The sequence below is a fragment of the Anastrepha obliqua genome, chromosome 1, assembly GCF_027943255.1.
Source record: "Anastrepha obliqua isolate idAnaObli1 chromosome 1, idAnaObli1_1.0, whole genome shotgun sequence".
NCBI lineage: Eukaryota > Metazoa > Arthropoda > Insecta > Diptera > Tephritidae > Anastrepha > Anastrepha obliqua.
In genome coordinates this window covers 113,502,634-113,646,812 of record NC_072892.1, presented here as the reverse complement: position 1 = coordinate 113,646,812, position 144,179 = coordinate 113,502,634, and the positions used below count along the sequence as shown (strand labels likewise).

The 144,179-nt window shown below is 36.2% G+C and overlaps 3 protein-coding genes across 4 annotated transcripts; 2 read left to right on the top strand and 1 right to left on the bottom strand.

Annotated features, from left to right (window-relative positions):
- Window positions 1–53,258: 53,258 nt before the first annotated feature.
- LOC129235678 (serine-rich adhesin for platelets) lies at window positions 53,259–143,840 on the top strand. Its single transcript, XM_054869658.1, has 11 exons — window positions 53,259–53,291; window positions 95,401–95,620; window positions 95,733–96,457; window positions 124,155–124,273; window positions 124,386–124,588; window positions 124,666–125,126; window positions 126,994–127,371; window positions 127,469–130,576; window positions 134,076–134,234; window positions 134,504–134,871; window positions 143,364–143,840. The coding sequence occupies exons 1-11, from the start codon at window positions 53,274–53,276 to the stop codon at window positions 143,599–143,601; spliced, it is 5,997 nt and encodes a 1,998-aa protein (XP_054725633.1). The 5' UTR covers window positions 53,259–53,273; the 3' UTR covers window positions 143,602–143,840.
- Window positions 63,766–83,882, bottom strand: LOC129235679 (fatty acyl-CoA reductase wat-like). 2 transcript variants are annotated; one of them, XM_054869660.1, is made up of 8 exons: window positions 83,590–83,794; window positions 79,771–79,883; window positions 71,153–71,401; window positions 70,793–71,054; window positions 70,501–70,714; window positions 70,198–70,431; window positions 68,265–68,522; window positions 63,766–63,930 (listed from the first exon to the last, which is right to left on the bottom strand). In XM_054869660.1, the coding sequence occupies exons 1-8, from the start codon at window positions 83,651–83,653 to the stop codon at window positions 63,831–63,833; spliced, it is 1,494 nt and encodes a 497-aa protein (XP_054725635.1). In that variant the 5' UTR covers window positions 83,654–83,794; the 3' UTR covers window positions 63,766–63,830. The 2 variants fall into 2 exon arrangements, with proteins under 2 accessions (XP_054725635.1, XP_054725636.1); XM_054869661.1 differs by lacking the exons at window positions 79,771–79,883; window positions 83,590–83,794 and adding an exon at window positions 83,806–83,882.
- Window positions 110,079–110,874, top strand: LOC129235680 (uncharacterized). Its single transcript, XM_054869662.1, has one exon. It carries the CDS (start codon window positions 110,164–110,166, stop codon window positions 110,725–110,727), a length of 564 nt encoding a protein of 187 aa, XP_054725637.1. The 5' UTR covers window positions 110,079–110,163; the 3' UTR covers window positions 110,728–110,874.
- Window positions 143,841–144,179: the final 339 nt, after the last annotated feature.

The following is a 144,179-nucleotide window of genomic DNA, read 5'->3' as shown; positions in this document are numbered from 1 at the left end:
CTAAAATTTGGTTTTTTTCTTTTCTGTATTTTAGCAAACTAACAGTCACACTTACGTGACACGAATTTTAACTATCTTAAAACTAGTAAATATTTACAAACCCTAGGAATGAATATTGATCAGTATAAGTCCGAGTAACGCTCTTCTGCTCGCTGAATTGATAGCTACTGGAGACACTAATCCACAAAATGTGTAAAAATTCTGTAAAACTTTTTTATTTATTTTACAAATAGATGGCCTATCTATTTATGGAAACTGTAATTAGCTCTTAATATAAATCATATATTTTCTATTCAACAACTATCAGTTGCCACCGATTTATGCTAAAACGCAATATCTCAATAACTGTTTCTATTTCCCAAAAGTAGAATGCCCGCTCACTCTTATATTCATCCATACTGCGCTGAACAATTTTTGCCCTAAAAGTGTTCCTTTATTCTTTTTAACCTCATTTCCCACGATGCAAATAGTTCGAAGCGTTTCAATGCGAAGTAAGTGGTTTCATTTCTTAATTTGTGCTCCGCATTGATTTGTTTAGATTTCTCTTGATTGCCATGAGCGAATGTCACATTGTTTTCTTTTTGGTTCTGTTTCCATTTTTGCTCTTGGTTTTTGCTTCGTTTTTCACGTTTTTGACGTCTCAATTGTGTTGATTCACTGCAAATGTAACCAACGTCGGTGCAAATGCATTTAAGTATTGCAATAAATTTAATGCAAAGTTTGAGGCTAGCAATTAAACTGGTAGATTTATAAATATTAATTTGTTTATGTGTTGAAAGTTATGGTTCATAAATGTGAATATTGAGATATAGTTCTGCTTTTAGTTCCCTGTTATTCTTGCTAATGAATGAGATAATATATTAGCGGAGGAGTTTATTGCTACTTGCAGTTGTACGGTGGTGATGCAAAATTAATCATTTAATTTTATTTTTGAATATAATTTTTCTAAATACAAAACAAAAAATGGTTTTGAGTGAGGGAAATATTTGCAATCTTGTAAAGGATCTTTCAGTTATGCTTAGATGTTAGTAGTGAATAATTTCTAGACGCTATCTTTTTGCTAAGTCATCTTTCGCATTTGTCAAGTAGACGGATGTATAACTTTACATGATAGAAAAACGGGTTAAAATTATTAGTTTGAAAATGCTCGATCTTTAAGAACAACATATCGCAAAATACGCGTTTTTTTTGGTGGAAATAGTCGTTCGAATGAATCGATAATTCAAAGGTTGGTGAAAAAATATCAAGAAACTGGGGTTGTCGAGGATAGGAAAAGTACTGACAGACCAAAAACTGGACGTTGTGTTGGGAATATTGCTACTGCTGCTGTAGCGCAAAGTGTTGCTGAACAACCTTCAACATCGATAACTTGACGGTCTCAACAATTAGGCATTAGGAATCGACTGTTTGGCGAATTTTACCTGTGGACGTGGAAATTTAAATGATGTATTAATATATATAATTAATAGGAGCCGTATTTTGTATAAAAATAGTGAAAACCGAAAGAATCTAAATTTTTACATATTTTATTTTAAGGGGGAACGCCACTGTGGGGGGTCAAAAAATAGCCGACTTTCGGGAATTTTTTTTGTAAGTAGGAACAATTACGCGAGGATCGGACAGAAGGAAATTTATTATATATGTATTAAACTATGTTGATGTAAATTTTTATTAAAAAATATTGAAATTTGACAAATTTATGTAAATAAACGTAACGAGTTAAAAAAAAATGACGTCATCTGGTGGTAGCGATACAGCAATGAATAATCATCTGAAATCAAAAAACCAAAAACTTTATTAATCTACACAATAGTGGCTATCGTTCTACGTAGCCTTTTGTTTTGGTGATTTGAATTTCGATGTGTGTTTTTCACCATTTTTTTGATTTTCAACAGGCCCAAAAAAATAGTTATTTTCCAAATTTTGAAATTCGGCTACGTACACGATAGCCAATGCGATAACAAAATTTTGAAAAAAAGAAAATTAAAATCGGTTCATTATAGTTCGACTTTTTTGAATTTTCTCAGTGGCGTTCCCTCTTAAAACAAAATCTGGCTGAAAGACCCTTTATAATCAAAATTTTCAATTTTTAAAATTTTTCGTATTGTATACTAGTTACTAGTTTTGGGTTTCTAACTTTTTTCTTCAACTATCTTCCACGCAAGTGCCTACTAATAAAAAAAGATAGTTATTTAATGAGTTTCCAAGCATTTCAGAAGAAATATATCTTGTTCATTATTTGGATTTAGGAGAAAAGGATAGTAAAAGGATGCACTGTAAATTTTTTTTATGCGGCTGCGAGAGGGTTTCTGTGTGGATATCATTCAGCTTAGCCGGGTTTGTAATCTACTATGACACATCAAATGATAGAAACATTTGTTCTTAGCTCAACTGACTAAAAACCCATCCCAGATCTGCTTCTCTTGACCGTGCAACTACCGTTAGGTATTGCTTCGCGCGGTGGAAGATTCCATTTTGTCAGAACGGTGTAAGCGATAATTATATGTATGTATATGTGTTTGAGATACCTTTAATGCAAAATTTTCGAGGACGTGACTGTGAGGCTACAGGGTGGCCTCTATTGTTACTGTCTATGAGCTATTCGTTGGCTTGCCGGCTGTTAAGCTAGCCCGTTCTATGTGCTACTCTAACTGATTAGGTGGGAGGTGGTAGGTGCATTGAGTTCTGTCGGATAAAAACACATGTTTTGCTGTTATCGATTCATAAGGCACCTAATTTTCTTGTTTTTAGCTCATTCCCAGGAATCTCAAATGATGGCAAATGGATTATTGAATCATGCTCAATGAGTTTGTAAGTTTTCGTTGTATTTCATCTGAATTTTCCTTCATTAGTGGCTCCATTTTTGCGCCGTACCAGTTTTCCATTCATTCGAAATCAACGCTTTTGTTGAGCCGCTAAGTTTTTTTGAATGATCGCTACATTTTCCATAAAAGCTTTTAGTTGGCTCAAATATGGACATTTTCATGCGAAAAATGAAATAAAACCAAGTTGGCCAACAAAGTAGTTTTTACACATCTGTATATGGACGTAGGTGTATAAGCTTTCCATGTTACTTTTCTGATCTAAAATGTTTTACTTGAATTTTGCGCTGGCACCAACTAATTATTGCAAAACCGCAGCTTAATTTTTGTACGCTCAGTACAAAATAGTCTTCTATGAAATAAGTATTAGTAAAATATTTTTTATAATACAAATACAAATGTGTAATTAGAGGTGATTAATTTCATTTTTTTTATTTTCCTTTGAACCCATTCTCAGAATGTGTACGCGTGGATGGAAATGTAATAAATAATTCATAAAAAATGGCACGTGTGCAGATTTGACTATTTTTCGTGGAAATAAAAATGAAAATGAAAATAAAAAAGGCAAACAGACATTTGGTTTTTATGTGAATATGGACATGTGTAGATATGTATTTATAGCTGAATTTTATTTCGCAATATATATATGTATTTATTGCAATAATACATATGGATGTGTGTACCCAACATACTTTCATAAAAAGTCACATTTTTTTGACATTTGTTGTTGTAGTTATTAATGTTTTCATCTCTATCGGTGTAGTTGCTTATGATGATGCTATTGGTTTTTGTTTGTTTTGGTGATTGAGTGTTCAAATGTACACTGAAGCCAATTGAAGCGTATACGCTGGACACAAATTCGTATTCACACGTTGACATAAATAAACTTTTCAGAATGCCCATAAATAAATTAAAAGCTATGTGCGTAACTCAGGTGAAATGAATAAGTGTTGGGGCAGAGTTGCCAATAGTTGCTAAAATAAATGGATACTTATTATATGCGGGTGATTCATAAACCGAAATGGAAGCAAGCTGTTTGAGAGAAGCGACGAAAATGAAAAATAATTAGATACATACACCGATGGGGTTGAATAAAGTATATGCAAATATTTGGTTACCCCAAAGGGGTTAAGCCCAAAAGGGCTTAAGTCGGCTTAAGCAAAAGTTCAAACAAGAACGCCATGAATGATCTCCGTTTAGGGGAGCAAATTCTTCATGAATTTGTTCAACCTTTTCTAAAAATTATTTATATAGTTAAAATATTTATAATAATAATTTTAATTGATGTATTTAACAGCAATCCCAAAGGGAGCATGGGTTTTTACCTATTGTGACATCGACGTAAACTGCAGGGCCGATGACTTAACGAGTCTTGGCACCAAGCTGACTGATGAGTAAACAGACGTTGGCATAAAGAAATATCACAGGTTTGGTGCTTTCATCTTACTCCCTATAGAACCTGCAAGTTTCTTTGGAGTATATCTCCAAGTTAGAAAGATAATAATTCAATCTGTAATGCTCTACCAAGACTGAATGGTATTATTTCCGAGCAAACACCATTTACCGGATGTGAAACCCTCGACATTGCTCACTACCTAAGCTTGATATTAGATAGAAAGCTAAATAGGAATTAAAATGTAAAAGACAAAGTGAGGAAAGCGTCAACAGCACTTTACTCATGCAAGAAAACTATAGGGGCTCATCTCCGAAAATAGTACTCTGATTGTAAACAGCAGTGGTAAGACCGATTGTGCTGTATGGAATACTAGTATGGTGACCACCACTTGATACAAACATTATTGCGAACAGGTTGGCTCGTATTCAAAGAACAGCTAGCTTAGAACATGGAGCTCTTAGAACCACTCCCACAGAAGCACAAAGCGTTATTGTGCATATACAGTGTCCGGCACTCGAAGTGTAACCAATTCAGAAGGCCATAAATTTAGTTTGGAAAATTACTTTTATTCAATTCAAAGTAAAAAATGTGTGAAAATAATACAAAATTAAGAATCAATTTCCTTTTGCTCGATATGACTATCTTTTGCCTTGACTATGGCCTTGAGACGATCCAGAAACGAATCGCAAGCTGCCTGAATGTGACTTTCAGGTATTTTGGCCCACTCGCGGACAATGGTTTTTTCCTTGCTCTCCAAAATAGTCCAAAGAGAATAGTCCATGGACGTTGTGAAGTTCGGAACATTGTTTTTTAGCCATGCTTGGTTCACTCGAGCTTAGTGAGACGGTGCCGAGATCTGTTGAAAAGTCCATGGTCTGCCACCGAAATGTTTGTCTGCCCACGACTTCAAAGCAATCTCCAGAATACTTTCCCGAAAACGATTGGAGAGCGCCCATCTGCAACTATAGCGGCCCAAACCATTACCTGTGGTTGGTGCTGCGTTCTGGTGGCTAATCGATGACTTAAATTCTCGTATGAACGGTCGGTCAAATAAATCCTATAGTTTTGGGAGTTTATGAATTGCTCCATTTGAAAAAAAATTTCGTCAGAAAACACAATGTTCGGAAATTGACCACTTTTGTGCAAGCGAAGCAACTCCTTCGCTCTCTTAAGATCATGCGCCTTTTGATCCTTGTAAAGCTTGACTTTAAGATAATTTTTCAGTATGCGACGGATGCTACAGTCAGATATTTTCAGTTCTTCCGCCATTTGATTGGCACTTCGTCGTGGATCTCGCTCAAGTTGCTTCTTTACTTTTTGAACCATTTCTCGTGACGTTGCAGTCTTTAGATGACTACCACCATTACGTTTCGCGAAGCTACCAGTATCATTGTAACGAGTAATGGTGCGATAAACAAAAAGTTTATTTTGTTTAAGGTGCTCGAGCTCACGATCCATCGCTATCAATAAAGGCCATTGGACTTTATTAGGAAAGTTTTCGACTATTACAGCTACCACAGATTTTCTGTAACAGTGTAGAGCTCTATTTTAATAAACTCTTTACAACAATATTCTCTTATAAAATGGAATTGGGACAGTGGTACGGTTGATGATGAAAATAGAGTAATCTAAGTTTGATGAACAGGTAGGTAGAGGAGTTTACTCTGAAAGGCTGGGCCCCAGTGCATCCTTTCGCTTGCATAATCATTGTACTATCTTTCAGGCAGAAGGTATCGCCATAAGAGAGGGCTTACTGCTCTTAAAGAAGAGACCGCTAATTATGAGGGAAGTGTATATCTACTCGGATAGTCAGGGAGCTCTGAAATCGTTAAAGTCAATTAAACACTGGTCAAAAACGGTAGTTGAATGCCACAAATTATTATGCGAAGTATCGCAATAGCCTATAGAAATATAGATGGTAATTGCAAAACAAAAGAGCTTGAAAGTGAAGGTACAACACGAAATATTCACCCGGATAATGTATTAATAGCGATTTCCTTAGCTATGTGCAAAGTACTAATAGATGGATACTCTATCAATGCTGCTAATGCACGTTGAAGGCAATCACTTTTTCGTCAAATAAGCAGACAAACTAAGCCAGAATAGAATCACGGCCACACAAAATAGCTACTGATAGCATTGTCTAATTGGAAGACAAGCAGATAGACTGGGCTTTTGCAGAACTGTCAAGATATTGAAGAAGAAGAAGCTGTGGAACCCTTCCTGTGTATATGCAATTCGCCTTTCTTGACAGCATTGAAGCAGTCTCTCAAATAGGTTTGCCAAAATTGGCTGGTTCAGAGAAGATTCAAGAGTTTAAAGGACGAGCTCCAGTGGTATCACAATTGGTACTATTCAGGTCTAAATGTGTCGGATGACATCAACTCAAACTAACCTAACCCTGTTAGAATTCCTGTGATGATTCTAAATTTATTCTTATTTAATTCCAAATTTAGATGAAATTTGATTATAGATTTTGATTGCGATAATCCCGGTAGATTGTCCCAGAAGTGAAGTTATCCTTTTCCCTTACCTCGCTAATTTAATCAGCAGTTCCTATATACCCTGAAACCCATAGGAAATGTACCTGTTTGTACTGGTCTAAGATATTTAACTTATCAAGACATTTCAGCATCGGTTACACCAAATCAAATATTTGCCTCATCTTATGCGATTTATGAGAAACAGGTATGGCGTTTCTGCCTATCGTCTAGTAAAAAATTAAGATTAGTCAAATCCCTTATCGTTCCTCAAATTTCTTATTTTGAAGTAGTGTATGGTTTTCTAAGCCGTGAATCGAGTCTGTTTACGAATTTGAAATTTCTGTAGTCGCGGCGATCTATTTTGTCTTTATCTTTCGTGTTTAATATTATCCAAGGTGCTGTGGATTGCCGCTCCCTTTTAGAGCGAATCTATTTTAATATGTATATCATCTAGAGCGCTTCGTAATGAGAGCCCTGATCGAATTCAATACTTTTAACAAATCTAAAGGGATTGACTTTGCTTCTTCCAAACACTTTTACATTAAAATTCTTAATATTGCCTATTAATGATTTGATTTAGTATGATTTGTTTTATTTTTTTGAGATCATTATTATATTCTTTGCTAAAACATCAGTATTAGTCTGTAAGGAACATTTTTTTTGTTAACTAAACTAACTAAGAAAATAAGAAATAAACTGAACTTAACTTTAAATATACCCCCAAGGTGGTGTTTTGTCACCTTTATTATGGTCCTTGGTTATTGACGACCTCGTAGTCAAACTAAGTGAGTTAGGCTTGGAGGCAATTGGCTATGCTGACGATATTGCAGTGATTATTCCTGGCAAATTCGACAGAACAATATCCAGCATTATGAATCAAACATTAAATTTCATTCTAAACTGATGTCGTGCAGAAGGACTTTCTATAAATCCCAGCAAGACTATTATTGTACCTTTCACAAACAGATATAAGTTGGACCTTGGTTCAATTACTGTCGAAGGAACAAATATAAACTATTCCAATGAGGTCAAATATTTAGGAGTTGTTCTGGATAAAAGATTAAATTGGAACTCTCACCTTAAATCGGTGATAGATAAAGCCACCAGAGCCATGTGGGCATGTCGCAGTCTCCTGGGGAGAACATGGGGTATTGACTCCAAAATGATTCATTGGATGTATACAATGATGATTCGACCAATCATTACCTATGCGTCCCTTGTTTGGTGGCCCAAAACCACACAAGAAACAGCCAAGGCCTGTTTGTCTATAACAGGTGCCATGCGAAGTTGTCCTACAACTGCAATTGAAGCGATAGTAGGATTACCCCCACTGCATATATTCATATGGAAATGTGCAGCTAGAAATGCACTAAAAATGCAAATCTTGTCAAATAAGGAATACAGTGACTTTGGTCATATGAGTATTCTAAGAAAAATACCGGATAGGGATATTAGCTGTTCAGTAACAGACTACATGATTCCGAAACGGGTCTTCAATAGAAATTATGAGATAATTATCTCAGACCGTGATGAATGGGAAATTGGAGGACCTTGGGTTAACCCAAAAAGTCTGAAATGGTTCACTGATGGTTCAAAAACAAATACTGGAGTTGGTGCCGGGATCTTTGGACCCAACACAAAAATTTCAGAACCCATGGGCAAATGGCCCAGTGTCTTCCAGGCCGAAATCCAAGCGATTTCGATCTGTGCACTGACAAATCTAAAAAGGGGTATCAAAGGGGCCCACATAACTATATATTCGGACAGCCAAGCGGCACTGAAAGCACTAATGTCTCATTCTTTGGAGTCGAGACTAGTGGAAGAATGTGTAAACAATCTTCAAAAATTAAGTACAAAAAATACGGTTGTACTTTGCTGGGTTCCAGGTCACTCTGGAATCGAGGGTAACGAAATTGCTGATGAACTGGCAAGGGCTGGATCGACATCAGACCTTATAGGACCAGAACCATATTGTGGTATCAACTGGGCGGAAGCTAAATCTAGGGTAGACCAGTGGGAACATACTCTCAGAATAGCTTACTGGGAAGATAATCTGAAACTTCGTCAAGCCAAGAGGTTGGTTAGACCTTTTACCTACAAAAAGGAACTGATTAACTTACGGAAAGTAGATATCAGGAAAATAGTAGGCTTTCTTACGGGCCACTACTATCTAAACTATCATCTTAACAGAATTCAACTTCTCAGGGACACTGAGTGTAGACTCTGTTTTGAGGATGATGAAACAACGGAGCACTTATTGTGCGAGTGCGTTGCACTGGCTAGAACCAGAATGCAAATTTTCCACCGTGATCAACTGGATCCGGAAGAAATAAAGAAAGCTCCTATTACAGATACACTAAGGTTTATACGTATAGCAGAAAAATTGTTGGAAGAACATGGCTTTCAACCAACTCCTTTCCAAAGGCAGAGAACAACTAGGCAAACTAGAACCTGATGTAGTGGTCGGGTAACTTTCGCGGATGACCAGAAGGATCATCCATATTAAATTAGGTAGCTTGACACAAAAGATCTTTTAGGTCGCAGTGTCGGTTATTGGACCACCTACTAGGATAAATTATTTATTATTTTAACTTTAAATATTATTTCTGGATTTATTTACTATAAAAATAGGTTTGATCATATTCATTCATTATATACTATAAACATGCTCAGCTTCTGCTTGGAATATCATCCCAAAGTTCGTAACCTGCTGTTTCTGTTTAAGATAATCAGAACTCTTCCGTTCATCTGCTTACCTTTGCGGAATTTAATTTTTGTGAAATCATCTTGCACCCATAATATTTTTGTCCCTAAATAAAAAAGCTTAGCGACCTCTAAATTGTTCTTTGCCTTAAAAATGCAGTTACAATTCAACTATCTTCGAACATCAACCTTGTTTTGACTTTTACGCGCTTCATTGCTGGTCTGTCTAGTTAACAAATGTCAAATTTGCAGAAATTATAAATCTCTCGATAGAGTGATTAATTTACTACCACACACTTTTAATTTGATATTAATCGATTTGCGTTTTACGAGATATTTCTATATGTTACACACCAATATAGTCTGGAAACCCTTTTTATGTAGGTATGTACATAGGTTTTAAATTTTTCAAACCTGCGTAACAAACATTTGGCGCTGTTTTTGCTGTTGCTACCGCTGCTCCGCCTATCTGTATTGCTGCCGAGCAGCGGAAACGGACAGCGACAGGTGGCTGGCTCGCGGACTGACCGTTCTTTTTGCTTTGATGATCAGTTAAGTGGTGTCATTGTGACTTATTTCTTTTGTTGCTTCGCTGCTGATGCTACTTTGGTTGCGAACTCGGTTGTGAGGATGCAGCCGCGGTGTGTTGTAAGGGCCGAAATAGGCTAAGCAACAGAAAACTATTTATGTGTACGAGTATATATGAATTTTTGCATTTCTGCACACAGCCAATATATTCCGATTTTCTTATTTGTGAATATCTTTTGCTAAACCTTAAAATGATGGCGTCGCCTGCTGTCGTTGCTATTTTGTGCCGCTCTAATGAGCAACGAATCAAAATTGAAGAATTTTAAAAATAAAATGCGCGCGACAAAAATAAGAAAAAATTATGGTTCTAATAAAAATAAAAATATAACATTATTGCTTAAGGTTGGGAGAGGGTTAGGAGTGGCCAGAAAAACAAATATATGTAAGTTTGATTAAAAAAATCTACAGCAATGTGCATATAAATAAACTTTGCAAATTTTTCACATAACTAAAAGTTGATACATATTCTGAAGTTTTCTTTCGCTGACTTACTTAAAATACGAAAAAAGAAATCTAATAATGTGATCTTGTGAAGAATTAATTAAATAAATTGCGAACAAATATTGTTATGAGCAGCATGTAGGAATTGATAAATAATCGTTAATTTTTCCCGCGGCTCTTATAAAGGGTGGTTAAGTTTCAAGGGCCGGTGTTGATTTCGAATAAAATACAATCTTTTTAGGAAGTTATTGTCATTTCTCTTTATTATGATAATATTGGTATGGCTCAATTATGTATGAAACAAAATATCAGCCAAATGGCCTCGGCGGCACACCTCCATCCGATGGTCAAAATTTTCGATGACGCTGAGGCATAATTGAGGTTCTATGCCGTTAATGTGCCGAATTATCTCATCCTTTATCTCTTGAATTGTTGCTGGTTTATAAATGTCAACACATTCAACATCGGCCCTTAAAATTCAACCACCCTTTAATATAATATATCTTACTCAGCTCCTATTTAATTACATTTTTTCCACAAAAGAGGTCTCAAATTAGTACTCCCGTAAACTTAAGGGGTTGTATACAGTTAGAATTTGCAAAAAATCGGTTTTTTATTTAATTTTCTTAATACACATATATTTTTTTCGGCCTTCTAACCACTTAAAGCAAACAGTTTCAACACGGTACATTTTGTTCGCTTTTATCGCGTACTTGTATTGGAAAGATTTGTATTGAAACTCTGTCCACATTCACGCGCCAATTAATCAAAGACTATCACCACAACGGCTGCGTTGAGCTGTTATGTGAGGCTGCCATTCGATTAGTTGTGAGTTCGATGCCCACCGTAGAATTGATAAAGGAGTGTTTTAAATAAGTTTTTGCTCCTTTGCGAGCAATGTACAACCTCCTAGTGGTTCTGTGATGAAAAAAAGTACTCATGAAAAACTTTTGGAGCATTCCCTCTTCTGCTCGTCCCCTCAAATGAGTTATGAAATGTGAAAAAATGCATTGCATCAACTTCTTTCCCTACGACCGATTCTTTACAAGAGTCTTCTGAGCCACAAGGCTTGTACTTTTGAATAGCAAAGTAGGATTGTATTCTTGATGCTATCCTCTAAATTTGTTTAATAGCCGAAAAAATGTGCCACATTATTTTAAAATATTTATTTCTTATTTGATATTATATTTCCCCGTGTCTATTGAATTTCTATGGAAAAGGTACAAAAAATTATAAGAAAACAAATAAATATTTTAAAGTTGTTTTTTAATTCAATTTTTGTTTTTGTAAATGTTGGTGGTTTTTACGGTCTTTATAAAAAACGATTCGTTTTTTTTGTTTCTTAAATATGCTTTATTAAGAAACAAAAAATATATATTTTTTTTGACATTTATGAAGGAACATTAAAAGAGGAGATTAGAAAAATCAATCTAGCTAAGTATCTGCTTTCACTGAGCAGATAACACTACAGCTAACTTATAAGATTGCCAGCTTTTCCCTTTTATTCGCTCTAACAACAGAATTTGAGCGGTACATTTGGCAATATCTTTCTGCTATGATGCGGATGAGGCAGCGGATTACTTTCTAGGATTAGGCTTAAATATTTTGGAATGGTTGTATTGAGAAACCCCCTCTTTATTATCTAACAACCTATTCCAATTTATTATCTAATTAGGAGGATTTAAAATAAATTCAAATTATTAATAAGTCAATATAATGGATGGGACATATATACATATACTCGTATATGTAATCTAATTGCTGCGTTCTTCACTTCAAAAAGAAGTATGTTAGGATACAAGGAAAAATGTTAAGCTACATAAATTAGATTCGGTACACTTATCACTTAATACAGAACTAGCTATCTTAGTCATTAGTTTAGTTGCCGTTGCTTGTATGTGTCTTGGACTATTTTTTTTTCTTACATATACCTTTAACGATTCACCTGTTTTGCTGTAGCTGTAGTTTCCCTCAGGTCTCAGAACGCCTATCGCCCCTCCAAGCATGAAATATAACTAAATAAGAGACGAATTGCAACGCCGAGTCAAATGAAATCATGAAGTCTCCTGAAATGCATGAAAAATAATATTTTATACACACTCACTTACCTAAATGCCTGATGCAATCGTATGCACCCTGCCGAAAAATTTGAACAAGTGGAACAAATTTCTAGTTTCGCACTACTACATATACATAGTATGGGGCTTTCTATGTGTTTAATATTTAGTTACGATATCTTTGTGTTACGATATCTGCGGCCGCCGTAGCCGAAAGGGTTGGTGCATGACTACCATTCGGAATTCACAGAGAGAACGTCGGTTCGAATCTCGGTGAAACACCAAAATTAAGAAAAACATTTTTCTAATAGCGGTCGCCCCTCGGCAGGCAATGGCAAACCTCCGGGTATATTTCTGCCACGAAATAGCTCTTCATAAAAATATCTGCCGTTCGGAGTCGGCTTGAAACTGTAGGTCACTCTATTTGTGGAACAACAAGACGCACACCGCAAATAGGAGGAGGAGCTCAGCCAAACACCCAAAAAGGGTGTACGCGCCAATGCCAAATCACTATTCGTTTCGTTACGTTTCGCTTACGGTCTTGCAATTTCATTTCGCTGCACTTTTTCTTGTGGGGTTTTCTGAAGTCGCACGTCTATGGAGAGCCAAAATCGACTGTTCTCTTTATAGTTAACATAACAGTCCTGTGCAATAATTCTGTCCGATCTTTGTATCGGGGTCAATGAAAATTTTAACTTTTGAATCCGTGCGACCATGCAAAATAGCAGCGGACATTTCCACTGCTTCATGTTTCATGCATAATATCTTACATCGGCCTTTCAAATAAAAAAAGGACGAACTTTATTAGACACAGAAACTGCAAATCAAAGAGCGCAAAGTTGAAGTAATTAATTAGATCGAGTGGGGTTCCAGAGGTGCCCTTAAGAAAACAATCATCAACATCAGCATGGCAATTACAGCTCGGGTTGAGCTGCTTCCTTTACAATATCTCTCCATACGCCTCGGTTCATCTCTTGTTCTAGTATTTATCCCCCGTAGGTCATCTTAGTTGTCATAAATTCATCTTCTTGGGGATCCTCCGCGTTTTCTATATAAGAATTGATGTTCTTTTTCGTTATTCTTTTGTCGTCCATTCTGAGTAGATGCTCAATCCATCTAAACTTCTGCGCCTTAGCAAAGCGCACAATGTTTTGGCCTGTTATCAGTTGTTCGATTTCGTTGTTATACATATGTTATTCCACAAGGGGTTAGGGATAGTCAGATTTTCCGAAAAATTGGATTTTTTTTACAATTTCTTAAAGTATAATATCTCAAAAATATTGTGTGAAAACTTGAAGTGGATCCGACAAATACTTTTCGAGTTATTCAACAATAGAAAACTTTAAATGCGTTTTTCTCAAAATAATGTTTTTTGAACTGGTGATCACTGTAACTTAAAAACCGTTTCGTAGATTTCAAGAATATTTATACTACTTTTGAAATACATAAAAAACTCATGCCTGATCGCAGGATTTTTCTTCAAAAATTTCGATTTTTTTAAACAATTAATTGTCCGTTTTTCTCGAAAATCTGAAAAATATTTTCTGAGGCCGCCATATTGTTAAATTTGAAAAAAAAAGATTATCGATTAATAAAACTAATTTCTCTGGTCCGATTGATTTTAGATGAATCTCCAAGGACTTGTGATGATCACCGCAAGGGACTTCTGGAGAAGCGGGCTCCACACAAACAGCGATAATTTTTACAATTATTATTATTTTTTTTTAATTTTGCTAAAGTTAAGTCGAAACATGATGTATTAATGCTATGTTTTTATTTGTAATGTAGTGCTATATTATTGTGGTAAAATAAAGCAATTGACTATCAAAAAAAAAAAAAAATTAAAAATAAAATCATCAGTTTTTCGGGCCTCTGACTACCCCTAACCCCATAAATTTCATCTGCTTCCTTTACTGGACCAAATATTCCCTTCAGTAGTTTTCGCTCAAATCGTTGGAGGGGCTCTTAATGTTGGAAATGCTTCGCAGCCATAAGTTGCTATTGGTCGTATACGTAGATTTGTAGCTTACACGACCAGGAGAGCAGTTTGTTTGTGAACAGTTTAAGATGTAAAAAGTAACTTGTGCTAACAGCTCGGACTCTATCGCTTACACAGATTAGGAGGACCGCTATGCTGTCAAGGATTCCACTTTTTAAAAAGTATCTGTACGAGATATTTTGCCTTATCGACGTTAACTTCCGGAACGGCCGGCCTTGCTTACAATATATATATATATCCCCCTGGTTCCTAGCAGGAACATAGTACCTCAACAAAAATGTTAATGTTCGGTTTATTCAATTCCAGAAATTTGATTTGTTGGCATGAATGGCCTTCTTGAAGCGCTTCTGTTTCAACTAATCGTCTCCACGTGTTGGAGGGTTTCCCCCCTGCCACTTCCTTGTGGGCATCATTCCAGGGCTGCTTTCGCAATATCTCTATGAGGCTTCCGAAGCGTAAGCCCAATCCAAAATAAGAAGAGAATGTTGTTTATCGACGGAATGGCGCCAATGCTCTACTTTATCGACTATTGTGACCACTTACATTTAGGGGAAGTAAGTATGAAATGAAAACTAGTTCTTCTAGCAAATTCATTAAAAATCGCACCAGTTCGAAGCTAGCAGATTTTCCTGTAAGGTGTATGCAAACAGGTTTTTATATACATTTATACATGTGTATGTATATGCACATATATGTCTGCATAGTATACATATTTAGGACAGGAAATGTGTCAAATATTTTCTTGTTCCTCATTTATTTGCCACAAGCAATTGAATTGCATGTTTTTAATGGGACAACCGGAAAAATTTCAAAGAGATTCTCTATCTATTTTTGTTTCTGTATATATGTATGTAATGCACAGGGTGATCTAAATACAGCTTTCGTTTTGATTTATATTTCATTTTGAGACTAACAGCTGTTTCTTGCACAAAATCTTGACTACCAATTAGTATCATACCGTCTTGCTCAAACTCTATGTTTTGTTTTTAAGATACTAATTTTTTTCTAGATTGTCATGCTGATAAACGAAATTGCCACTGATGGATATGAGAAACCCTGACCGCGAGTCACAATTTCGTTTGAATTTCGGAGTGGTTTTGAATCATTGAATTTTTTCGAAAAGCTACTAAAACGCTATTTCAGACTAGGTGCATTGATTATTGACTTTTTGTGTACTGAAAGTGAATACACAGGGTTACCAGGAAAGGCGTCCTAGACACTTGAGAACATTATTATTTAAGTAATTTCCGATTACATTGGTTACATGATTTTAAACTTAACCGTTCTCGACGTATTCGATTCTAAAGATTATTTAAAAAATATATTTTGTGTTACGTGCACGTCCGCTTTTTCTGTTTTAAAGAGCATCTCAATTAACAAAATACATCAATAAATTTGAACAAAGCACTGACAGTTAAATATACCTGTAGATGCATGAGAAAATTTTGTATTAAAGTTTTTTCATATTTCATATCATTAAAAAATTTTGTTTTTTTGTATGGAAATAATTCCGGAATTTTTTTTAAAATAGTATGCCTTTTCAGCTATCTAAAAATATTCTAGTTGGCTAGTAAATGGGATTGGGTTTCCGGGCGTCATACTGTAACATTCATGGCAACGAAATGACCGAATGGCCTGCCACTGCTCGACGTCAGATAATTCAAAGGTGGAATGGGTATTTATGCACTTGGAATTCATCACGGTTGGAAACTCTAATACAATCTTCTCAGTCTGAATTTGTTTTGTGTCGGTAATTCTTGGCCGTTATTTTTTTCGCGCGCTAAAAAAGAATGATCCAAATATAATCTTGTTCAATTACTTCATGTTAAAAATTAGAGCAGTATTTTTTTCCATTTAATAAATGATGCATTTTCTGTTTAATTTAATACTTAATTAGTGTGTTTGGCCGGTTGTTATAAGTATTTTGAAGTGCATATTTTGAATGATCCGCCAAATAAAAACTCCGCTGTTTTATAAAAAAGATGTTGTAGACTTTAACACTCAGCCAATGTTGTAAATAAAGCTTTTTTCCTCCAAAACGGGATTTTTCTTGATGATAATTTTACTAATTGCATCCGAAGTAGAAATGTTATACTCAATAATCCCGATGTTTGAATCGACTATTCCTGCGATTTTCGGAATTCAAAAAAAGAGGGGATCTCAGAATCGTGGGATCCTGCCATTGACATGCCGAATACTCACCAACTCTTCACATATTTAGTAAAGTCAAGAATGTTTAGTAAGGCTGCTAGAACAAAAACAAAATTAAGCCGAATCTATTGGAGGTGGTATTGGTAAATCAGCTGATTTGTTTTTTCCATGTCCATGTGGTGGCCAGCACAGAATGAAACAAGTCGAATTCAATCTTTGTTTTCTACTTTGCCCATACTTTGCTGTGACAACCAAGAGTGCAAAAGATTTTTGTTGGTCTAGTGCCACTACATTTAATGAATGCGTCTTGGTTTAAGTTGAGTATTTCGATAGAACTTCTTCTTCTTCGTCCTCACCATGGTTCCTTAGTTGGGGTCGGCCCTCCTCGTTCACAATCTCCAGGTTACTCGGTCCTGGGTTGTCCCTTCGTTGATTTCGCTTCCCTGCACATTGCTTCGAATACTGTTTAGCCAGGACTTAAAGCGTCGGTTACGTCTCATTGGTGGTAGCAGCTATGTTACCAATTTCTTTGTTGCATGCTTTCTGGTCTTCTCGAAATGTGCCTATGTCAGCGCAAGCGATCTTCTCTCAATTTCTCAATTATTGGAGCCACAAACAGCTACCTCTGATGTGTTTATTGTTTATCTTATCCAGTTTTGTTATTTTATACAACTTTATTAATTTTGCTTTTCAACCTTATAGGCACCTTTATGTTACACAAGTCTCTTGACACTGCGCGCCAACTTGAAAGGTGGTATTTGAAACTTTCAGACGCAGATATCGTTTCAGCATCGATATGAAATTTTGGAATCAGGTCACTATCATTAAAAGCGGAAGTGATGAGTTCTGTTTTCTATCTGCTTATGAGTAAGCCATTTGTTTCTAAGACTTCAGCCCAAGTTGTTTGTAAAACATCAGCATTCTGAGATAGTAGTCCGGCATCATCCAAGGCAATTTGTCTTGTAGTTTATGTGCTAGAGTATCCATAACCAGGTTGAAAATAAGGGAATTGAGGGCCGAGCTCTGATGTACCCCTACGTTTATGGAGACCTTCTCCGATACACTGCTAGCACATAATACTTGTGCTAGCTTGTGAGTCGCATGAACGTACATATTCTTCACCACATTTACAGTGTTTTCTGGAATATGTTTTTCTCCAAGTGCCTTCCACCCTAGATCTCTTGGAACTCGATCGAACGTCTTTTCCTGGTCTATAAATATGGCATGAAGATTCTTACGTTGCACTCGTAATTTTCCACCTGATGTTGCAAGATATGAATGCCATCTATCGCAGATCTGCCGCTTACAAAGCCAAACTAATTTTCACTGGCATGCGCCACATCTTTGATTCAACCGAAAATTACTCTTTTCCAGATTTTTATCGTATGAGACATACGTTTTATATCACGATAGTGGTTACATTGTCTGGCATCAGCCTTGTTCTTATAAAACGGTATTGAGTAACAAGAAAGTTAACGCCGTCATCGCCTACCATCTTCCACATCTCCGCAGCTATTTGGTTTGATCCAATTGATTTCTTGTTTTGGGTCACATCTTAAAAGTATCAATCAGCAAAAACAGAAATGTTTATCACACAAGAATAGTGACTTGTGGATAATATTTTCGATTTCATCAAAGCCATTGATCCACCGGAATTGGTTAAATTTATTGCGTTTTCGATCATTATTTAATTTAATTTAATTTATTTAATTATTATAATTCATTTTAATTTAATTAAATTTAAATGCCTTTTTTTGAATTTCTTCTACTTTCATTACTTTCAAAATATAAATGAACGAAATAAGTAAAATTTTAAAATAGTAAAAACGACATTTTTGACATATTCGAGTATATTTGCATTTAAATTTAAATACGTCTCATTAATCATATTCAAATTTTCTGCGTCGACAATTGAATATGTATGCATACATATATAGTACACTGTCAGGGGTGATTCAAGTTGGGGTTTATTTTTTATGAATACTTTGTTTTAACAGCTGTCAGAAAGGATGACAGCAATATATGACAGCTGTCAAAACAAATATTCCTAAATATCGAGGTTATCTCTTTCGACAGCTGTTAAGTATACATAAAATGTTACTGTTTACAATTTAATAAATTAAAATCAATTTCACTACAGAACCGTATAAAAATATTTAAAATCTATCACGAAAATGATGGATCTGTGGCAGTTTACAAAAAGTTTTGGTTTACTTGTTTGACGGAGACCGGTCTCCGTTTCCGGGTTCGAAAAATTTGAATCAATTGGCCCAATATAAGCCATAAAAACACCAATGCATTTCGGCATTTCGTTCATTCATTTGAAAATATCGCTGAGAAAAAGGAAATAATTTAAGTAGGTGAGACTACGTCGATTGAGCGGTGTTCAGATCATATCGAGATATTGTTTTTTCATCTACTGCTGATGGCATGGCTTCACGATATATGGTTTCAAAAAGACGGTGCTGCCACACAGCCAAGGAAGAAATCCATCTCATCCCATAAAGAATAATATGCAGATTTTTTGCAGCTATTTGGCTTTTCAACTATATTATGTAGAAGTGAAAAAGTTTCTCATTTAAATTAACTAGAAAAATGTATACCTGTGAATGGTAAAATTCGGCACGAAAATGTAAACGTGCATGTGTGACAAATTTGGAAAATATCCTTTGTCATTCCTAAATTATCACTAATATGTAAAAAATAGATAAAGAAATCCCATTCAAAATATTTGAAAAATAAACTTGGTACTTGAAGGACCCTACACATATATTGACGAATACATACCCGTGCATACTTACCATCGCATACAACCTGCAATAGTACAACATAGCACACATTCTTATTTTCTGTTCTTGTTGCTGTTGTTGTTTTTATTATCTTTATTGCTGCTGTTGTTTTTCCCTTGTGGCACGAAGATCGCGTTCAGTGGCCCTAATTGCTTTCAAAAGTGCGCCTATTATTACAAATTTTTGGCAACAAAAGTCGCAATTGTTCTGCCAATCTGGTTGCAATCATTTGAGTTGCCATTGTGGATGCTGCTGTTGTTGTCGTTGAGGTATGTAAACGTATGTATGTGTCTATATATGTATATTTATCAACGCTTTCGTTTATACAGCTGTGGTAAAAAAAATAGTATCAAAAAATTTAACAACCGCTGCGACGATATTTTTTAATAGTAAAAATTTCTGCCATGAAAAAGCTTCTCATAAAAAACCATCGTTAAAACAATTATAGGCCCTTTTATTTGTGGAGCAAGAAAATTCACCATGCTTCATGTAAGAGTGATTTATAAATAACTTGTTGTAATTACTAAAAAAGTTACTTACATTATTAAGTTAATAATTAATTGAAGTCATCTTGATGGTTCATCGTTTCTCGGCATTTACATATTTTTTAACACGTTCGCTACCAAGGAGATTTAAGTAGCCTGTCATCACATGTCAGCTAGGAATTTATATGCTTTGTTCAGTAATGTGAGTTTTGCTTGTCGCTGGGTATCTTTGAATATCAAACTCGTTATAAAAGGATTTTTTTAATATTGCCACATATTTGTTACGCTGGTCTAAAGTAAATATTTTTTGTCACATTCATGTGACAGGCAATCGGTAGGGTTTTATATAACTCAGTTTTATTCAAAAATATAAAACTTTCAAAAATATTAAAAACAAATTCAAAAAAGAGGTTGTCTGTAAAGTCGGTTTACTGAAGATAGTTTAACGTGACAACGTCATAAGAAAATAGTGATGGAATGGTTGCATTTTTCAAAAGAACATTTTAATTTTATTTGTTTGATAGATATTTTGTATGGAAATTGAAAAGAAGATAAATGGAATTGCAATGGAATAGGTCAAGCTACATTTACACAAACGTGAAAAATGACGAAACATTTATCAAATTCATGCATCAGACGTTAATAAGTAAACAACACTAAGAGGCAACATCATCGATTTGCCTTCTTCAAGACACTTTACACTCGAAAAACTCCCTTTCATTTCCTACTTTTTCTATCATCGTCCTATTCTCAACAGAGAAATGGTTCATTAACATGCACACAGGAAGAAGGCATATGCAAATACAAGAATGTGAATTTATATACATATGCGCATATACATACATATATATGCTCACTCAAGCAGGAGAGAGCCAGATGTCGAACGTTGCCGAACGCGGGGGCCGATTGTGCTCTTTGTCGTTCGTTCCGCGCTCTCGCTTGCAGTTCAAGCAAGGTAACGACGCATGAACAAGATAACGACGAATGAGCAAGATAGCGACACATTTTTTCGTGCGTGCAGCCAGCTAAATCGAATTATAAGACGTTATCACGTCAAAATGGGGTAATATCTTCACAGAATTGTAAATAAGTTTTTTCCTGTTTTGGGATGTGGAAAAATATTTTTAGCTACCATCGGGCATACTTTCTTAGGGTTGAGTAGTAGAAACTATTTGGTCGAACCTGTCAATAACTGGCAATTTCAAATTATAACCAATTCTGGTAACTGGTTTTCACTTTTTATTTCCCCTGTTTCAAGGTCACTATGCCTTGTGTTTTGTACAAATTATCAAAACGTCTTTTAATTGAATTAGAAGGTTTCTTCTATTCGTCATTTCCCCGCCCGCCATTTTTATGCTTGATTAACTTAACGAAAAATTTGAATGCATAAGCAACAACAAAGTTAGTAAAAAGAAGAGGCCTAGAAATATTTTTCAATAGGGTTGCCTCCTGCTATTTTATTTAAAATTAGTTGGCAATCATTAAATAATATTACTGAATTATAACTGATTTCAAGCCTATTCGCTTGATATTCATACTACGATTTTTTTTTTATTTTTTTAATTTACAAAATTAAAATAAGTAGTAACCCCACCGAGTATACTTGGTGCAACACCTCTGCAGGTAAAGCTTATTTGACGTTTTGTGTTTACTAGATACTTTACTAATATTTTAAGTATTTCATAAAAAAAATTTTGTATTCAAAATAATCTGGCAACCCTGCTAAACATTTTATAATCATAGCTTTTAAAAAAATCTTTAATTATGAATAGCAAATTTATTTTACTTTGTATTTTACTTATCTTTTAAAAAAATTAAAATAGATGGCAACCATATACGAATAAGAAATAAATTTAGAAAGTAAAAATGTTATATCAATACAAAATTTCATTCACATAGAGCCGTTTTTCGAGAGCCTATTGGATACATGTTTTTTTTTTTAATTTTTTTTTTCAAAGACATTTCTACGCGCCTTATCTCTTTCATAGTCCCGGCCACTAAGTCGCAAGCCGCATTCCATTTCCTTTCGGGCGCAGCATATGTTGCATGAATGTTTCCGACGACGGAGGATCTACAAAGGCTCTATGGATTTTTTCGTGCAGAACGGAAGTGTGAGCATGTGCAGAATATGTGGTGATATCTTCTATAACTGTGTAAATACGCTTTGAAGCAGCCATGCCCACTCAAGAACTGGGTCAGGTGAAGGTCCACTTCTCCATGTCTCGTTAGGTAAAGCTTTAGTTTGCATTTGTGCGACCAATGCCCGTTTGTAAATTCCATTCACCTTGTTTGCCACTCATCGATGCGCAGTTTCCATTTCTAGCATGTCTAGCGGGTACATGCCAGATATTAGTAGGGCATACTCGGACACCATATTAAATGCACCGCATACACGTCGGTAGACAGTAGTCCTCGAAAGTATTATACATGTTGCGTTTTGTGCGCTTCGACAGCGCTGGCGCAGTGGTGGATTCTTTTTGAGGTGTACTTTAGGGGACTTTTTACCCCGGGCTCGGAATTCTCAGAGGGGCCCGGACTCGAGATTATACGTATTTATATGAATTAGACATAGTTGGAAAGGGCCCGCATTTGCAATTTTCCCCCGAGGCCCGGATATGCTCCCTAAGGCCCTGGTCGTAGAGCTTATTCCATAGGTGCTCCTGGAGATTATACTTTACGCTTAAGTATTTGTGGAAGCACAATCTGAGGTTACTCATAAATCTTTTTTGTTTTAACTGCTTTATTAGAAAGAGCAAATCTTCTGATTGATTACGGAATATAACTAAAAAAAGCCGAATGTTGCAAAATCTCAGCTCCATGAAGGTCAACAGAACTTATCGAAACGGCTGGTTATGCGCTTAACGAGCCTAGTGCGCGTTAGATCATTTTTAGGATGACCTGTATGGCATGAAGAGCTATCCCACTTAAATCAGAACTCATCTACATCCCGTTCTTTGAAGAGCTGCAAACAAAACATTCTTTATCGTGTTTCTGTTAAAAAAAGTTTACTGCCGTCTTAATTTTTGAAGAAAAATGTGCCATTGGAGTCATTGCTCTTAAAACTCTACCAAACATTTCCAAAGTCAGGAAGCATTAACTTCTCTGCACCAAGTACGATTGGGTTCTTCTATTCTTATGAAAATGCATCTCAGCATTAAAAATGATTTGTTAAGCCAAAAATAACTTGCACTTTCCAGCGGAACCAAAGTCTATAGAGAGCAATAATATCGAAGTGCCTTTAAGGAAATAAGCTTATAAGTGGGCTGGGCGAGTACTGCTACAACATTTTCCTTAGGTTCCAGCGGCTGCCAAAGTTTTCTGAGCCTGATGCCCAGCTGAAGCTTTCGGGCTCATGCGCGCATTATGAACAATTGTAGCAATATGCTTGAATACGTATGCAGAATGAATACTTAGCCTTGTTATTCGTGTATATTTACTCGTTCATTGCGTGGTTGGCGCATTATCTCAACTGAGGTTTATTTTTTAAATTCGCACTCTCGTCAATTCAACGATGCTCCGTGTGATAGCACGCAGAGTTTATGCCATAGCCACGGTGCTATTTTCTTTATAAACGCTGTATGTATGTATACACGGAACCTTTTCACGCTTGGGCTATGTTCGCACTCACATATATGAACGTAAATATATTACGCATACGCTCTGTTTTGCGCGCACGCCCATCGAGTGCCTGATATTCGGCTAGTGTCTGTCTGCCAATTGATGTGCTTATGAAATTCCTTACGAAACCAACACTTGTCCTTCCATCTGAGGTCTGCTGCTAATTTTTATGCTTCTTATTTTTGCTATTATTTGTTTCGCATTAAAATTTTTTCAACATTAGACCCACATACATACATACATTCGTACTTTTTGCATGCAATGTCGTATATCTAAATTTTTAATTCACTCAAAAATATATAAAATTAATGCAAGTTTGCCTATGGTAAATATCTATGCACTTCTATAGAATTTTATTAGAATTAAAATTGAATTTTCATTGTTCCGTCGGTGTTGCATCGCCATTGCTTGGCATCTGTGGCAGAATAGTTCAGCGGTTGGTTGACTCGATGTGTCGGTCCTTACTTTTACAACTGATTTATTTCAAATATATAATTACACGCATTTCTGTGTGCCGTCGAGTGTCTTACCGCTGTTTTCATGTTAGCCAAAAACAAACAAAACAAAAAAAGAGAAAAAATAATAATAACATAAAAATAAAATACCAAAAATAAAACAAGTGCATCAACTTGCTGTGAATGTGGACATTTTTATTGTGCTTTTAATCGCCATTGTTATTTCGACGCTACCGTTGCTCTAGTGTTGCTGTTGCTTTTGTTGTTACTGCTTATAATTAATGATATGTTTTGCTCAACAAAATGACACTTTTCGTATGGTTTTCAAAACACCCTGCCAACCAATAAAATGACCGATTTTTGATACCAATCCGCAGCAGGATTTGCAATGACTAATCAGCGAATCAGATTGCGACTTTTGTGACACATACAAATGATTGTGCGCATGTAAATATTTTGTTCAAATACAAATAATTTTTTTTTTGTTTTACGAAATGCCTAAAAATATATTTATATATACATGCATGCATATATATATAAATGTGTATGTATTTTATTCGTTTTGTTTTTTCTTATTTATATTTATTTATATAAATTCATTTGAAATGTAGTGGGCACATTCGTGAAAAATTCTTGAAATTTTCTAATTTTAAAAGTGCAATTTTTACATTAAAGAAACCTTGAAAATGAAAAGTTTATCTTACATATACTTTATTATTAAAATAAAATTCATATTTAAGATTTTTTTAATTACCCACTTACTTAACATTCGTACACGTTGTCATTCCATAAACGAGAGGAAATTCACAAAATTTCAGATTATCACGCAATATGTAGGCAGCCGTTATATTTTTGGAAACTTTCATGGCAGTGTTTTTAATTCAAGTTGAATGCGTTGGTTGGACATATTGTCGATGCGGATTTGGCTTAAATTTTGGGATGCATATTCAAATAAACGCCCGAATATATGGCGAGTACATAAATAAATAGATCCAATACTAGGGTGAGCCAATTTTGGACGATAAAAGTTTATGGCTTCTGTTTAAGCAAACTGCGCTTAATTTCATTTCGCTTGTAAGTTTACAGCAATCACCGCATTTTGTTTATTCATTTGCTTAGGAAATCACTTCTTTTATTCAAATGGCTTTTCTTTTCTTGTTCGCTGTGCTCGGGAACATATGGACTCGACAAGAATCTTCCATCGTACACGGTTCTGGATTGCTGGTTTTGCGCCGACCCATGTGATGTCGGCATCTGCTAGTCCCCGTAACATCGACATGCTCCAAGTATCAAGTACGAGTATTCTTTGGCCGACTGCGTCTTTGTTCCCTTGTGGGTTCCAGTCCAGTGCCATTCTCGCGATGCTATCTGAAGTTTTTCCAAGAGTGAGACCTAACTATCGCCTCTTATACGTTTGATTTGCCATAGGATGAGCTCCTTATTCGTTGATCTCCAAGCGCGTCGTTGCGCTGATGGGGTTCGGCCAGAATATTCTACAGATGATGTGGAGGTATTTGTGGATGAAAGATTGTAGTCCCTGTGTGATAATGTTAGAGACCACCCATGTTCCGTATAACAATACTAACTTCAAGCATGAGCTTAGAGTGCCTGGATTTTTGCGAACTTGCCCATACTTTATGCGTTTGTCCAAACATTGCGCTTGCTTTGTTCAGCCTGTAGTAGACATCTTCGTCTGCCGTCTGCTGTGATAGTGCAGCCGAGGTAGCAGAAGCTTTCGACAATTTCCACCGGGCACCCGTTTACCATTATATGCCTTGCGTTAGTGTAGTTGACTCTCATAGTTTAAGTCTTGTCGATGATGACTTCTAGTCCGACAGTGCTTGCCAGCGTGACTAGCCTGCCCGCCTTCGCTTGCATGTCAGTGAGTTTGGCAGATGTCATCGACGAAGTCCGTGACTTCAAGATGTCTGGTGAAACTCCATACGCTGCTCCTTTTGTGCAGGGACAATTGGCTCATGACATCGCTTAGGATGATGGAGAAGAGTTTGGAGTTCTCACAGAAGGCTCTGATGAGGCGGATTATCTTAGCGCTTACTCCCTTTCTGCTCAATACCAGTCTCGTTTGATTGGGTCGAATTAAAGTAAGGCCACTATTGCAAGGGCAAGCAAGATCTTCGATGAACTTTCTCTTATCTTATCCGTATGGCTTATGACTTGGTAATTGAGAGCGTACACTGCGCCCAACCATGCACAGCACCTAACTTTTTTCCGCTTCTTCTCTATAATTCGTCCCACACTTTTGTCCCACAACTTCCTCGACATGCTTCCGGAATTATGAAATTTTGCACGGGCTGCTCCAAAGGAAGTCAATTTGTAACAATCCGAACTTAACGGGATATAATACCCAGAAAAGGAAAATTGCTTAAATTATTACATACATATTTCGAATTTATTTTTTTGCTGAATGAGAAAATTGATTAAGTGCATAAATCTACGTGTACATTACAACGTTTTCCAAAATGTGGTCTCTCTGAAACCTGAGGCTCGTTTTTTAAGTCCATGGAGTTATCGAATCCAAAACACTTTTTTCTCATTGCCGCAGCAGTTACATGAACTATATGGCTCCGAATGCTTCAATGCATAGCTACCGTTCCTATCAAGAGTTGTCAGCTATGATTTTCGCTTTTCCTCTTTCATTCTGCAATTGTGCAAATTAATACATTGATCTTTGACAGTTATTCTAGTATTTTTTTCCACCCCTTCATACAGTTAACCTGTGAGAACTTGTATGTTTGTACTCAATTTCGAATATTATTTCTCAAATCATTTTCTTTCGCATTTATTTCAGGTTCAGCCGAGCTTTGAAGCAGAAAATTTCAGTTATATAATTTAGATAAATATTAGGTGCGCAACTAAGCTCCGCTGTTTGTCAATAGATGTCGCCAGCAGTGTGTGCTAGTCGATTCTAACATAACCTAAACGTCATAAACCAAGCTTAGACTTTCCATATGTCTAAACAAACTGCTTCGACACATTAGTGATTTTGTTTTGGTATCATATACTTGTGGTTTTGTGAAAATGTGTTAATGTTTGAGATGCCGCTTTAAGTGAAACAACGTGCCGATATTGGTTCCGTTGCTTCCAAGACAGTGATTTTAATGTTGACGACCGTCCGCGTGAAGGAAAGCCAAAAACCTTCGAAGACGCTGAATTGGAGGCATTGCTCAATGAGGATCCGTGTCAAATGCAAGAAGAGCTTGCTTCAGTATTAGGAGTTACTCGCCAATCCATTTCCAAGTGATTGCATGTTTTGGGAATGATTCAGAAACAGGGGACTTGGGTTCCTTATGAGTTAAAACCAAGGGATGTTGGACGTAATTTTTTCGCCTGTGAACAACAGCTACAGCGGAAAAAAGGAAAGGTTTTCTTCATCGCATCGTAACGGGTGATGAAAAATGGATTCAATAGAGCAAACCAAAGAAAATAATGTCGTGGGGACTGGCCGGTCATGCTTCTGCGTCGTCACCTCGGCCGAATACTCACGCTCCGAATGCTATGTTATGTATTTGGTGGGACCAAGTTGGCGTTATTTATTATGACCTGTTAAAACCAAGCGAAACCATCACTGGGGATCAGTATTGACTTTTAATTGATGCGATTGAACCGAGAACTGCGCGAGAAGCGGCCGCAGTGCGCGGAGAGGCATCAAAAAGTGATTCTACAGCATGACAACGCTCACGTTGCCAAACCCGTTAAAACCTACCTGGAAACACTGAAATGGGAAATCCTACCCCACCCGCCATATGCTCCAGATATTGCGCCGTCTGTTTATTACCTGTTCTGATCGATGTCACATGGTCTAGCTGACCAGCAGTTCCATTCATATGAAGACATCAAAAAATGGCTTTATGCATGGATAGCCTCAAAAGATGAACAGTTTTACCACTACGGTATACGAGATCTACCAGAAAGATGGAAAAAAGTAGTAGCCAGCGATGGGCAATACTTTCAATGATTCACTTCTAATCGTTTTTTCCAGAATAAAGTTGTATTTTTATCAAAAAACAGCGAGAACTTAGTTGCACCTAATATATATCCAGCTGGAAAACTCTGGAGCAATGAGCTGGTGAGCTTTACGGTGACATAGACGTGAAGCTACGAGTAGAGATCTAGAGGTTCTGCTGGCTAGGTTTTGCCATCCGAATGGATACGAACGCTCCGACTCCAAAAGTATTCATCCTCTTCGTTGGATAGATCAGGTGGAAAAGTACTTGGCTTCACTTGGAGTGTCCAACTGGCGTCGGTTAGCGCGAGAAAGAAACAACTGACGCGCTGTGTTAAGCTCGGCCAAAATCGCTTAAGCGGTTATCGCGCCAGTCAAGAAGAAAATATACATAATATTGAAACTGTTCTACGATATTAAGACGTTTTTGATTATTTTCATTGAAAATTTTAATATAAATGATTATTTTTGGTATGATGCTGATGTATAGGTAGCAAATTAATACTCCTTCGGCATCCTCATTTAAAAAAATGCCGTTGATAGTATTAGCAAACGATGCAAGACGAACTACTTCAACCGCAAAGTAAATTAGTGTTACGTTAGTTCTATCCAAGCAAATTTCACTGCAGGGTAGTTGCAGATCTCTATTAAAAAAAAAAAAAAAAAATAATTGGCGCGTACACTTCTGTTAGGTGTTTGGCCGAGCTCCTCCTCCTATTTGTGGTGTGCGTCTTGGTGTTGTTCCACAAATGGAGGGACCTACAGTTTCAAGCCGACTCCGAACGGCAGATATTTTTATGAGGAGCTTTTTCATGGCAGAAATACACTCGGAGGTTTGCCATTGCCTGCCGAGGGGCGACCGCTATTAGAAAAATGTTTTTATTAAATTTGCTTTCACCGAGATTCGAACCAACGACCTCTCAGTGAATTCCGAATGGTGATCACGCACCAACCCATTCGGCTACGGCGGCTGCAGATCTCTATTACCTGTATAAAATACCTGCAGACATACTCCAAAATGTATACATCTGCTATGTATATATTTTATATCCATGCAATATTTGCCTTAGGACCTCTACAAATAGTTATATAAAATCATAAATCAAATTAAAAAAGTTATTCAGTGAGTTTCCTCTCACCAAAAACTCTCATTTCTACTGCCTTTTGAAACTTCAATTAGCTGTCAAAAACATTAGTAAAAGTTCGGACATATTTCGCACATCTTTTTTCAATTCAAACTTAAGCAAAAAAAGGAAATGAAAACAAATTGTCCTCTCAACCAAGTGTCGTTTGTCTGTTTATCTGGCCTAGCTGTGGCCTATCTGTCCTTGCTTGCCTTTTATTGCTTTCTTTCGCCCAAACAGAAATACAGAATACTATGAATAGCAGGACTCGATCGATTATTTGCCTTTACTTTCGACACAATTCAACTTTTATGGCCTTCTCTATGGCGCGCACTTTATTCTTCCGTTATTACTTTCTGGCCGCCTTTTTATTGCATACATTCCCGGTGTGGATGACTTTCGCGTCCCGTTAAAGTGTTTATTTGTATGTATGTATGTGTGTTTTTAGTATGGAGTTCAATTTGTATTTCTTCATTTGATTTTATGTTGTTGCTGCGTCCACTTAAGTTTTACGATTATGTTCGGGCATTCGAAAATGGAAAAAGTTCAGCGGTAAGGAAAACTGAAAGCGTCCGAAGACAAAAACATTAAATTCGTTTGGAAGTGTATACTCGTACGCTTCTGATATGGAGCACCTATACACATCGATAAATATATGCAAACAAGCAAATGGGCCCGTGTATACATAATTTTTTAGATACAGTAGCAGCTAAGAAATTAATAGTCAGTTGATAAGGCAGGAAAAGTACAAAAACAAATACAAAAACAAATTGTTTATTTAATTTTGTTGGATATTGTGGGATGGGATACTAAAAATTAGCCACGCTTTCATTTTTGTTTTTGCTTTCATTTTATTCACTCGGCATTTCGTGTTTTCCTTACTTAATTAGTTTCCATTTTGTATTTTTTTCTGACTTGCGATGGTTACTGTTGTTGCCCATTCAGCATTCGACGATTAATTTAAATTATGTCGAAATATATCATTATGCTGTCGTCAAAGTTGTTGTTGTAAACGAACTATTTTGGTTGGCCTTGCTGAAGGGGTCAAGTACAAGTACACTTAAGTTATGAAAACATATAGAAAAATAGTCTAATATTAGAAAGCTTTTACGGCCCCGTGTTGTGTTTTTTGTGCTAGACCAGTGAGATCTGAGAAGGGTAGTGTGCTATAATTCGGCTGTACCCTCCATAGTGGGGTATGTCACCACTACAAACCGGATTTAAATCTGGCCAAAGGCTGTCCCAAAAATTATGGCGAATATTTTAAGATGTTACAAAAACAACAAAATACAATTATTGCACTATAATCAGCGGTCGCTGTAGTCGCATGGGTTCCCGGGTTCGGAACCCCGGGCATGAAACACCAAATGAAAACAAAGTTTTCTTCTAATCGCGGACGTCCCTCGGCAAACCAATGGCAAACCTCCCAAGGTATCTCTGCCATGAAAAAGCACTTCATAGAAAACCATTTGACGTTGGGTGGCGGCATGACACATATTCCACATTTGTGGAAAATCATTGAGACGCACTCCACAAAAAGGGTGTAAATACCTGTCATATATATATATATATATAAATACTAGGGCGGGTCGATTTAAAAATCGCTCGTTGCTCTGTGAAAATCGTATTCTAGGGATCAAAATAAGGAACTTTGCTGAAGGAACCATACCTCTAAAATGAATTCTGATGTCCCCCAATTTGGGTCGAACGAAAAATCCCACTTTGACCCATTTAGAGTGCTCCAATCGAGTCCAAATGTATAACCGACCCCCACTAACTTTGGACAGCCGATCCACCCATGCTAGTGGCACACCCCCTGGAACTCCCCTGGGGGGTTCCCCATACAATCATTTCAAAATACCACCATTTTTGGCATTTACATGAGAAAAGAAACTAAAAAGTTCGACCCAAATTGAGGGACATCAGAATTCATTTTAGAGGTATGGTTCCTTCGGCAAAGTTTCTTATTTTGATCCCTTGAATATGATTTTCACAGAGCAATGGGCGACTTTTTTGCCTCTCCACAAAAGACACTACAAGTTCGACCCAAATTGAGGGACATCAGAATTCATTTTAGAGGTATGGTTCCTTCGGCAAAGTTTGTTATTTTGATCCCTAGAATATGATTCTCACACAGCAATGGGCGATTTTTTTACTCCCCACAAATCGACCCGGCCTAATAAATACCATATGAGGCATATATAAGGCATCAGTTTTAAGACCTTTGTTAAAAAATTTCACCCAAAAAATAATGGATTTCTTTTCATCCCAACCTAATATATATATACATAAACCTCAAATATCTTTTTTATGCCCGATCTTTAGCTTCTGGGCGATGCTACGACTACTACTACGACTAGTTTATATACCAGTTCATTTCCAGTAATTATTATGTACCCTGAAGCCCATAAGATACGTACCCGATTGTTCTGGCCTAAATATTTAAGAATTAATTAAGTAAGGGTCTGTTCACAATATATATTTCTGCTTAAATATTAGGTATATATGTAGTTTTTAACTTTAGTAGTTATTATTCGAATCTGTAAGGGCCAAGCCCGGTAAATAAGTGAAGTAAATTGAGTAAATAAATAAATAAATATCAAAACAGTCGTTGTTTAGTAATTTTGATATGAAATCGCTAAAAATAATTTGTTTGCCGTTAATATTTGAATATTCAAAAGATTAGTAATTAGGTATTAACAAAATTATTTTAGCGTAGCAAAGAAGTCCCATAAATGGAAGATAGTGAAATATTTTTTTCTAGAAATAATTTTTGCAATATTTTTTCACTTTATAATAATTCAAGCTATAAGTCATTGTTATGTAGTGTATTGTAAAACGTAACTGAAAATCTTTAACAATTCTAAGTGAGCGATTTTTTTTATTATATTATTATTTTTATAAGGTCATAGTGCACTGCGATCACTGAGGTCGTTTAATGTGCTTGACCGCAAGTCTAAAATTGGAGACTTTTGATGAATTTGAGTACCTCCTCAGGCATTTTGTTCCATATTAGAGTGTTTGGACTTAGAGTCGTCCACGTCTGCTCTAGAGTTTCATCATCCAGTTCGTAAAACCTGCAGACGCTTGTTTCTTTTAATTTAAGCTTTCTGAAATTAGTACGAGAACCATACAGTTCACTGTTCCATCGCCTGCGATACTCGCCGTCGGCAACGTGCAAAGGTCCAAAAATCTTGCGCAGAATCTTTCTCTCAAACAAACCAAGCGTTGCTACATCGGATGTTCTTATCGTCCACGCTTCTGCGCCATTCGTTAGGACGGGCATGAAGAGAGAGTGTAGTTTTGTTCCTAGAGAGGACTTTACTACTCATTTGTCTACTTAGTTCAAAGTAGCACTTGTTGGCAAGGGAGATTCTTCATTGGACTTCCAGGCTGACATTGTCATCGGTGTTAATGCTGGTTCCTAAATAAACGAAGTCTTTTACAACATCGAAATCACTGTCGACAGTCACGTGAGTGTCGATACGCGAGTACGCCAACTGTTTGTTTGATGACAGGAGGTACTACGTTTTATCTTCGTGGAATTATTATTTTGTTGTAGTGCAATTATTTTGCCGCTATTGCAGGGACATCGAGTACCGCTAGTTTTATACGAAAACCGTGCAGCAGCACCAACTCCAAAATTTAAAAGTCGTCACTCTTCCTTGTTTGGCCAGATTTGCGTAGTGCAAGAAGTGAATATATTGAATCTGGGGCATTCAAAGGGAATGAGAAAACACACGAACCTATGAAATTTTTGTGCGATATTCAACGAGCAGAAGTTTTAATTTTTAAATTTTTTGGAGCTTTTATTAAACGTATGAACTTTTTGTGAGAGAAGACCCATAGAGAAATTTTCCAAGGAAGCGCACCTATTGAAAAACGCCTTATTTGTACAACCTTCTAGTCCTCTAACTCCTTATGGCAATAATGGGTTAAAATATTTTACAAAAAAATAGCTGCTGCAATTTTATCTTCTTTACCTGAACATTAATACCTGCGCTTGCGTTTTGAATTGTCACAAACATCAAAATATAATTTCCCAAAGAATTTACCAAAAAACTAAAAAATCACTTCCATAGGTCGAACTCTTTGGAGAATTTGATGCACTCACTCGACGCCATCGTTCTGCAAAGGAAATTTTTGTCCCCTAAAAATTGTGTCACACAATGCAATATATTGACTTGACTTAAAATTTGCGATCTGTCGAAATCTATAAAGAAATATGTGACACACAAACCTAGGCGCCGAACAATCGACAAAATACGAATTTGGTGGTGGTACATATTATTATTTAGTTGGATGAGGATAAACCGCACTCTTGTGGTTGGCTGCTGCTGCGGCTCAAATTCTTATGCATCTGTCGCCTCTTCTCATCCTTATGATTTGGTTTCGACTATTTTTCTGCCTCCTGGCATTTCAAAGTGCTGTGGTTAGTTTGGTTTTGTGGCCATTGTTGGGGTTGTTGTTGTTGTTGCTGCTGCTGTCGTTATCGCAATGCAAGACGTGTTACTGTTGTTGTCAAGTGTTTAGCTCTCAACTTATTCTCGCACATCTGTATGCAAGTACAAAGCTACACGCTGCCAAGTTCTGCAAAGTTGTTGTATTTGTTTTAGTTGTTGCTAACTAGTACTTGTGGCTGTGCTTATGCTCGTCGTTGGTTCACTGGGCGTGTTGCCAAACATTTCTGAAACAAATTGTCGTCGCGCTCGACAACATTCTTCTTCTTTGTGGCGTGTACACACGTTGGGCGACAGCAAAGGCAATAATAACAACAACAACAGCAGCCAATAACAATATACATACATATAGGCATACTTATGCGAGCATCTCTACTTGTATGTAAAGGGTGTTCTGTTGGGAACATCTATCTGGAATGTAGGGCCGCATCACTTATACATCACTTTGCATCACTTATACAGTGTTGTTGTTTGACAGTTGTCATGACTGATCACAGGAGGTTAAGCATGGAGAATTGCACGAATGTACATTGCATAGAATACAGTGAAATCACTACCGAAAATATCATTACTACGCGACGTGACGTTGTGAAGTAGCTAAGAAGATCATGTGAGTTGATGGCGTTGAACTGTTTTCTTGGAAGGAAATAATTAATGCTAACAACACAGCAAAAATGAAATACGAGGCTGGAGGCATCATTAATGAAATAGAGCCATTGAAATATCATAGAAAATTTTGTTAAATTTCTCGACGGCCTTGTCTCGGATATTGCGTTTCATACGTACACGCTAAGCATGTCTTCCCTTTTTGTAAGAATAAAATCATTGAAATTTCAAATTACGCAGTCTTAATGGCACACGCTATACGTATGTGTGACTGTAGGTTGGTATGTATGTCGCAAAGTAGGTTTGTATGCACTTGTCATAGCAATAACAATTCACTATCACCAGTCAGCCATCGCCAGTCGTCACAATTGCATCCTGTATCAATTTTTAAAGCACCATGGGGCGAATGGAGGGCGTGACAGTAACAGACGAAAACAAAAAAAAAATAAAAGAAATAAAAAAAAAAAAATAAAAAATAAAATAAAATAAGAGCAAAGTGGTAGCGTTGAGGCGTGACGGCTTCATTGCTCAGATCTGTGAATAATTTTAATTAAGCAGCGACATGCATACACTCTTATATACGCACATTTACTCATGTATATGCACCTCAAAAGCTCCAAATGTTAAATATATTGTAATAAAATAAAAAAAAGCTGATACCTGCAATTTGGTACCATGGAACGTGGACGCGCGAAGATTTCCTTCACTGTTTGCTACTTCCTCCAAGGCAACTGCGTATGAGTTCCTTAATTTGCAGAAAAAAGGATGGTCGTTTGAGTGGTTAATTCGATTTCTGAAAATTATAGCTTATTATTATGTGGAATTGTTCGAAACCGATAATAAGTACAGCGTGCATTTTAGGATGGTAGCTTTTTTTTAATAACTTTATCTTAAATATTTCATTATTTTTAAATATTTTATCTTTTGTGCAACCTTTTTATTTATTGTCAACAAGGTGCGCAAAATTTATCATCCAATTTTGTTTTCGAATAACTTTTTTACCTAATCAAAACAAAGCAAACAATTTTTTTTTATTAACATTTAAACGACCGCTCAAGATATTTTTTGCGCCGTACCACCAAGCGTCGGATGAGTTATAATATTTATGGAATTCTGTGCTTCCTTGTAAATAAGATGAGTTCAGTTTTATTAGGTTTGACGCTTAGCTAATTTACTTTTGACCAGTTTATAACCATGGTTAGTAAATTTTGCATGATTTCACAAAGTGTATTGGGAAATTTCCCTCATACTACAATCGCAAAATTATTCGCATTAGCTACAATGAGCTGTCTTCTCTTCTCTAGGTTCCTTAGCAAGAAGATTATTGCCAGAACCCAGAAGAGAGCGGAGAACACAGCGTCTTGAGGTGTCCCCCAACTGACGTTTTTCCTGATCTTCGAAGCTCCTAGGGTTGCGTGATACATACGTTCTGTAAAAAAAATACAGGGAATTGTTCAATAAAACGTAAAATAATTGTTTAATCATCAACATTTATTTTGTCGCCTTCAAAATGGGCTCCGCTCAAAGCATTACACATGCGCTAACGTTTAGTCCAGTTATCAAAGCACCTTTTAAACGCGTTTTAAGAGATCTTTTTGAGCTCCTACAGTGAAATCTCCTTAATGGCCTCTATTGACTCAAAGCGGCGTCCGCGGAGTGGCAATTTAAGTTTTGGGAAAATAAAAAGGCCAGAGGGGGCTAAATCCGGAGAATAGGGTGGGTTGTTCGATGATATTAGTCGAGTTTTTGGTCAAAAAAGGGCTCACAATATGAGCGAGACGGTGCAAGTTCCATGAGTTTGCTTTCCAAAAATTGGGCCGTTTTCTACACACATTTGCTCTTAAACGTCGCATAACTTCCAAATAATATTCTTTATTTACCGTAGAACCATTTTTGACGAATTCCGAGAGCACAACGATAATCGTGATAATCAAAGAAAATGAGTAGCATGACTTTCACTTTTGACCGACTTAGATAGCGCCATTCATCCGCTTGTTGACTGGTTTGCATGTCAAAATTCATATATCCACGTCTCATCACCTGTTATGATGCGCTGGATAAACGTTGGAGCCGGATTCACTTGCTCAATCATGTCTTTAGCCACCTTCTCCCGATGAATTTTTGGAAAGAAATTCAACGCTCTTGGAACGAGTCACGCGTCTCATGCCCAATTGATGATGTAAAATGTTGCGAATTGATTCATGAGACACGCTAAGACGCTATGGTCAAGTGCTACCTCCCTCAAACTTAAATGATGGTTTCCCAGCACCATTTCCTTGACTTTGTCGACGTTTTCATCCGTTGAAGACGTTGATGGGCGACCAGATTGTGGCAAATCTTCCAGGACTTCTCGGCTCCCTGCAAAACACTTATATCACTCGTAGAACCTTGTTTTTGATATGGCGAGTATCATAGGCTTTCTGCAACATTTTCAACGATTCGGTACACGAAATCCGGTTCAGAACACAAAATATAAGACAAATTCTTTGTTCGATATTTTTATCGATAGTAAAATCGAAAAGCACACCTGCGGTTGACTGATATAATTAAATGCCAAAAACACGCTAATTGGCAGATCATTTAATTATTTAATTAAAATCATTACATTACAGACATTATACTAAGCTAAAATTATTGGATGCAGCATTTCTGATTATCAAAACTTATAGAATACTAGCAATCAGTAGACATCGTTGTTTTTTACTATTTTTACTTTATGTTACGCGTGTGACTAAGCCATTAAAACTTAGCCTTTGACAATATTTTTCGTCAATATCTCAAGTGTGTAGGTGAACAAGGTTGACAGTTTTCAACGCGACTAAGTTGAAAAAAAGCAGAGCAAATTAAAAAAATTTAAAGCAAAGCCGCCTATGTTGCACAAACATGACTATGAATTTAAAAGTTTCTTATTTTTGAATCTATGTTATATTGTCTTAAGATAAATACATACATTTGGGGACTTAAATTTACATTTTCGTTATAACTTGACTCCAGCGGCACATAGCGGTAATTTCCCAGAGTATTTTTATTGCCAAAACATATAACAAATATGAATACAATCGGACTATAAACACGGCTTCAAGCAAGAAGCGCCAGCGCCACATATAATAAATATTTGAGCGCCATTTATGTATATATAATATATATAATTGGCGCGTACACTCTTTTTGGGTGTTTGGCCGAGCTCCTCCTCCTATTTGTGGTGTGCGTCTTGATGTTGTTCCACAAATGGAGGGACCTACAGTTTTAAGCCGACTCCGAACGGCAGATATTTTTATGAAGAGCTCGGAGGTTTGCCATTGCCTGCCGAGGGGCGACCGCTATTAGAAAAATGTTTTTCTTAATTTTGGTGCCATTTACCGTGTCCAATTATCTATAAATCTAAATCATCTGCTGTCCAATCCTAACCTACACGGAACATTTCATCAAAATCGGTCCAGCCGTTTAGGATGGGTTCAGTGTCAAATGCTTGTACAGAAGGATTTTATAAACTCCAAAATATCTATATGAAAAATAAAAATTAAGAAATGCTAGGAGGCATTTGGTTGTTTTTTAGTCCGATTGCTTCTAAATATTTTTATTGCTTTTTGAATCGGCTATAAAAAAAAACTAATCAATATTTTTTCAAACTTTTTTTTTATTTTGAAGATTGAACATTTTCATTTATGAATAAAAAATAATATCGTTCAAATGACTGCCACGACTGGCTTTACATTAGGCCATTCGATCAACCCAATTTTTAAGCACATTTTCGATGGTTTGGGCTCCAATTTCATGAATGGCAACTTCGATTTCGTGTTTTAAAGCATCAATAGTCTCTGGATGGTTCGCATAGCATTTGTCCTTAACGGCTTCCCACAAAAAATAGTCCAACGGCCTTAAATCACAGCTCCGAGGCGGCCAATTGATATCGGAATTTCGGCTGATTATTCGGTTTTCAAAAACGGTAGCCAAAAGTTGGAGTGTAACTTTGGCAGTGTGACAAGTTGCACCGTTCTGTTGAAACCAAATGTCGTCCATGTCATCCTCTTCAATTTCTGGAAACAACTCGTTGAGCATGTCACGGTAACGCTCGCCATTTACTGTAACCGCGGCTCCTCGCTCATTTTCGAAAAAAAATGGCCCGATGATGCCGCCAGACCAAAAACCGCACCAAACAGTGACTCGTTGTGGATGCATTTGGTTCTCTACAGTAACGTGTGGCTTTCTGAGCCCCAATTCCGACAATTTTGCTTATTGACGTAGCCATCGATGTGAAAATCAGAAAAGAAGAAGAAGACTCACCAATTTGGAAACAGGTTTTCAATATTTCCCAATTTTGTTCAAGCGTATAGCGTCCCATTTCGTAAATGTCAAACCTTTAAGTAAATTATGAACACATTTGACATGCCATTTGTGTTACCATTCCCAAAAAAATATGTAGTTCAAAACGCAAACGCTATATGGCCCACCCTGTACTTGCCTCATCGAGGCTCTTCTTCATAAATGCTGTGAGGCTTTGGAACTACATTCCAGAATCTGTCAAGGCTGCTATGAATAGGGGTAACTACAAAAAAAAATGTTTTAATAAATTCTAAATATTTGAATTGATTATCCTTCGTGCTCTTCCTTGTTGGGATGAAGTAAATGGAGTTTGTTTTAGCTGCATGAGAACTATCGATGTTGATAACTATTGCAAATTGTGTGCCAATTCTGTAAAGTATGGCTTGACAAGGCGTCATCTTTTAAGGCCAGAACAACGCTTTCAAATTGTGGAAATTTACTTAAAAAAAAAATCTGTTCGCGAAGTCCATAGATCGAAGTGTTGTTTCGTCGTTTTCAACTTGTTGGCCTTCGTCCTTCCACTATGTGGAAAATTTTACGTACGGGTCTTGGCTTACGTGCCTATAAAATACAGCACGGGGAAGAATTGAAGCCAAATGACCATCGTAAGCGTCGCGTTTTTGCTTTTATTTAGATTTATTATTCAGATTTATGGGAAAAAGTAGTCAAAAATGGGCTAATAGAATGGTCCAAGTAACTCCATGGCTGATATATCCCAGATATCATATTAAAAAAATAAATGCCATGGCATTACCTACCAGACAAGGTAAGCTCCAAGAGGAGGTGTATGCCATATGTGCATGTATTAATTTACGCAGGAATGAGCGAATTGTTATTCTCAGCGACATGCAGGCGGCCCTCAAGACTTTGTCATCCTGTGAGATAAAGCCCTCACTGGTCCTTGAGTGTATCGAGAAACTGAATATGTTAGGAAAGAAACGCACAATCGCATCCCAGGACACAGAGATATAATTAGGAACTAAGTAGCGAACGCATTGGTAAGAGAGGTTGCGACCTCGTAATTAATAGGAACCGAGTCCTTCCTTGCTATGGAACAACACACCAACAAAGAGAAGTTTGGGAGTGAAGAGCTAAGGCTAAGGGTCTATCTTAAGTCTATTAAGGGAATTGGGTCGAGATGAGGTACTGTGATGAGTAGAGGACACAAACGGCCATGAAGTCGAAGTGCAACCTTCAACCAAACATAAATTTAAGTCCACCAGATTATAATAAAACAAAAAAATTCAAATCAAGAATATTTTTCTTTTGCATTATCATTTTAAGTCTTCAAGCTCATGAATAAACACCCGATACAATTATTTTAATTCTATTTATTTGTTTTTTCATTACTTTATATTCATCTCTAAAAACCTTACGCTTCTTACATTTGCCTTCAACTCTTAAGTGTAATAATGAAAAGCTTAGGCTTTCTTTAGACCTATTCGCCTTCATAAATCTGACTGTTGGTTTTAAGCTTACATTTTATTGTCTAAAATTAAATTTTCAAATTTTGTAACTTCCATTCAGTAGATGTATTATGAAGGACTAAAAGTCTTACATGTACACCCACAAATCTATATATATAAAAGAAAGTCATGTTAGTTATACTAATATATTTATAACTCGAGGACAGCTGAACCGATTTGGCTGAAAATTGGTGGATAGGTAGCTTAGAACCAGGATACGGACATAGGATACTTTTTATCCCATTCGAACACGTTTCCGTGAAGTCACTATAAAATGTGGTGTAACAAAAACGTAAACGTATAACAAAACGCAAATGACAGCTAATCGTAATTTTGTCAGTTGTTAAGTAGAAAATTTGATAATATAAATTTTGTCAGAAATATATAATCACAGTAATTTGTATTTTCTTTGAATCATCATTATAAATGCCGCGACCAAGGCGATCGAATATTTCCCGACAAAGCCGTAATGCAAGAAGGATACGAAATATTGCGGATGTGTGTTCTACTGATGCTCTTGGTCGTATTCTACAAATTCTCCAAAGAATGATGAATGCTTCTATTTGCAGTTGTTGCTGGTAAATGGGCCAACGTCATTTGAGTCACTACGGAGTGTTAATGGTACAATATTCCCAACATATCGTGCTCGGGATACGACAATCGTTGAAGCCATTATCTCTGCATCTCCAAGTCAGATACGCACATTATTTGCTATCATCATTTCAACATGCTTTCCATTGAACCTATCTAACCTATGGCATAAATACAAGGATAATATATCAGAAGATATTTTACATCAAATTCGTGTCAGTTTCAGAGATCTGGATCTTGAGATGAATGAGGAGATACATAATCGGGCTTTACTCTTGATCGAAGACATGTGTTACCTTATGTGCGGTAGTTTATTAGTCAGGTTAGGAATGCCAGTGCCAAATCGAGAAATGAATGACACATTTAATCGAGAGTTGGAACGGGTACGTGAATATGTTTACCAGGAATTAGATTTAGTAGTTCAAATGAATGTACCTCTGTTGAATCGCCAAAAGTTTATGATACATTAATGAAGGCAATTGGTGATGGCTTTGGTGGTTTATATTTCCTTGATGCCCCTGGCGGAACATTCCTCATGTCAGTAATATTAGGCACTGTTCGTGCGAGATCCAACATTGGGCTTGCAGTTGCTTCTTCTGGAATAGCAGCCACATTATTAGAAGAATGCCGTACGGCTCGTTCAGCATTAAATTTGCCGTTAAATCTTCAAAAAATTGAAGAACCAATATATTATATAATATTTCAAAAAACTCAGCAATGGTCAAAGTTTTATTAGCATCGAAAATCATCATCTGGGACGAATGCACAATGGCGCATAAACGTGCATTAGAAGCACTTAACCGAACATTGAAAGATAAACGCAATGACTCGAGATGTTTTGGAGGCGCAATGATTTTACTGTGTAGCAACTTCCGCCAAACACTGCCAGTAATTCCAAGATCAACGGCTGCTGACGAAATAAACGCTTACCTCAAATCATCAAATCTATGGCGCTATGTGAAGAAACTTCGGCTGACAAACATGAGAGTTGCATTACTTAATGATACATTTACTGAATACTAATCAATGTTTCTCACATGGTCAATCATATGTGGCACGGGTCGGAAAACCATCTGCGTTGTTTGTTCTTGCACCTGATAATAAAACAAAAAATGTCGTGTATCACAAGGTGCTTAACTGAAGAGTACAATCTATTACAGCTTCATTGAAATACTTGATTAATAAAAAAATTTACTTAATAAAATCAAAAATCTGCTTTTTTATTGCCTCTAGGTCGGACCAAAGCTTGCCGTGTCAGCTAGTAAATAAATAAAATAAATTAGAATCAAATCTTTTCGGGTGGGGGCATTATCTTAATTGTCAGTTAGTCTTGCTTTAACTCCCAGTGCATGCACATTTTTAGAAATATTCGTAATTCATATTAATTTCGTTTCCTTTCATTTTTCATTCATTAATCAACTTTATTACTACAACAAGATCATAAAACGATCTTTTATATTACAACAGAGGCAATCAAGTACGAATAACAATGACTAAACCAAGATTATTATTATTTATATGATGCCAGCAATATATGTATCCAAAAATGAATGCAATCCAAGTAAATAAAATAAAATATAAGAAATAACAAAATGTTTGCATATTAGATAAAAATATACACCCTGCGACAAAACGATAGCGCATCTACAATTTGACCAGTTACGACTAGTTTCCTTTGTTTTAAATGCCATTTTGTTTTTTATAACGTATAACTTATTGCCTAACAAAACCATTTAAATCAAATTTTCAAGCTTTATATGGAGAAAATGCGCAGCACTGTCAAAAAAAATTAATTATAAAAATCAACACTTTTGTAGTAACTTCAAACTTGCACTTTATTGAAATAGAATTCAACAATCTATAAAGCTACATACCAAACATCTTTCTAGAAATTTTAATTAAATGGAATTTTTAAAACTTTTGTATAAACTTTGTCGTGGACTAGAGACCGAGACTGGTGCATATACAGGTGGTGTAAAATGAATCACCCTGTCATATGATTTATAATATCCGTAAATGACGTCGTACGTCAATCATATTTGGCACTTGTGGACTAGACAGCAACAGCGAACTAACAGAAATAAAGATTTCCATCACTCAAAATAAAGTGAAAGAAAAATCAAAATCAAATCAAAATAAATAAAAAAGTTATTAAAAAACAAAATGGATGACTAATTTTGTACCACTTTGTATAAATTTATGAAAATATAGATACATGTGAACATGTAGAAAACATTTCTAAAGCTGACCAGATACGGGCAGCATTGGCGGAAAATAGTCTTGTAGGGGCTAGGTAATTAGAAATATATCCGGGCACAATTACGTTATTGTGCGTGCTGATTTTGGCAAAGTTAATTTTTCATAACAATAGTTAGGTTCAAGACGCATTTATTAAAGGTGGTGGCACTAGACCAACAACAATTTTTGTATGTTTGATTGTCACGGCAAAGTATTGGAAAAGTAGAAAATAAAAAATTAATTCGCCTTGTTTTATTCTGTGCTGACAGCTACATAGACACAGCGAAAGAAAAAAACAAATCAGCGGATTTACCAACACCACCTTTAATAGATTCGCCTTGGTTAGGCGTCTATCCAACAGATCCCAATTATGCGGCCTAATTTCTTTAACATTTCTTGACATATATCGGCACAAGTACTTTTTTGGGCGATTGTCAAATTATTTGGTTTCCAGCGGAAAGAAATCTTCTTGACGACCAAATGGGGATCCAATATTTATATATTTCAATAAGTCAAACAAACTACAAAGGTTCTTACTAACTAAAATGATAACTTAGAACTGAAGTGCAGAAAGAACACAAATAAAATTGAATTCAATAATTTAGAAAACACATTCTTGGGCAAAGAAAGAATTAAGGAAAATTGAATTAAAAATCTCGTTAAGTTCTCGGAGTGAACGGAGTGAATGGAATGAATGTGTGCTGGTCCCGCTATTACTCAAGGATGTCTCTACCGCACGATATGTCACATGACGATCTTGCCTTTTCAATTGACGCACAGCATCGGTTGATTCTAGCGCAATAACCGGTTTTGGACGGTTGGAATTCGTTTTACCAGTTTTTTCGATTGGCTAAGCGTGTTGCTTGAACGGCGAAATTCGAGGCTTTACCAACTGTTTCAATTTTAATATCAATGACCTTAGTGAATATAATTTACCTTATGACGATCCTGACGGAGATGAATTCTATTGACTATTTGTACGGTTGCGACTATTCGTTGTTGTTTAGGAGCATTTACTGACGGGTCTGTTGTATATAATCAAAGTACAATTCGACTTTCAGAAGTGTATGATTTTCTTCCGCGACCAAATATGCATATGTACATACATATAAAATAATAATTATAGAAAAGTATATTTCTAATTGTTGTTAATGAACAAAATCGCACATAATGCACAAGTCTTGTATTTATGCGCAAATTCCCCAATGGCTTTGAAAACGAACTGCGAACATTCTGAGTCAAAAGTGGCAAATGTCTGCAGAAAGTTTTTGGTCTCGTTGTTCTAAAGTTGACAATCGCGCGCGACTTTTTTGAATCTATGTGCATTTATATATAGTACAGCTATATACATACATATGTATGTGTGTAGGTATGTGCTCACCCAACGACAACGGCTGCTGCACAATGACAAAACGCGCAGAATATAAAAATAAAATATAAAACAACAATAACCGCATAAAATAAAAAGAAAACAGATTGAAATTAAAACAAATTGAATTTAGAAACTAAAATGAACACTGAACTAAAAGCCGCAGCAACGGCAAACAGTAAGTAGCAATCGTAACGGTGCATAGGGAGCGTTGAAATATGCGAAGCGTTTCTGGCTTGTCAAAAACAATAAAAGAATATAAATTTTCACATTTGCAAATCTGTGCGCCAAAAACAACAACAACAAGCAAGCCTACACCCTGCACACTCTTCCATTGCTCGCCGCGAAGTGCCGTGACCGGTGCGTTGGCAACACCACCTTGAGCAAACCGCCGACGCCATTTCGGTGGCCTGCTGTCGTGGACGCCGTCATTTGAAAAACCTCTTACGTATTTGCTTAGGAATTTGGTTGAAAATGCCGATGTTTCACCTACCGGCCATTTTACGCTTATGCATGGACATAATACGGTGGCTGAGGGCTGTGGACTTTGGGTGGGCGCAGTCCAAAAAACAAGCAAAAACACAAAAAAAAAGTCAAAAAAGGAAAGTAAATAAAAAGTGTGTACGGCAAAATCACGGATGTGCCAAAACATGCCTCAATGTCAACACCTTTTCATTGTATGAGACCTCGACGCCATCAGTCTCGTAATCCTCATCAAATTCATATTCATTCTCATATTTTTCAATATCATCGACATCATTCATCATCTGTGCACAAAAAGATGTGAAATTTAATTAAGCAGCGTACATACATACACAAATGGATAGAATTTAATGAAAGAGGATTGCCAGTTATACCATTTTTTGGCAACAGTTAGAGTGTCTCCATCTATTATTTGTGGTTAACTGTATTTAATATTTTTATACCCAACACATATGAGGATGAAGGATGTGCAACTTGTATGCAACAACCATTAGTTAAATATTAGGTTAGGTTAGGTTCATCTGGCTGATCTGAATAGATCTCATATAGACCTCAAGGGCCGTAGTATTACCAGTGTTTTTGGTTGGCGAGTTTCAATAAGCAGGCAGTCCAAAGGTGGTGTTCCCTCGCTTTTCCTCTCCGCATAAGTTATACGCGTCGTTCGGGACCATCCTATTTTAGCTGCGTGATATGGAGTGCGACAATGCCCGTCTGTACTCCAACCAATATTTTACATTTATCCTTTGAGAGAGATAAAATAAAGTTGCTTGTTTTCATATTGCAAGGTCGGATCATTATTCTGGCAATACTGTGGTAGGTCGAGGCTACCCATGTAGACTGTGTACTTCTTCGTCTAGTTACATCAACTCGACTTCAACATACATGTTTTCGATACGTTATTTCAGTACGATTTCAACCATGGATCGCTTTACACCGAAGAAACCGAAATCTACGCTATAAAACCCAAAATGCTTGACAAGGTGATGACAAACGCAGAAAAAATATCGCAGTTTGAGATTACTAATATAATAAAGGTGGCACTTGATTGTTATTGCATTCAAAAAATAGTTTTAATAAATTGTAAATAAACAAACCAAATAAAAATACCTCACTTATCATGGTGGGCCATATAACGTTTGCTTTTTGAACTACATATTTTTTTGGGAATGGTAACACAAAAGACATGTCAAATGTGTTCATAATTTACTTAAAGGTTTGACATTTACGAAATGGGACGCTATACGCTTGAACAAAATTGGAAAATATTGAAAACCTATTTCCAAATTGGTGAGTCTTCTTCTTCTTTTCTGATTTCCACATCGGTGGCTACGTCAATAAGCAAAATTGTCGGATTTGGGGCTCAGAAAATCCACACGTTACTGTAGTGCGGTTTTTGGTCTGGCGGCATCATCGGGCCATTTTTTTTCGAAAATGAGCGAGGAGCCGCGGTTACAGTAAATGGCGAGCGTTACCGTGACATGCTCAACGAGTTGTTTCCAGAAATTGAAGAGGATGACATGGACGACATTTGGTATCAGCAGAACGGTGCAACTTGTCACACTGCCAAAGTTACACTCGAACTTTTGGCTACCGTTTTTGAATTCCGATATCAATTGGCCGCCTCGGAGGTGTGATTGAAGGCCGTTGGACTATTTTTTGTGGGAAGCCGTTAAGGACAAATGCTATGCGAACCATCCAGAGACTATTGATGCTTTAAAACACGAAATCGAAGTTGCCATTCATGAAATTGGAGCCCAAACAATCGAAAATGTGCTTAAAAATTGGGTTGATCGAATGGCCTACTGTAAAGCCAGTCGTGGCAGTTATTTGAACGATATTATTTTTTATTCATAAATGAAAATGTTCAATCTTCAAAATAAAAAAAAGTTTGAAAAAATATTAATTAGTTTTTTTTTTATAGCCGATTCAAAAAGCAAATTTTACATGGCCCACCCATACAAATCAGTTGTTTATTGTTTTCTAAGCTATTCAATATTTTCATACCGACGTAAAAGATGGCGCACCTTGTAGATACTAGGTTGTTAAATAAGTTTTGCGGTTCGATAAGAGAAGGCTGCTAATATCCTAAATTTTTGTTGCTATGTTGGTACACTCTTCACATGAACGTTCATGAAGTTTAATTTCAATCTGCCAATCTCTTTAGTGTCGATGTATCTGATTGAATTTTAATTTTTGAAAGGTTTGAAAGCGAAGGAAATTCATGACCGAATGTTGAAAGTATATTAGATTTTTTCGCCATCATTTAGTACAGTAGAGAGATGGGTTGCTGAATTTAAACGTGGACGTGCAAGCCTTGAAGACTATCACGTCAAGACTATTCTGCCATGAAAAAGATCCACATAAAAATCATCTATCGTTCTGAGTCGGCATAAGGTTCAACCAAATACCTAATGAATTAATTTATGTTCTATATATTACCAATTTTTCGAATAAAGTATATGATATACAATATCCCAGAAATTAAATTTCGCCAGCCAAGTTTTTAAAGAAAAATCAGTATTGTATAATATATTTTTCTTAGTCAAAACTAGTTTTTAATTTATAAAATTTTGTATAAACTTTGCCATACACTTTCTTCGGCAATTTTGTTTCGAACAAATTAATCCGCCCTAATGTATGTATATATAATACCTGTATAGATGACCTCTCTCTTGTCAACAATTGCTACTTTGGTCAAAGCAACCGATAAAAAGTAATATCTGCTTTTCGGCGCAGCGTCGATGGCGAATTATGAAGTCCACCGACGAGGCGTGAAGTGTTCAAGAGAAAGTTTCTGTGGAAAAGTTTTGAATCTTTGAGCTGCTTAAGACAAGTGCAATGAATTAAGATAAAAAAACGCTCAGTTATTAATAAACGATACCTGTTTCTGGTAGTACAAGAATGGCAAAGCTTACTCTGCGTGACTTCCTTTGTTGTTTTTCTTAGTTAGCACATGAAGAAAGAAACGACCGGTGCGCTTTAAATTAAAACCTTAAATGAACTGGGTCAAAAGACTAAAAAAAAAACAGTTGGAATCAAATAATCCAGGTGATCTAAGAAATTGGTTCCTATATAGCGTGATAATGTATTAAAGCAAGGAAATATTGACTTGTTCTAGGTGAAATAAGCAGATAGACAAATGCAATGTTGCTCACGATAAGAGAAGATCGTAGTGAAAGAAAATTTCGGCAAAAATTTAAAAATAATGCCAGGAAGGATAAAGTAAGATAAAGTTTTGAGAAAAACCAAAAAGTGTAAATCCTGATGATGAAGTTCGATATTCTTGCTTTTAAAAAGCCTAGGCAAGACATTTCTCATGGTATACGTAACTCTATGAAAGAACTGAGAAGTGTGTTTGTCTTAAAGGAGAATACATTGAAATTAAAAATTAATAATAAATCGCCTAAAAATTTCGCCCACTTTTTGCCATCTCCTCGTACCTGTGTACGAGTATATTTGAGATTCTACAATGAGTGTGAATCTTATGTATGCGTTGGGTATAAAAATATCGGATGCACTCGACCATTAATTATTTTATTTGTATAAGCAAATGTTTTGTTTTTGTTGTTGTTTCGTGGTCACACAAGGCAGAAATTATCTTCCGGTTGAACGACGTAAGCGCCGACGTCATAAACTTGGACTGCCGTAGGTATGTAATGTGAATGCTTAGTATGTAGAAAGAAAATCGAAAGCTGCCACACATGCCATTCTAAAGAATTTTGGAAGGATTCATATATCGTATTACAAGCTTCCAATCATCTACGAAATGCCAATTAACCTTCAAAGTCTATAGACTGAAAGGAGTACACCGAGATTTCTGATCACTTAATACACTTTTTATTTCCTAAGCAAATTATGTCACTTACATATAGGGACCGTTTTTTTAAAAATGATAAATAACAAAAAAAAAAAAATAAAAAGCCTTTACTTCAACATTTACTATTCAACCAAAATTATTTACGTCCTTACTGTTAATATATTTTAACTTACTTCATTATAATCAAGTTTTCGAAAATAGCCATAATGTACGCAGGCTGCGTATATTCGAATTCCGATTTTTTTGTGGCGATATGTTGGTACTCATGTCTCTCACCCATGCGGACGAGTTCGTCCATTTTGAATGTTCAGTTAATTGGTGACAGCTGCTTTGCTTGTGCGTGTTTCGGATCGTCTTCGATTTTTACCTATTCAAACGAAATTAAGTGCGCGGATGCAAAGCAACGTTTATCGATGGTACAAAATGTTCTCAGAAGGCCGATAAGATATGAATGACGAAAAGCGTGCCGGACGCCCGAGCACTACAACAACATACGAAAAAATTGATGAAGTGAAGAAAATGGTATTGGCCAATCGTCGAATCACCGTTAGGGAAGTTGCTGAGGACCTAGACATATCGAATGGTTCGTCCCAGAAGAAGAACAAAAATTGGCTCTTGCATCACGATAACGCCCCTGCTTACACATCGTTGCTTGTGCGCGACTTTTTGGCCAAAAACAGCACACTAATGATGCCACAGCCACCGTATTCCCCAGATCTGGCCCCCTGTGACTTTTTCTTATTCCCGAAACTGAAGAGGCCCATGAAATGACGACACTACGCTACGGTGACGAGATAAAGACGGCATCGAGAGAGGAGCTGAACAAGATAAAGTGCTTCGAAGATTGGAAAAACGTTGGCACAAGTGCATAATATCTCATGGGGATTACTTTGAAGGGGTCAAAATAGATATTAATGAATAAATAAATAAAAATTTTTGGAAAAACACAAAATTCACGATACTTTTTGAACCCACCTCGTATTGGGTATGTGAATAAGTTTCCGCCCTCATAAAAGAAGTGCCGGAGCTGATACTATTTTTGTGTTCGCTCTAGTAATATGGTGGTGATTTGAAGGTGTATATGTGAGGTCTCGATCGCAGTGGTAGGCATTCGTTTGAAGCGTAAAGATCTTTTTTATCTGACGTCAAAAATGTCTACGATCGTTCCGAAAAAACAGCATTTGCGGAAAGTCATGCTTCATTGTTACCTTTTAAAGAAAAGTGAAGCTGAAACTGGTCGTATATTGATCAATATTTAAGGTAATCACGCATTAAATACAACTTGTAAAGAGTGGGTTCGATGCTTCAAAAGTGGAAATTTCGACGTGAGTGATAAAGGCGCGAAGGGACACAAAAAAAAAAATTCGTATATACTCAACTGAAACAATTTTTGGATGAATACGCATGTCTTGATGATATGTCGATGTTGACAGATCAACCGTCGGTAATCGTTTACACGCGATGGGAATGGTCCTGAAAGCAGGTAAGTGGGTGCTACATCAATTGAAGGAGAGGGACGTTTGGTGACGCGTGAGATGCTTCTTGAACGGCAGGAAAGAACTGGCGCCAGTGGCGATGAAAAATGAATCTATTATAATAACCCTAAGCGTCCAAAATGTTGGAGCCTGCCAGGTGAACCAGGTCCATCGACAGCGAAAAAAAATCTTCATGCTTAAAAGGTTTTGTTGTACATCTGGTGGGATCATACTGCCATCTGGAGAGATCAGACTACCATCTGTGCCGATCAATGCAGTCAGCCCTTATTGGAGGGCGCTTAACTTCTTACGAGGGCCTCGCAAGCTGGTTCAATGAACGGATCAAGTCAAAAGAACCCGAATTTTTGGTCGGAGGAATCCGTATGCTGCCTGAAAGATGAAGTAAAATTTTAGCTTTCAATGGAACATACTTCGCATAATATCATGTATTATTTAATTGTTTAACTAATTCGTAACTTTGGTTAAGAAAGTACGGAAACTTATTCCCATGCCCAATAATTGGCGCGTTCACCCTTTTTGGTGTTAAGTCGCGCTCCTTCTCCTATTTGTGGTATGGGCCTTGATGTTGTTCCGTAAATGGAGGGACCTGCAGTTTTAAGTCGATTCCGAACGGTAAATAATTTTTAATGCGAAGCTTTTTGCAGTAAAAAAAAACATCCGGTATGTATATGCTATAGTATGTATATTTATTTGTTAGTAATTTCCTTTAAGATGTGTTTCTATAAGATCTGTTGTGAACATTTTCAAAATTTTCCTCGGGCTCCTTCGTTTCCACAGTTAAGTATCAAAAATACTTAAATTCTTTATCTTTTCTTGAAAATTACATGGCCATCGAGGTAAATCTGGAAAACCTTCAGGAAGTTGGAGCTGTTAGGTATATTAGACCTGAATCCAGGCCGGTAACATCTGCTGCTAGTTGTATTGATTTTCTAATATGATAATTTATAATATTATATTTAGGGTATTTAAATAAATAAATACATTTTGGTCCATAATTGGGCTTATGTTCAGTGCATTCTTTTCTGATGGGCAGTAGAGTGTGGTAGTAGTGGAACGATGAGCCAAGAGCGTAAAAATTGAGCTACGGTGAAGGAATAGTTCGCGGCGGTGAAAGCATTGAGTAGCTAATTGAGTGGAATGGAAAAAGTTGATAAATTTTAAATGAACCTCGGCATGGAAGAATCAGGTTTTTACCAGAATTCGTGCAAAGAAAATTATGTTGTGAGTATGGTAGGTATGTAGGTAGGTAGGTAAAATGGTTGTGAGTATGTATATGTCAATTACTTATATTTTTAAAAACTTGAAGTGTTGCCAGGTCAATACACATTTGAGTATGACTTTTTTCTGCCTGGACCTGCAGATACCACAACACTTGTTTTCCAAATTGGAACAATGTGTGCTAGCTTTATTCGTTAGACTAAGTCGTGCGGCCACCGAAGTTGAATGGGTGGTGCTACGAGCACGTCGTAAAGGACTTGACTGCTCGATTGTCTACTCAATCCACATTAGGCTTTGTTCGCCTTATAATATTTGAAAGTTCTTACTGTGCGCAGTACCTTAGTAGGGGCACTCACTGGACATTGTCTCATAGGAAATCATGCAAGGAGATTAGGCATTTACATGCGTGATTTCTCTCGTAGCTGCAGGAATTAAGAGGAGTTCGAAACAATTCAACGCCTTCTTTGCACATGCCCGGCTCTAGCTAGAAGCAGGAACCGATATTTGAGATCCTACTTCTTAATGAATATAGATAATCTGTACGCTTTAGGTATTAACAACGTTTTACGTTTTGTCAAAAGCTCAAGATGGTTCCATATGGAAAGGGACATGTCGCCTAGCCCCTGCGGTTTACAACGGACCCATTTCGTGGTCTAACTGGCATCGCTGTCTTTATGTGCGATGCGGCTGCCAAACCAAACCTAACCTACTGTGGGCAGTGCCGTGTGTGCGCTGACTAATTGTTTGAAGATGGAATACACTTGGCTGGAAGGTCTTGCCCTTGTTAAGCTCCGGATCCATATGCTACCTTTCTTCATCTTCTATTATTCCTCTTGAATAAATACTGAACCACCGGCACGATTGTCAAGGGCGATGATTGCAATATGATTTTTGAGTATTGAACATCATACATATACGGAAAATATTTGGTGCTGGGAAAAGAAATCCATTACTTTCTCGGTAGATAGCTGCACTGATCGATATCTCGTCAAGTATCGTAAAGTTTTTGGTCGTCGTTAAGTTGAAATTTCACACTAAAAAAATTCTTTTGCTGTTTTTTGTTCATTCCATTCAGTTGTGAGTTACACGGTGCTAAAAATATTACTAATATTAGGGGTATTCACAAGGGTATCGGAAGTGCCGTATTTATTTATTTTTTGTTATATGTCGTAAACTTTAAACAGCTTAAAAAGTATTTAGGGGGCTCGTACGACTCCATACAAGTCATATTATGAATTTTCACTTTGTAAAATAAAGGTTGGCTGTGGTTTGAAGCCCTAAAAGCATGTATTTAACCGTTAAAATTTGTTCGAGATAATAAAATGCCTACACTTACGACGCTTAGTAAAGCATCTAACTACAAGGTAGCGTAAAATTAATCATCCAATTTTGTTTTTGAGTAACCGTTTGACTACATAATCAAAAAACAAAAAAATTATTTTGGGTGATGCAAATCGTTATACTGGCCTTTACCCGCTCCTTTGCTTGTTTGTTGGTATGCTGCAGCTGTCTGGTTCGCAAGTGCTCTTATAAGTCCTCCGATAGGGTGATTAATTTTGCGCAACTCTGTAAATATTTTAATATATAAATTACTATTAATGAATACGGAAAATTAATTGAACTGAGATACTTTTTATATTTTTTATATGGTATAATATACTGTTATATTACATAAATACGTTAATTCAACATTTAAATTTAAAAATAATTATTCCATTATTGTTTTGTGAAGTCTATGTATATATTCACACTGAAAAGACTCGGTGAAATGAAAAATTTAAAGACTGCACGTGTCAGAGCACAGCTGCTGTCATAACTATATTAATTTGCGCGTTATTCTTCTAAAATTAGGCAATTTTTTTTAATTAAGTTATACTCGCACACATTTCATATATTAGTACATAATATACTTATTTACATACATACGTATATTATTATGTTTTACGTCATTTTGACTCATCAATGAATTTTTACATCTTTATGTTTCTGTTTCTTTTTTGCAGATTTTTGATTTTGTTCCTCTCCACCATCACCACAACCACAACCAATACCACCAAAACCACCAATACCATTACAACCATAAATACCACCAACAAAATAACCATCGCCACCAACACCACCATTCACCACGATGGCTACCATAAATTCGGTAAGTAGACATATGAATCATTTTTATCACTCATCCGTGGAAATCAACAAAAAAACTATAAAAAAAACGTTAAAATCTCATAAGAATAAATAGTCTAAGAATATTAAGATACAAACGCACATATACGCGTACATATTTATAAACATATTTTAAAATATAAATAACCCCATACGGAAAATCAGAACTAGTGAAACAATTCGGAACTATACAGGGTTCTCCAATTGCAAATTTGTCTACAGAAAGTAAAAGTAGAAGGCTTAAAGTCATATATTTTGTTTCTTCAAATTCGTTAAGTACGTGGGAATATGAAAAAGTTCTTAATTTGAAGGGTCAAGGGTGTGTAATGAAGTATTAAATAGTTTTTCTTTTAGTTGTATTTTCCACCAAGCCCAATATATATACTTCTCAGGTTTTTCATACATTTTATTTAAGAATATAAAATTGAAAATAATGTTTATTTATAGAGTTCAAATTTTTGGTCCAAGCGTTCAAAATACGCAGTAATAGCGGATTTCATTTCCTTATCGCCAGTAAATTTTTTTGCTGCTCATATTGCGTTTGCCTCTTTACAAAGTATAAAATAATCATTTTCTGCCACACAATTTTTTTTCATGTGGTAATTGAATTGAAAATGTCTTATTAGCAGTTCAGTGTAGAGTTTTATTTCTTTCTCCTGAAGCTAAGGATTACCTCTATTCCATTGTCGCATACCCGTTTGGGCTCTCCAGTACTTGATTAAGCCTCGGGGTTCAACCTCACGTAAAAAGGCACTATTGAAGCTGTTGTTTATTCCGCAGAAAGGTTCAGGACCAATGACTTTTTCGCTAAAGTACCGGCACCCAGATCAGAGTAGCAAAGTTTCTTGATATTAGAGTTTCGAGAATTTTAAAACCTTCCCAGACAAACCTTTATTGGAATGAGAAGCTATTTAACGATTTTAAAGCTGCTTGCCTTCTTCAAGTGTGGTCGGATAATCCCAGCCCCGACACTGCCGCCTTCCATTTTGAACCCATTGGTAAACCACACCTGCGTACCCTGTTTTAAAGATATTTCATTATTTCTCCACGCAGAGCGATCACTGACCACCTTCAAATTCTTGGAGAATTCTAGTTTTCTTTCCATCTTGTCACAGACCGTCAGGCACGGAGAGTTAGGGATTGAACCCAGAATTCTAACATGCCCTGTAAGATTGCCTTCTTTAAAAAAAAAAATATATAGAAGAAGACTTAGCACTGCGCTAGTTGCTGACCGTTTGGCTACAAGGTGGAGTGAAATGAGTGCAGTGACCCTTCCTAAAGCCGTTGTGGGGCAAGTTCGCATTGCATTAAGTGTCATCTGAGTCTTAATTTGGTCTACTTTTAGCCACCATACTAATAAAACTATTAGCTCCAGGCTCATTAGGAACGATATGTTTCCCGTAAAGTTGTATCTTTTAAACACATTGTTTAGCTGATCGAGAGCCGCAGATTTAGATTTAAAATCGAGTTACAGGAGGTAGACATTATTTTTGATAGGAGTGTTGTATGGAGCTCAATAAAATTGAAAAGTGAAATGTGTGAAGAATTTATTTGGCATGAGGCTGCCAATTTCGATTATTTTGACAGCTTGAGTAAGCAAAAAAAAAGTTTTTTTCGCAACCCCAAGAGGTGGAAGATTAGCAGGGTATTAACTGGATATATTCTCTTTCGTTTGACATCCACATTAATATTACAGAGTGAGTATAAATATTATATTTAAAATTTAGATTTTAGTTCTTAGTAGTTTAAAAGTCCTTTCAACCGAAGAGCAAATGAAAAATTGAGTATGCGGTATTACTAAATATATAAAATCTATAGTTTCACGGGCATTTGAAATTTTTCCTGGATACATTTTACTATCGCGCGGTGTTATCGATACCTGCAATATCAACCAGGTGACAGTTTGTTTCTCCTATAAAGATGTAATCAAATACCCAGTTCAATACTGACTCAGAACAATACCAATTTTTTTAGTGCAAATTCGTTCCGAATTATCATAGAAGAGATGTGATAGGTAAAGGCCCTAGATCATGATGATCAGCATCAGCTATTTACGCCCTCTACGCATGTAAAACCAAGCATCTTGTGGTTTGCCCCCCTTTACTATGATACTTTGGTATGGTGGACCGCAACTAGAAGATCTTCATACTGTGCGTCCATAACTATGGTTTAGCGACTGGCGAAATATAGCCAATACGGACTAACTATACGGCTCCGGTCCAGAGTTAGACCTAAGAAAGTCGTATAAGCTTTCTGACTACTGCAGGCTGAGGTTTTCGCAGTTGGAAAGACCTAGTCTGTGTTACCACTGGAAACAACTTTAAGGTTAACTTTTAGTTAGATAGCCAGATTGCCATTAACGCAATTATATCATTTAGTCCTACGTCCAAGATCATTCTTCAGATCAGGCAGTAGAAAGGTTCGCATCGAATTGTAAGCTACATTTCTATTGGGTTCTAGGCCATAAGGGCATTGCAGAGAACGAGAATCTTGAATCTTGTCGAGGAAATCCCAGAGTCAGTACGGACATTATAAAACGAACTAGATGAAAACATGATCAAAGAATTCCAGATAATATGAGAGAGTGTATCCACCTGAAGGAATACAAAGATCATGCGTAAGCAAGACGATCGCATTCGTACTCCATTTATACTATCACTAACACAAAGAGATTCTAGGACTATGATAGGCGTGCTGACGGGACTGTAGCAGGGTATGATTATAAGATGGGAATCTTGGATAGCGAGAAGTGCATGAAATGTATGGAGCAGGCCTCAAGGGAAACTGTAGAGCATCTTCTTTGTGTATGTCGTGCGTTATTCAGTACACACTTAAAATATTTGGTGACAGCATAGTTTGACGGATTGAAAGACATCTCAACAGTGAGTTGGAAATGTTTCCTTAAATTCGACTATTTCAAAACACATAACTAATGAGCTCCTTTTGGTATCGCTATGACCTGAACCGGTCTATGCGTGACTGCAATTCAACCAGGACAACCTAACCTAACGTATATGGAAAAGAGCAAAGAAAGCAACCCAAGCTAGTTGTGATTCTAAATTGACTAGAAGTGTACCAGTTGCGTACCAGAGCATTTTCCTGCAGGGAGGTAGTTGTCTTCATGCATACATATACTTATGCAGTTGCTCTTACGTATGAGATGTAGTTGTACTTTGAGTACTTCATTAATTTTTGGCAAACCTTTCATGGCTATGACGAATCTAATGATCTCAGCATTGGAGAGTACATTTCGAAAACAAACAAACAAATTTATAGATTGTACGAGCTCGTGTTTGAAAAATATGAAATGTGTTACTATGTATCATAAAATATAAGCGTGGAGAACATATTTTAAATTTCTAGTTTTTTAAACAAAATTTTTAATAATTGCTGTTAAAAGGTAAACATTGTCCTCTAATATAAGTAAAACTTCACTAAACGAGTCATTTTATTTACAAATTTACAGCAACTCTCTAAGGGTGATGTTTTTAGACGTTCGGTTAAGGACCAAAAAACGCTTAACGTGTTATGAGACTGGACTAATTTCTGAGTAAAAACTGTGTAGAAACAAATGGAGAAACAACTGAATATTATTTTTAGAAATTAAAATGAAATACACTTTAATATTAACATATGAAGTAATTTTTAAAGTTATTGAAATCAACGCTGGCGTATAATGCGAATGAAACAATGTGTTTTAAGGGGTTATATACCTTGTGTTTTTCAAAAAAATCAAAATAAATTTTATTACTTTATCGTAAAGTACAATCCCTTGAGAACATTCTCCAAAAATTTCATAGAGATCTGATCAATAGATCGAAAGTTACAGCGTTTTAAATTGTGCGTCGTCACGTCCTGAGCGTACGGCCTCATGCGGCGCTTGAAACTTTAAACGCGATTATCTCAAAAACGTGTTTTTCCAAAAATGCTTTTGCGGTGGACGCGATTGCAAAAAAAGTATTCAACCGATTTTTATAATTTTTTTTTAAATTGTTCGTAATTGATGTCGCCTCTTAGTGAACGATCAACTTTTTATGTATAAATTTTTATTTTGCAGATATGAATTTTTTAATGCCAATTTTGGGACTGTAGAAGTGGAGTTTTTTAAAAACATGTTCCTATTTTCACAAAAATCAAAATATTTAATATATTGATCGTTCACTAAGAAGATATAACCCTATACTAATGAAATCTTTTCGATTTTTTGATTTCAGTTGACTTGGTGGACTTGAATCGCGTCCACCGCAAGCCTCTTCCAAAAAAAGGGTCTTGGGGGAAAACGCCATAACTCCGCCATTTTTAAATATTTTTACACAAACAAAGCCTTTTTTTTCTTTAAACATTGTAATATCCAATAATAAAAACTTTTATACAATAAAATTATTGCTACATATCTTTAAAAAAAACCCAACTTTCGCTAATTTCACCGGACCACAAGGTATATAACCCCTTAAGTACTGACCGTAAGCTTACTAAGTCAAGGCAAATATGTCACTTGCTTGTTTACATTACCTTAACCCATGAATGAGCATTGCAACAATGAGATATATACATAAGCTTTTAATTCATAATATCTCATTTTTTTACTTAGTAATATCAGGTCAGTCCATAAGTTCGTGCGTATTTTACCCATAATTTCACTTTTTTACGATTTTTGTATACAAACAATTATTCGCGGAATATAACGAAACTATTTATATTTTCTTTGATATATTGTGCATTCAACAAGTGATTTTAATCGCGGATAGAAGCACGTGTTGTTAAAAAATAAAATGGAATCTTCGAACGCGTATAAGAGGCATATTTTGTATTTTTTTATAAATGTGGTAAAAATGCAACAACTGCTGCTGCAGAAATAAAAACTGTTCACGGAGAGGATACCGTGAGTTGAAGGACTGCGCAAAAGTGGTTTTTAAAATTCCGAAGTGGTAACTGCGACGTGAAGGATGCCCCGTGCGCTGGTCGTCCTGAAGTCTTTAACTCCGACGCCTTGTTCGAACTCGTGGAAGCTGAGCCAAATTTGACAATCGATATGATAGTTTAGAGGTTAAATTCATCGCATGGAACAGTTCACAGGCACCTGGTTCAGTTGGGAATGGTTTCAAAGCTGGGAAAATGGGTTCCGCATAGACTTTCCGTCGCCAACCTTCAGCAGAGAGCGAATGTGTGTTCTCAGCTGCTGCAACGGCTTAAAAATTAAAGTTTTTTTAACCGTATCGTTACTGGTGATGAAAAATGGGTCCTTTACAATAAACCTGTTCGCAAACGCCAATGGTTAGATAAAGATGAAACACCAGAACCGACCCCTAGATATGGCCTTCACCCCAAGAAGATTCTCCTGTCTATTTGGTGGGATATGACCGGTATTGTTTATTATGAACTTCTTGAACCAAACCAGACGATAACTGCTGATTATTATTCCCATCAGCTATCAAACCTGAATTAGGCACTTAAAAAAAATCGACCGTCTTTAGTGAATAGACTCAAAGTTTTGTTTAACCACGACAACGCAAGACCTCATACCGCAAGGCAAACATTAGGCAAGGTGAATGAGCTCGGATGAGAGCCAATGCCGCATCCACCATACTGTCCGGATATTGCATCTGTTATTATCACCTTTTCCATGGACTTCAATCCCATATGAGTTACAAGAACTACTCCTCAAAAGAAGCTATAAAAAGGGATATCGAAGCGTATTTTGGCTCCAAGGACCAACAATTTTTTGAGCAGGGAATTAAAAATTTGGAAAATATATTATTGATTAATAAAACTGTAAACATCTTTTTTATTTATTTTAAAACCACCTTTAAAAAACGCACGAATTTATGGACTGACCTGATAGTTTTTACGTGATCATGTCCGTCCTTTTTTATAGCACAGCAGCTTGGAAGATGACACTATGCAATGAGGCGTCGCCTTGAGTGGTCGAGATAAAGATTGTGTGAAATATTTTTGGCTCTTTGCCAGCTGGTGACGGTGAGTTTTGCAGGCGATGGAACAATGAGCTGTATGAGCTTTACGGCGAAATATAAACAGTGCAGTGACCGCTTGTTGGGTCAGGTCGTCCGAATGAATACGAACGCTCCAGCTTTGAAAGTATGCGACGAGGTACCAGCTGGTGGTACCAAGAAGAGGGATATCTCCTTTGAGTTTGAAATAAGGACTTGGTTTGTTCAACGGGCGTGGGTAAACTTGGTCAAAATAAATAGCTTAAGCGTTTATCACGATAATTAAGAAGGAGAAGAATACTTTTTTTCCCTGTTCACTCCTCTCGGGAGCATAGGGCCTTGACAAGACTCCATCGTACACACACACAAAGTGGGCGTTAACTTTGCTCAGGTTCCAAAAGACAAGATTGGGTAAAATCGTGCGGCAAATTTGGAGCATCGTTGACGCCATTCAACAATTCCTGAACGATGCCCATGCGACGTTGTTTTTGGTCAAAATTCAGCAATTTTGGAACGAACTTTGCTGCCACACGCTTCATACCCGAAATTTCCGAAAAGATGGCATGGCATGAGCCAACCGATATGCCGACATCCTCAGCAACTTTTCTAATTGTGATTCGACGATTCTCCATAACAATTTTTTTCACTTTCTCAACATTTTCATCGGTTGTTGATGTGTTGGAGCGTTCAGAGCGAGCGCCGTCATTCACATCTTCTCAACCTTCTGCGAAAAGCTTATACCACTAGTAAGCATTTTTTTTGACTCAAAGTAACCTCACCGTATGCCACATTTTTGAGCACTTAATTCTTTGTTTTACACAACGTTTAAAGCAACTTCTTTGGTCCATTTTTTTCGATAGCAAAAAATCGCCGAATACGCAAAACACTTTTTATTTATGCCTCTCACAAGCAAACTAAACATGCGATATTGCTAAAATCGTGAGCTTATCTTCGAGACGAGTGTACTAACATAAAAAATAAAATCGATATAAATCGAAAGTCCAATGTACGTAGCTCGCGAAATTTGAAACCTTCACCATATTTTTTGAACATACGAGGTGTGTACAACTGTGCAAATAATTGAAAGTTCAGCGTAAGTTCAGTCTAAAGACTGAATGCTCCAATGTTCAGTTCCGCATATGACAGTAAAATATATCAATTTCCTGTGCGCTTATATTCAAGTAGTGTCAGTTTTTATGATCATATCTTCACACTTCTGCACTTTCAAACTTATTTATGTATGTATGTATGTATGCTCATAAAGACTGTTATGTTATTTATGTGTGTTTGTTAATAAAGACTGTTGGGATTCCTTTGGGAAATAAAACAAGAGGCTTGAACATTTTATGTGATGATTTTATTTATATTTTTATTGCATTTGGCATTTGCGCATCCTTTATTAATGTAAGCCATTTTTTGTATTATTTTGGAAGGGGCATACATAAATACGTGGATTGCCAATCAATCTCGGGTAAATTTTTTAAATCGATATTTTATTTATATTTGGGTACTTTGTTTTTACATGACATTTGCATGCTCTCAGGAGCTTTAATGCTGGCAGAGTTAAAAACATAATCCTGCTCTACAAAAAGAAAAAAACTATGTTTTTAACATCATACATACCTACATACGCGTATGTAAGGGTTGACAAATTTGACAAAATTTACGTACACTTTGCTCGCTAGTAGAATTCATTTCGGAAAAATCTTCCATTTGGTATCAATCATATCGATCCATCGATTTTTATATTTGAAAAAGATTATTTGTTGGTTTGTCTAATCTATTTGGCAGTGTTGCAGCACCATCGATGAAAATATCGATCGTTAGCAGCCTTCGGCACAATCGATTTTTTATTAAAAATTTTTTTTATTTGATGGTTTGGAATACCAAATGAACCTGTAGGTCGCCGTCTTTGAAAGGAGATTGTCGCTAAAATTTCAAAGTTTATTTATATTATCTAATACATAAAATATTTAGTATATCAAAATCAATTATCTGATAGCGTAAAGATGTATAGCGAAAACGCAGATGATGCGATTGCAATGTTTGTTATTTATGTGTGTTTAAAAAGAAGAAGGGGAAAAATGATGCCCAGATTTTTTTTAAAGAATACAGTTAAATGTTCCTTGCAAAAATTATCGTCGTTCTCTGACTTTAATTATCTCTCAACTCTTTTGTATTTGGACCTTTCCGGGTCCAAACAGGTATTACAAATACAAGTAAAAAATTACTTTTTTTGCAACAAATCAAACTAATACTTCGGTAGTGTTTGTTATTTTATTTTTTTAATTATTACTTCGTTAAAATACAATTTCAACTTGAATATATATATTTTTAATTTAATGGTTTCTTATGTTGGTAATTTAATTTTACTTCACTTTTTTAATTTTAAATAACTTAAGGGGGAGGTAGGGTTTAGCGCTAAAAAAAAAACACTTTTTTTGTGAATTTTTTACAGAAATATGGCTTAAGATACTTTAATAAAATCAGTTACATGTTATTGTACATCTTTTCAATAAGTTTTTAAAAAATTTTAATAATAAAATATTGACAAATAAGCCCATGACAGAGTTTTTTTGGAGATATGTTTTTCGAGAGGTACTCTGCAGTGCCAATCGGCATTCGTCGTAGAATCATCTGAAACTAAAAAAGGCGAATTTTTCAGTTAAAGTATGACGTAATGCTCCCCCCTACATTAATAAGAATTTTTTTTTTCATTTTTGTAGTTTTGGTGGCAAAAAAACGTAAAACGAGCATTTTTGGCGAAAAATTTCGCCATATTTGTAAGTGAAAAACAACCTTAAAAAACAAAAAATAAAAAAAAAAACAGTGTAGGGGGGAGGTATTTTTGATTTAGAAAACGTGTGCCAAATTTGAAAAGAATCGGTTGAATAGTTTCGGAGTTGTGATTGGCACCGAATTTTAAGAAGTCGTTTCGGGAAAAACGCGTTTAAAAAAATGACTCTGAGAAATTATCGATGCTCCGCATTCGAGGTAGAGTGCCTACAAAGGCTATAACTTTGAGAGTTCTGCTCCGATCCACTTAAAATTTTGACACAACATTCTTGAAATGATTTACTATAAGATGAGTGAAGAAAAAAAAATTCGATTTTGTGACCCTACCCCCCCCCCCTTAAGATACTTGTAGTTAAGAATTTATCTCTTAAATGCCTGTTCTGAATTGTTGTTAGACATTACTGAATATATTTTTAATATATTTGTAAAGTTTGTTGTTATTATGTGAAAGTAAATACTTTGAATACTTTTGTTGATTGGAGAATATTTTACTAGGCTAATTTATATATAATTTCGCAAAAAGACCAACAAAAAATACATAAATGTCACAGTACTGTAATTAAAACTAAATTAAAAAAATCCAGTATTCTTAAATTAGTCACTATATAATTAAATTTAAAATTAGGCAATATTTCAAGCTTCAGTTTCGCTGATGTTGGCCGCGAAATTCCCTTCAGTTTTGTCCCGAGGGAATGTCTTGATTTTACCGTAACTAAGGCTGGCGGCCGCCGTAGCCGAATCGGTTGGTGCGTGACTACCATTTGCCATTCACAGAGAGAACGTTGGTTCGAATCTCGGTGAAACACCAAAATTAAGAAAAACATTTTTCTAATAGCGGTGGCCACTCGGCAGGCAATGGCAAACCTCCGAGTGTATTTTTGCCATGAAAACAGCTTCTCATAAAAATATCTGCCGTTCGGAGTCGGCTTAAAACTGTAGGTCCCTCCATTTGTGGAACAACATCAAGACGCACACCACAAATAGGAGGAGGAGCTCGGCCAAATACCCAAAAAGGGTGTACGCACCAATTATAAAAACAAAAAAAATAAAGTTGAAAAATTTCTCAACATCAACTTTAGCACCAATTGTAGGGCTAATTAAGAACCATAAGTTGAGCCAATTGCCAAAATAAAATAATGCTTTAAATTACCGTTTTTGTCAGTTGCCAGATGCCGTTTCTAAAATGTTGATTCTACTTTCGTAGAGTTGATTAATTTGGTGAACTTATGCTATTCTTAAGTCAAAAGCGACCAAGATCATAAGCAATATTAGCGCTTTCTCGATCAAATACTTAATCCGAGCTGCTTGCTTGGTTGGTTGGCTGGTTTTCAGTTCACTGTAGTATTTCCTTCCATTGTAATAATAAGATAAGGATATAATTGTTTAAGTAATGCATGATTTGGCACACCTGATACTTATTTAGGCTACTTTACTGCACAAGAAACTGGGCGATACATTGTACTTATAAGGCGTGGCATTTGTTTTACATATCATATTATCTTATCTTTCATACTTACAACTCAAGTGTGTTTTCAGTACAAAGTGGCGCAAAATTAATCATCCAATTTTGTTTTTGAATAACTTTTTTATTAAAAAAAGAAACATATTTTGTTTGAGATGTTTGTATTTGGTTAGCCAAGAAATCTGGATAATATTTATTTAAATATTCCTTCAAAAATTCGCTCTAGCACATTTTTTTATAAATGTTTGCCAGTAATCGCTTCTTTATTTGTCTTATAAGTAATTTTTGTACATCTTATTTCAAAATTGAAATGCATTTAAAAAACTTTATCGATTAATAATCTAACTAATATAACGACGAATAACGATAGGCAAGTGAACATCAAAACGAAAATTGATTGATGAGCCAATTTCAACCTTAAAAGAGAACAGAAAAAAAACTCTGTAAGTTAAAATTGTGTTATTCTTATGATTTACTTAGCGTAATAACTGAACTACAATTAAGGGCTAAGTTAAGTCTCATAAATATTCAGCGTTTTCAACGCAATATAATTAACTCAAAAATATCTGCATTTATTTCAGGCTTTTATCAAAGTTATCTGTATTTCTTTGTGAAAAAGGAGATTTGCTGGTTTCATATTATTTGCTTGGTTTTTTTAATCTTTTATTTCCAACTAGCAAACCCGGCCCCCTTCGCTGGGCATACTAAAATAGAATAGATATGGTTTAGAACAGAAAATATATGGTTTTCATATTATTTATTTCTTTATTCTTTATTCAACATAAACAATATTTTTTGTTTTTCTATTTGTTATTGAGTAAATATAAAATATAAATTGAAAATCAGGAAAAAAAGAAGATTGTTTTTAAATTTCAAATCAACGCATATGAATAAAAAATCGTCTTTTTTCCTGATCATCCATGAATTTTTCGTTTCAATTTATATGTTTTATTAAGCATTGGAGCTTTTTTAACCATTATCCATTTATATTTTTCAAAACAAAAAAAACGAAAAAAATTGTTTTTTCCACGAACACATAATTTCATTCGGATTTCACATTAAATTCTCAAATTTCGTAAGAAATTATTCACTGTTCCAAAATCCACTCCAAAAAAATTCACAAACAATTTTTACATGTTGCACTTACGTTTTTTCCTTATGGCATCCAAATCAGAAAGAAATATTGACACATTGTTTGTTGTAAGTTTGGTTTAATTCGGTGCAAAGACACAGCGGATCCACGTTTTGGCATATATTTCGAGACCCTAGTCATCAATAGGTATGAAAATTACCCCGTATTAAAGCACTTATCAACAGCTTTCATTTGATACCCATATTGTACATACACAACCAAAGGTTACCCGGGTCCACGTTTTGACCTATATCTCGAGACCCCAGTCACGTAGCGGCATGAAAAATACTCTGTACTAAGGCATTCACCAACAGCTTCAATTTGATATCCATATTGTACAAACACATTCTAGGCTCCACGTTTTGGTCTCTATCTCGAGACCCTAGTCACGGAGCGGATGGAAATACTCTGAACTAAAGCATTCACCAACAGCTTCCATTTGATACCCATATTGTACATATACATCCGAAGGTTTCCCGGGTCCACGTTTTGACCTATATCTCGAGACCCTATCTACCAATAGGTATCCAAACTATACGGAAACCATCTTCAATACCTCCTTAACAATGTGTGTAAGTTTGGTTTAATTCGGTGCAAAGACACGGCGGGTCCACGTTTTGGCATATATTTCCAGACCCTAGTCATCAATAGGTATGAAAATTACCCCGTATTAAAGTACTTATCAACAGCTTTCATTTGATATCCATATTGTACATACACAACCAAAGGTTACCCGGGTCCACGTTTTGAACTATATCTCGAGACCCCAGTCACGGAGCGACATGAAAAATACTCTGTACTAAAGCATTCACCAACAGCTTCAATTTGATACCCATATTGTACATACACATCCGAAGGTTACCCGGGTCCACGTTTTGACCTATATCTCGAGCCCTATCCACCAATAGGTATCCAAACTATACGGAAACCATCTTCAATACCTTCTTAACAATGTGTGTAAGTTTGGTTTAATTCGGTATAGACACGGCCGGTTAGCGAACACACACAAAAAGTTGACTTTATTTTATATATAAGATTTTTTTCAGTTTGTGTCCGAAAAATCCAAATATCTTACGGAACCCTATTTTTTTCCAAAATAAAATGTAATCCATGTTACTCGTGGATAATGTAGTTTTCGAATGGTGAAAGAATTTTTAAAATCGGTCCAGTAGTTTTTGAGCCTATTCGTTACAAACAAACAAACAAACAAACAAACAAACAAACAAACAAACAAAGTTTTCCTCTTTATAATATTAGTATAGATAAAGGGTGGCAGCCATTGAACACACAGGTAACGAGAAATTTTTTGAGGAAAGCTGGCTTTGGGAAACCAGATATCTTTAACGGCCATAGATGATGAGCTTCTATAATCAGCAGTTGCTCAGTTCTCCAACGTTATTAATCTACATAGTGCAGAACGAAATCCAAGTTGACGTAGAATACTGTATCAATTTAGATTATCCAGTCATCATAAACAACGAAGTTGTATAAAATATTAATTCCGAAATGATAATTATTTCTGAAGAATACTGGCTAACTCTTTTAAAGAGGAACTAGAAAATTAGATTGAAGGCAAGTTACACGACTACTTATAAAGAGTAATATTTAGCTCTAAGGAAACTGAAAACTGTTCCTTATATCATAACGACCTCAAAGGCGTTGAATTGCTTACCGATCTTCGCATACACCTCCAAGATATTGAAATTAAAGGAAAGTTGGCCAAGCTAAACTTTTTGACTTTTTTAAATCCTTTTGAATACCTTGCGTTGCAAAATAATTGTTCACATATGCCAGAGTTTGACGCAGATCTCCATACATTTCTGGAACTCTATTTTCGCGCTGTAGACATTAACTCGATCAAACAGAAGAAAATCGCAGGAGAACTCGATGGCTGTTGGATGATATTCGTTTCGTTTTTGATCAAAAATTCCCGGATGATGAAGGCTCTGTGCAACGTTATCATGGTGCAAAATCCAGGATTTGTTTTCACGTTCAAACGTCTCATAACGCCCAAATAATAGTCAAAATTAACTTTTTGACCTCCTGCAAAAATTCGCAGGGTACAAAACTGCTCGAATTTATAAATACCGCGATCATCGCTTTCCTTTTTGACAGAAAACGATGTGGGTTTTTTTGTCTTGGTTGATTCGGAGCTCTCCAATCACTCGCCTGATCTCTGGATTGCATGTCGTACTCATAAATCCACGTCTCGTCTACAGTAATGATGCGTTGAATGAATGTTTAGCCTTGTAAATCATGTCTTTGGCGATATCACCGTGATCACTTTTTTGCACGAAATTCAGGTTCTTTGAAACCAACAACTAACTTTCCAGCGACATGGCGCAAACGCAAATCATTAACTACAATGTCCTGAACAGATCCATAAGCAATGCTCAAGTCCTCTGGTTAGTTTGCGGTTTTTTAATTTTTAATTAAGGGATAAAAATCGATTTTTTTTTTGCATGTTATTGTAGTAAAACATTTCAAAAATACCGTGTTAAATTTTAAGTGAATCCGAGCAAAACTTTCTAAGTTGTGGAGCATAAAGCCGAACCGCCTCAAACATCTGAGACGCAGCAGTTGCGCGCGTAGTCCGTTACAAACTTTAAACGCGGTTTTCTCGAACCTTTTTTTTTAAAGTGCGTAGTCATTGGCATTTGAAAACTACTCAACCGATCCTTTTGAAATTTTGCACACATATTTTACATATAAAAAACCTCCCCCCAACGTTTTTTTTTCGCCATTTTTTTTTTATATTAAGGTGGTTTTACTCCTACAAAATGGCGGCATTTTTTTGTCAAAAATCACTTTTTATTTCAAACGACTACCAAATGGCTGAAAATGAAAATAAATCGTCAAAATAAACGTTGGGGGGGGGGAGTTTAACTCATACTTTAACTGAATTATTCGTTTTTTTTGATTTCAGATGATTCTGCGCTGAGATATGCTGACTACTGCAAAATGTATTTTTGAAAAGACGTCTACGTAAATGTGCTCTCATTAGCTCATTTTGAAATATTTTTACATGAAAATTTTATCAAATATTCTTGAAATATTACTTTATAATATGCAACAACTTTTAATAAACTGACTTGAACCGTTTCGCTACAATAAATTCATGAAAAAAGTGTTTTTTTTTAGCGTTTATTCCTTACCCCCCCCTTAAGAGAGAGTATACTGTATTACTTCATTTACGCAAATTTGGTCAACCCTAAAGAACATTTAAGATGTTGTGCCTAAAATTAATAATATGTTTTGAATTATGAAAATATGCATGACTTCAGATTTGTAATATGCGGACCAAAAAGCCTCAGATGAAAAGTATTAAAACAAATTCAATGAATTTTCAAAAATTCGTCCGTCGTTTTGGATACGTCATTTTGAATTTCATATTTGCTTATTCAGTATCTGACAGTCACAGTAAAACAGTAATCAAGCTATTTTGATTTTGGGATTCAGTCACTTTTTAATTGAGAGGGTATAAGACTATCAATATTTTTAAGTACAGATTGTCAATTTCTATTAGGTTATATTTTCAGCCGCTTTCACTGTTAATGGAACATTTTCTGCAGGGTCAGCCATGAGGTTTAACTTAAATTTACTCGTATAGATACTCACATTTTTAAACGTTTTGTTGCTTCCGGTATGGTTTCGTCTCCTTCTTTAGCCAAATACCGACGCATACCAAATATTATATCACGACAATATCTTTTCCATATTATGGCATCTACGTTAAAATTGAAATTCATTTGATCCGTTGCTGATAAAGAAATCCCCAAATTTTGAGTATTCGCCACATTATAGGTCCATACTGTTGTTTTGAAATGATGCAATGCGTTAAGAAATTGCTGCTGCTTCTGATTCCGGTGGAACATTCTACGTGAAAAAAGTAATGCAGTGTAAGTGTTGTGCAAATTAATCTATCATTCATACATATATTAGTTTATACTAGTTGACAAGGTCACATTTCACGCTAAAAAAATTCTTACAAAAAAAGAACTCATTAAAAAAATTTATATACACTGTAAGACATAAAAAGTTAATATCTGTCTGACTTTGTGACCTTTTTTGATAGCCAGGCGATCACTGAACCTCTTGACCGTTGCAAAACTTCAGCTCGAACAGCGATCGAGTAAAGTCAAGTTATGACTGAGTTCGCCACTTAATGGTAGTATAGGTGTTAGACGATTGAGGTAAATACGTGTATCAGGTTACTGTGTAGCGGATGCATTTGCGAGCAGGTCAACTTAACTCTAATTTAATGCTTCGACGAACAAGCAAACAAAAGGTGGTCGGAGGAAGACACTTGTTGGATATCTTTCAACAAATTTGGCCTAAAATCGACTAGAAAATTTCGTATCTTCTCAGCCATATGTAGATATTTACTCGATATCATTCCGTGTACAAAATTATTAGTAAATTTGCTTTACTAATTAATATACTAAACACTGGACTAAATACTAAGGTGGGCAGCGCCATCCACTCAGAAGAGCTGCAACTGAACCGAACAACTGTTATACCTTTCAAGCCGAGTTAATAACTATAAAAGAGGTTGCGTTGTGGGTCAGGGACTCGTTCATAGTAGTATAGCTGATCATCATCTACACTGACAGCCAAGCTACTATTAAATCTCTCCAGTGCAATAGCACTTCCTCCAAAGTAGTAATTAAATGTATAGTTATTCTAAATAGCTGGCTAAGCGGTGCCCCACGAAGTTGTCTAGGTCGCTTTACACAGACGCATTCCTGGAAATTGTATGGCAGATGAATTGAAAAGGAAGGGAACGGATTTTGAATCTGCTAAATCTACCCAGTATGTGGACATCCCTTTATTCTCAAGCTCTGGAACAGGTTGGTCTACATCGCGCAGGTCAACAGTAGATGGACCGCAGAGCATGTGAGGTAACTAGACAGGTTTGGTCTGGAAGGAATGAACATAGAACTAGGACTCTCATCAATCTAGACCGGCTTTCCATTAGTATAGGGGTTGTTATCACCAGCGGACACTGCCTATTGGTAACACATGAGAAACTTATGCGGCTTGCCTTTAACGACTGCGTCGCAGCTACCAAAACGAGGAGAACGTGAAGAGCGTTGAATACTTCTTCTGCCACTGTTCCGCTCTTTTCAGAATGAGGCATCACTAAACCATTACTTCTTTGGATGTCTGGCATACTTAGAATCCGTGACCACCCACAATATTTCATCGTTTATTAGGTAGACGAAGTGGCGTCATCACATTAGAAATTAGAGGGGGAATTTAAGCCCAAACTCGTGGTATCATAATGGGCTTCCAGGCTTAAGTGGTGAGTGGCAACTACCGTAACTTATATTAATCTACTAAATTACCTTATATGAAAAGGCGCGATTTCTATAATTTTCTGTAAGAGTTCTTTTACAGAATACTCGTTTAGTTATCTCTGTTTTCTTTCAAGTTAACGTCGGCATGGACGGTGAACAGCTAAATTCGATTAATGTGGAAAATTTTGGTGTGCCCATGGCTTAGTCTGCTGCAAATTACTATTTTATGAACAAAATGGTAATACCCTTACCTCGCTTTTTCCCCTTGTATGAGCCGCCATATATCCTGAATGTATGCAGGTATAATGTGCAAGAAAAACCCAAGAAACGTTTCCAACTCCAGCAATTTCACCTTTATGAAAAACGGGTACCAATTCGTGTTTGAGAGTGGGCGTTCCTTTCCGTAGTGAATGGCAGAATCTGTCAAAGCACCCAATGTAATGGAATTACTCGCACTTGGCACGAAGTTGTAAATTGTGGGTTCACTAAAAGGGAGATAAACCAGAAATCATCATCACTTTTTACAGTAACTCTAAAACAAATAGTTTGCATACGCTTTTTCCTTCTCGGCATTTTCGAGCTGACCTACTTTGTAGCCACATGCCAAAATCAAATTCGCACAAAAGTCCACTGGTACCACCAAGGCCACATTATTACTATGTAAACTGAGAACTCGTAGTGAACCAAGCGCTAGAGCCATCAAGGTGCCCATTACCCCAAAGGAATTATCAATCCACCCACGTATTGGTTCGGCATACGTAGGGGTAACTATAAAATAAAAAAAATAAACACTAAAAGTATTACCAAATTATTTATATACTCCAATCTATTGGAAAATATATCTACTGATGCCGGGGCGCAAAATGCAAATTGGCAACGTGTTGGCTTCTTTGCGAATCAGCTCTTCAGTGAGTGACTTAGTAAAAGTGTAGGTATTGGGAAATTTCCGCACTAATTTTGTAGACAAATCGTTTGTTAGCTCCGGACCGAGTAATTCGGCGAGGTCGAGTATTTTGCTAGCGTCGATGCCAAGAAGCTGCGGATAAAATTTCTCCTCTATATGGGGCAAAACACAGTTTGCAAACGCAGTTGAAATGTGTATGAAAGCCTAAAAATTAAATCAAATGTAAAAATTGCTTATCCATGTACGTATGTATTAGTAGATATGTGCACATTTTTTGTTGCTTGAGAGTATTAATTAATTACTTTTAGTTGCGGCATATCCTTCGCCATTTTCAATAGATCTCTAGTGGCGCCTAGATTCACAACCAGAGCGTTATACAGTGGCTCGTTGAAACGTACTGTGGCTGCACAATGGATCACCACATCCACATTTTCCGTTAGCATTTTGCGATCCTCAGGAGAGATGCCCAATTGCGGTTGTGCGCAATCGCCATGAACGGGTGTAATGAGTGTGAAAGCGCTTGGTTTTAACTGGCTTAGTTTTGCGAAGAGCTTATTAATTAAGAGGGAATGCATATACAATAACTGAGTAATAATATTCCCTTGTGCTCACATAAGTTGACTATTTACAATGTTTGCAATATTTTTCATGTCAAATTTTGTAATTAATTGTTTATAAAACTATGTTTCAATTTAAAACAAAAACCTTATAAAATAAGTCCCAAGGTAGGTGAAATGGTTGAAGTACCACTCTGGCACTCCCCAAGTAGCACTAAAACGCCGTGGAAAGAAGTATTCAGTGACCTTAGTCAAGCTACCAAGTGCGGGCGTTTACAGAGAAATTGCTCAACAGTTTCCTTCTCTGAAAGGTCCTCACAGCTTCTGCAATGGGTATTAAATGGTTAACCTAGCTTTTTCGCGTGTGGAAATTGAATGATGTGGATTCCCCCAGGACTTTCTGAGTTCTTCGTCTACTTTACTAGAGCCAAAGGGTTGTCGAAATAGCACATGAAGAAATGAAGCTCCATCTTTTCTGCGGTTACTTGAGAAGTAAGTTGTGCGATTCTCCTTTGACAACACCCAGGGGGATGACGATGATCAGGTAGTAGGTCTCTGAGACCAATTCAGTTCCCTCCCTGGCAAGATCATCTGCAATTTCATTTCCCTATATGTTAGTACGTCCGGGAACCCAGATCAGAGAAATGTTGGCTACACACTCCTTACAAGAGTTGACTAATTTAGATCTGCACCATGGCGTCATCAGAACCTTGATCGCGGCTTGACTATCGAAAAAAAAAGTTAATATCTCCCTCGCTCTCTCGTTTCCTAAACATTTTGCATGCCTGCAGAATCGCAAAGACTGCTGCCTGAAAGGCACTAGTAGGTAGTATTAGTATTAGTTTAAAGGAAAGAGATAAATTGGCTGATTTAAGGAAAACCCCTACTAAACTGCCTAAAACCCCCAAAATTGCTACCATATCCCTAGAGAGATTACCTCCATAGGTCAATTTCCTTTTATGTGATTGCACTTTGAGCAGCAGTGCCCAAATTGAAGTTTCAAAGTTTGAAAAAACAATTGACAATAATTTAAAAAATTTCCAAAAATGTTCATGCAAAGTTTCAACTTTTATCCAGACTGCAGAACTATCATAGGTATGCCGACAGGTCATAATCTATTGGCTGCACATGCATACAAGATAGGGATTGCTAACACGAACAAATGCAGGAACTGCAGAGAGGATTTTGAGGAAACTTTAGAACACCTTCTGTGCGTTTGTCCGGCATTATTAAAAACGAGTTTAAAATGCCTCTAAGCCCCACTGCTTGAGGGTCTGGAGGACGTCTCAAAAGCGGATCTCCCAGCTCTGCTTAGATTCGCCAAAAGCGTTGACATCCTACATGATGCCTACTTTCAGAATTCATAGATTTCGGTCTCCATCTGGTATAGCTAGGGACCAAAAGGTCTATGCGTGGCTTAATGCCAACCAGGCTAACCTAACCTACCCTATTCAGACTTTTTAGAAAAATTCTGTATAGGTACGCAATTTTAGAGCCTATTCAATTTTAGTGTTAGAAAGCGCAAGCGGTGTTGCGCATTTCCTTCTACATGAAATACGTTCGAATATGCGCTTCCGAACTAATTTTGCACAAAGCTTGAGACTTTGATTTTGTTGAAAATATATACATGTGGCAAACTGTCTTTTCCGTTCTAGTTTATGTTCCTTTTTCTTAAGCACTTCAGATGTGCATTCTTTTTCAGTCTGTTTCAATAAATCAACTAAACAGATTTGTAAGATTTTTGTCATTCAATTGACTACATTTTTATAAAAACTAATTAATAAAATTTAGTATGAGAATATTGTAAAAAATGACTTAATTATGTAAGCGCTATTGTTATATATATCTTTTGTTCAAAAAGTAACCGGAATTTCTCATTTAAATTAACTGTCAGAATCATAACTGCCAATCATTTAAAAATCACTTTTGAGCGTAATCTGTCAGATAGTGGATATACATAAAAATACAACAGATTACCTACTTTTTCGCGCTTAACTCCCGATCCGTAATTAAAAAGCGATATTACACATACAAAATATGTCACCCGAAATCCGAGGTTATAAAATAATCTTATAATACGTTCACATATAAGTAGACGGTGTACTTTTTCGCGCTTAACTCAAAATCCGTAAATAAAAAGCGCAATTTCCCATACAAAATTTCTCTCATAAAATCTGAGATTCTAAAATAATCCTAATAACAATACTTTTTGATATACAACCCTGTGTTTTCTGTGTTATCGATAATTATTATTACGAATGTAAAGAGAAATATCAGAGTAAAAACTAAATAAAATTGACTTCGGAAAGTTTTTAGACATAATTCTATTAAAACTTGTATTCTGTACTTCTTAATTGGCGCGATAACCGCTTACGCGATTTTGGCCGAGTTTAACAAAGCGCGCCAGTCGTTTCTTTCTCGTGCTAACCGGCGCCAGTTGGACACATCAAGTGAAGTCAAGTCCTTCTCCACTTTATCTTTCCAACGCAAAGGAGGTCTTCCTCTTCCTCTGCTGGTACCGCATCGAATACTTTCAAAGCCGGAGCGTTTTATCCATTCGCACGACATGGCAGAGGCAACGTAGCCGCTGGATCTTATTCGCTGAGCTATGTCTATGTCGTCGTAAAGCTCATACAGCTCATCGTTCCATCGACTACGATATTCGCCGTTGCCAACGTACAAAGGTCCAAAAATCTTGCGCAGAATCTTTCTCTCAAACACTCCAAACGTCGCTTCATCGGATGTTGTCATCGTCCACGCTTCTGCACCATACGTTAGGACGGGCATGATGAGAGCCTTGTGGAGTGTTAGTTTTGTTCGTCGAGAGAGGACTTTATTGCTCAGTTGTCTACTTAGTACAAAGTAGCACTTGTTGGCAAGAGAGATTCTACGTTGGATTTCAAGGCTTACATTGTTATCGGTGTTAATGCTGGTTTCTAAATATACGAAGTCTTTTACAACCTCGAATTTATAACTGTCAACAGTGACATGGGTGCTGATACGCGAGTGCACCGACTGTTTGTTTGAAGACAGGAGGTACTTCGTTTTGTCCTCGTTCACCACCAGACCCATTCAGAAGTAACAGCGCGGTTGTTAAGGCCGATGATGTCAATATCATCGGCATACGCCAACAATTGTGCGCTCTTATAAAAAATTGTGCCTGAACGATTAAGTTCTGCGGCTCGTACGATGCTCTCCAACATCAGGTTAGAGAAGTCACACGACAGCGAGCTACCCTGTTTGAAACCTCGTTTGGTATCAAACGGCTGAGAGGTCCTTCCCAATTCTGACGGCGCTGCTGATGTTGAGCAACGCCATCTTGCAAAACCATATTATTTTTGTGGGGATACCAAATTTAAACTTCGCGGCATACAGGTAACTCCTTTTCGTACTGTCAAATGCAGCTTTGAAATCGACGAAAAGATGGTATGTGTCGATTCTCCTTTCATGGGTCTTTTCCAAGATTTGGCGTATTGTGAATATTTGGTCGATAGTACGCTTTCCAGGTCTGAAGCCACACTGATAAGGTCCAATCAGTTGGTTGACGGTGGGCTTCAGCCTTTCACACAATACGCTCGCTAGAATCTTATAGGCGATATTTAGATGACTAACCCACGGTAATTGGCACAGATTGCAGGATCGCCCTTTTTATGGATTGGGCATGGCACACTTAAATTCCAATCGGCAGGCATGCTTTCATCCCACCATATTTTGCCTAGAAGCTGATGCATGATGATTAGCTTACCAGCTCCTCGCCGCAATGTTTGAATAGCTCAGCCGGCAGTCCATCGGCGCCCGCGGCTTTGTTATTCTTTAGCCGCGTTATCGCTATTCTCACCTCGTCATGGTCGGGTAGCGGAACGACAATTCCGTCGTCAACGATTGGGGTATCGGGATCTTCACATTTTCTGTGACATGCGCAGCTAAACTTGTATTAGATATTATTAATTATGCATTCATATTACAGCAAAAAGCGTGCATCCATAGACCAGCCATTTATTGCTTATTATAAAATGTAATATCGAACTTGGCTTGCATTGCTGCCTAATTTCTTGCAATCTCAGTAGACGTCGTTTACGGATTTCCTTCAACTGTCTATTACTAGCAGCAAATTGGGCAATTAAAGTAACTATTGCTTCTCTTCGCCTTTTATTCATATCGTTAGAAATAATTAAACAAAAAAAAAAAAACACATTAAAATATTACACCACGACAGTCGGTTCTACTTATTGTCACTTCCGCAGCATTCCTTGTATATGTATGGGGAATGTTTATGCTGCTTCAACAATAACAATAACAACAAATTATTCCACCAAACCAATTTCTGTAAAGAAAAACAGTATTGAAAACAGCATTGACTGCTGATTGTCAATTTTGCAACTAATCTGCCCTTTAAGTGTTGTAAATAATTGTTTTTTGTAACTACAACGACATTTCCCTTTTTAAATAAATATATGTAACTAGCTTTAACCCGCGGCCCCGCTCGCATAAGAGTAGTTTTGAGGGAAAGAATAAACACAATAAAATATTTTTTTATTAATAACCATAATATTACAATTCCCGGCATCCGTTGCTATGTGTCATTGAATAAAATCAAAACAACCAATCAGAAAAATATTAAGCAAAATTATTTTTATTAATTTTCTATCTCGAACCGTTTTTGAACTTTGCATTTGGGTCATAGTTGAACAGCTTATGCGGGTTAAGAGGTCTAGAGTGTGCTATAAATAGTGGGAAATAGGAAAAACTAAGATTTTTTAGATTAAATGTAAGCAAATATTCGATTATTAGTGACAAATGAGAGTAGTGGCGCGGCCTGGGGACTGTGGGAAGGGAGTTCCATCATAAAAACATGCCTATAACCTTCATTGGGTGAAAATATGAATGTATAAAATTTTTTACGTCATTTGGTGTTGTCGTTTCGTAGTGATGCGCAGACAACGTACAGACATTCACCTTTATAGTATAGATATAATTTTGGATCACACGATATAATAGCAAATAAATAATCGATTTTATTTGAAACTCAAAAATGAAAGACCCCAAAAGTCTACACTCATTTAAATAAAATTTAAAATATTCAAACAACTCTCAAAAATATCCACATTTTCAGTAGCTTGTACTCCGACTTTTAAGTTTTCCCTAATTCTATAAGGTATAGAGTTTACCAATTTCATAATCTCTTTGACACTAATCTCCCCCACTCCTTCCACATAACATCTTTCAAGACCTTTTTGCTTGTAATTTAGTGTTTACTTATATTTCTTTCCAGAAGTACGCATAAGTGTTCATTAGGGTTTAAATTTGGCGTTTGTGGAGGGCTTGGAAAAAAGTTGGGGTAATTATTGAGAAGCCATAACTTTAATTTATGTAAGTTGTATGCTTGATGTTCTTTTTTGATTGAAAGCAGTTGTCATTTGACAACAACAGCCTTGCTTTAAATGATGTTTTAAAATATCTGAATAAGAAAACTTATTCTCTGATGAATCAATAAACTACAATTTTCTCACGCCACCCGCTTCCATACACACCCATACCATCACCCTTCCAACACGATGTTTCACAGTTGGTAAGACATTTTCTTTATTCAGCGCTGCGCCAGATTTCCTCTACACAATTTTTTTTTGCTTTGATACCAAAAATGCGTAACTTGCTATCATCTGGGGCAATTAATGGTTTCCACAGTAACTCTTTTATGAAAGCCGATTTTTCTAAGACTTTTGTGGCAGTTTAAGCACTAGTAGGGCTGTCACAATAGGAACGTTGCGTTCGTTGCGGCAACACATTGGAATGATGTGAGTTTTAAAACGTGCCGTGGTGCCACAATTAAAAGTATTGCTGCATATAAACTAAAAACAGATTATGTTTCGTTGTGTATAAACATTATTGGTTTTGAAATATATTATAAAATTAATGTTTATTGAAAATTGAGTTTTAATATTATAGAATTTATGGTAGTCGTAGACGATGTGTGCAACCATAACTTCGTGATCGAGACGCATATTTCAGGTCAATTTGGTTACGCCTAGCCCAAAGGGTGCATTAGAATTGACTGAAGTAATCTAAATTCCATTCATTTTCTGTATTTAATTTAACAAAATGTAATAAGAAAAAATTGACAAAATTTTGTGCGATACAAAATTGTTCTTCTTTAAACATTTATCATTATGGCCACACTTGCCGTACGACAAAAGTAGAAAGCTGCCAGTTTTTGTGCATTCCGGCATGGCGTACGGAACGTATGTGGGGCTTCGACTCAAATACACATAACCTAATATATTTTGCTGCAATCAAATTTGTTGCCGCAACGGACCCAATGACGGCCTTATAACGCCTTTTTTTGAAGTAATAGTTTCGGTAATTTGTCCATGCCCTGCCTGGTTTTCTTTCTATTTGTCGAACGGTTTGGCTTTCATTGTACAATTATTTTTATTTTATTATATTTTAATTTTCCCCTTGCCAATGCTAATTTTTCACAGAATTCTATTGAAAAAAACCAATAAACTAATAGCTTATTAGATAAAAATTATAATTTTCCTTACCAAAAAATCGTTCCCACAACGCAAATGGCGAATCCGCAAATGATAAACGTGCACTTCTGACACTCATCTTACTGAATATTGTTGAAAATAAGTATCATACTATTAGAATCGGTAGATCGGTCTGATAATTTTTTGTCACCAGCATGACTACTACGATAGTAAACGACGAATATAATGAATTCGAATTGAGCTCACCGTTAGAATTTCACTGTCAAATAGTATTTCCAAATAGAAGGAGCGTAGAATTATGACATTTAATGTAATCGTTTAATAGCTTTTAAAGCAATTTTTTGGTTTGTAATGGCTGAATTATGCGTCTTTAACAAAACTTCATAGAATATTAGCTTATGGGGAGTTCGATAATATCGAGCACCCAAACTGTGACCAGATAGCAATGATAGTTTTTCCAGTTGCTATGTTTCAGCGACTGTTAAAGTTATCGATGGCATTCAGATGTTAAAATATTTGTTAAGGTTTGACATTTCATCACTCATCATGCTTGCCGCGCGCATATGAGTTATTAAGAAAATATTATCGAAATTGCGTCTAGCAGATATGGATTTTGGCCGAGATATCATTTTATCGGACTAAGCTCATTTTTGGCTTAATGGCTATCTCAACAAGCAAAATTTGTATTACGAATATTGTCCACGGTTTATGGTAAGAAGGCATCAGGGGATCTTATTTCATTCGAAATGCCATTACCGTCAATAGTCTTCGCTATAAAGCCTTGTTCACTTCCTTTTTCTGGCCAAAGGTGGACAAAATCGCCTTATTTGCCTTATAAGCGATGAAAAGCTTGCCGTTGGAAAAGAAACATTATACGGCTGGGCCATGTAACGGGGAGCATTTATCACTTGGCTGCCGCGTTTATACGACTGGGCACCTCTCAGCTATTTACTTTCATGCTATGCCCAGTCCTTAGTCTACGCTAACAAACCAACCACTTTGGTGGAGTCATAAAAAAAATTTAGAAAATTTTACTCGGATATTGTCATGTAAGTATCAGTAAGATGAGAGTCGGTATTGGTGTCTGACTCGATCGATACAGAGCATTATAAACAATGTTTGAGTGAATGAGACAAGCTGAGTGCCGGCTTGTGAGGAAAGTGTTGAACTTTTTGATTAGCATCGCTGTTAGAAATGATTTCGTTGGACCAAAATCTTATTGAAGGAATTATTAGTGGTAACTAGATATAAGTGTATAAATATGGCATCAAAACAAGCCACGAATTATCGGAATGGAGCTTCTTAAATCAACCAAAACTCTAAAAAACCACTATAAAGTCAATCTAAAATCAGTGGCTTATTGTCCTCTTATCATACTTTGATTGCCAATTTGTGTTTCAGTCTGGGTTTCCACCGCTAAGCCAAAAAGTAAATGAAAAGTATTTTGTGAGTGCACCTAAGCATTTAAGGGAGAATATAGGATGCAAGTGGCCGGAAATGTATGTAGAGAAGTAAGTCGCGGTTCTTCTTCAGCGTCTCCCACATCTCATCTTGTACGCGACTATTTAAGTAAAAATATTTTGACGTTAAGCCAGTCTAAAAGCTGAGTCTTCTCAGACATGGAATTTTTTTCCTGTTCACGAGAACTAAATTACCACTTTGTGGAAAACGTTTTGTGATGATTGAAACGATTTGGGAGAGCTCATAAAAGGAGGTGAAGGCGCTTCACAATTCAAGTTTTAAGATGAAAAGGAAAACGTTTTGTGGTTACCATCGAGATTACTTTGAAGGACATAAATAATGGAACTGTTTTCATTTTATTTTAAAATTCCGAGTACTTTTTGAACATATGTAATTTATCTTTCTTCCTACCGGACCCACGAGAATTTGCTTTATTCGCTCATCGGCAGTGCGTCCTTGTTTAGCACGAATTAGCATATAAATACATTTCACCTCAGTTTTGCGAAGTAAGTTTTCGATCAGTACTACAAAAGTAAAAAAATAAAATCATATTAAAATGCGATATTTGGCAAATGAAGGTTCATTTTAAAAGAAATTATGATGTAAGTACGCTTAAGATGAGCAAAGTTATATTCATCGGGGTGGCTGGAGTTATATGCCAGTGTGTGACATGATGTACAGAATACAAAAATGTGACGAAAAGCAAACCGTTAATCGGTTCTCAGCGAAATTCATTGAATCAGCTTTACTGACTTAATAAAGAATATGCAAAATGTGTTATACGAAAAAATGAAAACTGCAACTACTCATTCGCCTCTCTTTCTTTCGAATCTCCTAAGACTTAGCCAAAGCTACTCTCACATTTTCCTATTCTTTATTGCAAAGTTTGTACAAATTTAAGGACCTTGGCGTGATTTTTACGAGTAGCTGCTCATTTGGAGAGCAAGGCATGAAATCTACATAAAAAAGTTAAACAGGTTGATAATTTTTACTTAAATACACTCGTTGCGCTTTGTTGAACCACTTCCTGCATATCAGTCTCGTCTACTTTTGATTAAATTAAAGTCTTTGGAAGCAAGAAGATTTGCTCTCCCGTAATATTCACCCATTACTTTTCTAATGGGGTTAAATCCCATACTGAGTATTCGAGTAATGCCGCTCTTGTTCAAGTCTTAAGTGAATTTAATTTAATCTCGAGTTCTATCCAAATTTTTCATCTCCGAAAAGTATATTTTAAATTACTTTAGGTTTTACTCTACTCTACATTGTAAATCGTCTGTAAGAAACTTGTGTGCATAAAGTAAATAAATAAATTTTGCTTCGGATTAAGCGAGTGGAGTACGATTCAGACTCCGAGGGTGAATGATCCAATAAAACAGAAACCAGTTGGTAAATAAAATACAAAAACCGAAGCTAATATAAATGGTTTTAGTCAATGGGCAAAAACCTAAAAAAAGAGGGTAAAAAGGCTGCTAGGAATTATTAAGACAGTTTCCGACTAGGAAAAACCGGAAGACGGGCCTTAGTGGTACCAAATAAACTTTGAAACAAACGTGATGACGGTGAGACTTCGAAGTTATTATGCCCCAAAAATAAGCTTGAGTTTTTCAAGGCATCACGTTGGCATAGACTTACAAACTTACTTAGAATCATTTACATCGGTTCATTTTTGACTAAGTTATGAGCATTTAAAAAAAAAAAATTCTTATAAATTAAAAAAATCGATTTTGAGCCGAAAAACCAAATTTCCGATAGATCTTCAAAAAAAATTTTTTGGACGAACAAAAAAATACGTGTCACATTATTTTGACCAGAGAATAACATATTTGAGTTACATCGAAATCGAAGAACATGTCCCGAATAGCCCGGTTGCATTGAAATGGAAAGCATCTAGTGGAAGTGGAGTTTCAGTTAATGGAGTGCACATAGAGCTGTGGTTGTCGACTTTTTGGGGCCTTTATATAATAATTTCTCTTGGCTAGCCAATTCTGTTATTCTGGCAATCTTAAAACAATTTACTTTAACATACTATGAGCACGTCGCGAAGTAGATCCACACACTGGCCGATGAGTAAGTCACAGAAATCCAATCACTTGTGAAGAAATGTGATGAAAATGTTAGAGTAGTAAAGCCATAATATGTAATAATATAACGAGTAAAAATTTGTTTTGATTTGATGAAATTGTATTTTGGTTTTTTAAAAGAAGCTTGTCGTTGAATACCTGTTTATTTTCAATTGCTATCAGTTTGTCGCGCAAGTGAACATATAGTACAACTGGATCGGGTTATCGAACTCATAACCGGTTGAAATCTATGAATAGCACTGATCGACAAAGTTTTTGCCTCTCGGACTCTGTATGCTAATTATTATTTTACCACACACCCTCATTATGAAACAGAATTTTTTTTCGCTGTCATCCACAGATTGTTTTGTGACAACTAGTTACTTATGATTTTACTGCATTTTGCGCTAATATTAGTTTACGTAGCGTCGAATTGCATCATGTTTTCCTTGAAACAGATCGAGTGCTTGAAAGTTGCTCGATAACTACTTGGGTACTTCATTCTTATTGCCGCTTTTAAAAATTTGAGTTACACTTGTTAGTTTCCAGTCATCGATGACAATTCCAGAAAAATAATGATTTATTTAATATTATTTTTGGAGGTGAAATAACTGACTCACTCGATATCATCAGTCTGTGAGGAGGGTTTTAAGCTAACATGCTCGACACCATCATTTGTCAAAAATTCATAGTTCAAGATGGACTTAAAGACCTATATAAAAAGCGATAAGAATCTGAATCACTAGCATTCTGAACAAATTAAGATTGGGAAAATTCTCCAAAAAGATTGACTACTTCTAATGGCGTGTTAGCAGATTTACTACCAAAACAAATACATAGTATTTCTTAGATTTAATGTAGTGCCAATAAGTCTTAGGACTAGATTTAGTACTCTCTTCAACACTTTGAACATAATTATTGCGCAGAAATTTATTTAAACAACTCAATTTTTTCTGTACTTCACGTACTTGCTTATTGTGATTATTTTTGTTGCGGTCGGACCTCATATCAAGGAATCGTTTAAAGGTAACAAATTTGAAAAAAAGTTAAGCTTGTTAAAGAAATTTGTTTTTAAAAAATTTTTAAATGTTGCGTAAAGTGTTTTTTGGTTTCTTTAAAGCAAGTAACTACAAAGATTAGATCTGTAATGTGCCTCTAAAAACTGGGTTTTTTATACTCCCAGGCTTGATATGATAACATCATGATATTTTCAGCATGGAAAAATGATTCCAGGTAAATGGAGTCCTCGTATTTTGAGGGATTTTAGAGACCAGCCTCAAGTTAATTTTTAATTTTAGTTTTAAAAAACATATTTTGTATAAGTAGTTGAAGTAGTCTCAGCATTTCTGAAGTATAAAGTTCCTGTTACAAAAAAATATAAATGCTAAATATTGTTTATAATTGGCTTAGGGATTCAAAATAAATTAAAAAATTCCAAAAAAAAGGCAGGTGAAATATTAAATTTAAGTTTGTCGACCAGTGTAATCAGTGTAATGGAGCGGATGAAGTGAAAGTGTCAAAATATACAGTAGGTTCTGTTTTTATGCGGCTTTTTTTTATGCGGTTTTTTTTTTAATTAAAAAATGCATGTCGACCTATCGGGAATTGTACATATAAACAAGATTCTAAACCAGTTAAGCAAAAACTCATCACAGATTACATCAGAAATGCTAACCCTACAAGTATGGAACCGCCTGCATCACCATCCAGATCAGACGTGGACATTTCCTCAAGTGACGAAAGTGATTTTACGCCAAATCCTAAACGAATGCGCAACATGTGGGTATTGTCTGATTCTATTTCTGACTTAAATTTATTTTTTGATTCTGACGTTTCTTAAATAAAGATATAATTTTCAAAAATACAATATTTTGTTTATGCGATTTTATTTAATTATTTCAGATTCATGCGGTCTATGGAACGTATCTATAGTTATAATATGGGACTAGTGCCCTTTTTTATGCGATTTTATTACATTATTTCAGATTTATGCGGTTCTTAGCACTTTTGAAACGTCTCTATAGTTTTACTATAGAACTGGTAGCTTTTTTTATGCTGTTTTTTTTATGCTGTTTCTTGCGGAACGTATCTACCGCATAAAAACAGAATCTACTGTATATGTAAGAGTGATGAAATTATTTTTGCCCATGCGATGTAGTGCACTTACCCCTCCCAAGAAGACCACTGCCGCCAGTAATGAACACATTTTTGTTTTCATAGAAACTCTGCATTTTCCTTTGGTAAATTTTTATTATTTTATTATTTTAGTTTTTAAATTTTAAATCCCTATCTACAGCTGTGTTTATCCACTTCTTATAATAAAGTTTTTATCACTCACAACTTTACGATCTTTTAATGTCACTTGTTGTCTTAGCGTACTTACACTGCTTATAAATTGAGAAAATTTTGCATTTTTATACTACGAAGTCTGAGCCACGAGCTGTTTACTGTTTACCGGCTCAGTTATTAATTCCAAGTTCAATGCTGCTAAGGTTCTTTACGGTTGCGGGTATTAATATCGCTCGATTATTTTAATATGTAAATATTTAAATTCTCATTGATATTAAAAATAATCGATTTCAGGCTCGACCTGACGTGTTTAATGAATTACAAAAATTAATATAATTAAGCATAGAATAAAAAGAAAATTAATAGTTGCTATATGCTTTTTTTCATAAATGTGAATGTCTGTAAATAAATATACACCCCATGTCAAAACGATAGCACTAAATATTTTCACTATTTTCTTCAGATAAAAAAACAATGTCATTCATTTGCTATATGGAGAAATTGTGTAGCACTGTCAAGGAAATTTTTTTGAAAAAGTCAACGGCAATTTTGTAGTAACTTCAAGCATGCACATTGTTATACTTAAACTTTAATAGGCTTACTACATACAAAAAATCTCTCTAGAAAGTCTAGTTAACCCGTGGAATTGGGATGGAAAATTTGTGGAATTTTTTTATAAAATGTTACAACTGAATTTATATGGTCTTTATTGGACTATCGTCATCATCGGACAGCTTTACAGCTCGGGGTGAGCTTTAGCTTCATTCACGATTCGTTTCCATGCATCTCGATCCTCGATAATAGTTTCCCAATTTCTAACGTCCAGCATTCTCAGGTCCATTAGAACTTGTTCAAACCATGTTACTCTTGGACGTCCTCGTCCCTTAGGCGCTGCGGGTTTGTATGACACGATTGATTTCTGGGTACGGCCAACTCGCAGGCGCGTTATATAACCCAACCATCGCAGTCTTTGCGACGTAACGTATATTGCCTAGGCCAAGAAAAGACTGCACATCTTTCATCGAGATCAAACGGGCCCGAATGAAATCAAGAATGCTCCTATCAAAGAAAGAATTTGGCTTTCAGCTAATTCCCAGTCGGAAGCAGGGAGCATCTATGTTAAATAGAACCTTATGTAATACATTTAATGGTTGTAGTGAAAGTCAATAGGGCTAGTATTAACTACTTTTAAAACAAGTAATAGTGCACAAAAGATCTTTTAGGTCGAAGTGTCGGATATTGGGCATACAGTCCCTAAAATTATTCTTAATTAATATCCACAGCCCCGTGGGAACTCGCTGTACTTGCATTACTCACAGTGGCTAAATGTGGTATACCAATAATCGAGCTAAGTCTATCAAGTCGAGATACGTTTTTCAATTCACTGAAAAATTAACTTTTTTATATATTTTTTTATCTGAAGTTTACATTGCGGCGCGGCCGCCGTAGCCGAATGGGTTGGTGCCATTCGGAGTTCACAGAAAGAACGTACGTTCGAATCTCGGCGAAAGACCAAAAATAAAAAAAAAGAATTTTTTCTAATAGCGGTCGCCCCTCGACAGGCAATGGCAAACCTCCGAGTGTATTTCTGCCATGAAAAAGCTCCTCTGAAAAAATATCTGCCTTTCGGAGTCGGCTTAAAACTGTAGGTCCCTCCATTTGTGGAACAACATCAAGACGCCCACCACAAGTAGGAGGAGGAGCTCGGCCAAACACCCAAACAGGGTGTACGCGCCAATTATATATATATATATATTTTTTTTTTTGTTTGAAGTTTGCATTGCGACTACAAAGAAAAATATTATTAAATAACGGCGCACCACTTTCGGTGCGTCTGCCCGTCCTTCGCTCGAATCAAGCGCGAGGTCTTTGGCGCTGATGCGTTACGAAGCTATCTTCTTGGATTTCTTCGGAGGTCGGGTAGATTTAAAGAAAATAAAAAAGGGAAACCGACTGCAGTATAATAGTCATAATGTGGTCTGAGTGCTGTACTAGCTAGTCCCGACAAAAAAATACTAAAGAAAATTGTTTGGAATTTATGTGTAATATGAGGTACAATACTTAAGGTGTGATTCTGTGTAGTCCATTATGGCTATGGCTGTTTTGCCTTTCAATCTTCTTTTTCAGTTAGTTGGATTAACAGGCAAAGGCCCCCGTATTGACGTAGATTTTATCTGTGAACTGAAAAAACTTAAAATATTCGTAAGTGCAAACCTAAAATAAAATATCGATTTGCACATATTTTCTTTTTACTTAAGCTGCCTCACAATACTTGGTTGGTATGGAAATTTGTTTCACGAAATTGGGAAGAGTTTTAATTCTGATAATTTTTTTTCTAGGTGAACTAAAAAAAACGAAAGAATGCTAAACAAATTTAAATTTTTTAAGGCTTGAAAAAAATGTGTCTTTTCAGAAAAAAGTATGTACGATTTTTTGTCAAGGTCTTAAAACCTATAATCGACATTGGTTCGAAAATTAATTTGTCTAAATAGCTTACATTATATAAATCACTTTAACTAGAATTTATATATAGAATAAATAAACACATATAAAAAAGATATATATATATATAGAGTTTCACATTAAGGTCGTCCATTCTGTGAATAAAAAATTATTTATTTTAAAATTTAGGGTGTATATAATAAAGAATATGGAATGTTCGAATAATTTTTTTATTTAAATGATTTTTATTTAAAAATTCAGTGATGAAAATCTTTATTTTGAACTTTACGCTCTCCCTTGCCTTGTCATTTTGTATACCTTAGCTGTCTAGTTCACAAATGTCAGATGTGATTGACGTACTGCGCCATTTGTAAAATGTATAAATTCTCCGATGAGGAGATTAATTTTGTGCCACCTTGTATAGCACCTCGTATAAAGCTCTAACCGGGTTTTTTGGTTTATTTTCACGTAGCCAATAGCTGAGTCATAAGCTCTTTTGCTCCAAACTCCTATTTGTGAATATTTTTGCGCGTTAAAGACCGCTTATCGATTTTGATATCAAAGCTTGGCTAGCGATAAATAGAGAGGTTTGCGGGTCCAGATGGCAGGTAGGTAAAGGTTTGATATCAAAGCTTGGCTAGCGATAAATAGAGAGGTTTGCGGGTCCAGATGGCAGGTAGGTAAAGGTTGTTAGATAAAAAAGGAGGCTTTATTTTACGAATAATTTTCTAATCACTCCGAAAGAGATTTTGGCATAGTGAAGGCTCAATTTTTTCAAAAGCGCGTCGTATCTCACTTATCAGTTCAGGAATTATTCCTTAATTATTGGAATAAACCTTTCATTAAAAACAATTTCCTAGAATCCAATGATTTTGGTGGCCAATTCACATCGCGCGTTATTGACGCCTCTGTGCCGAAAGAATCCGTGTAAATTGTCAAGGGCTAAATCTCAACATTCACATCTGTCAAATAACAGCATTATGCGACCGTTACAAAATAATAGCCATAAATTAAAAATATATGTTTTTAATGGAACACCCTATAGTTTATTTTGTTTGTTTTCTGTCTGCTAAGCATCTTCGTCAGTGCCATAATCGGCACCTTCGTCTAATGCTGTTGTTCGTCGCTTTCAGCGGGTCTGTTGTCACCATCGCTGTTATTTTACTGAATGACATTGACATTTGATTGACATATGAGTCCTGGTGAAATAGCCAAATAAAACTATGCACAAACATATTTACATATACACACATACCTACACATACATATTCACTAAAAAATAATGTGCGTGCTTTTTATAGTTTTTACCACACAACAAAAAGAGGCAAAAAAAAAAACATAACATAGCACAGCATACACCCACTCACGCTCGCACGGGTGAATGAAAGCATATAATTATATGAAAAGGGAAATGGAAAGTATGTACATAGTATATCTGTATGCACAAATCTATGCCTGATGGTAAAAATCCAAAAATTTAATATTAATATCTCACACATTTGCACGCTACATTTGATAGTCTTGCGGTATTGGCTCAAACTTTATCTTCTTTAGGTCGATTTAATGACGCCTTGCCGTCTGCTAGTTTTTATTGCCATGCATACGAATACACATTGAACGTTTATGGGCACCTGTCGACTGAATTATGATCGAAGCGAAAAGCTGAAAACCTTAACCTTAACCGCAATTAAGAGCAAAACTAGTTGAGTGAAAAATTAATATTCTTACATAATTCTATTTAATTATATTAATATTTAGTATTAAGGAAAATATTTTCTAAATCTAATTTTTAACTCCGTTTTATATGACTGCTTCAATACTTAGTGGCAGGCTGTTAAGGCATTTTTAATCATAGGTTTCAAGTCATTAAATCATTACTTCACATGCCTTTGAAATTTTCTTCCGAATTGTCTACAGTAAACTTTCTACGTCCTATTTACATATATACTCGTATATATAATATGTAAGTATATACCAACATACACTCTTACCAACATCGTTGGGTGTTTGGCTAAGCTCCGCCTCTTATTTATGGATTGCGCCTTAATGCTTTTCACAAATGGAGAGACCGAAAGTTGTATGCAGCCTTCGAACGGCAGATGGTTTTTATGTGGATATTTTTTATGCCATTGCCTGCCGAGGGGCGGCTTCTATAAGAAAAACTCTTTCTATCATTTGGGGTTTCATGCACGGAGACTCGAATCTGCGCACTTCCAAATGGTAGTCACGCAGGAGCCCACTCAGCTGCGGCGGCTGCTTTTACTTTAATTGTCTAATGTAATTAAAGGCGTCAAATTTAACACTTTGGTCGGATTTCGTGTTTACAACTGCGATCCGTTGAAGGAAAAAGAGCGTCAATATTTTTCCGCAGGTGGTTTATCTATGTTGAAATGAAAACCAAATTTGGACCCGTAAATAAAAATATTTCAACCTGTTGCGCATTCTTTCAGTAAGCCGGAATGGAAAAGTTATTTCGTGTAAAATGTTTTCTGCAGTTTTATGTAAAAAACGACGGTTAACATTTCTGTGGAACTTTTTTAACTTTGTGAATAGTTGGTCCCTTTTTCTCTTTTGTGGGAAAGGTAAAGTTTGCTCATAACTCAGGGACATAATAGCGTGAAATGGACCACAAAAGAGATTGCCATACAATTCTACAATAAGTCTCCCAATATAACAAAGCTTGAAATTCAACTTAGACGCGAGAAGTAAGTCAAACCTTCATAAAGAGATTTTGTTTTTTTAATTTTCGTTAGCAGCTTTTAAACAAATTGCTTTGGTAAAATTGCAATACATACTGGTAAATTACCGTACAAACCAGAATCCACTGTCGGAACCTTGTTATTTGTTGTGTGCTGTACAGTATAAGCATAAAGTGCGATCTCAGACAAAATCAAGAGTGTTAAGTAGTATAATCATTGCATTCGGTTAACTTCATTGAGTGTCATAATCCAAACAAATCTTTTTATATAAGTATACAGGAGTTATTAAAAAACTTTTTTTTATGCTGTGCAAAAAATTCAAGGTGATATCCATGAAAATGTGTCTCTTAACACAGGGAGGTATATTATATTGAAAACTTTAGAGCAATTTTCTCGAATTTTTGATTTATGAGTTATGCTTTAGAATGCTCTGTGATATCCATACTAGTATATGGGATTGAAACTATTTTCGAAATCATGATGTGACTTCGTCTCATAATTTATTTATATACTCGAAAATCTTTCGATCTACATATATGGATCGCTATTGGCTGTCTCACCAACTCTCTAGAAGAATAGCTCAATGAATATTTTTCAGCAATTAACGGCGTAAATACTCTTGACACAATGATTTTTTGTGAAAAATAAATAGCTCCCCCAAATCGGGCCCCTTCTCGTTCAATAAAATGTCAATCAAAACTCCAAATTTTTAGTCAGAACTTTTAAAAAAAATTAAGGGTATAACAAAGAAAACAAGTTTTTTTGTTCAAATTTAGCATTATTCATCGACGTAATTTGCATCAAGAACAATGCAATCATTCCAGCGCCGCCCTAACATTTCAATACCACTTTTGTAGCACGATTTATCTTTTGCTTCCAAACAGGTTTTAGTTTTAGCGATAACCCCTTCATTCGAGCGAAATTTTTTACCGGCGAGAACTTTTTTTAGGTCTGCGAACAGTCAGCAGTCACTGGGAGCCAAATCTGGCGAATACGGTGAATGTGGGAGCGATTCGAAGTTCAATTTATTTGTGTGTTTTTGTCATTGTTTTGATTGACTTGTGGCACGATGCGCTGATAAAACAAAACAGTGAGCAAACGCGGCCCTAACTTAGAACAGAGCTTTTTCATAGTCAAACTCTCATGCAATATAGAGCCTTTTCGCATCTTTACGATGTCAGCTAACTCACGCAACTTCACTTTTTGATCATTTAAAACGATTTTGTGCATTTTTTTAATGTTTTCTGGTCATATCGCCGCATTTGGACGTACGCAGCGTTGTGCCACATCGGTGCCTCTACGACCACGAATGTGAATGCAACAAAATTAGTGTCATCTATATGTCAGGCCATGGGCTTTTCAGTCCATGAGCTACATCTGTACTTAGAATAAAATTGTGCCAGTTGTTAGAGGCTTAACATTTCTGTTGATTTCTGAACATTTGTTTTTGTTTAGGCTTTTCTTCTTTGAATAAAAACACAAATCTTGAGCCACTTCAGACTGGGAATTTATTATATCAAAGTTCGATAAGCGAAAACTAGATCACCCAAATTTTTAGATTCCTTTTTTAATTTTGAACAAAGTTTTAAACTTTGAGTTATGTGGTTTTTGTTGTAGTATGAGCTATACTTAAACAAAATTAAACAAGATGTAAATAATTACTCAAAACTTTGCAATGTGTCATACTTCTATTGTTCTGAGTGAAGATGTATATCGGTATGCCGATATAGAAAGTAACGAATAGAGCTGATAATGATATAGTTGATTAGTCTGAAGTTAAATTCAGTAAACCTCTTATGACTGTATATCTCGTGATAAGTATAAGTATAAGGTATATAAAGGATGGCTCCTCTTTGCAGCGTACAATTGCTTTCGGCACTGCCGATATGAATGAAGAAAATTTTACTTATTCTTGTCTTCGTGCAAATGTAAAGTTCTATACCGTACATATGTTCGGTATGTATGTACAAAAATGTAATTTTATTGTTCAATACTAAGCTGTACGAAAACAAGAATATTATATTATATTACTAAAATATTGTATAATATTAAAAAATTACAAGAAAAAATAATTTAAAATATAAAAAAAAATAATTGGCGCCTACACTTCTGTTATGTGTTTGGCCGAGCACCTCCTCCTATTTGTGTGAGTTTTGATAAGGTTTCACAAATGGAGGGACCTACAGTTTTAAGCCGACTCGCAATGGCAAATGGTTTTTATGAGGAGTTTTTTCATCACAGAAATACACTCGGAGGTTTGTCATTGCCTGCCGAGGCGCCACAGCTCTTAGAAAAAAACTTTCTATTATTTGATGTTCATGTTCAAAAATAATATAATATTACCAAAATATAAAATACTAACTTTAACCCGCGGCTCCTCTCACGTAGGAGTAGTTTTGAGGGATTTAGGATATGTATATAAAAGAATTACAAACAATACTTTCATAGAAAATAATTTTTTATTAATAACCATAATATTACAATAGCCGGCATATGTTGCTATGCCTCGTTGTATAAAATCAAAAAAAAAAACCAATCAGAAAAATATCAAGCAAAATTATTTTTATTAATTTTCTATCTCAAACCTTTTTTGACCTTTGCATTTAAGTCATAGTTGAACAGCTTATGCGGATTATGAAGTCTAGAGTGTGCTATAAATAGTGGGAAATAGGAAAAACTAAGATTTTTTAGATTAAATTTAAGCAAATATTCGATTATTAGTGACGAATGAGAGTGGTGGCGCGGCCTGGGGGCTGTGGGAAGGGAGTTCCATCATAAAAACATGCCTATAACCTTCATTGGGTGAAAATATGAATGTATAACAATTTTTACGTCATTTGGAGTTGTCGTTTCGTAGTGATGTGCGGACAACGTACAGGCATTCACTTTTATAGTATAGATTTCTCTCAATTGGCTATACAATTGTTTCTCAAGGAAGACCTAACAATGCTCAATAACTGGCATCTGCTCTTATAAGCAGTGCAATGTCAACCACACTATCAAAAGCAGTATATGCGACACTAAACGTCCAAATCATTCGGTAGTGCCCCCGTTCGAAACCACAGCAACAGCAATAGATAGAAAAAAGTTTTTCCAATAAAAAAAAACCGTCTGCCATTCGGAAGAAAACATCAAAACGCACACCACAAATTGGAGGAGGAGTTCAACGCTAGCAGATGTAGGTGCCAATTTTATATACAACATAAGCGTCCTTCCAACAGATCTGTAGGCAAAATATATTGCGGGCAATGCAGCAATAAGTTTGAGCACTTTAAGTAAGTCGTCAAACAAGAGCTAAGTTCACAGTAGGATCCTAACTGCTACTTTGGTGTCTACAACTCACCCCTTTGGGGTGCGCCTTGTATCTTTCGAAGATAGGGCAATTCTCAGTCGTATTTCTTTATCCCTTGGTAATATAAGAAGCCTTTTGCAATTTGGCTTATTTATTAATGACATAAAGTGTTGCTCTTAATATGCTGATTTTTTACGTTAGCAATTATTCGTTAATAAAAAAACTTATTTGATTCGCAGATGCTCCAAGTTGAGTTTTCTCTTTACTTGCGCCAAGCGTTCGTTTTCGTTGTAGTCATTTTGGCATGTGTCCCGGATAGATGCTCTAGATCGGTTAATGAAACTATGGACTTGAAAAGTTCATTTTTACTAATTATTATTAATTATATCATTCCTAAATCGCTTTGTTACATTCGACCTGAGTTTTCAAGTCCTCATACTCGGAAGTTGCTCTACATATAATATTATTCGTTCAAAACTGGCATGCTCATCTTTCATTTAGGGAACCTATGACAATAATTGTAAATAATAATCATAATAATAATCGGCTTATGAAAAAGTTTTCATTTCTGCTCTCCGTCTTCTTCGTTTTCTGGGCCACGTTTCTGTGTACTACTCAATATGCCTGCTTATTAATGTTATTCCTCGTCTTTGATATTATTCTTATTTTTATTTGTTTTATTTTGTAATTTTTCTACTTTTTATATTTACTATGTTTTCATATTTCATTTTTCTATTTTCCATAATTTTGTTTGGTCTATTTTTATTTATTTAATATACTTTAGAGCTTTTTAATTTTTTATATTTTTATTGATCCGTGTAAATTTCGATTATTTTTTATTTATTATAGTTTTTCATAACTTTGACAGAGTAAATTTTTATTGTTTTTATTTTTTTATTTCTTATATATTTTCTTCATTTTTAATTTAGCTACTTTTGGTTAGACCAATTTTTATATTTTATTATTTTTTAATTTTTCAAAATTTTTTTGGTAAATTTTTATTATATTTATGTATTTTCGTTTTTAATTTTTCTATTTTTGTATAAGTTTTCCAAAGCGCTATATTGCCATATTGGTTTGAAAAGAACTCTTTATGCACCAAAGCATCCATCATGGAAGAATTTAATGGAATTCATACATCCTTTGAGATTGATTTTGCACATCTATTATTAGTATATACATGCACATACATATACGATTGGCGCTTATGCTCTTATCGGATGTTTGGCCGAGCTCCTCCTCCGATTTGTGGTGTGCGTGTTGATGGTTTTCCAAAGATGTAGAGACTCACAGGTTTAGCAACTTTTTTACATTCGGTACGTCCCTAGGCCCTACCGAAAGGTAGTCACGCACAACCCCATGTGGCTATGACGGCCGAAAAAAAAAAAAGTAAAATTAAGAACACACCTAATAGCCACCGGCTTCTTAATGGTACTTATGGCTATAGTGCCTAGAAAGTTTCTGATTTATATGTGACGGCACAATGTCGCACGTTTTGAAAATTTTGCCGTGCTTTATTTTCATATTTTCACACTATTCCACGAGAAATTTCGTTTGCATATGTGTATGTATGTATGACCATATGAATGTGTGTACCCATACATATTTATTTTAGTTTAATTTAAAGTATTTGGTAATTTTGTATTTTCGGCATTTCATTGTATACACTCGTTCGCATACCCATACTTACATCCATACATATACTTATAAGTTTAAGTTTGGTTGTATTTTTTAAATTTATTCCATTATTTGTTAAATTTTTTTTTTGTGTTCGTTGTCGCACTCCGAAATTTCATGCGTTTTTGACATTTTCGGAGAATCTTCAACGTTTGGATTTCTAATTTGCGTTACTTTTTGTTTTTTGCAGTTTTGACGCAATAAGTCCATTGAATTAGAAGGTGTCTGTCTGTATGTATTTTTTCGTTTATTTCACATATGCATGTGCATGTACATACGTATGCCGGTATGTTGCATGTGAAATGCATGGGGAAATGCGTTCAACTGTGGTTTGGTGAAATTCCGCGAATTTCCTCCGCATTTGCATGCGCGTTAATGCGTTGTATGTAGTATTTATGTGGCGCGCATTTTGCCAACATTTTGTGGTTGTGGCAGTACTGGCCCTCAATGGCCCAATGGAACACACAAGACCCAAAGCACAGGCTGGTCGGGCAGCCAATGACCAGTTTGGTGGATAACAAATGAATGCGCCTGTTTATGTGCATAAAAATCGCAACAAAAGTAAAGCAAATTCAGGTTTTCGTTGGGTTACGAGTTTTTACAAAACAAAAATAAATAGTTTATTAAATATCACAGTCTTCATTTTGACTCATTCTCTATTTTCATGAGTACAAATCAGTGTTGCTAAGATTTTTTTCTTATCGAACCGCAAAACTTATTGAACAACAACTTCCTTCTGTAGCAGGTAGCACTCCATCACTCCTTGGTTCCCACACTTTCCCAAACTGCTCATACTACACTAGAAAACTACACATTCTCTCATCTAATTTCTGATTCTTTTGTTTTGTTCTGTTTTGTTTTGTCTTACTGCCTTAATTGAGCGCGTAGACTTCATTGGTTGCTGCCACTGTTGCTACACAATCTATAAATTCAAATGGCTTTTAGATGTTGAAATATAAAATCATTTTTACTAGCCGTTGGTTTTTGGTTTGGCAATATTTTCATTTGCATCGCATTCGCATGCCTGCTTGCGATGGCGAGTGCGCGCTTTCCTCTTTCGAAATTATATTTTTACTTCCGTCATTACTGGGGTGGCCCAAAAACTGACGACCATAGGCAAAGGCTTAATGCTTTATTAGCTACTAAGGCGTCAACGTCGGCATGCATTGGTCTTCAAGACTGAATGCATTCATATTTAATTAATTATATTGTAGTCAGACGCATTAGCAGTCTTGGCGGCCTCAATGCGAGTATGACTATGTGCGCTGTGGTTGCTAATCGTACGATAGTTGTTGGATTTGTATGTAGAAGTGCAAGTGGGCGCAAAGTAGCGTGCTCTGGCATTCTGTACAATAGAATTTTCAATAACTCAATTCAAGAGAAGCGCGCAGACAGCCAAATTTTTTATAAAAGATCCGTATATTTATTTACTTATGAAGCATTCACTCTTATTTTAGTGTGATTTTCTAGAAGTTTCCACATTTTCTTTTCACAAATACGAGTATTATTTAAGAAATGTAATTGCTGCATTACAATACTGATTGTCTTCCTTGTTTTCTTTGCGTTTTCGCCCTTGCAGGTGCAGAAGAGTATTCACTTGCCGTTAACGAGTTTGTCGTCGCCGCGTGTTTTGATGTGTAGCGCTTCGGTTGGCACCGAAGGTTCCGTAACGCTACAACTGAGAGACTCTTCCGATTCGAATCAGTCGCCGGCGCCGACTTCTTTAGAAAATGCCTTGACTATTGGCTATCCCGATCCGGAGATGTTGGCCGACGTATTTGGTACACTGCAGACAGCCTGTAAGTATGCTTAGCACGTTTCTTTCCACAATTTATAGCACTCGTAGTATGCATAATTTGCCATCTTCAACTAATAAACATTTGTACCAAAAAAAAAAAAAACGAATTCCAGCTTTCAAGAATCACAGCAGTGCGATAGCGTCAACATCACCAACTACAACAACATCAAGTCATAGCCATAATCAGATTGGTGCTTGCAGCAGCAGCAGTAGCAGTAGCTGTAAGAACAAAATCACAACCACCAGCAGCGGCAGTAATAGTAGTAGTAGCAACACGAGCACTAACAACAGCAATACCTCCCCCTCTGCAACTGCTAATAAAATCACAATCAGTCGGCGCAATCAAACTGCAGCGGCAACAACAAAATCAACAACAAACGCATCAGTATCAGCATCGACATCTGCCATCACAACAACTGCAACAACAACGGGCAAAACATCCGTGCAAACTGTGTCCACAGCAACGAATACCACCAATAAAACAACCAGCAGCTACGTTAAAAATTGCCTCATACGCAGCAGTAGTTGCAGCAATACCAACAACGTCACATCGTTGGCGCAGATAATGAGCAACAGCAGCACCAGCAGCTCATCATCGTTATTGAATCACAGCAATACAAACAGTAACAGCAATTGCAGCAGCAATAGCAATTTCAGTTCGTCGAGTAGCAGCAACGACAGCATTGTCAGCATTAACAGCAACAACAGTGGCGGTGGGGTGTTAAAGAGTGGCGGTTGCAGTAAAACTGCGGGTGCGGGCGGTGTGACAAGTGCGGCGCTGAAGAAGAATCGTCCGAAGTTGTCTTCACCAACACGACATGGGCCACAGCAGTGCCAGGTAAGTTGAAAGAGCTGATAGGAAAGGAATTAAGGTTTATAGTACAAAAAAATGGAATGTCGGCAATTATGGTGTGTGGTTGGCTTATTTTCAAGCTGAGAAGAAACATATCAAAAGCAATAACAATAATATTTATTGTTAGTTCGTACGAGTACAAGTCCCTGCGTGCTGATTGCGCCAATACAATAACTTTTTGTATGCTGCGCGAAGAGAGGGGTAAAATACATAAGTTCTTCAAAAGGTAGTTGTAAAGGGTAGGACATTCGCTGGTTTCCTTTTAAATCACATGCTATTTTGCTAGTAAGGGTTTTACGGCCAGCCCCTTTTTTGTCGAGTTATTGAATTTTGGAAATTTCGAATTATTCGATGCCTGCGTTTTTCTTAGGATATTTTAACCTTTTACTGCCTGGATTAATAATCCTTTGAAAAAATATTTGTTTCACAGTGCAAATAGTTTTATTTAATTATCAATGAGATCAATATGTTTTAGAAAAATGATGAAAAATTTTTCTATTTTGGTTGGTTTTTACGGGACCACAATTAGTTTCTGCCATACATAAGTTCTGCTACAAGTGAAGTCCGTTATAGATATGCAATTATAACGGTCTTCTTAACGAATTAGTTTTATTTAATCATGTAAATATTAAAACAAGTTTTTAATTTATCATTCGAAATGGTGACCATTTGCTTTTACACAAGCCTTCAAACGATTAGGCCATTCAGCTATTGCAGCAAGCACGGTTTCTATGGATATTGGCGGCGCTCCCGAACCAAAGATTGTTTGAGATTACAAAATTTCTGTGAAGTCTTCCACAGGCCACGTTCTCCAATTCTGACCACAAACTGTAGTCCAATGGATTCACATCTGGACTTCCAGAAGGCCAATCTTCTGCGGTTATGGACCCAGAAATATTGTTTTTTACCCACTGCTGGGTGTTTTTTGCCTTATGGGCTGGAGCGGAATCTAGCTGTAAGATCCAACGTTCTCCATTGAAGAGAGTACTGCTCAACTGTTTCACCTCGCATTCTAAGACATCCTCCTGGTACACTTTTGACACGGTCTTAACCCCATTTTCGCGAAAATAATCTGCTTAAACAACAAAAACACTCAAGGAAAGCGGCAAACAAACAATCGTCGTGTAAATCACGAAGATTTTCGAAGATTTCTTTAAATGAGAATGTGCAAAAAACCCAGGCTGAAAAGTCATCATGTAAATTGGTTCTAAGTTAAGTTGACATTCATTACTTATATTAGGAGATTGAAGAAAGTTCTGCGCGATTAGAAAGAAGAATACTTACTTCTACTTTAAGATGCTATTTATGGTTGTATAGAAAGAAAGAAATTGCAATGCCAGTTAACCTGGAATATTGCTTTTGCCACATTTAAATTTGGTGGAAAAGCATACTTTGGTTTCTGATAAAATATTTACGCTTTATTTTGTCAGCTCGACCTTTACGCGCTCCGCTGGTTGTTTGTTTGTAGCTTCTAGTTCACAAGTATCAAATATGATTGAAGTACGTCGCCATTTGCAAAAATTATAAATCTTCCCATCGGGTGATTAATTTTGCGCCACCTTGTATATTCTTCAGTTTGTGAAGAAAGTTCTAGAAATTGCCGTGTTAAATTAAAAAACAATTTTTTCTCGTGTTCGTGCTGCTGCGTTACCAATAATACTCGTATTGCTACTCTTGTCTGCCTGTAATGGGTCTGTTGCACTAGCCTGAAGAAAGTTTTGGAGAAATATAAACATCAAAAATGAGTTCGCTCACTTCAAAAAACAGCAATATGCCATAATTTTCCAGACGAATTTTAGAAATAGAAACATTATTTCATCGAATTTTATTAAATTTCACCTGCATACTGAGTAAAATACGGAGATATGTATAAACATCCATTTTGTATTACTCTGTAACAAAATACAAGTAATAGTAATCATATCGCGATGGCATTGCAAAACATTCACTTTTTACATTCAGTAAAAAGCTTCACGGGTCATTTAGTAGGATTACTAAACAACTTTGCTCAACTATCATAATTTCATCAACATGTTTCAAAAATTACATTCACATTTACATACATACACGTGTGCATACTCGTATATTTCAATTCATTCACTGCCAACGAACGATCCGGAGATCGAAGCGACAATGTTGCCAGCGAAGTATGCTCGCTCGCAAGTATGATAGATTGCCAAGATTGCGCACATCAGAAAGTGCGTGACGTCACATTGGTGTAGTTGTGCAGTGTTGCTAACTCTTTGCTCTTCGCAATAAATGTAGTGTTTTTTTATACCAAAAATGCTAAAACTTTTTAGTTTGGTGTTGTTTCTTTTTTAATTCGTAGCTACCAAATTATAAAGTTAAACAAAGTTGCTATAAAATAGGCTAAAAAGGCCACTCTTGTATTTAAAGTATATGCTGAGAAAATTTCAGCGCCATTGAAAATTTGTTGATTCTGATAAAGGTGGATGTTTTGAATGTTTAAATCTCATTGGATCTTCTTCTGCCAACTCTTCTTAACATTTAAAACCTTTTTATAAATTCTAACTGACTACGAATTAGAGCCATAGAGCTGTATTCTTATTAAAAAAGAAAACAAATATGTATACTAGATAATACCGAAGAATACATTACGACCTTGTTGAAAAAGAAGTATCTTATCTTATTACTTCACTCGAAATATAGAAAACGAGTGTTTGCCGGCCTTTTTTAAGAAATTCTCTTAACATAAGTGTTAAATTCAAGGACTCTTTTTTTTTAATATGTTCTATTGTACATGACCATAACACATTTATCTAAAAAAACGTACCCAACAAAGACAATTTGTGTCGCATACAAAGTTCTTTAAATAATTCATTAAGAATTTGGATTGAAATTTTAGTGCGTTTTCATATCCAAAACTTGGCAACACTGCATTTACGAGATAGAAATTTGATTGTTCGAAGGAGAAGAAGAACAAACTTGGAAAAAAATGTAAATAAAGCGAAAAATATCGCACACAAATAATCAACAACACTAATAATTATGGCAAACGCCGATAAGGTAAAGCTGAATAGAACTGAGTAAATTATGAATTATTACATTGCGTTACAAAAACGAACTTTTTTTCTGTCCTATGAACCAAATATATAATACTTTTTCGGAAAGGGGAGAAAAAATAAAAATACACGTGTATTGGCGATTTTCATGTCATTATTCACGTCAGAAATTTTTTTTTATGTATAAAATATAGAGCTCGTAGTCCGCCTGTGTAAAAACTTTGGATCAATTTTTAACCCTTTTTCCGTGATCCAATCGCGCTGAATTTCTGCAGGCAGACTCGTGGAAATGTTTTTATTATGTAAAATTAAAAAAAAAATTTTATCAATTCTCAGATTTTCTTGATTTTTTTGTTCTAAAAAAAAAAATTTTTTTCTAAATTTTCGGCATAACTTGGGACTCCAAATTTTTAAACAACTTATTAACCTTTCATACAACACACTTTGTACCGTTTGTGTGTTTGTTACAGTTCCGGAAGTTCCGATCATCTGACAGTTGCGCTACTAGGAGACGTAGAAAAATGCAGTGCCCGACTCGAAATAACTTTTGTTACGTTTGTGGCTTATTCGCACCAAGTAAAAATTTTTAAAATATTACGAAAACAGTGGTTAATTCGTTTCAGAAAATATTCAAGACTGCTTATGTTCCTTACTTGTGTTATACTCCGGAAGTCGTGTGCGACTATTGCTATAGAAATTTATGCAAGTTTACTGATGGAAGGTCAACAATAAAGTACTCTATACCAACAATTTGGCTACCACGTACGGAGCACTGCAGTGAACTGTGCTACTTTTGTGTAACTTTTACTCAAACTAAAGGGTACCAATACTTTCGCCGCAACAAAATTCGCTTTAACTGATTTTAAAATAACAGCCGCTCGTGATCGACGTACTGACACAAATGCTTACAAACGCAAAAATAAAAGGCCTAAGCATTAATATTTTTAATGTAACAATTTTTAATTTTAATATAATAAAATTAATAAAAAAATTCGGGGTTTTATATCTCTATTGTAATGCGGAGTGAAATATCTTTCTTTTGATACCCACATCGGCATATCTCATGCAATTTTTTTCTTAAATTTCGAACAGGTGGCAACCCTGCGAAACATTGTCAGTGACAACACCTAGGTGAAAAGTCTAGAAATGTGATACACTATCTGTGTGCCAAATTTCATTCAAATCCGTTAAGCTAATCCTGAGATCGTGTGGCTATACAGATATGCATACAAGAATTGCTCGTTTAAAGTTATAAAATACAAAACAAAAAAAATTCTGACGTGTACATGAAAATCGCCGATACACGTGTATTTTTATTTTTTATCCCCTTTCCGAAAAAGTATATTTGGTTCATAGGACAGAATGTGTGTAACGCCGTGTTATTATTAAAAGAGATTAGAAAAATGTCAGGGAAAAGGAACTAAAACTCCGAGGCTAGAGGAGAAAAAAATGCTAAATAAAGTTACGAAAATGGTTATCTGGTCACACTGATCACCAACTGCGCCAGTTGATATCACGAAAACCAGCTGATATTGTCCAATTAACTGAGAGCAAAGTAACAGTACCACTATGGGCGCTACTTTATTATTCTCTCATTCTTGGTTGGAGCCTATGACGATTTTTTTTCGAATATCACCAACATAACACCAGTTTTTTCGTAAACAAACCGCTATTATGGCCCCAGTTGTGTCAGCCAATCAGCGGATTCCTTCACAATCGCAAGGAGTCGGCTAACGATCTGATGTTGGCCCCTCTCAGCATTCTGTACATCGTACTCGCCCGTAATCATTCCGAACTTTGTTATCGCTTTTGAGAAATCGTAAATGCTTCCGATGCGCAGATAACTATTTCACTCGCAATAACTCGTAAACATTCAATTTTGTATCTCGATCGATTGCGCGAAAGAACGTATTTCTTTCTCGGTACTCTGTCCTTAAACCAAGGATGATGGAATTGCAAGGATAATAGATTACAATCGTGGTATTCAAAAAGTGTGACCAACATCAGACTAATGAGGGATTTTGAAGGAATCGCCTGATTTGCTGACGTAACAGAGGATGCGATGGTGGTTTGTTTACGACACAATTGTGTTGGTGACTTAACACGTTCGCGGACACTAAAAATTTCAGGAAGCTGCAAAAATAGACAGGCAATTATTTTTGAAACTAGTTGAAATATCCAAAATCTGATTACACATATATTATAAGAAGAGTCAGAACATCGTATTATAACTGTTATATGAAAGTACTTAATGAATCAATTGTTCACTACTTTGAAATGTATATTAATTACAAAAACTTAAAGTTACATGAAATTAAATGAACAAAACTTGACTTTAAAATTTGAATGCTGCTCATTTTGTATCACTATAAAAAGGAATGCTATAGCATTCACGTCCGCGAACGTGTTAAGCAAAAATCAACTCAGCCATCTGCTTTCATATAAAAAAAATCCGAGCAAGTACTTTGTATTAAAGAAAATATTAGAAAAAAAAATTTACTTACAACTTGCCCTATACTAAAACTGAATGGGCCCTGAAACTGCCCATCAAAAATTATTCTAAAAATTCTCTTAAAAAGTTTGAAATTTTCAGTGTCACTAAACGCTATAAAATTTACAAACCAGCTAACTGAAGTTTGCTCATTTTATTGCCTTGCACGTAACAGGCAATATTCGAGAACAGGTTCTATATGTTTCTCTTAAGTATCATACACTCGCCGTATGCATATACTTATATATATGTGATTGATTGATTTCGCCTCAAATAATTTTCTAAATTTTGACTTGTATATATTTTATTTAAGAACAAACTACATGCATATATATGTATGTGTACGAGTATATTCACGTTTTGCACAAAATGTCTTGTTTTTCGCTAGAATAATTGACTATTAGGCCGTTTGCCATAGACAAGAAAGTAGTAAAGGCTGTCTGGGTTTCTTAAATTTTGACTATTTAGACATTTTTATAATTATTAACACAAAATCTACTTAAGTGCCTGTCTATTTGTTGTTAAATTTATTTCGTTGCACTCACTCGTCAAAGGTAGGAAATGCTTATTAATATTATGTGTGTAAATAAACACACACATACATACGAGGTGTTGAGGTGTTTAATAATGAGACTGACGTTGCTATGGAAGAAGTTGTTTAGCGGGAAACTGCATGCGAAAGCATGACGTATCACTTCTGTAAACAAACCAGTAGTGCAGTGTTTCGTTTTTCGTCAGAAAAATGTTATTGTGACACACAAATTTTAAATGAAACTTGGAAAACCGGCACTGTACTACACAAAAAACAACGAAGTTCTGACAATGAATTCTGGTAGAGGGGAGGAAAAAGAGATACATGTACATATGTGTGTACATATGTATTTACAAATATTTTCTACGTCAGTCAGATTTGACAGTTGTGAACTAGACAACTGCAGTACACACACAGACGACAATGGGGCCAATTAAAGCCAAAATAAAGATTTCCATCACACAAAATCGTATATTTTTTATTTAGTAAAAAAGTTATTTAAAAACAAACTTGTATGATACATTTTGTACCATCTTACATGAATCGATGATTTGAAAGTCTACTTCCCAATTTTTTTAATTTGTCATTATACCTTAATAAATTAAAAAAAAAAAAAAAATAAAGCAAGCTACCGTATAAATTTTCCGTTTTAACTTATTCCTGGTGTTTAACTTGAATTTGGACCTTAGATGCATTAAAAGACTTATAGTAGAACTTTATGACGAATATTTTTTGATGCATTTTAATCCGTCATATTTTGCTGAGTTTTTTTACATTTTCCCACAAAATAGGCAAAAGAGACCTATTATTGAGGAGTTAGAGAGTTAAAATGTTCCAAAAAATGTTTCTCGCTGTTTTTTTTACTAAGAGCTGTTGAATACATCATATACATAGGTATGTCGGCGTAAAACCCATACAGCTCGTTGACCCATCGCTGTAGCCAACGTGTAAAGGTCAAAAAATCTTCCCCAGAATCTTTCTCTCAAACATCCCCAGGGACGCCTTATCAGATGCTGCCACCGTCCAAGCTTCTGCGCTATACAGTAGTACGATCAAGATGGAAGACGTGTAAAGTGTAATACTTGTTCGCGGAGAGGGGGATTTTCCTATACTAGTTATGGCCAAGTTTAAAAGGTAAACTTGATAAAACTTGAGACAACGATAAGAGGAAAGCTACAGTTTTTTAAGTCTTTAACCTCGTATGTTATTCCAAAATTTTTGTATTTATTAAATCGATTGAGGTGGAATATCAGAAAATAGTCTGTTGAGTTTCAGTTCCATAACATGGATTACCAGCTATGTCGGTTAGATGGATTTTGTTACAGCTTTTAACTTTGGACGAGAAAAGCTTTCTACTAGCTCTATATCTTTCTTACCTCTCCATGGGGTAGGCACCAAGAGAACAAGCTTTATATGTATTTTGGATGTTGTATTTCCCTCTTCTTCTTATATATAAGTACTATACATAAGTGTACTCGTAGATCCTGGAATATAAGGCAAAATTAAAATTCGGACGGCTTTGCGCTGACGACTTTGATGAGCCACACTTCAAGATTTCTACATCGAATCGAGACACAATTTTCGAGAATTCAAGAGTTAAGTTAAAAAAAAATTCTTTGACAATTTTGTCCTTAGTGAAACCAATTTTGTGCAAAAAATTCAACTTCGGTAGACTCTCCAGTATCACTACGACCAAGGGGAAAAATAGGAATAGGAGGACAAAACAATTTGTGCAGTTTACGGGCCAAATGCGGACGAAATGCAGGAGTAAAGTAGTAGCTCCAAAGATTCTGCTTTGGCATTAGCAAGAAGATTATTCAGAAAACTGTTTAGAATCATTTGTGTACTTTTTAGTACATTTAATTTAGTACTTCATTTATAGTAGGTACATATAATTTTAAAGCGAAAAAAGATTGAAATTTTTAACCTCTACAGTTCGTAAAAAGTATATAAAGAAAACCATTAAATATGGTTTGTAGCTAAAAGTGCATATACATACGTATATTTTTTATTTCGACGTTACTTAGTCTTAAGGGGAGAGCCTGGTTTATGAGGTCTAAAAATTGCATCTCTTTGCGATTTTTTTTTAAGGAAAAAATTAATTTAGCACTGCAAAGTTTTTTCTATCTTTTAATGAACATTTAAAAAGTATAAAAAATTTTTGTACTGGTTAAAATAAGTTGAAAAAAATGTTTAACATAGAAATTAGTAGAGCGCTGCAACGCTGGAGTTTCCAACTGGCGTACAAGATACAGCTCGTAATTATTATCTAAAGCAAAAAATTCAAATGGATTTCTAATTATCATGATTTTTTATTCTAGATGAACTAAGAAAACTGAGAGAAATTCCAAAATTTCAACTTTTTGGAGGTTTTAAAGAAAAAAATGCCTTTCTATAAAAAAAAAATTCACTTCAACTTGGTATAAAAATCTTGAAAAATTTTTCTTTATCTATTTTGTTAGTTCAAATAGAAGAGAATTTAATACTGAAGGGAACAAGCTATGATTCATTTCAAAGGGTTTATTAGTTTTTTTCATTCATGTACGCCAGTTCAAAGAAATCATAAAAATGAAAAGTCGAGAAAAGAAGATAAAGTTTGTACTATAGCTGTCCCGCCACAGCGTAACTACCTAGCGCTCGCTTACCTTTGGCTTTGTATCTACGGAAATATTGAGAATTAGGCTCTGTAACTTTGTGTGAATATTCTGAAATATATTAGGAATTGCTTAAAATGAAAAAAAAAAAAATTGTTTTTTTTGACCTTATAAACCAGGCTTCCCCCTTAAGGGGTTCCGGGGGTCAGAGCTCGAAAATGTATTGTATTTTCAGGAATTTTTTTTTAACAATAAAAAAATAAAATAAATAAAAAAATTAAAAACAACATTTAAATTTTTTACGCTTTTTATTTAACTTCTTTTACATTCAAAAATGAAATTTTGTTTAATTTAAAAAATGGCACTGAAGTTGATCCTCCTGAAAAATTGGATCTGAACGATGTAGTCCATTTTGGCTCTTCTATATATCTGAAACACAAAAACCAAAAAACTTATTAATCAGTATAGAATGAAAACAAATTTGATAAAATGACGCGGTTTTGAATTGAACACTCTAAAAATCGGGGGTTTTTTCAGTTTCTATATAAAAAAAAAGAAAAACTAAATAATTTAAATAATAATATGATTCTAGTAGGGGCGATAGCCATTGATGTTGTGAACAACAAAAAAAATTTCAACCGATCGTATAGAACTTCATTAGTATTAAGAGTCTTTAAGAGTCTCCAACCAATTTTATAGGCGCATATTTTTGTGGATCATTTGAGCCCAAAAATTAGTATTTAGTAAATACTCAAAGGGAAGTGGAAACAGTTGGCAATTATCTATTATATACATATGTATCGATGTTAAAGCTCGTACAAACATACAAACATTCCTTCATTTTTATTAGATAAAACATCGCGATAAGTCAAAATGCTTAACTATTATTACGTAATATATACATATGTACGTGTGACAACGGAGGCAGATATAAGGTGTCAATGTTTGATAAAGATATAAAGAAAAACTACTAAACAATTAAATTTTTTGCAAAAATATAAAAATATGCATTAATTGGCGCGCGCACTTCTGTTAGGTGCTTGGCCACCTCGTATTTGTGTGCGTCTTCATGTTGTTTCACAAACGGAGGGACCTACCGTTTTAACCCTTAACTGGTCCGGCGTCGTCTGAGAGACTACGTCATATAAACAAATCCTGTTTATTTGCTACTGGAACCACCAACATACGGGTCGCTCCGCCTATTCCTTTCCCTATTGATCATTAAAAAATAGTCACATTTCTGTCGATTTTGTTCAGTTATACTCTAAGTTAGGAACGATTATATTTGCGCGGTAGTCTGTCAGACTACGCCGGACCCTTTACGTTACTTTAGTGCGTGTTTCAAATATAGTGAGTTATGGCTGCGCCATCTAAACGGGTGCGTTTGGGCGATTGTGATTATGAAGAAACTCTCTCTAAGTGGAATAACGAAGACACTGATAGTGGTAGTGATATAGACGATGTGTCAGACGACTATAATATTGAGTCAGAGCATGACACTAACTCGGAATTATCTGAATATGAGGACGACAATGACAGTGATGAAGTGGACTCAACGGAAAGTGAAAAGAAATATATATATGGCAAAAATCGGTATAGGTGGTGTACTTCAGAAGTTCATCCATCATCTAAAGTCCGAAAACATAACATTGTGATGAAAGTTCCCATACTGAAATCAAAGGCAAGGATGCTTGGTGAGTCTGCAGATCCGCTAGCTATTTGGGGCTTACTTTTTAGTGACAATATATTTGAACATATTATGCAGTGCACTAACAAAAAGCTAAATTCGATGAGTGAAAAATATTCTGCTGTTTCAAAACACCACCTATTTGCAACAGATGGAACTGGAAGGGACATATTCAGAGCAGTTCTCAGTAAGAAAAGATTTGCTGTCCTTTTGGTTGCGATAAGATTTGATAATCGAGAAGATAGAGAAGAACGCAAAAAGGATGACCCTACTGCAGCTATATCCTTCGTGTTTAACAGTTTTATAGAGAATTGCCAAAGTTTATATGGATTAGGGCAATCTGCTACTGTAGACGAAATGCTGGTGAGTTTCCGTGGGAGATGCCGCTTTAAGATGTAGATGCCAAACAAGCCAGGAAAATATGGCCTTAAAATTCAGTGCTTAACAGACGCGAGAAACAGCTATCTTTATAATGCTTATATCTATTGCGGAAAGGACTCGGATGGTTTTGGTCTCAGTGACGAAGGTAAGAAACTTTTAAAACCTACGCAAGCAGTATTACGCCTAGCAACGCCGCTCTTCAACAGCAATCGCAACATAACAGCTGATAACTGGTATTCTTCAATACAGTTAGTGGACGTCCTTCTAAAGAAAAATTTAACGTATGTAGGCACCCTAAAAAAAAATAAACCCGAAATACCACAGACCTTCCTATCCAATCGCAAAAGAGCTGCTGGATCAACATTCTATGGATTTAGGGAGGAATGCACAATAATTTCCCACGTTGGAAAAGTTGGAAAAGCCACAATTCTGATATCTTCCATGCACGACAGAGAATACCCTGACCAATTAACTAATAAACCAGAAATAATCACCTTTTATAACGAAAATAAAGGAGGAGTTGATTCCATTGACGAAAAGTGTTCAAAAAGTACATCCAGTCGTCGTAGTCGAAGGTGGCCATTGACAATCGTTTTCCGTGTCTTGGATATTTCTGCGGTAAATTCTTATATTCTTCATCAGTGTTACAAAAACAATCCAATAATAAAAGAAAAAAATGTTTTTGGAAAACAGCTAGCTATGCAATTGGTGGAAGATCATATGAAACGGCGCATAACAATGATGAATATACCACGTGAAATACGAACCATGATTAGAAGGATACTTAGAGTTCCAGAAGAACAACCAACTAATGATGAAACAAATCTTATTCTCCAAAAACGTAAGATTTGCCATATATGTCCTAGCAACAAACACAGGATGACCAAATACCTATGCGTTTATTGCAAGAATCCAGTCTGCTTAGAGTGCACAGATCCAATCTGCAAAAACTGTATCTCAAACTTGTAAACTTTGGGCCTTGCTGGATACAAAACCACCTTCAACTTTCCATATCTTTATGAGTTTTATGGTTATATAATAATTTACAAATCAATTCTTAAAAAAAAATAGTTAACTAGCTTGTTCTCACTTTTTTATGATTTTCGGAAAGAATAAGAATTTTTTTTGTAGATGTGTGGTACATTATTCCTTCTTGTGTTTATAATTTGTTAGACTTTGCCCCAATTGCATGTATTTTTACTAAATATAGTTCATTTGTGTTCATAATATCGATGTTTATTAAAAAATAATAATAGCTTTATGTTGTGTTTTATTATTGAGCTTCAAAACGTACTCGTCTCACAGACTACGCCGGACCAGTTATGTTACTCATGGAGTACCGGACCAGTTAAGGGTTAAGTCGACTCCGAACGTCAGAAATTTTTTTTTTAACGATGAGCTTTTTCATGGCAGAATTACACTCGAAGGTTTGCCATTGCCTACCGAGGGTCGAGTCCTATTAGAAAAAACTTTTGCTATCCTTGTGCTGTTTCAAGCACGGAGATTTGTATACATAATTTTACATATGTAGGTACTTATGTAAACATATAATTTTCGCTTGCACCTTTAGGTAAGGTTAGGTTGCGGCGATTGTCCACTATGGGGCACACTCTGGCTTATAGCCCATTGGGTTGCCGCTTGGAGAACTTGTCCTTATCTCTCCTAAGAACAGTGAGAACTTTTCAAAAATTTTAGGATGATTTCTACAGATCTGAGATCTTCCAACTGATTAAAAAATTGTCTACCTCAAGTGGTGAATTTACGTCTGGATAGCGCAGGACGGTTACATAAAAGGTGCGAGATCGTCTCTTTACTGACAGCTTTTTTTCTTTCTTTCTGATTTAGACAGCTTTTTCAGAAGTCATGTGTCAGCACACCCATCCTCTCAGTATGCCTACTTATTAGACAGTTCGTTATAACGGTAATCAGTGTGCTAACACTATGCCTATTTTAGCTTAGCAGAGATCCTGTACGTAATCATTGAGATTCGTCCAAAGGGTAATGTAATGTCTCTGTCACTGTCTGTATACTCATCAATCAATTTGGTGCCCAGTCTCAGTAGTACATCGGCCCTGAAGTTCTTATCGATGTTCGCAATGGCCAGGAATTCATGTTACCTTTAAATGAAATGGCTTAACCATCTCGTTGAGAGATGTGCGATATTTTATGGTTAGCTTTGAGTTTGTTGACTGTTTTGAGAGGGATTTTATCGCCGTCTGGCTATCAGTGAAAATGTAGATATCTATCGCTTTTATTATTGCCATCAATCAGTTGAACCTAAAAAACACTACAGTAGTCGAGGAGCCGAAAACTGAAGCAGATCCCCAGATGTTCGGAACATACACCACCGCTCGCCCTACCCTGAATGGACTCACCCTGTATTGCATTGGATGACATCCCTTGCTGGTTATTTGCGGGGTTTCTCCTTCTATGTGTGGTGTGCGGCTTAATATTTTTCAACAAATTCAGGGTCCTATAGTTGTATGCTGCCTCCGTTTTTTATGACGGGCTTGTTTATAGCAGAAATACACTTGGAGGCTTACCAGTGTCTGCCGAGGAGCGACCGCTAATAGGAACACTTTTTTTTATCATTATCATGTCTCGAACCCATGCACATGATAGTCACTCACCAACTCATTCAGCTACGGTGGCTGCCAAACCTGATAGTCAACCGCTAGACTTGAACATGTTTGTTCATGCATGCGCATGCATATTACACTTATGTATGTATGTATGTACACAAATTTTTGTATGCGCATATTCAGTTTGCCATGCACACTGCTGTAAATGTTTTAGCGTAAAGATGTAAAGAAACCACAACATCATAAACATTCGCCATGAAACAAGTACATATATAAGCTCTGCCCGTTTTTAGTAGAGTCAGTTGTGTGAATAAGATCGCAGAACTCGGGTATGTAATAAGTGAACTGCTAAATTCTGCAAAAATAGAAAATTAGTGTGCACATTTCTCAATTGATTTGAAATGCCCCAACATGCGAAGACTAGTATTCCTTGTGATGAAAGAAATATTGAGATAAAGGCAAGGGTTGGAAGTGACCAAGAATTTGAAAGTAAATTCCAAATAGCGCGCGAACTAACAAAATCTACCGGCGAGTTACTGGAACAAAAGGATGTGTTCTTTAATATTCTGGATGAGACTGATGGCACAAGGTTTAAATTACGTTACCTACGGCCGCCAACACCCGCGCAGCTGATTTATTATATACGCCCAAACAAGAGTGGACCTAAACTATCAGTATTCACTAGATTCGATGTAGCCGATCCCACGTTGCTTGAGAAAATCTTGGCACAAAGTAATGGCATAAAAGGAGTTTTGGAGAAAAAGAGATATTTATTTATACACGGTCAAACACGTATACATATGGATAAAGTGATGAATTTAGGAAACTTTATGGAATTCGAAGTTTGCCTGCGACCAGATCAGACGGTGGAGGAGGGACAAGAAATAGCTAATGAGCTGATGAAAACATTTAATATAGATGAGGAGGACTTAATGGTTGGTGCTTACTTTGATGAACTAAAATAATTGCAAATTTGTGGAGACGGGGTATACATTTTAAGTAGAACTTGTAACATATCCTCTCGAAAAACATATTTATTGATTTATGACTAAGTCCATACTAGATTTTAGAAGTTTCACAAATAAACTATAATAGCTCAATTCAAACTCAATATAAACGCATTGCCTTTATTAAATGAACTTTGTTTTTTAAATAGAAACAACTTTTTTATTACTATTCAATGCTTTTCAATAGTAATTGAGTAAGTATGGTGAAATATTTTTCAATACATTTGTATTGTTGGAAAAAACGGTATGAATATTTTAATTTTTTTAATTTTTGAAAATATTTTTTACATGAGCGTAAATTGTATTGATTTTTTTCGTATGTCACCAACACAATCTTAATTTTTTTCGTAAACAACCTTATTTCATGAGCCCGGTGATGACAACCAATCGGCTGATTCTTTCAAATTCGCTGCGAGCCGGTTAACGGTCTGATATTGGCCACAGCTTCTGATTTTTTTCCACCATGCGCTTCAAATTTCAAGTTTCTAACCGCTGAGGAGGTGACTGTTAGCTTCGTTATTCGTGCGGGTTCAATAATGATATAAATAGAATTGCGTCCATCAGAGAGTACGCGACGTCACATCTGTGTAGTTTCAAGAGAGAGATGTGAAAATGGGAACAAGAATGCAAGAAATAGAAGAAATTATCCAGCCAGACAACAAGAACAAATGAAAATACTGAACTCGTCGCTATACATAAGTTTGCTGATAATCTGCGTCAGTCCGTGCGCAAGAGAGCGGCTGCTCTGGGACTTCCATTCCAATTGGACATGAAATATCGAAGAAAGCTTTTATACTTCATCAATTCAAAATTCAAAATAGTGCAAGCGCTTAAGTCTAACTCTTAAAAAAATTTCTGCGAAATAATGTTGAAGCGATTTTGTATGGTAAACACCATCTTTTGGAGTGATGAACCCCATTTTTAAATAAGCAAAATTGCCGTTATAGATCACCTAAAGGCCGAATTCACTATTAAAACATCAAATCTTGCTTTACATTTTCCAATTTTATAATATTCACAGGGGACAGTTTCCTCATCATGTGATGTACAAGTATTTATGCCTGTGAAGAATAGAAGTTCAAAGAACGCTTTCAATTTAATATTTGTCACCTTATTCCATATCTTTCTCTAGTGAGAGGATTTTGTTGATTCTATTTAGTTTTAGAAGGTTTTCTGGGCTTTTTCATTAGTATCGATCAGAACTTGCGTGAGAATCAAAGACCCAATATCAGATAAAATGCGGCTGACTCGATGGGCCGTTTGGGTAATACATATGTATGTATGTATGTATGTACACCAGAGACCTGCATGGCTCACTGTTTTCTTGAGTTGTTCATACGCTAAATTTCTTGCTCACATTCAGTCAATTGAACCAAAATATTTGGTCAAGTGCAGTCAGCTCATGCAGGCGAACGCGTAGTTCAGCTCAGTCAACACGTATGATCTAATGTCTTCGGCTCAAATCTAATCATTGAACAAAAAGCAGCATTTGGCCTCGCGAGACGTTCCAGCATGCTTGACTGAGCTTTGTGTGTGTTAGTGCAGTCGGGTGTCGTCGTGTCACACATACTTGTTGTCGGCTTTTGAATGATGAAAATCAAAAATTTTTGATATTAGCGTCAATCAGCCGACACGCACACATATAAAGTTCTTGTCAAACAATGTTGACCGTCACCAAAGGCCAATTGAATGAAATTAGCATCGGCCTTTGCGTTCAAACGATCAAACTTGTTCAAAGAAGTAATTGTCATTATTGTAAATAGCACATGTTCGAGCAAACGAGCGTTGGCGTACAATGTACGCTGTAAATTACGTTTCGTATTTGAAAGGGATTAGTTGGTTTCAGCAATGTTTCCTTATTTACATTATTTTCTTTCGTGTTTTATTATAAGTTTTAAGAAAAAAAAACAAATATGAAAATATAGTGTTTTTGCTTTAAAATTTTGCTTTTACTTTGCTATCGTTAGTTACAAGCAAAAACTCATGCGCGATCATACGTGTTCAAACCGGCTCATTTGGCTCTATAGCCCTTTTATTCTTGCTCAAAAAAATGAATGTACAGCCGAACGAGCAAATACCCGAAACGGCTGCTATGAAGACGATTGGTGATAACATCGGAGAGCTAAAACGCAGCACATGATTTGATTGAGCTGAAATGAACAATGACAATAACTTATTTGAACAAGTTCGATCGTTTGAACGCAAAGGCCTGTTTTTTTGTTCAAGCGAAGCGTATGAATGTTTTACACTGAGCCGGTGCAGTTCTCTGATGTACACCACGACGCTGTTCAATAACTACCTCCCATCGAACTCGTCCTTAAAAACTGCTTCGAACAGTACGCCTTTTTCGTTCTCATCGTTTCGAATCCAATTCTTCAGATCACAAGTACCAGCAGCGGAAATATTAGTTGAATTGTCATTCGAGTCTAGTCGCCTTTCAGCTTCTATAAGTTCGCTCATTAGATTCTCTACATGTATGTATGTATGTACATATTTTGTTGAAGGTTATCGTGTTTACACACGACTTTCGCTCTCGCTTCACTTATAGCCCCTGGTGACGCTCAAGCATGCATGTCCCGCAGGCTTATATGTGTGCGTGTCGGGTGACACTCGTACTTGCTTCGTGTCACACATACTTGTTGTCGGCTTTTGCATGATGAAAATCAAAAATTTTATGGCCTCTGGTGACGGTCAAGCATTGTTTGACAAGAACTTTATATGTGTGCGTGTCGGCTGATTGACGCTAATATCTAAAATTTTTGATTTTCATCATTCAAAAGCCGACAACAAGTATGTGTGACACGACGACACCCGACTGCACTAACACACACAAAGCTCAGTCAAGCATGCTGGACCGTCTCCCGAGGCCATTAGTTCTGTTTACACACGACTTTCGCTCTCGCTTCACTTAGACGCAAAGGGAGAAACTTGAGTGCTTACTGTAATGAAATAATGAAGGCTTTGACAGCGAAAGCTTTCAGTTGAAAAATGGGTAAACTATGCATTATATAGTAAAATTGTAGTGCGTATGTGCACATACATACATATATTATTTACAATAGTAACTGCATTTATTAAATTTACACATACAGTTAGTCATTTGAGCAAATATAGACCATTCTGTCTTTGGAAAAGCTTGAAGTTAACGCGTTTTCAAACATGTAATTATAAATTTTCACGTTTAGTACTGGCGCATGCTTTCATATGCATACAAATTTAGCTGTAAATTTTAGATCCCGCTAAGCAAGTCCCGCTGGGCTTTTGATGAGAGCAAAATTCATATCAAAAAAGTTAGTATTCAGTGGGCGGTTGTTTGGTGAACGTAACTAGACTTATTCGGTTTAGAAAAGTTCATGTACATAATTTAAATAAAAAAATCGAAGTGAGTATTATTATTTAAAATTATAGACTTTTTTATAATTGTTTACAACATTTTTAGATAGAGGAAACGACTAAGAAGCAAATGACTTTCTCATTATTTCAAAAATTGTACAATATATGTAATATCAACAAGTTTATAAATCAATACCCGAAATCGGTCGTTTAATGGCCAAAAATGATGATGGTAAATAAATATAAAATTCCGGGCAACATCTCTTATAAGCTTTGCTCCAGGCAAACACGGGCTTTCAGTAAGCGGGAAAATAACGTAATCGTACGCGAAATAAGAACAAAATCCCAAGACATTTGACACAAATTGAAATCTAACGTGAAAAATAAGATTGGAAAACAATGTAGTACCCAAGCTAACTGTGGAGTATGAACATACGGCGTGAATGGATCGTATTCGCAAAAGATTATGAAAACTATGACCAAAAGTTTTGGAAAAGTGCCATATTTTCAGATGAATGCAAATTTGTTATTAGTGGAGAAAGGTCAACATAGAGTAAAATGTTAACAATATGGTCGGCTCTGTTAAGTAGAAAACATTATCGACTGATATGGCTATTTAAACATTTAATAAATAAAATCTAAAACAAAGAGCTACATACATATGGTATGTATGTATAAGATTGGGCATCAAGAGATCTTTCATTCAGAGTGGATTTATTCAGTGTGCGAAAACAGCTGAAAACAATGCCATAATCACTGACTATAAACCCAATGGAAAATTTTTGGGAACATTTAAAGCGTCAAATGCGTATGTACATAAATATTCGATACGAAATAAGGAACAATTAAAAATGTTCTTCAAGAAGTCTGGAATAAAATAACGCAGGAGTAACTGGAAACTTGCTGAAATAGCCATCATGGCTTAAAATTATTATTAAGTCCAACGATAGTCCAACCAAAACTAGGATTCGATTTTAAAACGATTTTTAAATAATAAGTTTATCATATATTTTATTGTATACTTAATTTTGTGATATGAATTTTTACCAAATTTTCTTTAAGATACCAATTTCGTAAATATTCTGTATTGCTGATGATAAAAATCATGTGAATAAAAAAACATTTTATTATAATTTGTGTCATTTCAAAAAATCTAGTGCATCTAATGTATACTTACATAAGAGACTAACTGTATGAATTTAAATTCAATTCGAGTTAAACATTTCTGAAATAATTTTGTTTGTTTACATCTGACGTTTGCCAAATGCACGCCCAACTTTACGCTTTGCATTGGCGTTGCTTCATATAAACGTATGAATGTACATACATAAGTACATATGTATGTACTTATGTAAAAGGGCCTTTGCTTGCATTTACAATTTTTTAATTCTTTTATAATATCCGCTATGACGCAAAAAAATAACACCTGAAACAAACTAACCATTTAACGACTCATTGCAAATGGTTTGAAACACGTTCAGACATGTTCATTTCTGTATTTCCAACATACTTACACATGGATGTATGTATGTAAGCATTCTCATATTTACAATTCTGATTAAATGGTTTCACAATTATCTCACCATTCAACAACAACATCACAGAGCAATGCACACTTCAGCTGGAATGCGAAACTGATTACTGCGAATTGTAAACTTGCGCTTCTCTCTTTCCAAAAACATGTTGCGACATGCAGAAATCAAAAACAAAACAGTTGACTTGATCAATGAAGTGATGTGATACACATAAGTATGTACAAATTAGTTGAACTCGAATTCGGTATTTTAATACAGTAGATTTGTTTTTATGCGGTTTTGAAATAGTGCGGTTTTTTTTTAAATTAAAAAATGCATGTCGACCTATCGGGAATTGTACATATAAACAAGATTCTAAACCAGCTAAGCAAAAACTCATCACAGATTATATCAAAAATGCTAACCCTACAAGTATGGAACCGCCTGCATCACCATCCAGATCAGACGTGTACATTTACTCAAGTGACGGAAGTGATTTTACGCCAAATCCTAAACGAATGCGCAACATGCGGTATTGTCTGATTCTAATTATTTCTGACGATGTAAATTTATTTTTCGATTCTGACGTTTCTTAAATAAAGATATAATTTTCAAAAATACAATTTTTTGTTTGTGCGATTTTATTTAATTATTTCAGATTCATGCGGTCTATGGAACGCATCTATAGTTATAATATCGCTGGTGCCTTTGCAATCTTTAGCGTGCATGTCCCAACAACAATGCCAGCACCCACAACTGGTTTTTGTTATTCTCACCTTCAACTGACCTATGCTATTCTTGCACAGGTATCTTTCGCTTTGTGCGTGCGTATCACGGTTATTGTGTGATGATCTTCATAATTGCTGGCACTATGAACAATAGGCATCGGTATGGGCAATTTGTTTGTTTGCTGCAAAGATATTGCACTTGCATTCCACTATTGGTGTTGCTAGGCGCATTGGAACTTCTACCGCCCAACCCAGCATCCAATCTGATGCGTTGACTTAACCCAGCATACAAAAGCAAGTAAGGTTGATCGGTCAGAAGGGATACCTTAACTTACATAAGTACATATGTTTCTATACATACTCAGATTATAAGGTGACTACATAGTTACATACATATGCATGTACATTTCTAGACTACTAGCCGGAAGATGGTAAAAGTGGGGGCGGAGGTCTTTTAAATATTATATTTCGTTTTATGATCTTATAAATACTATTTCCTGGATGTATGTACATACATACATATGTAATATAGTGATAGTTGATGTGTATGCATGTAAGTATGTAATATAATGATAGATGTAATAATGATAGTTTAAATATTCTTATTTCACTTAAAATATTTTCTGAAATTCTGGAAAGTTGCGGAGATTATTGCCGTATGATCATATGGACCAATAAACTTATTACCGACAATATCAAAAGTTGCTGAGAAACTGCATGATCGAATAAGCCAAAATGTAAACAAAAAAAAAAAACGTGTAATACTGGATTATCAACTTGGATTTAGAAAAAGTTAAACATAAAATGAAATCAGACTTTGAAAACAATCGTTACTGTGTGGCAGTATTTTTTGGAAAGCTAGAGTGCTCTGAATTTTGGAAACATATTTTCTAATATTTATAAACATGATTCGAATACAATTGCTTGCTTGATAAATAACCAGACTATGAGGAACAGAAACTTCCAAAATATATAAAGGGTGGTTAAGTTTTAAGGGCCGGTGTTGATTTTGAATAAAATACAATTTTTTTAGGAAATTTTTGTCATTTCTCTCTACTATGATAATATTGGTATGGCTCAATTACGTATATGAAACAAAACATCGGCCAAATGACCGCTGCGGCCTCGTCGGCACACCTCCATCCGATGGTCCAAATTCTCGATAACGTTGAGGCATAATTGAGGTTCTATGCCGTTAATGTGCCGAATTATATCATCCTTTAGCTCTTGAACTGTTACTGGCTTATCGACGTACACCTTTTCTTTCAAAAAACCTTAAAGAAAGAACTGCAACGGTGTCAAATCACATGATCTTGGCGGCCAATTAACATCACCGCGACGTGAGATTATTCGGCCATCAAATTTTTCGCGCAAAAGAGCCATTGTTTCGTTAGCTGTGTGACAAGTGGCATCGTCCTGTTGAAACCACATATCGTCCACATCCATATCTTCCAATTCGGGCGATAAAAAGTTCGTTATCATCCCACGATAGCGAACACTATTTACAGTAACTGCCTGATCGGCCTCATTTTAGAAAAAAATACGGCCCAATGATGCCGCCGGCCCATAAACCGCACCAAACAGTCACTCTTTGTGGATGCATTGGTTTTTCGGCAATCACTCTTCGATTATCATTCGCCCAAATACGGCAATTCTGCTTATTGACGAATCCACTGAGGTGAAAATGTGCCTGCTGTGCTGAAGATGATTTTCTTTAAAAATTGGTCATTCACTGTTGCCATTTCCTGCCACCGTTCTGACCATTGACGACGCTTGAAATGGTTAAGAGGCTTTAGTTCTTGAGTCAATTGCACCTTGTAGGTGTGTAAATGCAAGTCTTTTTGCATAATGCTCATCAACGATGAGCGTGGGAGGTGCAATTGTTGGGCACGAGTTGGGACGAGTTGAGGTGGACGGCTCTTCAACCACACTATCGCGAAGAGCAGCAATATTTTCTGCAGTAGGAGCTGTACGAGCATGCACTGGTGTTTTCACATCTCTTACAGATCCGGTTTGCTCAAACTTTTGCGCAATTTTTCCGATTGTACGCACATTTGGACTATTAAATTGACAGAAAAAATCACGAAGTGCGCGATATGCATTTTGACTTGAACGCCCGGTTTCATAATAAGCCTGAATCACTTTAACGCTTTGCTCGATTGAAAAATGTTAAATGAAATGCAGAAAAAAACTTGACGTTTAGGTGTGGTCCACATTCAACATCGGCCCTTAAAATTGAACCACCCTTTATTTACAGTGGCTCAATAAAGAACTCGGACACCCAAGTGATATGGTTTTAAAACTAAAAATATATATTAAAATGCAAATCGAATGCGTTTATGTGTCACATTTATTTTCGTTCTTCAAGCGTACTTTTCAAAACTACAAAAAACATAAACAAACTTCAACTCATTGTATGTAATTAATATTTAGTCGGCAAGCCTTTATTTTTTCTCACAGCATTCAGCCTTCTTGGCATGGATTCAACCCGCTTCTTGCATGTTGAAAGATCTATTTTCCCTCACTCTTCTTTAATAGCATCTTCTAGGCCTTTCTTGTTTCTAATAACATGCTTTTTCAGTAGGTTTTCCAAATAAACCTACAGATGTTCAATTACATTGATGTCTGGGGATTGTGGAGGTGTTTCAAGTACTTTAGGGCAGTTGTACATAAGGCATAGACGGACATCAAGTGCCTTATGCTTGGGATCGTTGTTTTGATAGCACTGGAAATTTTACTTAATTCCCAACTTTTCAGCACTTGGGATCAAATTTTCTTTCATAATTGTTAGGTATGGTTTGTGGACCATATTGCCCTCAATGAGGGACAAATTCCCACTACCAGCAGCCGACATAAAATGCCATACCATTACCGACCCACCCCCATTTTTAACTGTCGGATGTAAGTTGTTTGCCTGCAACTCTTCATTAGGTTTTCTCCACACATACATATGTACATATGATTTCCCATCTGACCTAAATATGTATGTATGTATGTTACACTTGCTTTCATCTGCAAATAAAACGTGCTTCCCGCACTCGAAATCCTTATCTCCATGACGCTTTGCTAATTTTATTCTCTTGTACCGGTTAATCTCGTTGATGAAAAGCTTTTTTCATGCAACTCTTCTATTATAATTATTCTTTCGCAACACATATGTATGTAGATTTTCCTTATTTCGTTGCACTATCCACCGTTCATCTGAATCCGAAAACGGTTTTAGTCGTCCCGATTTATTCTTGTTTTCCAGCGATTTTGTTTCAGTAAAACGTTTTATCACGTTGTATACAGTCGAACAGTGTCTATTAACTATTTCTGTGATTTCCCGAATGGTTTTACCCTTTTCATGATGACTAATAATTAAAGTTCTGAGTTGAATCGAGCTTTGCTCATGCGTTTAAAATAAAAATATTTAACTTGAATTTCTTACAAGAATTTTGAATTTGAAGCTGCATGCTATGTATGTCCGAGTTCTTTATTGAGCCACTGTAGTGTACAGCAGTACGACAGTACGAAAAGGAGTTACCCGTAGGCCGCTGTGTCTGAATTTGGTATCCCCGCAAAACTAATACGATGAACTGTATGAGCTTAGCATATACATATCGCAGCGAATAAAGATCCAGCGCTGGCTGGGTTATGTCGTCCGAAAGGATACAAACGCTGCAGCTCTGAAAATGTTCCATGCGTCACCAGCTGGGGATAGCAGAGGAAGAGGAAGGCCTTCTCTGCGTTGGAAAAATCAGGTGGAGAAGGACTTGGCTTCACTTGGTGTGTCCAACTAGAGCAGAAGCATTGATACCCTACCACTTCAAAGATGTTTTATAAAAAATATCACGAAGGTTTTTGAGTATGAAATATAAGAAAATATAAAATGCCCACCTGCTCAGCGGTTCACCGAAGCCTACATGCCCTTTTTGTAGCTCCAACGAATTTACTACACTTCATCTGATAGATACTTGTCCTTCCCTACAAAATATCAGAACATCCTTTTTCTCAAGCATCAAACCATCGGAACTCCTCAAACAGACAACGTTATGCAATTTAAATAAGATTTGTGATTATGTATCTAGATGTAAGTTAAGGCTATAAGACACGCTGTCATTTTTATTATACTAATAGCCGAAGGCCATAGTAGCCAGTGCTTTAGCTCTTTAAGTGGAATAGTTATTTATAATTGTTACTCTTTTAATAAATAAAATAAAAGAATAAAATATAAACTAGCTCATTCTCTAATTAGAAGGAAAAAAACATAGAAAATCTGAAAATTCGCACATCAAAAGTGTTGTTACTCTTGCCATAAAGTATGTATGTGTGAAAAAGTTAATAACAAATGGAGAAAATTTACATTTAGTATCTAGTAGGATATCCTCGTAATCGAATAACCCCTCTTACTCGGTCAGGTATTGAGTGAATCAAATTTTTTGTATAATCCGCCATTTGCCATTCGGCTCAGAGCAAGTTTTTAAGTTGATTTTTGGAAGTTATGAGGTGTTTCCTTAATCGTTTTTGTAAATGAACCCCCAAATCTTTATGGGGTTCATATATGGGCTCTGTGGAGATGTTGATAACAATTGAGGTACTTTATGTATTAGCCACATCTTCACTATTTGCGTTGTGTGTTTAGGATCGTTGTTCTGCTCAAAATAAAATCCACCAGACAATCCCATTTTTTGAGCGCTGTAACAAGTTTTCTAGAAGGATTTTTAAATATATTTTTTTTGTCACTATTTTATCAATAAAAACAAGATTGCCAACACCTGACGTGGACATGTAGCCCCAAACTATTACGCCTCCACCTCCATGCTTGGCCATTTTAATTGTATTATTTTGGATTTAATTCTTTATTTCGTGTAGAGAAAACTTTGAGTCGCCCATCATAACCGAAAATATTATATTTCGACTCGTCGGAGAAAATTACTTTGTCACAGAAGTCAAATTCATTAAGTTGATAAGTTCTGGCAATTTCAAGATTTTTATTTCTATTTGTATCACTGACAAAGGGGTTTTTTTCTAGCAATACATGCCTTGGATATATCCATTTCTCTTGATTGACTTTCGAACTGTTCACTGACAATACAGTAGGATCACTTTTGAAAGGATTTTTTCTATTGTTCTCTTGATATGGCGTTTATCTTTTTCAGTTAACGTCATAGGGCGGTCTGATCTCTGTTTATTTTCGATCCTTTCCTTTTTTGTTTCTTTGTATTACTTTTAGTACTATTGGTTTACTCCTGCTGATCGTTTTCTCAATTTCTAAGTATGATTTTCCCATCTTTATGCATGCGTACAAAAAATTTTCTCTCCTCTAATGTCAATTCTTTTCGAAACACGTAAAAAAGTAGACACAGATGTAAATAGATGAACTTCATCAGTTATACTGAAAATAGTTTGCCAACAAATATTATTTCGAAGCATCGCAAGTCAAAACCACCGTTATTTCGCGCATTGGCTATTTCAACGGGCGAGCGTATCAACACTTTTGCTGAACGAACTTCTTACTTACAATAACATTTTTGCTTGTCATTGTGGATGCAAAGTTGGTTCTTTTTTTTATTACGAAAGTTTATTATTCATATGTATATTAATAAAGATTTTTAGAATCTATAATAATTTGTGAAATTTCTTAAAATTATCTAGGTGCGACTCTAAATTGATTGGTATTAAAGAGAAATAGAAGAAAGAGCTTGAGGAAGTGCTCAAATACATTAGAAACTTTTATATAATATAAAGGCTCGGGGTGAAGCACATTAGAGATCGCTGTGCAATATGACCCAAACTATTTTGCTTCGTCTGGGAAAATATTTTGCCATTCTTCTTCAATGATCCGTTTTAATTGCTTTCTATTTGTAATTGAGTGTTTTCTTATTTTTCCTATTTTTTTCCAAAATATACCACAAATGCTCGATGGGATTAAGATCCGGAAACTGGGGAGGGTGTGGGAGCACAGATTTACAGTTGTAAAGCATATAAGTTCGTATAAGTTCAGAATTATTTTTGGGGTCATTTGCATCATCTTAAAATCCGAGCCAAGACCCTGTTTCGGCACTTGTCTTTAAATTAGCTTTTAAATGCTTAAATACTGAAGCCTATCCTTAGCACATTTCTCAAATTCAAAATTTCCTACTTCTCATTGGACCCAAATATATTACATTTACTCTCATCCATAAAATGAGCGAGAGGGATATTCACATTTTTTCCGCGATCAAGTCTCTGACGACGCCATGGTGTAGATCCAAATTAGTCAACTCTGTAAGGAGGAGATTAAATATCTTTGGTGTGCGGGTAACATGTCTCTGATATGGGTTCCAAGACATAAGAGCTTTGAAGGAAATGTAATTGCTAATGAGCTTGCCAGGAAAAGGACTAAATTGGTGTCAGAGACATCCTACCCGGCCATCGGCATCCCCCTGACAGTTATTAAATGGAAATTGTACAATTCCATTTGCTGCTCCATGTATTCATGTGCTCTTTCGAAAACCCTTTGGCTCCAATAAAATAGGCGGAGGACTCAGAAAGTCCTGGGGTTCACGCCATTCAATTTCCAAACTCGTAGCTTTTTTACTGATTATTGGGCGATTAGCTTCTACCCTTTACCGTTTAACCCCCAATGCAGTAGCTTCAACCACTTCTCCATTACATCAACAGCTCTGGCTGGCTGTAATTATCTGCCTATTGGATGTCTCATAATGGTATCAAAACGGCGCTTTAGTGGTACCTGGGGAGCATCCATTAATATATAATCTCTATCATCATATAATCTCTTTGCTGCCTTCTTCGTTGATATAGGAAATGGCTTCTTTCATGAAACACATCTGTTATATTCTTTTGATTTCAGGTAATTTCTGATGATTTGCGGGTTAACAATTGCTCGTTCAGTTTCCTCAAGGCTTGCTGCAATCCGGTGATCCGATTTTTAGGTCAGCTTTAACCGTTCGTACAATTACTCGCTTGTCCTTCTCATCCTTTTTTTTCCTCCTCTACCTCTTGCCATTTGAAAAGTTTCATTCTTTTCATTTGTTTTCACGATTGATTGGATGGTAGCGCGTGGTCTGTCAATGATTGCATATACCATAACTCTTTCCTTGGGCTTTTGAACTTTACAATTAATTTTTTTATATGAACTGGCACTCTGGATCACTTAAATGTCCTGAATAACAACGATGGAAACTTCAACACGTGTTCCAATAATGTGACCCAAAAATATACCGTTTTTCACCGAAACAAGCATTGTATGATGTCTGCTGAATATGTTGCCTGTATGTACAATTGAACTTCACTTGACCGTAAGACAAAGTGTACTCTAATTAAAGAGGAAACTGTTAGAAAATGTCAACAATTTTGTATTGCCATTTCGTCTTTAAATAATGACTTTTGATTCTGAAAAAGTATTTTCGTTCGTATTCATTAATTCCACTTAGGTACTGCATTTAAAATTTTGTTATGTTTTGTATGAAGAGCGGAAACAGAAAATTCTCAAATGCGTTGCAAAATGGCCAATAACAATTAACAACCCAGAATTTTAAATAATTTTGTTCGTTGGGTGGGTGGCTAGCACAACACACATTTGTGCACACACTCAAGTACCAACAAGTAGGCAAAGCACGCGAGTTCAGCGTGATTTTAATGACCACTAATACATTTTCCATTACTTGCCGTTTGTTGTTTTTGGCGTGTTTGTACAATAGCACGTGTAGCGTGTTTTTAAATTATTTTTCAATTTGCCATCCATTCATATATACAAAATATGCTATATATGCATGTCTAATTATACAAAATTTATGATTTTTTTGTTGTTATTTAATATTTGTAGATTTGTAGCAAAATCTTTGGAAATGCGTCAGCATTGGCCAAACATAAACTGACGCACAGCGACGAGCGGAAATACGTTTGTGCGATGTGTTCGAAGGCCTTCAAGCGACAAGATCACTTGTAAGTTAATTGCAGTCATTTCCCCAACTTTGATCGAAGATCGATCAAATAAAATAAAAAATGTAAATATTTATCTTGCCACTTCGTATCTTCTTTATATTTTTGTTTATAGGAATGGCCACATGATGACACATCGCAATAAGAAGCCATACGAATGCAAAGCCGAGGGTTGTGGCAAATCGTACTGTGATGCACGTTCACTGCGACGTCACACTGAGAATCATCATTCAGGTATTATAACGCCACAAAATCAAACCCTTTCACCGACCTCGGGCACACCGACCGGGCTAAGTCTTTCGCCGGCCACGGCAAGCGGTAAGTAACTACCCTGTTGTTTGTATTCTAATAAATCATCGTTCAAGCCCCCATGTTTTCATCCCCTTTTTTTGTAGGAGACGCCAGTTCGCCTGACGGCGCCACATGCATACGCACTTACATCTCTACCGGTGGTACTGTTGTTGATGCGGCAACAGGTGTTGCTCTTACCGAAGAGCAAATAAAAGCCATTAATTTGCCCATTAAAACAGGCGTTACTTTACTTTCGCCAACATCAACGTCGTCTGCATCCTCCGTGAGTGGCGTATCTTTACCTGCATCATCGCCAACAATTGCCCTCACCGAGACGAGCATTGTAGATGCTAGCGAAGGTCTCACCCGTGAGCAATTGGATTTGATAAGCAAAATTATGCAACAGACGAAACAGACCAGGGCACAAGTGACGGTCTCGTCGCCGACCAGCGTTAATTCGTATAAAGTGGACACGAATCCGTCTTCGGTGGCACTCGGCTCGATGAGTCCGCAGAATGCGGTGAGTGGAGCATCAAATCGTCCGCGTACATGGAATATGCAACTGGTAAGTTAAAAAAAAATGGACCCCCACTTTAGAAATATATAAGTGGCGCTTACATCCTTTTTGGGTGTTTGGCCGAGCTTCTCCTTACATTTTTGGTATGAGTCTTGCTGTTGTTCCACAAATGGAAAGACTTTCATGTTTAAGCCGACTCCGAAGGGCAGATATTACTACTATGGCTACTAGGGCTCGCCCATGGACTTCCATAACTGCAAGATACTGTGCGTTGTAAAATTAATAATGGAAATTAGGGGCTGCAATCCTAGACTGCAATCTGTTTGTTCGCAGGGCATTCAACCTCCATCATGAGTTTGTCGTCATGAGCTTTCATAGTAGTTTAAATGCTGTATTAAAAGGGGAGAACATAGTAATTCTAAAAGAGTAAAAATACAGCCATCTATTCCTTATACAAAGTCAACAAACGAGGTTTGTTCAAAAAGGTGAATTTTCAGTTTTCTCAAAAAATATTTATTTATTCATCAATTTCTATTTTATCTCCTTTAAAGTAGTCCTTCTCAGATATAATACACTTGTGTAAGCGTTTTGCGCAAGCGGTTTTTCCAATCCTCGAAGCAGTTCTGATATTCACTATTTGGTATGTCCTTGAGCTCTCTCAGCGATTCGGTTTTTATCTCCTGAATCGTCACAAAACTCCAACCTTTCATGGGTCACTTCAATCTTGGAAACAGAAAAAAGTCGCAGGGGGAAAAATCTGATTAATACGGTGGTTGAGGCATGATAACGTTGATGTTTTTGGCAAAATAAGCTCTCATAAGCAAAGATAAGTGCGCCGGTACATTATCATGTTGCAAAAGCCATCAATTCCGTTCGTTTTTTTATTGCTTCACACAAACGGCGCATAACTTCAAGGTAATACTCCTTATTTACCGTACGACCCTATGGTAAGAACATCTGATGCACTATATATGGTAATCGAAGAAAACCGTGAGCAAAACTTTGAAATTTGATCGAACTTGGCGTGCTTTCTTGGTCTTGGCTCTCTGGATTCTTCCATTGTGATGATTGGGCTTTCGTTTCGATTTTTTAACCATGTACCTATGATTCTTCACCCCTTATGAACTTTTTAAGCAAATCTGGATCATCGTTGACGTCATCCAACAATTCCTGAGCGTTGCTCATGCGACGTTCTTTTTGGTCAAAATTTAGCAATTTTGGAACGAACTTCGCTGCCACACGCTTAATGGCCAAAATTTCCGAAAAGATGGCATGGCATGAGCCAACCGATATGCCGACATCCTCAGCAACTTTTCTAATTGTGATTCGACGATTCTCCATAACAATTTTTTTCACTTTCTCAACATTTTCACCGTTGGGGCATCCAGAGCGAGCGCCGTCATTCACATGTTCTCAACCTTCTGCGAAAAGCTTGTGCCACTTGTAGACATTTTTCTGCCTCAGAGTACTCTCACTGTATGCCAACATTTCAAGTATTTTTGAGCATTTAATTCCATTTTTTATACAAAATTGGAGGCAACTTCTTTGGTCCATGTTTTTCGATAGCAGAAAATCGCCGAACACGCAAAACACTTGTCTTATTTATACCTCTCACAAGCAAACTAAACCGCGATATTTGAAACCTTCACCTTATTTTTTGAACACACCTCGGTATCAAAAGGCATTTCGTATTGCCTAAGAGGCTTATATATTCGGTAATTTGAATTGAATTGACGTTTAAACCATTTCTACTGGACCTTCCTGGTATATTTTCTGTCTCATATGACTCTTATCCTTGTTTGGATGTATAAGATTTTGCGAACTACCGCTATACGTTTTTGAATTATTAGATCAGACACCATATTGATTTAGTTCGGCTAGTATTTTTGATGCGCAAAACCTCATCCATTTTTAGTTAAATACCACCCAAAATGTATCCATCACGGTTGATGAAACCAACTCTGATGCAACGTCCAGTACAGCAACATCGCCCATCGAAGTGAAAGAAGAGGAGATTAATCAGCAATTTGTGGCAGCTATCAATCCACATCTTTTGAACATTGTCAAAATGGATCAGAAACCAGTTGAGTGTAATTTGTGCCATCGAAAGTTCAAAAACATACCAGCACTTAACGGACATATGCGGCTGCATGGCGGTTATTTTAAAAAAGACCCCGAAGCTAAAAAGACGGAAAAGAAAGAACCCAGCGGTCCACCGCTGCAGACAGCCAGTATCGGCGTGCGTGCGTTGATCGAGGAGAAAATCATCAGTAAACGCAAAGATATGAACAAGGTAAATGAGATATAAGTACAGATTTTCAGGGTATACATGTTGATATGCTCTAAAATTTGATACCAGAATTGTACAGATCTTTTCTTGTTCCCTACAGGGTGCCTTCGTAGTTCCTGCACCACCCAGTAGTGTATCCAGCACTTCCACAATCCGACGATCGATTAGCGATCTAGAAAGTTTCCTTAGCCCCAAATCACACAGCAACAATAGCAATACCAGCGGCGGTAATAGTGCCAGCAGTAGTAATACCAATTCCCCGAATCAAAGTGCGCCTACCACAACCATGTTACCTGCTGCAACAACAATCAAAAATTATGGTGGGGGCTCATTGGGTTTGCAGCAAATCGGTATGTCACAGGGCATAGAGATATTTAGCACAAAGCAACAAAAGACAGTTGGTAATGTTAGTCTTGGCTTGGGCGTAGGTTTTAGTGGAGCTCTACAAGCAACAAATTCAACGATGAATCCGTCAACGATGAAATCAACAGCAACGACAAATACAACGACTACAAAAGCCACCTCGACCGATCCGAAAGACTCTACGCTCATTGAGTTGCTAAAGCGAGGCACCCGCATCGCCGTCACTGCCAAGAAGCCAATAAATAGTACAAATGCGATTACAAATATGGGGAGTAGCAGCAGTAGCAATGGCAACGGCAACGGCGGATCGCGGCAGATAATTACGAATAACAATCGCACAGTGATTATCCCATCCGACGTGCAAGTTCTACCCACCCGAATGGCTAAGTCGAATGCTATTGCGCCACGAACTTCTACACCCGTCAGTTTAGCCCTGACCGACACGACGCCACTGTCACTCACCATCTCTCAGAGTGGTGATAACAGCATGAGCGGTGATGTGTACACCGTTACTTATAGTAGCGATGCAACTGGCTTCTTTGATGATGCCGAGGTCTACAATGTTGCTGATACCGATATGTTGCTACAGACGGTGGACTCAATGCAGTTACTCAATGATGACTCGCAACAGCTGAAAAGCGAACATTCCGAACAGTTTGGCACTGTAACTGGTGTCGGCATCGCGGAAGGCGATCAGACTGATCACAACGGCAGTTGCATTCAAACCGAATTCTTAAAGTTAGAAGCCAACGGTAATGTCAATGCCATGCCTACCACTTTACCCACTTTCCAACAATTCCATTCCAAAGAGCTCATTATGCAAAATAGTGCCCAGATACAGGCTGTGACTAGCATGCGACCTAATACGCATCAACTGGGCACAATGTCCTCACCAATAAATTCTCCGCTTGCTTATCCCACGCCGCCATCTAGTCATGAAAATATGACACAATCTTCGCCATATGTAGAGGATGGAAACCAGTATTCGGAAGTGACGAACGCTTTCTTCAATGAGAAATGCAATGCGGATTTTCTCAAGCAGTCATCCACCGAAGTAACTTTCTTCAAAGGCAACGACAGTCAACATGAACTTACTGATACCGAGAAGATATTAAAGCTAAAGACAGTACTGGAGGAGAGCGCCTTCGATGGTTCCATCAAGGTCGAAGACTTACTAAATGGCGCACAGGATGACGACACCGAATGTGATCTACGCGACTTCGCTGAGACTAATCTAGCATTCTTGGACGAGGATCAAGAGTTTCTAAATGATTCGCGAAACGCAACTTCACCTCTACCCGAATCGTTTTTCACTGGTAGTATTGGAACAGCAGATGAAGTGAAAGAGGTACTACGCGATGTCCTGCCCGATGAGAATATCAATCTCAACTGTGAAGAACAGTCTGGTGAGAATATCATTGATTTGTACTATTTACCCGGCTTGGGTCTCCAATCACAAATGATGCCCAACTCCGACGATCCGCTGCTGTCCTCGTCTCCTAGAGATTTTGGGCAACAGAGAGGGCAAGTTATACAGACGACGCAGCAAGAACAGGTACAGCAACAGCAGCAACATCAGAATGAACAATTGCAAATACAACCGACTACGCAGCAAATGCTATATGCGCAGCAAATAGAGCACCAAATCCAACAACAACAACATCAGCAGCAGCAACAAACGTCGGCTGCTGTAAACTACGTGAACAATCAGCTTGCAATGGCAATGCAACACACTGTCGGCGACGGTAATGGTGCCAACACGACGCTTCAGTACAATCTACAGAACCTACCACAAGTACAAAACCAACAACAATTCATTGAAGCTAACACACCGATCCAACATGTGTCCACCATTGATGGTGGCATTTTGCATCAACAGCTTGTGTTCACAGGCTCGACGGATAAGCAGGAGATACACATAACAGGACAACAAGGCGACATCGGGCTTCTATCTACTAGTGGCGCAATGAACACCGATACCAATATTTATTTCGCCAGCAACTCCAGTAATTCCAACAATTCTATGTCGTCACTGCAACAGACCGGCAACCAATCGAGTGCTAGCAATGTGGCATCTTCCTCAACCGCATGTCTGCCACCAGTAGCGTCCACAGTCATCTCTACACTACAACCCCTATCAAACCAAACCAATTCCATACTGAAGCGGCGTTTGCGACCGCACAATTCGAATGATTCCAGCAGTTCGCAAAGTTTCGCTAAATATCACCCGCTTTCGCCGTATCGCTCGAAACTGCGCAAACCCTCTCGTACACATTACACACCTGCGCCAATACTGAATCCTGACCGAAAAGGCATCGGACTCTATTGTAGTGTGCGAAAGCAACTCAATACGGGTATGCTGGGCTTTGATAGTTTTGATGATGATTTCGATGATCCAGTTGGTTTGGTGGACTTTTCCGATGAATCAAAAGTCAATCTAGGCTCAGCTTATCAAGCTCAAATACCACCTTGTCGAGAACGTATTCAAAGTGCGGGTAGCGATGCTGCCACCGACGGTGAATTGTACAAAAACACATCCTGCTTTGAAGTCGAGGAACCTGTAGGCGCAGAGCAATTATGGGATCCCACCGTACAAATGGACGAGAAGATTTTGATGCGCTACATTGACCTGAGCAAATCATCAGCGGTACCGTTGGGCAGTCACTCCGAAGAGGTGGCGTTGCAAACACTGCTCAAAGCATGCGGAAACATGGCTGCGGCAGTACTAACGCTCTTGCAAACACAGTCGAATGCATTCCAGATGAAGTGGTCCGCAACGGAATTGGAGGTATTCTTGAAAGGCTTGGAACGGCATGGCAAAGATTTTGGACGCATTTCGCTGGAGGTCAGTATACCATAGGGTATAAATACCTGGTTTCTGTAATAACAGTTAGGAGTTGAATTGATTAAACTATGAACAATACTAAAGTATATACACACACCTATGGTCAAAATTATAAATAATCCATATTTAGAACAGTTTTGACTAATTTTCTTCTTTTTAATTGAAATTAATATTTTATGAAAATATAGTTCACTCGACAACAAACACCATATAAATCAAAGTGTTTATCTTTGTAAAATATTTATAAAAATTAGACAAATTTGTATTGCAATTTTAAACTATCGAAATTAAAAAAAAATTCCCTGCGCATGCGTAACATTTTTTTATATGGCGAAAATGCTTAAGACGGTAGAGGAAAAAATGATTAAAGATCAAGAAGATATTTGCGCCACTTCAGGCAATTTCTTAAACTAAAATTTAATGAGCTATAAAACTGCTTGCCCAATTTTTTAGAAATTTTAATGAACATTTTTTGAATTTTAAAACGAAATAAAAGTAGTCAAAAGTGGTGTATTTATTATTTTGTCGACGAGACTACACTGCACGAAAAAATTATAATACTAAGATGATTATGATAATATCTACTAAATCAATAATAAAAAAATTCCCTATATCGTTTCGTGGAATGTATGTTTAAAACGGTACCTAATAACGAAAATCATTTTGCATTAATTACTGATATTTCAGTAACGCGCAAGTCCATGCTGTGTGCAAAGTGAAATAAATATAAGATCGAAAGCGTTTGCTTTTAATTGAAAGGTGTTAGTTATTGCGTTAACATTATTATAAAGCGTTTTTCAGTAAGAGCGCTTCAACTTTTTTTTTGAATAAAACACAAAAGGTTTGACTTTTTTAACTAAGTTTTTTTTTATTATCGAGCTTGAACATATACATTTAAGTATGAAATTCGATTTCTTTTGCATGACCACCGCGTGCACGTTTTACGAAGTCCAATTGTTGAACCCAATTTTCGACCACTCTTTTGCATAAATCGGCCGAAATTCCAGCAATTTCGCGTTCAATATTGGCTTTGATCTCACAAATCGTCGCGGGCTTGTTACTGTAGACCAATGACTTCACATAACCCCAAAGAAAATAGTCTAGAGGCGTCAGATCACACGAGCGCGGCGGCCATTCGACCGGTCCATTTCTGGAAATAATGCGCTCATCGAACTTACTCTTCAACAAATCAATTGTAGCGTGTGCTGTGTAGCTTGTGGCCCCGTCCTGTTGAAACCCAATGTCGTCTAAGTCCATACCATTCAATTGCGGCCAAAAATAATCGTTTATCATGTCGCGGTATCGATTTCCATTCACAGTAACGTGGCGATCGTTCTCGTCAACGAAAAAATATGGGCCAATTACGCCGCCGGCATGTAAACCGCACCAAACACTGATATTTTCGGGATGCAACGGTGCCTCATGAACCACGTGTGGATTGCTTTCTGCCCAGTAATGCATATTTTGCTTGTTGACAAAGCCATTGAGCCAAAAGTGAGCTTCATCACTGAAGATGATTTTTTGGAAAAAAAGTAGTCTTAAAGTAGCAGCAACAGAACGATTATTTTCATAAAAAATTTGCACGATTTGCAATAGTTGCTCAAGTGTGTAGCGTTCCATGATGAAATGTATACTAATGAAGTTTACAAATGCCAGGCGAAAAATAAAAAAATATTGCGTCGTTCGCCCTCCCTATCGGAAAAAAGTTGAAGCGCACCTATTGAAAAACGCTATATTTATTATAACTGCTTTTGATCGCTTTATCCCGTTCTTATATTTATGTGGTTGCTTTGGTTTAGAAACAAAAAATATGCCGCGCGGATTTGTTTGCATTTGAGCAAGGAAAACGCCAAAACTCTGCTTCATATCCACAAAAGTGATTACTGTCAAGTACATATAGTAGACCTTCTAGACGAAGTACTTATTACTTGCTTTGATGATAATTTCGGTGAGGAGTGAATTTCCCAGCATGCCAAACTAGCCATTCAAGTTTCCAAAGTAACAAAAGAAATTTTGGCAGCCAAAAAATACCAATTTAGAATGACCTGTCTGCAGCCCTGACCTTAAACCCATCGAAAATGTATGGGCAACATTTTCCCAACTGCTTTTCGAAAATGGAAAACAGTTTTTAGCGAATGGTCAAAAATTGATCAAAATATTATAAAAAACTTAATCAAATCGATGGTTCGACGACTTCAACAAGTTATGATCAAAGGAGGATCCAAAACAAATTAAATAAAAAATAAATAATTGGCGCGTACATTTCTGTTAGGTGTTTAACCGAGCTTCCTATTTTTCGCGTACGTTTTGATGTTGTTCCACAAATGGTCTAAGCTGGTTAAATTACTAAGCTCTAGATTATAAGTAAACCCCAAGAATTCTGTGTGTTTGTTTTAAATATATTAGAATAACATTGGTCTTATACTTATTTCGTTCTGTAGATTTTACTTTTCGTAAAACTTAATTTAAGCTTCGTGAAATGTGTGTTTATTTCTGGATATTTTTAAAACATTTATCATAAAAGCTTTAAATATTAAAAAAATAAATTTTTAGCCCTCAACTGATAACAAAAATATAAGAAATTTAGTTGGTCTTATAATTTTTCGTGCGCTGTACGTATATATTTCAAAGTGAAAACTTTTAATTTATTAAAAAAGAAATATAATAAAGTATCTAAACTTACTGACAGACTAAGGTTGCAAACACAGTGCACGCTGAAGACGAAATTGCTTGCGTTGCGAGTAAGCGAATAGGTTGCACAGTGCAAGACGAATTGGTTGCGCTTTTGTTATGTTAGTCGCAATGGATTCCTCATCAGATGATGACCTGCTGATTGAGCAAAGCTTATATTTTAAATTAAAACGTATAAAAGTAAATAAAAAAGTACACCCTATAAATTTGGGAAGAGAAACATTTGGTGAATTTCATCATTTGTATGATGAGCTGCGCCACGATGAAAAGAAATTTGTGGAATATACCAGAATGACAATTACCACATTTGATTATATTCTAATTAAAATTGAGCTACTTATTATTAAAAATTGGACTTTAATAAAACGTCAATTATATGTGCTGAAAAGCTAATTGTGACGTTAAGGTAAAAAATAATTTAAAATATATTTAGTTTTATGCCTTTTATTGATTATTACTTCTCATTTAATTACTTGTTTATCGACTGTCTTAACTTAATTAACGCGCCAAAGCATAGACAGAACAAACAAACGAAAACCACGGTAACTAGCAAGCGATTCGTCTTCAAATTCAGTACAGCAGCGTTTGAAGCTGATTGCTTGCGTTTCGTCTTCATCTTCGTCTTCGTCACAGCGCGCACTATGCGTACGAGCGAGCGAATTCATACGATTTGTTCTGCATTGTTTTTCGTCTTCAGCTTCGTCTTCGTCTCAGCGTGCACTGTGTTTGCAACCTAAGGAGTTCGATATAATTACATAGAATAATCTTGTGAATTAACGTTATGTCATTTTTTTTTTGTTATGCGCAGTTGGGTTCGAAGACAACAGGTGAATGTGTGCAAATGTACTACTTTTGGAAGAAGCTTTGCGTAGACTATAAAGTTTCGCATCTCAAGACGGAAACACCACCACCACCACCGGCAAATGATCCGAAGCCATACGTATGCGAAGTGCCTGATTGCTCCGCGGTAAGTAGATTTCCCAAATGACAGATGTATGATATTATAACAGAGACATATCCTACAAAACCAATTACCGATGAAACGAAAAGAGGGTTGTCTGCCAGAATTATATGTGAGAATATATAATATTTGAAGATAAGCGGCGCTTTCAGTGCAGATAACCTTTTTTTTTGAGTCATCACTAAACTCAAAAACACTAATATGTATGTATTTCGCCTAATTTACCCTCTCCGAAAATGTTTTCTGCACATTTCGCGTTGCTGCTAATTCCACAGAGCTTCACCTCAAAAGCTGCCCTGCATGGCCATACTCGCATACATACGTATGGCAGAAATGCCAGTAGCCATAATAGTAGTAATAATAATAGTAACAACAACAACAACAATAATAATCATCATAACCACAACAACAACAACAACAACGCCACAAGTAATACAACCAATACAAATGGTGCCACAATAGGGGGCACAACTGTTGTCGCTCAGCACAGCAACGCCTGCACGTTACAAACGCAATCGCAAACAGCCAACGCGGTCACAGGCGTATGCGGTGTAGTGGTTAAAGATGCTAGTCAAAGCGGTGCGGCCAGTAATGCCAACGGCGCAAATAAGGACACCGATTTCCCCTGCAAGGTGTGCGGCAAGTAAGACTCCCCCCATTCTTTCTTTCTCTCTGTCAACTCCGTACTGTCATTCTGTATTCGTAAACGTAAACGCATAAACGTATCCGTTACCGTTACCGTAAAAATATATGCTACACATGTTTCTCATAACTACTACTACACACATACATACATACTTATATACATAATTTTTTAATATTTTTCTGTACTTATTTCATTCACATATTCGTTAATAAGAGCAGGAAAAGTATTTTCAAATTTATATTTGCCTCGTTTCAATTTTGCAAATTTAAAAAAAGTTTTTTGTTCATAAATTCCTTTCCTTTTTAATTGAGATGTGTATTGAATGAAGGATAATTTTGGTTGTTAATCCAATTTTAATTTATGTCTGCAAAGAATATTTGTTACACTTTTTATAATGCAAGATGGAGCAAAGATAATCATCCTATCGGAAAATGTATAATTTTTATAAATTCCGTCGTACGTCAATCATATTTGACTCTTGTGAACTAAACAGCTGAACTACACAAAGTGCCAAGCAACGAAGCGCGGAAAGCGGAAATAAAGGTTTTCATCACTCAGAATATTTTTTTTACTTAGTAAAAAAGTTATTCAAAAACAAATCGGATGATTAATTTTGCACCACATAAACCTGTCAAAAGTATTGCAAAGTGGATAGTACGACTGCCAGAGCAAGCGCAAAAAAATGGCACTACCCGAATAGAATGCTTCAAAAATCTTTAAAAAAACCTTAAACTCGAAGTTCAAAATTGAATTAGTTCACCTGATCAATTTTGAGATAATTGTTGAGGCTGATACATTATCACCCAAACCTATTCTCTTCAAGCACTTTCAAGTTCTTATTAATGAACGTACGCCCTGGAGAAATAAGTTAAAAATTGGGTTGATCGAATGGCCTACTGTAAAGCGAGTCGTGGCAGTTATTTGAACGATATATTATTTTTGATTCATAAATGACAATGTTCAATCTTCAAAATAAAAAAAAAGTTTGAAAAAATATTGATTAGTTTTTTTATAGCCGATTCAAAGAGCAAATTTTACATGGCCCACCCTATATTTGCTGCTTACAGGTTGCCAAGGGCACAGGTGTATCAACTTTGTATTGAGTGATTTGGAGCGTAGTGACCAGTCTAGCTAACTCAGACCTTGGTGATGGTTTCTGGTGGCCCTCACGCATGGCTTGCTTGATATTCCCCTTAAAGACGCGAATCGATTTCTACGCGTGTGCACTGCTCCATGGTTAAAGTTATACTGCCCAAATGTTTCTAAAATTGAATGAAAAAACAAATCGAGCAACAACTGTTAAAGTAAAGATGGACCACCCTGTTTTCGGTCTAGCTTCGTTTCCCTTACTTAAAGTTAGAGTTTCTTTACGTTGAAATTAGATTAACTTAAAGTGGTTTGTTCAAAAAGTTTCCCATAACCGAAGGTGATTTACCTCGAAATGGTTTTAAGCTCTGTTAGGTTACTTATTTATATAAAATTTTTTATTTTCATAAATGTACTTTTGTTTGTTTTAAATTTGCATTTGTAGTCGACACTTTTATACATACATACATATATATTAAACTGATTTATTTTAATGATATATAAGATAATAATAATTGTTGTTATTGTTGTTGTATTGTATTGTTCCATGTTTTAAAATGAAAAAAAAAACGAAACGAAAATAAAATAACACAAATTTTTATAAATTAAATTGCCCAATAATATATCTCATCAAATATGTATCAACGATTACAACAATAAACAATTAATTACAATATGCGTAACATAATATTAACCATAATTACGGGTAAATTACAATAAAAAAATGTAATACCAAAAAAAAAATTTACACGTGTAAATCGCGCAGAATCAAAAATCACAAGTTGAATTGCGAGTTGACACTCCTCCCTACCACGCTGTTGTATAACGACGCGCACGCGCAAGCGCGCCCATGTTGAAAGTGCTAGCTCGCTCACTGAAGCAGCAGCCGCCATTGCAACCGGCATGTGTCCTTCAGCGTCACACTCAGCCAAAACGTAAAATTGTAAGTGGTGTTCGTAAATTACTTTCGTAAATTATTTAACTCTTTCATTTCCATTTGAATTTTCAATTACAATAAAAATTTCGATTATCGAACTGTACAATTCATTTCCAATTCCTCTCTCTCTCTCTCTGTCTGTATCTCTCTCTCTCTCTCACACATGCCGATAATAAATATGTATTACTTACAATAATAATTCCATTTTATAATCAATTATTTTAAACACTTCCTCCTCCCCCTTAGAAACACTCGTATAAAATAACCTTGTGAACACTTGTAAAGAAACCCTATTCCCGCCTAAATTTCTAAACTAGTTTAAATTATAACATTTACACGCCGCGCTAATCTTGCTTTTAGCATTTTAAATAACTACAACAACACTTTAATTCCATTAATTGCTTGAGTTTTTCCCTAAATCAAATGCAAAGCTATGCAAGTACTCGTATAAAAAATTTTGTGATAAGTCATAAAACTGAATCTAAACTCACCTGTATAAAAGTAGATTACTAACACATCCATACTAATTAACGTTAAACATATGAAAATGAAGAAGTATTACTTTTCAACAGTTAAATTATTACAAAAATTCATATTAGAGCTCCCAACAACTAACAATAACCGTTCTTACTTACTTACTAATGTGACTCTACAACCGTGTGTCGGTTTTGGCCGAATCCAAAATAACGCGCCAGCTGTTTCTGTCCTGCGCTCGTTGGTGTCAGTTGGAAATCTCGAGTGAAGACAGGTCCTGCACCACTTGGTCCTTCCAACGGAGATGTAATCTACCTTTTCCTTGGGATATACATATATATGTATATTTATGTAATTGGTGCTAACACTCCTATTTGTGGTGTGTGTCTTGATGCCGAGGGGCGATCGCTATTATAAAACACTTTTTCTTTATTTTAGTGTTTTACGGAGATTCGAACCTACGTTCTCTCCGAAATCCGAATGGTATCCACACACCAACCCATTCGACTACGGCGGCCTTTTTTGGGGTACCGTGTCGTGAATTCGCCTTACGGTAGCGTCTTCTCTTATATGGGTGACATGGCCAAGCCAGCGAAACCACTGTATTTTTACACGCTTAACTATGTCCTCGTCCCTATATAGCTCCTACAACTTGCTGTTCCATCATACGCGGCACTCCTCAAGGGGCCAAATATCTTACGTAGAATCGTTCTTACTTAGATACCTTATTGCAAACGTCCAAAAGAGTATAAGGATACTGAAATTGTTTTTGGAGACGTCCAGTATTCTGTAATCCACTCATAATCTTTGTTGTTGTAATACCATGAATATTCCCCATAAATGTTGGCGGAATGATGCTGCAGTGGCATTCCTTTTCGGGTAAAAGTCCGGTCGCTAAGGGTAATGTAGAGCCGAATATCGTAGGAACAATTCATAATCTTTCTTCTCCCCAGGTGACTCTACAACCTTTGCCAGTTTCTTCTCTCTTATGCGAGGTTGCATTAATTATTCACACCAAGTTCAGACGGGTCCATTCGAGCTTGCTTCTTCCACTGTGCTCACGAGCGCCTTGCTTTCGTTGTTCACGCACATTGATGGCCATCTGAGAAATCTCTTTAAGTTAGGTTGAGTGGCTGTCATTCGACACACTTAGGCCTGAAAAGTCCCATTGTGATATCACTGGAGCTCATCCTTTACACTCCTGAGTTGTGAGTGAATCAGTCTGAACCAACATGTGGATTTAATAAATTTTACTTATTTTGTCATTTTGTTAATTTCGGCAACCTCTGAGATCTCTTCAATGTTGTCCAGAAAGGCGAATCCTAGCGGCGAAAGCCTTTTTCTTTATAAAGCAATGCATGTATACAGAAGGTGTTCCAAAGTGTCCTCTTCTTCAATATCTTGACAGCTTTGACAAAAGTATTTTTATCAGGTAGCGGTCACCATACTAATATTCCGTATAGAGCAATTGGACTTACCACAGCTGAATATAATCCATGTACTATTTTCGAAGATTAACCCCCAGATAACCCTATGGTTTTCCTGCATAAGTAAAGTGCTGTTGAGGCTTTCTTCACCCTCTTCTAGATTTAATTTCCAATATAGCTTTCTATCTAATATCAAGCCTAGGCAGCGAGCACTTTTTCTGAACAATAAGGGATTCCAATTAATGTCGGGGGCCTTACTTCGGGTAAATGATGGTTTTTAGTAAATAATACCAGTTTAGTCTGGAGGCGTTTACGCCTAGTCGACATGACGTCGACTATTGGTCTTAGCAAGATCTGCACAATTTCACAAAGTATCTTCGGACATTTTTTTTCAGCGTTTCGTCATTATTTTTCTATAAAATCCATCGCCCATGCAGACTGAACCGAAAGCTCTTAAAGATATATTATTGCATAATGTAATAAAAATCAACTTTTTTGTTATCCAGCAAACAATTCATATGTGCATACGTGAAGTTATGATCTCATATGGTTATACTGCATACCAAGTTTTTGGTTTTCGTATCAATCGACATTTTTAAAGGACATGAAAATTTCAAAGGGGAAATCGTAATCGGAAAAGTAAGCCATTACGTATACTTTACTTCATAGGTGGAAAGTTCAACTGTTTTTTATGTTTTTATTAAAGAGCAAGAAAAATGAGGTTAAGGTATTGTATTACTACATACAAGTATATATGCACTTATATACAGTGAAATCTTCTTGCGGCGCACACTCACCGTCAATCAAATTTTGTCCGCCCAAGAGTGGTGTCCGCTCCTTTGCTATTTTGCTATTTTGCAGAATTAATCGTACATAATTTGTGATGAGTTTCGTAAAAATGGCGGTGGTTTTATTTATTATATTTTCTCACTTATCGTTCCTGTCAGGGTTAGTTTGCGGCGGATGCCGCTTGAGATTATTTAACAATCCACTCAAACTAACAGAACGGCACCTTCGCTTCAGCGTTTCGTTGAACGGACCTAAGACTTCCGTAAATTGCGGAACTACCAAATTTCTATTTACCTAGCTTCTCAAATTCGAATTTTTATTTGTTAATTTGCTTAATATTATTTAATCTAGATTATTTACTGAATTTTGAAGTAAAAGTTTATAAAATATTTTATACTTGGAGCATTTTGAAAGTTTAAAATTTTACCAGTCTTCCCAAAATCCATTTCCCCTAATAAACAACAAACTGATTTCCAACAGAATTACACAGATAAATAATTTCTGCATTATCGAATACATACTGTACGGTGTTCACTTGCAGCGAACTTGCGTTAAGCAAACCAAAACTAAAATAACAAAACTAACAAAATAATTTAATTTTCTAACAACCAAATGCGTTCGGAGTATATTTTTAGTGCATGCGAAGTATGAAGTTGATTTTTTTTACGAAACTGCAATTTGTGTTTATATTTGTGATTCATCTTGTCCGTTTCATCTTACATACACACACGCACCTATATGTGAATTTGAATATAACATAATGTAGTTCATGCTTTTAATATTCTTGCTGTGTACGTTTTTGCTTTTGGTTTTGCTATGAATTACCTAAATATAACTACTTTATAGCACACACGCCCATATACATATACATACCTATGTCACTCTCAGCACAGCTTAAAAGAAAGTGTACGCGACAAATTTACCTGTTTGGACTATTTATTCATTTTTTGAATTTTTTTATGAAAATATAGTTTATTCTTCTACGGAAACCATGCAATGCAAAATTTAAATTTTAGGTAAATTAAAAAAAATTGAAAAATTTTTAAAAACCAAATTCAAAACAAACTTTCATAAAACGCGTTTGATAGAATATCTAGAAAATTCTAGGTATGCAGTTTCATTGGTTATTTGATTATAAAGGGTGGTTAAGTTTCAAGGGCCGGTGTTGATTTTGAATAAAATACAATTTTTTTAGGAAATTATTGTCATTTCTCTTTACTATGATAATATTGGTGTAGCTCAATTACGTATATGGAACAAATCATCGGCCAAATGACCGCTGCGGCCTCGGCGGCACACCTCTATCCGATGGTCCAAATTTTCGATGACGTTGAGACATAATTGAGATTCTATGCCTTTAATGTGCCAAATTATCTCATTCTTTAACTCTTGAATTGTTGCTGGCTTATCGACGTACACCTTTTCTTTCCAATAACCCCAAAGAAAGAAGTCCAACGGTGTCAAATCACATAATCTTGGCGGCCAATTGACATCACCGCGACGTGAGATTATTCGGCCATCAAATTTTTCGCGCAAAAGAGCCATTGTTTCGTTAGTGTGTGACTATCGCGAACAGCAGCAATATTTTCTGCAGTACGAACTGTACGAGCAAGCACTGGTGTTTTCACATCTCCTACAGACCCGGTTTGCTCAAACATTTGCACAATTTTTCCGTTTATTCGCACATTTGGACGATTAAATTGACAGAAAAAATCACGAAGTGCGCGATATGCATTTTGATTTGAACGCCCGTTTTCATAATAAGACTGAATAACTTTAACGCGTTGCTCGATTGTGTATCTTTCCATGGTTCAAATTGAGTTAGTCTGAAATTGAAAAATGTTAAATGAAATGTAGAAAGAAGCTTGACGTTTAAAAATTAATCACCTTTTAGTATAACAAAGTGAAAATTTCAAATGACTCACAACTCGTGTTGATTTCCGACAATTTTTTATTTCACTTAATATTATATATTTGTTTATAATATTTTTTGGTGGGAATTTGCGAATTTTCATAACGTTTGTTCAAAGCTTAAAACCTTGAGTCGCATAGCTTTTGTTGTGGTATGTTTTATATATTTATAAAAAAAATAAAAATAAAAAATTAAATTCAAATATAGTCAAAACTTGTCAGTATGTAGTGTACAGCTTCTTTCGATGCCGAGAGTATATCCATGCAACTACATACATACATTGTAACTTTATCCAATTCGTGTCGTTTTATTAGCTTTGCGCTGCCTAGCTGTCTACGCATACTCACGTTGATATACAATTATATAAAGGGTGATCCAAATACAGGTATATTTTTAAATAATATGCTTTTTTGAGACTGCCTGGTGAATACTGACTACCCCGGAGAGATGAAATGGCTCTACTAAGTTTTGGGAAACATTCACATTCTTTGTCGCCCTACGCTATATACTACATAAAAAATAAATAAATAATTAGCGCATACCCCTGTTTGGTGCTTGGCCGAGCTTCTCCTTTTAATACGCCTTAATGATCGCGAACAACATATATTTTTTATGAGGAGGTTTTTCATGACAAAAATATACTCGGAGGTTTGACATAACCTACCGAGAGGCGACTGGTATTAGAAACAACTTTTTCAAACTTCAAAAAAAAAAAAAAAAAAACAACACTTAGATTATTCGCTCACCAGATCCAGTTGACTCAGCAAATTATGGTCATTGGCCATTTCTTTTGCTATCGCCTCTCAGCTAAGGTCAGTTCCAATTAAAGGACGAATTTGACAAAAAAATAATGCTATCTAACGTCGCGCATTTTCTTCTCTATGAAGGCATAGTTCGGTCATTATAAATATTTTTTAAAATGTTACTATAAATGACATTTCGAATACAGAACAGAAAATTAGCAATTAAATTTTTTGCGAGCTGTAACTAAAGATATAATATAATACTTCAATGATCGTTGGTTTCCGCAGGAAGGTGAATAAAAGTCCTACAGACCATAGAAAATCAGGTTTTTATGGACACCACATCTCACTTGACTGTGGGATGTTGATTGGTTGCCCCAGAGTGGCTGCAATTTAATCTAATTGGGCTGCATTTATACGATGCCAGTCAAAATTTAAATTATGAGTCTAGCAAAAGTACAAAAAAAAAACCCTAAGCCGTGATATAAAGCCATAAGCTTTCAACAAGAATTTTGATAGTCAGGTTGACAGCATGGGCTGAAATAAGATTTAACCGAGGCAGTCCCGCCTAGGACACGAAACACTAAGTGATAAAAAAATATTTTTCTAATAGCGGTCGCCCCTCGGCAGACAATGGCAAACCTCCGAGTATATTCTGCTATGAAAGAGCTATTCATTAGAAATCAGCTGTAATTCGGAAGCGGCATAAAAACTCTAGGTACCTCCATTTTTGGATAAATGTCAAGACGCACACTACAATTAGGAGAATGAGCTCGGCCAAACCCCCAACAAAGCCTATTATATACATATATATGTATGTTTATATACTATATGGTCCAGGCAGCGGCTTGAAGCAACACGTGTTCCAGATATATAACTTTTTTTTTCTAATAGCATCCTAATTTCCAAAACAAAAAATAGCGTTCTTCACTTTAATTCAGTTTTGAAAACATGCTTGTATTTGGACTACCCTGTGTACGTACGCAATGAGCTTCTCCTTCTTTGTCTATTAGTTTGTGTTTTTCATAGTATACGTACATACATATGCTAGTGATAATTATATTGAACGGCATCTTTTGAATTTTTCTTCCCTCTCTCGACATTTCTCCACGCTCACGCAGAGTTTTTAATAAAGTGAAGAGCAGAAGTGCCCATATGAAGACGCATCGCGTGCAGGAGCAACAGCAACAGCAACAACAACAGTTGCAGCATCAACAGCTGCAGCAACAATCAGCTGTCGAAATAGCAACTGCACCCAGCAATGCAGCTACTTCTGCGCACAGCCAAAATCTAACTGCGAATCAAAGTCAGCAGCAACAACAAAAACAACCACAGCAGCCAATTGAGAAAATATCCTGAATTTAGACGTCCTTTCCCAGTAGTGACTACCCATTATTACCTTAAAGACAACAACCAACCACATCCGACCAAGTGATCGACAATGAAATTCGCCAATAATCCCGAAGTACCAAAAAAACCACAACAACAAAAGATCGTAAGAATGCAACTTGGAATGTACCATAATAAAAGTAAACCAAATGTTAGTAAATGCACGTAAATGACAAGCGTAAAATCCATTTGAAATTTGAAACTGACAATCGAAGTGTTATTGAAATGTAACCTTAAAGTTAATTAAAATTAAATTAATGGCGTAATAATATTTAAATTTATTAAACCAATCTGCTAAAATACAAGTAAATGTGTAATAACAATGTGAAATATATATACATACATTCATACATACATACATACATACCATACATACAAACTCATTTTGTATGCAATGAACTGCAACTCAGTAAGAGGAGTTAAAACACAAAAACAACAAAAAACTAAAATATAACAAAAATTACGCAAAGTCAAAATCAAATAAACAAATCGAAATATTCTTCTAATAGGCGCGTCTTCTATTGTAGTTGTTCTTGTGTGGCATAGAT

What these genes read in the sequence shown, in the direction of transcription:
- LOC129235678 (XM_054869658.1), top strand. An exon ending in TGGTACACTGCAGACAGCCT is followed by an intron (nt 95,621 to 95,732) that starts GTAAGTATGCTT and finishes AACGAATTCCAG; the next exon opens with CTTTCAAGAATCACAGCAGT. An exon ending in CCCTGCAAGGTGTGCGGCAA is followed by an intron (nt 134,872 to 143,363) that starts GTAAGACTCCCC and finishes ACGCTCACGCAG; the next exon opens with AGTTTTTAATAAAGTGAAGA.
- LOC129235680 (XM_054869662.1), top strand. Translation starts at nt 110,164, where the DNA reads ATGCCCCAACATGCGAAGACTAGTATTCCTTGTGATGAAAGAAATATT.
- LOC129235679 (XM_054869660.1), bottom strand. Translation starts at nt 83,653, where the DNA reads ATGCAGAGTTTCTATGAAAACAAAAATGTGTTCATTACTGGCGGCAGT. An exon ending in CAGTGGTCTTCTTGGGAGGG is followed by an intron (nt 79,884 to 83,589) that starts GTAAGTGCACTA and finishes TTACTTTTGTAG; the next exon opens with TACTGATCGAAAACTTACTT. An exon ending in AGCAAATTCTCGTGGGTCCG is followed by an intron (nt 71,402 to 79,770) that starts GTAGGAAGAAAG and finishes TTAATTAATAAG; the next exon opens with CTCTTCGCAAAACTAAGCCA.